General features: G+C 56.2%; 5 protein-coding genes across 18 annotated transcripts; 2 read left to right on the forward strand and 3 right to left on the reverse strand.

Moving 5' to 3' along the window:
• Positions 1-589: 589 nt before the first annotated feature.
• On the reverse strand, positions 590-87,662 carry F8 (coagulation factor VIII). Of its 11 annotated transcripts, XM_075941246.1 has the most exons (28): positions 87,618-87,662; positions 87,005-87,093; positions 76,474-76,822; positions 64,494-64,618; positions 61,879-62,001; positions 60,903-61,115; positions 55,847-55,918; positions 55,047-55,142; positions 53,620-53,841; positions 46,611-46,878; positions 44,377-44,551; positions 42,984-43,077; positions 25,909-26,120; positions 24,316-24,466; positions 23,805-24,014; positions 15,637-18,748; positions 14,605-14,770; positions 13,115-13,327; positions 12,352-12,580; positions 12,008-12,190; positions 11,116-11,232; positions 9,303-9,374; positions 8,587-8,672; positions 4,542-4,697; positions 3,920-4,064; positions 3,051-3,199; positions 2,321-2,497; positions 590-1,116 (listed from the first exon to the last, which is right to left on the reverse strand). In XM_075941246.1, exons 3-28 carry the CDS (start codon positions 76,797-76,799, stop codon positions 961-963), a joined length of 7,248 nt encoding a protein of 2,415 aa, XP_075797361.1. In that variant the 5' UTR covers positions 76,800-76,822; positions 87,005-87,093; positions 87,618-87,662; the 3' UTR covers positions 590-960. The 11 variants fall into 11 exon arrangements, with proteins under 11 accessions (XP_075797361.1, XP_075797367.1, XP_075797362.1 ...); XM_075941252.1 differs by lacking the exon at positions 64,494-64,618; XM_075941247.1 differs by lacking the exon at positions 12,008-12,190.
• A 12,957-nt stretch (positions 87,663-100,619) lies between these two features.
• On the forward strand, positions 100,620-111,687 carry FUNDC2 (FUN14 domain containing 2). Its single transcript, XM_075941269.1, has 5 exons — positions 100,620-100,752; positions 101,469-101,619; positions 104,307-104,382; positions 107,528-107,662; positions 108,395-111,687. Exons 1-5 carry the CDS (start codon positions 100,620-100,622, stop codon positions 108,470-108,472), a joined length of 573 nt encoding a protein of 190 aa, XP_075797384.1. The 3' UTR covers positions 108,473-111,687.
• Positions 111,688-115,573: 3,886 nt separating this feature from the next.
• Positions 115,574-123,825, reverse strand: CMC4 (C-X9-C motif containing 4). 2 transcript variants are annotated; one of them, XM_075941268.1, is made up of 4 exons: positions 123,710-123,825; positions 122,774-122,894; positions 118,496-118,563; positions 115,574-116,748 (listed from the first exon to the last, which is right to left on the reverse strand). In XM_075941268.1, the coding sequence occupies exons 2-4, from the start codon at positions 122,788-122,790 to the stop codon at positions 116,579-116,581; spliced, it is 255 nt and encodes an 84-aa protein (XP_075797383.1). In that variant the 5' UTR covers positions 122,791-122,894; positions 123,710-123,825; the 3' UTR covers positions 115,574-116,578. The 2 variants fall into 2 exon arrangements, with proteins under 2 accessions (XP_075797383.1, XP_075797381.1); XM_075941266.1 differs by lacking the exon at positions 122,774-122,894 and having other exon boundaries at positions 123,710-123,776.
• MTCP1 (mature T cell proliferation 1) lies at positions 118,496-122,462 on the reverse strand. Of its 2 annotated transcripts, none has more exons than XM_075941272.1 (4): positions 120,289-122,462; positions 120,014-120,184; positions 119,817-119,868; positions 118,496-118,563 (listed from the first exon to the last, which is right to left on the reverse strand). In XM_075941272.1, exons 1-3 carry the CDS (start codon positions 120,406-120,408, stop codon positions 119,821-119,823), a joined length of 339 nt encoding a protein of 112 aa, XP_075797387.1. In that variant the 5' UTR covers positions 120,409-122,462; the 3' UTR covers positions 118,496-118,563; positions 119,817-119,820. The 2 variants fall into 2 exon arrangements, with proteins under 2 accessions (XP_075797387.1, XP_006111415.1); XM_006111353.4 differs by lacking the exon at positions 118,496-118,563 and adding an exon at positions 119,599-119,735 and having other exon boundaries at positions 120,289-120,461.
• Positions 123,826-123,868: 43 nt separating the features above from the next.
• BRCC3 (BRCA1/BRCA2-containing complex subunit 3) lies at positions 123,869-133,711 on the forward strand. Of its 2 annotated transcripts, none has more exons than XM_075941265.1 (8): positions 123,869-123,997; positions 126,057-126,176; positions 127,027-127,114; positions 127,835-127,923; positions 129,488-129,543; positions 130,483-130,614; positions 131,405-131,448; positions 132,955-133,711. In XM_075941265.1, the coding sequence occupies exons 1-8, from the start codon at positions 123,956-123,958 to the stop codon at positions 133,104-133,106; spliced, it is 723 nt and encodes a 240-aa protein (XP_075797380.1). In that variant the 5' UTR covers positions 123,869-123,955; the 3' UTR covers positions 133,107-133,711. The 2 variants fall into 2 exon arrangements, with proteins under 2 accessions (XP_075797380.1, XP_075797379.1); XM_075941264.1 differs by having other exon boundaries at positions 123,904-124,060.
• The last annotated feature ends 305 nt before the right edge of the window (positions 133,712-134,016 follow it).

Consider the following 134,016-nt stretch of genomic DNA (forward strand, 5'->3'; position numbering starts at 1 on the left):
CTGTCGGACGCTTGGGGGGAGCCTCCCAGAGACCCTGAACAGCCCAACCAGCTCCCGGCCGACTCCCCCAGCGTCAGGGCGGGCTCAGTGGGAAGCGGCCAGATGGCCTTACCAACGGAGCGGGAACCTCCGCAGGCCTGCTGGCCAGGTCCGCGGGGTGGGAGGGGGCGTCTGGGACAATCCGACGGCCTGCTGGGCTGCACTCTGGCGACCAGCACCCAGGGCAGAGGCCCACGGGCGGAAGCCAAGCCCGGAGAAGGGGGGTTACTCCTGGGAATGAGCAAGCACCTTGCTGAGGGTGGAATGTGGCAGCGGGCCTGAAAGTGCCGGCTCGCTATTGGCTAAGCACAGGAAGGGAAGCCAAAGGGCACGTGGGAAGAGTCCCAGCCCGGAGCCAGGCGGCACGGCTGCAGGCACCCTGCTGAGCCAGCCCAGCCCAGCCCAGCCAGGGGTGCAGAACCCCGCTGATTGCGAAACGTGGCTCCTGGGCCACAGCCTTATCTCTCCGGGCCGCACCCTCCATCCTTCAGGCTGGGGCCCGGGCCAGTTCCTGAGAGTTTCTGAAGAATAAGGAGGCAGACTCAGTGGCTAATTAATTATTAGCTGCTATTCTTGCTGCCTCGGGGCCCGGTTCAAGGCTGGCTGAGCCCGGGGAGGAGGCAGGGCTGGCTGACGTGTGCTGGGAAACGACGGTTTAACGGTGCTGTTCTGTGCCCACTACACGGCACAGCAGAGGCGCCAGAGGCGGGAAGCAGCGGCCTGCAGGCCTTTCAAGCTTGAGATGCTCTGTGCCACACTCCCTGCCAGTGCGCTGAGGTCAATGGTGCTGTTCTGCGCAGGCCTGCACCGAGTGTGGCTCTTCCTCCGGGCTGGGGAAGATCTTCCCCTTTGGGGCTGTCAGGCGGGCGACGGTTCAGCATCCTGCCAAAGCGAGGTCCTGGCCCCAAAGCCAGCGGCCCCTCAGTATGTTTGCTGGGCCTCGCAGCCTAGGAACTCCGTCCTCAGGGCGATGTGGTGATGCCACCGGCGGGGGCGTATCCTCAGATACCGGGCAAAGAGCGGCGGGTCCAGGGTGTTCACCACGGTGCTGAGATGATCTTGGTTGCCCTGGAAGACCTGGTGGGAGGAAGCAACGGTTGGCACCTTCTCTGCTCTGCCATGGCCGGGCCGCTCTCTGCCCCTCGGAAAGATTCAGAGTCTCGTCCCCGCCCCCGCCCCAGCCTGGGCCGTCAGTGGATTACCCGAGGGAGGAAGCTGCCCCCTGGCTACCCGTCGGGGGCAGGACAGTGCTACGGGAGGCGCTCCCTGGGTCTGAAGGAGGGGAATTATTCCGGGGGCTGCAGGCGAGGGAAGATAAGGGCAGGAGGGGATTCGAGCAGCAGGGGCTAGCGGCCCGCACTAGAGAGCCCCAAGAGAAGGGACAGAAACTTCATCACTTGGGACCTTGGAAGATGAACAGCACAAGGGTCTGGAGAATAAACTAGAGGAACCAGCTCTGCCCTGGGTTAGGAGCAGGCAGCGAATTGCTCCACTAGGCTTTCTCCGCGCTCTGCTCCAGCCCCCAGCATGGGCAGGCAGGGCGCCGGGCGCTGTTCAACACCTGGGTGTAGGAAAAGAGCAGACGGATCACATCTGACACAAAAGCTGAGGGCAGGCAAGGCCATCCCGGGGGGCTGGGCACCTGCCCCTTTCTGCCCCTTCTCCCCAGCCCCTGCCCTTCCTCTCCCGAGCGCCACCTGGAGCTGGCGAGGCAGCTGTAGCGGAGTGGTGCAGAGAAGGGCCTGTTGCACAGCCCAGGCCCACGTGCCCCTGAAGAGGGGGCTGGATGGAGCAGAGCAGGGCTGACTGCATTGCTGTGAGGCCCTGCACCACCCCAGCCCTGCGTCTCCCCAAAGCGCAGGGCCCAGCCCCAGCCTGCAACACTCTGGAGGAGAGAGCCCGGCCTGGTGGCTGGGTCTCACCGGAGCGCCCATCCGGGCCTCTTTCACCTCTGCCAGCCAGGCGGGGCCACACCTCCCCAGAAAACACTGCAGTGGCTGCTGTTCTGGGAACGAGCGAGTGGCCCAGACAGCCCCGGGAACAGGACTCTGGGGGATTGCATGAGAACAGACCTGACCCTGAGCCCCAGCTGCTCCTCCCTGCAAGGCAAGCAAGCACTGGCCGGTCGCACATCGCTGCCAGGTGGCCTGGCGCTAGCCATGCCAACCCCCTGGAACTGCTGTCGGTTGCCAGCCCCCCCAAGCATGAGCCCGGAAGTGCCAGTGTCTGTGATCGGCTGGGCTTTCCTGGACCTCCTAGGCACCAGCCGGGCTCCCTTCACCTTTTCCTTGCCGTCCTGCAGGACCGGAGTCCAGTGCGAGCCATCCTGGCTGCTGGAGACTGCAAACTCCTTCACGAACATGGGACTGAAGATGGCTTTGGCACCCTGGGTTACAATTCCAGTGACCCTCATGATCTTCTCAAAGTCCACCTGCAGCCACTCCGTGGGGCTGTCCACCTGGGGAACGACACACCAGCCACCTGTCCCCTTTGGGAACGGCCACCAGACAGCGCGAACGCTCCCCTCTCCTCCCATGCCAGAGCCACCACCTCCCTCCTGCTGCTCGCAGTGTCCTCAGCCCCAGGCAGTGAGGACAAAGCCTGAGCGGAGCTGGTACCTGTCTGCACCCGGCTGGCGCCAAACTACCAGGTGTCGCCTGCTAGACTGACGCATGCTCCTGGACCCAAGGGAGGACCCGAGAGCACCGGCGGCACCAGGCTGACCATCCCAAAGTGCCTGCTTCGGGTGCTCTGCCGAGCACTGGGGGCAGTTCATTTGATTTCCCCACCGTGCTCGGGGCCCCGTGGCAGGGAGCATGATGGGTGCAGATGCACCTGCCCAGCGTGATACGCACGTGCTGTGCAAAAGGCACAACTCAGTGCGGCGTGTTGGGGGCGGCACAGTCACACTTTCCTTGTGTTGTGGGCGGGGCCTGCAGCAGCTACAGCCGACCCACTGCTCCTCTGCCCTTTCCCACAGGGACTCCCTGGGGAGGCTGGCCCTGGGGTACCTTTGGCCTCCAGGCGTTCGTCCTCTCCTGCAGGTTCAGTCGGGCCTGCGAGGGAGCCCAGCTGGAGAACACAGTCGTGCTGTGGGAGGAGGCAGAGATCTGCTGGTTGGAGATGCCTTTGTTCTCCATTCCTAAGGGCATGGAGCAGCCTGGAAGAGAGGGGAAGCGCTAGGAACCAAGGGGCCTTCTCCTTGCCCATTACTCACATTTGGTGGCCCACTGGCCAACCTGTTCTAGCCGGAGCAGGTCACAGTCCTGCCGCGCACGCGCCTTCTATCTGGCTACAGCTCAGCCCCCGCCAGCCCAGCACCCACGTCTCCAGATTGGCCCAATCCCCAGCGCAGCTCGAGTGGCCCGTCCCTATCCAGCGTGGCTCCCAGGGGCCCCTGGGCAAGGTGGGGGACGGGCCCGGCTCTGCACTCAGGTGGAAAGGGTGGGGCCAGGGCAGCCAGCCCCCGGCAGCCCTCAGCACTGCTTGGAGTACCCGGCACAGCGCTCCCTCCGCCGCTGAGCCAGTGAGCGTGAGAGGGGGACTCCACCCGCTCCCGGGCTCCCCTGGCCTGAATAGGGCAGCTGAGCAAACAGGGCCCCCAGCAGAGCTGAGGCTGGACGTGCTCCCCGCGGCCAACACCCCCCGAGTGCTGGCTCCACTGGCCTCCCAGAACCCCTAGAGCCCTCCGTCGGCAAGGCGGCTTTCGAGCACATCACGCCCCTTCCTCCCGGGATGCCCGGAGCCAGCTCCAGTGTGGTCCGACCCTGCAGGCCCGGAGCACCCTCAGCTCGGGCAGAAATCGGCGGGAGCCGAGTTCAGCGCCTCAGGGGAGCTAGAGGCCACAGCGGAGGAGCCAGGGCCACACGGAGGGACTTACTGTTCAGATCACAGCCAATGAGCTCCATGCGCAGCGTGGTCCGGATGCTGTAGTGCGTGGGGTGCAGGCGGATATACCGAGCGATGATTGGCGGGTTGAAGTGATTATCTTGCACTCCCGTTGCATCCACATTCCCAAAGAACACCTGCAGGGAGGGAGGAGATGGGCCAGTTACTCCAGTGCCCGCAGAAGGAAGAGGACAGCGGTCTACAGATTGCTGAGTGGCGAGAAGGTCCCTCCAGTTTGGCACCTATTAACCAGGAACAGGGCTCGGAGAAATGAATATAAACACTGTTCACGTGGATACGAAGAAATCCTATTCCATACAACTCAAAAAGAGCCAGTGGAACTCCCTGCCACATGATGTCACTGAAGAGTAGGTTTCCAAATGATCAGACACCTATCTGGACAAAAACATCTGCCATGGGATGAACTAGGGTGCAATTACTAGAGAAATGAACTTACCACCTTAGGCGAAAACTTACCACCTGCTGGGGAAGTTCTTTACCCTGGGATAGCAGTAGAGATTTATAAGAGCTGGAGGGTTCTGGCCACTGCCGCAGACCGGATGCTTGGCCCATCAGTCAGTTCCAGGCAGATCTGTGTTCTCTCCTTCACTTACCATCTGGGAGCTGGTGGCATTTCCCTTGTAGCTCTTCCACCACTTGCCATCAAGGCCATAGAAGATGACAAACTGGGAGATGTAGAGGCTGGAGAGCTTTTGCCGGGCCCCCTGGGTCTTTATGCCGTGAAGGATGGTGGGACGCAGCAGATCCACCTGCGAGGGGAGGCAGAGTCAAGTCCTGTAGGGGATCGCCAGTGACAGTGCTTCCTGCACAGGCTTGGGGTCGGGCAGGAGCTTCCTTCTATGCTGGCACATCACAGGGTTATTTGCCTTGTTCCAATGATCTGAACATGGCGGTGACTTCTGTGGTGTAAACTCCCCTTCGGTGTCCCAGCAGAGCTTTGGGCATTCCATGCAACTGAGACGGGATGAACTGAACCCCGGGAAAAGGAAAGGCTGGGGTCTCAAACATAGATTGTTAACCTTTGGAACTCCTTGCCACTGGTCCAAGCGTATCGCAAGATGGATAAAAGGATTTGACATTTATGTTAAGAAGACGAATGCCCAAAGTTTTATTAGATAAAGCCGTAAAAAGGACATCAACTTTCCGACTGCAGGGCACAGTGAACCCGCAGCTGATAGGGGCTCCCTCCTGGCTAGGTTATTCCATAGCTGTCCGGTGGGGGATCTGTACTTCCTCTGAAGCAGTTGGTACTGGCCACTGCTGACAACACTGGAGCAAATGGGACCATGGGCCACGTCTGGCTGGGCAGTGCCTAGGCTCCTGTTTACAAGTGTGGGCTGGTCTGGGGCGTATGTGAATCGGGGCTGACCAGAGCCAGGCTGGCTGAGACTTGTTCCGGCTGGGGGACTGCCCCGCCCCTGGCCTTAGGCCTGGCGTCCGCACACAGCAGCTGGAGCGGGGTGGCAGTGTTACAGTGCATGGGCCTGCAGGGGGCAGAGCGCCCCCCTTGAATGCACAGGGGGGCAGCGCGCCTGTTCTGGTCATTAACGGGCACCTCTCTCCAAAGGGAATCGTGAAATCTTCCTCTTCTCTCCAGCAGAGGGAGCCGGACACTGGCGGCTCCCCCAGAGGGCCGGGCGATGCCAGAGCCAAGGTGCAGCGAGGGGTGTCTGCACCAGGGGCCCTTCCTGCGGCACCGGGACCGGCTGCTACTCCCAGCGCCCACAGCGCATCCCACTGGGGCTCTCAGGCTGCTCCAGAGCGGCACAGTCTGGGGGGAGCACAGAGCCCGGCAGAAGGGGGAAAGGGGAGGGTAGCCCTGGGGGAAACGTGTGTGCGTGTCTAGGGTTTGCAGAGGGTGCGTGTGTAGGGTCTGGAGGGGGGTGCGTGTCTAGGGTGTGGGGGGGTGCGTGCGTAGGGTCTAAGGGGGGTGCGTGCGTAGGGTTTGGAGGGGGTGTGTGCGTAGGGCTTGGAGGGGGTGCGTGCGTAGGGTCTAAGGGGGGTGCGTGCGTAGGGTTTGGAGGGGGTGCGTGCGTAGGGTTTGGAGGGGGTGCGTGCGTAGGGTCTAAGGGGGGTGCGTACGTAGGGTCTGGAGGGGGGTGCGTGCGTAGGGTCTGGAGGGGGGTGCGTACGTAGGATTTGGAGGGGGGTGTATGTGTAGGGTGTGGGGGGGTGCGTACGTAGGGTTTGGAGGGGGGGTGTATGTGTAGGGTTTGGAGGGGGTGTGTGCGTAGGGTTTGGAGGGGGGTGCGTGCGTAGAGTTTGGAGGGGGGTGCGTGCGTAGGGTCTGGAGGGGGGTGCGTGCGCAGAGTCTGAGGGGGGTGCGTGCGTAGAGTTTGGAGGGGGGTGCGTGCGTAGGGTTTGGAGGGGGGTGCGTGCGTAGAGTTTGGAGGGGGGTGCGTGCGTAGGGTCTGGAGGGGGGTGCGTGCGTAGAGTTTGGAGGGGGGTGCGTGCGTAGGGTCTGGAGGGGGGTGCGTGCGTAGAGTTTGGAGGGGGGTGCGTGCGTAGGGTCTGGAGGGGGGGTGCATGCGTAGGGTCTGGAGGGGGGGTGCGTGCGTAGGGTCTGCAGGGGGGTGCGTGCGTAGGGTCTGGAGGGGGGGTGCGTGCGTAGGGTGTGGGGGGGTGCGTACGTAGGGTTTGGAGGGGGTGTATGTGTAGGGTTTGGAGGGGGTGTGTGCGTAGGGTCTAAGGGGGGTGCGTGCGTAGGGTTTGGAGGGGGTGTGTGCGTAGGGTCTGGAGGGGGGTGCGTGCGTAGGGTCTAAGGGGGGTGCGTGCGTAGGGTTTGGAGGGGGTGCGTGCGTAGGGTCTGGAGGGGGGTGTGTGCGTAGGGTCTAAGGGGGGTGCGTGCGTAGGGTTTGGAGGGGGTGCGTGCGTAGGGTTTGGAGGGGGTGTGTGCGTAGGGTCTAAGGGGGGGTGCGTGCGTAGGGTCTGGAGGGGGGTGCGTGCGTAGGATTTGGAGGGGGGTGTATGTGTAGGGTTTGGAGGGGGTGTGTGCGTAGGGTCTAAGGGAGGTGCGTGCGTAGGGTCTGGAAGGGGGTGCATGCGTAGGGTTTGGAGGGGGTGCGTGCGTAGGGTCTAAGGGGGGTGCGTGCGTAGGGTTTGGAGGGGGTGCGTGCGTAGGGTCTAAGGGGGGTGCGTGCGTAGGGTCTAAGGGGGGTGCGTGCGTAGGGTTTGGAGGGGGTGCGTGCGTAGGGTCTAAGGGGGGGTGCGTGCGTAGGGTCTGGAGGGGGGTGCGTGCGTAGGGTCTAAGGGGGGTGCGTGCGTAGGGTTTGGAGGGGGTGCGTGCGTAGGGTCTAAGGGGGGTGCGTGCGTAGGGTCTAAGGGGGGTGCGTACGTAGGGTTTGGAGGGGGGTGTATGTGTAGGGTTTGGAGGGGGTGTGTGCGTAGGGTCTAAGGGAGGTGCGTGCGTAGGGTCTGGAGGGGGGTGCGTGCGTAGGGTCTAAGGGGGGTGCGTGCGTAGGGTCTGGAGGGGGGTGCGTGCGTAGAGTTTGGAGGGGGGTGCGTGCGTAGGGTCTGGAGGGGGGGTGCATGCGTAGGGTCTGGAGGGGGGGTGCGTGCGTAGGGTCTGCAGGGGGGTGCGTGCGTAGGGTCTGGAGGGGGGGTGCGTGCGTAGGGTGTGGGGGGGTGCGTACGTAGGGTTTGGAGGGGGTGTATGTGTAGGGTTTGGAGGGGGTGTGTGCGTAGGGTCTAAGGGGGGTGCGTGCGTAGGGTTTGGAGGGGGTGTGTGCGTAGGGTTTGGAGGGGGTGCGTGCGTAGGGTCTAAGGGGGGTGCGTGTGTAGGGTCTGGAGGGGGGTGCGTGCGTAGGGTCTGGAGGGGGGTGCGTACGTAGGATTTGGAGGGGGGTGTATGTGTAGGGTGTGGGGGGGTGCGTACGTAGGGTTTGGAGGGGGGTGTATGTGTAGGGTTTGGAGGGGGTGTGTGCGTAGGGTCTGGAGGGGGGTGCGTGCGTAGGGTCTGGAGGGGGGTGCGTGCGTAGGGTTTGGAGGGGGTGCGTGCGTAGGGTCTGGAGGGGGGTGTGTGCGTAGGGTCTAAGGGGGGTGCGTGCGTAGGGTTTGGAGGGGGTGCGTGCGTAGGGTTTGGAGGGGGTGTGTGCGTAGGGTCTAAGGGGGGTGCGTGCGTAGGGTTTGGAGGGGGTGCGTGCGTAGGGTCTGGAGGGGGGTGCGTGCGTAGGGTCTGGAGGGGGGTGTATGTGTAGGGTGTTGGGGGGTGCGTACGTAGGGTTTGGAGGGGGGTGTATGTGTAGGGTTTGGAGGGGGTGTGTGCGTAGGGTCTAAGGGAGGTGCGTGCGTAGGGTCTAAGGGGGGTGCGTGCGTAGGGTCTGGAGGGGGGTGCGTGCGTAGGGTCTAAGGGGGGTGCGTGCGTAGGGTCTAAGGGGGGTGCGTGCGTAGGGTCTGGAGGGGGTGCGTGCGTAGGGTCTGGAGGGGGGTGCGTGCGTAGGGTCTGGAGGGGTGCATGGGGAGTGCGAGGGGGTGTAGGTAGGTAGGAAGGTTCGGGGGTGATAGATCCCAGCCTGGCGGCGGGGCGGGGGCACCGGGGACACGGGGCGCAGACGCAGAGGGGGTTCCCCGAGCGCTCTGCTCACTGCCTCTCTGCGGCCAACGTGCAGGCCAAGGCGCGGCCGCGTTAGCGACACCGACCTGGATCCAGGAGTTGCCGCCGTCTGTGCTCCAGGCGTTGACGGAGCCCGACTGGTCCAAGCGGGCCAGCCGCGGTGCCCATTGCTCTGCGGGGAAGCACACGAGGGAGGTGCCCGTGGGCTGCCTGCCAGACCTGGGACCGCAGCCGCGTGGGAAGGGCAGGGGCCAGAGAGCTCGGCACTCCCAGATGTCGGCTCGGTTGCAGACAGAGCCCTGCTCCCCTCTGGCCACCCGCCCCCCAGGGACCGGGGCTCGTGCGCTGTCTGGGGCCCATCCCAGGCGCAGACAGGGCCGCTCTGGGAGCTGGGGGAGGGGAGGGCTGCTCTGGCTGCCAGAAGGGGTTGCTGGGCACTGCAGGCAGGGAGAGCTGACCTGCACCCAAAGTGCTGATCACCTGCCTGCTGCAGACGCCCCGTCTCCCTGTGCGCGGTGGAGCCCTCTGGGCCTGGCTGGACAATCGCCCGCTCCGCTCCAGGGTGCAGGTGAAATCCCCAGCAGCGTGTGCAGGGCTCCAGGAACCCAGAAAAGGTGAGAAGCCCCGGGAAAGGGGCCAGCGAAGGGGTTCTGGAGCTGGGTGGAAGGAGGGCACCTGGCGGGGAGCAGGAGCCGCTCCAGGAAAAGGCCTTGTGTCTCTGGCTGGTGGAGGAGTCAGGCCTGGCCCACACGTGTTGGCTGAGCCCTGGCCCTTCCCCGGTCATCACTAGCCCAGCACTCACCGTACTGGCCTGACGCTGTGATCTGAGAGTCGGCGATGTTCCCGGAGGCCAGGCCCAGCGGGATCTGACACTCTGCAGCCGAGGGAAGAGGAGAGACGGTGAATGGGGCTGGTGTTGCCCTTTGGCGCCCGAGGCTTTCGTCCCGGACACCGAGTCCCGTGTGTGGCTCAGCACAGCGTGTACGCTAAGCCTGGGCGCCGCCCCAGGGCCGGTGACCTCTGGACGCCAGTGAGGGCACCGCAGGGGGCAGGGCCAATCGCCCGGGAGGCAGCCAGGCGGGCATGTGGGAGCTCTGGCTGTGCGGGAAGGGCGTGCCAGCAGCACAGCTGGCAGCTCACTGGGCACCAGCCAGCGTGGGCAGCACAACCCAAGCACCAGGCAGCTTGTCTGGGCCTGGCCCTCTGGTGTTCTACCCTGGGCCTGGAATTGCTGCTGGTGCTGGGCTCTGGGTGTCTTGTAAAGACAAATCTTCATATACAGGTCTCAGCAGCACCCCCTGGCTTCACGTCCTTTGCTGATCTGCAGAGCACGGGCATGTTTATTTCCATGACAACCTGGACTTTAAAACACCAGAGAGCTGCCCCTTGTGCTCTGCAGGGCTGGGGCAGTGGAGCTTTCTAATGTGTCTTCAAACAAAGATTTTTGGGCACACATGCAATGCGTCCTTAAGAAAGGAAAGGGACCGTTCCTTTGTCAGACCAAGTGCCTGTGTCTTGGCAGGGGCTGGGTAGGAGCCGTAGGGTCCCTCCTAGCCCAAGGAGTCTATGATCTACGAAGTGTAACAAACCGCCCCTTTCCTTCAGTTGCAAAGCTAGGATTTGAATGAGGTGGAAGCTGATTTGCACTTGAGCGGACAGACTGGGCTGCAGTTCCCAATCCACGTTTCGCACCACTTCACATGGTACATAGCGTGGCTGAACACGCCAGCCCCTGTGAGGCTATGTCTGCACTACAAGGAACCGTCGGAAAAAGGGACGCAAACTGTGCTCCGCAATTTGCATACCTTTTCCCGATAGTTTTTTCAGAAGTGACTTTTTCGAAATTTGGTCCGTCTACAGTTGGCCAAATTTCAGAAAAGCCTCCTCTTTTGGAAGAACCCTTCTTCCTTGTGGAAGGAGAAAGACAGGGCTTCCGAAAGAGCGTGCCTGCTCGTCTGCAAAAAAAGCAGAAGAGCAGACGCGTTCCCTGGACGCAGCAGAGTTTTTAACAGGATATCTCCCGGAAAATCCCCGTAGCGCAGACAAAGCGTGGCTCTTCGTGACTCAGTTTGCCTATCTACAGAGGGGTATTTCCCAGTTCAGGGAGCCAGCTGGACTGGCACATGCGTTTGCGGTGACAAGCACACTCACATTTCTGCTCTTTTCATGTTGTACTCTCACTAACATGGCGTGTTGCCTTTTCCCCTGGACAAGAGCCCGTGCGCTTCTTCTAAGCAGAACACGTGGCCCATGGCTTCTTAGGGTTTGAAAATCAAGTTGCTGGGAGCAAATCTGTACGGGTGGTTTACGCTGGCCTCCAGCTTTGCACCCATAATCACATGCTCCTCCCGCCCCCCGGCTGGGGATGTAGTTCACTGCAGGCTGGCCCCTATCCTGCTGTCCCTCCTGCAGGCTCGCTCAGGCAGGCGATCAGTCGCCCACAGCTGACTGAGGGGGAAACGCTGCCACCCTGAGGGGCACGAGGGTCCCATTTTCAGAAGCGCCTAAGTGGCCGGAGGAGCGTGAGCCCTGCTCTCCAGCAGGCTCGCCTGGGTGCGTCTCTCCCCAGCTGGCTCACAGGGAATTCTCGGCAGGGGGCAAGACGAGCTACTCACTCGGGTCATACACAAGGAACAAGGCGCTCATTCCGGCCTGCTGGTGCTCTCCAACCTCGCTCTCCACCCGCCAGATCCCCGGGTGGGCGGGCCGCATTTCCACCGTCCCAAAGACACCTGGCTCACAAGAAGGGGAGGGGGGCAGAGTTAGGGTTAGTTCTTTCAGCCACGGCTCCGCCCGCCCTGGTGCCAGCTGCATGGGAGTAAAGTGCTGCCGGGGGTCCGGGTGCCAGGCAGCTTCCCAGTGACACCTGGGCCCACAGGCCCTGGAGTAACTGCCCAAAGCCAGGGCAGGGAATGAGTGTGGCCCAATCGATGCACTTGAGTTTGCTATGTAATAATAATTAAGCAAATCTGCATAGCCTGTGACTCGCACCTGGGAGCAGGGGCTGGAAGGGGAGGGCCAGTGGGCCACAGCCCCAAAGGTGAGCAATGGGGGGAGGGTCTGGGGGAAGAGGTGGTGTGAGGGCTGGGGCTCACAGGGAAAGGGGAGTGCGGGGGCAGGGCTTGGGGCCATGGGAGTGCGGGGGCAGGGCTTGTAGCAGGGTAGTGGGGGCAGGGCCAGGGCATGGTGCAGCACAGGGGAGGGGCCATGGTTTGGGTGCTGTGCCCCCCTTTTAGGCACTTCCACACTCCTGCTCTGGGGCCCTAGCCATTGACATGGAGCTCGCTGCACAAAGTGTTGGGAAACCGGAACAAGGCATCAGCAGCTAATGGCCCTTGGGCCCACACTCAGGGGCTGGTTCCCGCCAGTTTCCCAGGCTGAGGCTCGTGTCTCCCGAAGGGGGCTGGTGCTAGTCTGCACTACTCAGAGCGGGGCGGCTGGCCTGCTGGCTCCTGCCTCAGGCCCCTCCCGGAGAGTGGCTCACTCCAGCGCCCGGGCGGCTTGTACCGGGGTAGAGGTTGTAGACTCCCATTTGGTACTCGTGGTTCGTCCTGACAGAGAAGAGCTGCCCGTGGAAATGGACCGCGTGGATGTCCTCCGTGCTGCCCATGTTGAGTAGGTGCCAGCGCACCCTCTGGTGCTGAGCCACCACCAGCCCGGGCAGCGAGTCCTGCATGTAGCCGTTGATAGCTGCGGGAGAAGAGTGAGCGTGGCCCGGGCTGTGGCAGTGAGAGGTTCCCAGGGGAGTGCTGAGGTCCTCTTGCTCTCACCCAGTGGGTGGGCAAGGAAGAGGATTCAGGAGCTGGTCCCGCTGCGCTAGGGGCAGGCAGGGCAGGAGCTGGTGTTCTTACCCGGAAAGCGGCTTCTCTGTCTAAAATGAGGGTCGTGCAGCTGGGTCCGGCAGAGGGGCGGGCAGTTCCTCTGCACGTTCTCGGCGAGGTACCAGCTTTTGGTCTCATCGAAGATTGTGAAGAGCAGCGAGAACTCCTGCACGGCCAGCTGCCTCCCAAAGGCAGGGCTCAGGATGCCGGAGCGGCAGATAAGCAACGGCCCGACCAGGCCAGAGTGCAGGTCCTTCTCCTGGGAGGGGGCACAGCCAGAGTGTGAGGGCCACGCCGAACCTCCACCCATCCCCAGTGCCGGCAGAGCCACGCAGAGCCTCTCCGGTACCGTGGGCTGCACCCCAGCCAGCCCTCCTAGTGCCTGTCAGTGAGCTTCCCCCTCAGGGCCAGCCACGACCCCAGGAGCAGGGGCGGCCTCAGATGGGCAGGTGGGGGGGCTGGCTCTGAACGCCCCCAACTCACAGCTGGAAGCCGAGCGATGGAGCGGAGCTCAGCACCGCTGTGGGGGAAACCCAGCGCAGGAACCTCCCTCTAGGACACCTGGGGCCCTTTGATTCTCGTTCTAACTGTGACTCACTGGCTCCCCTCTCCAGCTCCGCTGCTGGCCCAGCCCAGCCCCAGCTGCCTCTCCTGAGACGCTCCGGGCAATGGCCCCGCGTGGCCCAGCGATACCCTGCGCAGGAGAGTCCCTGGGGCCGAGGCAAGGGGCTGGCATTCTGGCTGAGCACGGCTAGCGGAGAGCCCCGGTGTCTCCTGCCGGGCTCCCACCTACCTGGTTAACGCTGGAGAAGTAAGCCCAGGCCTTGCAGTCAAACTCATTGTCAGCAGGTGCCATCTGGGGCAGCACCTTCCAGGAGTACTCGCGGAGCTCGCCGGGCGGCACTGCCTGCTGGCTGGGCCTGCTGTCGCCCCCCGGGCCATCTTGGTCGGGCAGGAGGTTGAAGTGGAAGGAGTAAGGCCGGGAAGCCAGGTTCTTGAAGCTCACCTGCACCGGGGGGGTGGGCAGACGCAAAGAGAAGGGGAATCTGGGAGCCAGGGCCCTGCCCACTGCCCCGCCCTGGTGGGACACTGGCCCTGCCCCAGCCAGACCCAGCCTCCGTCCTCTCGCTGCGCAGCAAGGGCAGGGTGGCCGGGTCTGAACCACACGGTCCGGTATTTGGGGGCTCTGTCCGGGAAACAACCTGAGAAAATACCAGACATAAAATGTCCGGTCTGTGCTAATTAGGCACCTTTATCATTATGAGGAGCATCAGGACGTAGTTACGAACTGCCTGGCTGGCAGACACGCTCACACTGCATGAGTGCGTCTACCAGCCAGGGATACCCGACTACGCGGGGGGGGGGAATCCCCGGAGCCAGACTCCTCGTGCTTCGCCGGGACCGTGCGCAGGACGGGCAGCGCCCCAGGATCTGCATGCGCCTGGGTCAGTCCTGCTCCCCGCCGGCCGATTCTCTCCCCCGCTCCTCCCCGGCCAGCCCTGCTCCTCCCACCCCCCTCCCGGCCAGCCCTGCTCCCCCCACCCCCCTCCCGGCCAGCCCTGCTCCCCCCACCCTCCTCCCGGCCAGCCCTGCTCCTCCCACCCCACTCCCGGCCAGCCCTGCTCCCCCCACCCTCCTCCCGGCCAGCCTTGCTTCCCGCCGGCCAGTTCCCCCCCAATCTCCCCTGGCCAGCCCTGCTCCCCCCACCCTCTCCCGGCCAGCCTTGCTTCCCGCCGGCCAGTTCCCCCCCAATCTCCCCTGGCCAGCCCTGCTCCCCCAACCCTCTCCCGGCCAGCTTTGCTTCCCGCCGGCCGGTTCTCCCCCCTTCCTCCTCCTGATCTCCCCCTGCCAGCCCTGCTCCCCCCGCCCCCCTCCCAGCCAGTCCTCCCCCCCCGATTTTCCCTGGCCAGCCCTGCAGCCCCACTCCCCTCCCGGCCGGTTCCCCCCTCCATCTGAGATCAAGTGTGTCCGGTATTTTTTTGAAGCTGTCTGGTAACCCTAAGTGAGGGCGCCCTGACCTCGGCTCCACAGCTGATCTCCACACAGCACCGAGGTGCTGGCCAGCCAGAGCGAGGGCTGGAGCTCGCCCACCCGCCCCAGAGAAGACCCTTGTCCTGTCAGTGCACTGAATGTGCCAGCTCTCAGCCCCAGGCCTTGGCAGCCTCCGGGGCAGGCCAGGCCTCTGGAGCCGACGGTCCCAGCCCAGGAGGCAGCAGGAAGAGCCCCTGGAGTGGCAGAGGGCCACGGGGAACGTCACCCTCCTTTTTCTTCCCTCGGACTCACCATGACGAAGTCATTCACTTCCGCCCTGATGTAGGGCCCCAGGAGCCCCAGGTGCTCGTCCAGCTCCCCGCGCGCCAGCGGCTGGGTGAAATCCTTGTCCAGGTACCCTCGGAAAACCACCTTCTTGAACTGCTGGGCAGGCTTCCTCCAGCCCCGCCCGGGGCCCCTGAGGAACAAGAGGAGCTCACCAGGCTCGTGGAGTGGAGGGCGCAGGGCGCTGGATGCTGTGGTCTAATGCCCCTCCCGTTGGCATCTTGCCCAAGCCACACACCCGCTCAGGCAGGCCAGGCCTAGCCACTACAGGGTCTGCCGGGCCCTCGGGAAGCAAGCCCGAGCTGGCGGCAGAGGGGTCTGTGCAGGACACGCCTGGGCCCTGCCGGCAGCTCAGAGGTGGGTGCAAACGTCGTATCCGCACAGAGCGTCTCCCTGCAGCTCTCCTGGCCTGGCCCCACTCGGACGCCCGGGGCTGACCTCCAGCCAGGCACTTGCGGCAGCTCCGGCCTCGCGAGGGTCCAGCGGTTAGTGCCCGTCTTCACCCGGAGGGTTCCCTGGCTCTCCTCTGAGTGGACGGGTTGGGCCCACCCCGCACACAGCACTGCCCGGAGGAAGCCCCCCTGGCAGCCCCCCGCAGTGTGGCCAGTGAGAGGCTCATTCCTCCCCACCCCCCTGCTCCCCCCTCGGCACGGCCAGGTGCATGGGGAGCCCGTGATGACGTCTGCAGCTGACACTGCCCAGCCCCGGGAGCGCGCTGCAGCCAGAACCTGTGGGCTCAAGTGAGGGAGGCCTGGACTCGTCAGCAAAGCGGGCGCTGAGCCCAGGTAGCGGAGCCACCAGCCGGGCTGCTGCACTCGGGAGGAAGCTCCAGGACCCAAGAGGCTGGCAAGGCTCCACTGGGCGGGGAGCCAGGCTCAGGACAGGCTGGGCTGGGACCCGGGGTCTGTCCCCGGGTGGGCTCTGGGCGGGGAAGGGAAGGGAAGCAGCCGGGCTGGGAGAGATGCCCGGGGCGGGGGCAGGGCGGGCCGTGAGACGTACTTCACTTTCAGGAAGTGCTGGGGTCTCTGGCTCTCGTATTCCCACAGCACCTCGATCGCTGCCACGAAATACTGCAGGACCCGCCCCTGGTAGGAGCGCGGCCCTTGCTCCTCCTCCCCGTAGATGTCAAAGTCGCCCGCGCCTCTCTCGGGGCTGCTGTAGTCGTCATAGTCGGATTTCTCCGTCTGGGGCTCGGCGATGCTGGACTTGGCTGCACTGTCGGGGGCACGGGGCTCTCCAGGGCTCTCCAAATAGGCCTCGGGCCCAGGAGCCGAGCTCCTGTTCTTTGCTTTGCTGGTGCTTTCCACGCTGCCCTGCGGCCCCTTCCATCCTGGGCCTGGGAGGGGAGCGGCATCTTCCTCTTTCAGCACTTGGTTTTCTTGCTGGATGTGCCTCAGCTGCCTTTGGCCTCCTGGCAGGGCCTGGCCGAGAGCCTCGCCCCCCTGGGGACGCAGGGTGCTTGTTCTGGAGGCCTGTTTGGCCAGCGTCTCCGAGGCCTCTATGCTCGCTGGAAAAGCCTTCGATCCAGCTCCTGCTGCCCGGTGCTGACTGGCCTCAGAGCCAGGCTCCTGCGGCACTTCCCCAGAGACCCGCAGCTCCGGCGGCTCCAAGGTGCCCGCGTGCCCACCTGCCACACTCCCCTCGGGCAGCAAGCTCCGACGCACCCCCCGGTCAGCGGCCCCGCCACGCTGCGTCGCACTCGCTGCAGGGGGCTCAGTGCTGCTCGCCGGCCCCACGACCCGCGCCGAGATGGGGGCCACCCCCAGCGTCTGCTCTCCTGCCGCCTCAGGGGGCTCCGCGTCGGCCTCAGTGCCTGCTGTCTGCTCCCCTTCCCAGGGGGCAGGGGCAGCGCTAGGTCGAGGTGTCTCCTCCGGCTCTTCCACCCTCAGAAGGGAGCCGCCTCCTCTGGGAGCTGCACTGTGCCCCGCTGCCGGAGGCTCCCGGCTGCTGGCCCGGGGTGGCGGTGCGTCCGGCGGGCTGGGGCTTGGCGCTTCCCTGCTGTGCCCCGTGGGGCTGTCAGTGCCACTCGCTCCAGGGTCTACGCGGGGCCAAGCACCAAAGGGCTTTGCTCTGTCGGAGCTTTTCTTGGTAGTGCCTCTGAGCATGGCTCCGACTCCTGAATGTCCGCCAGAGCCCTGCCTTCCCCTCTGCGCCCCTGCCTTGTCCCCCTGCCCTTGCTGCACCTCCGTCCCTTCCAGCGAAGCACCGGCTGATTCCAGGGGCCTCTTGTGTCCATGAGAGGTGCATGCCTGAGAGCTCGGATCGCAGGGCTTGAAAGTCGGCTTTGCAGGGGGCCAGCTGTCCGAGGCCGGCTCCATGCTCTTATTCCTGTGGATTGCACCTTCTTCGTCTGACCTGCTGGCCTCCAGGAGAGCCGGACCATTTCTCGAGTCCACCGTCCCTGCTGGAGGGGCTCTCCTGGAGAGAGAAACTTCCCCGCTATGCGCCATGCTGTCCGACGTCTCCTTCCTTTGCGCAGCATCGTGGGGCTTTGGCCCTCGCGTTAGTTCATCGGTGTCTGGTGTCGGGTCATAGCTGGGGGCAGAACTGTCATTGTGGCCCAGAACTCTTCTTCCTGGGAGGCTTGTCCCACTGGTACGCTTGTCGGGTGCTAGCCTCATGCCACTTGCTGCAGCCAAGCGCCGCTCTGCACCTGAAAGGCCCGGATCATCAGCAGGTTCATCCAGCCCTAACTGGGCGACACTCCTGGTCTCGTGGGCCAGGGGACGGTTTTCTGCAAGCCCCCGATCTGCTCTGTCTGAGGGTGCAATGTTAGTCTTACCGAGGGAAGGGTGTTCCTGATGTGGGAGAGGGGCCCTTTGAATTTCTGTGTCATTTGAAGACTTCTCTGCAAAGGACACGTCTCCGTCTGCCGCCGGCATGTTCTCGTGGGGCACGGCGCCGGGCGCCGGGCTAATTCGCGTCCCCTCTTGAGACGCTCCGGAAAGGCCTAGTGACGCCTCTTCTTGAAGCTTGGTGCCATTTTCTAGCCTCATGTCTAGTTGCCCTGGTGCACTGCTGCTTTTAAGAAATGCTTCCCCGTTGTTCCCATGGGCGACGGCACGCCCGCTTGTGCTCTCTGCTGCCTGGCCCCGTGGCGCGGAAGCACTAGCCCCTTTCAGGAAAGGGCGGTCCTTAGCCGACAGTGTCACCTCTCTAGTTACAGGATCAGCCAGTGGCTTGTGTGGCCTTGAAGATGTGACATTCGGCTCCAGCGGCTTTTCCTCGCCCTCTAGCGCAGCTCTTTTCTGAACCCCGGGATCACGCCTGGAGTCCTGGGCTTGCAGTGGCCTCTCGTTCCCTGCAGGGCCAGTGTCGCTAGCCCTGAAGAAAAGCTCCTGAGGGCCCAGTGCATGCACCGTCTCTTCTGATTGTGCCGAAGTAACATTCCCTTGAAGAAACTCTTCCAAGTGGGCAAACGGAGCAGTTGGTTGCAACGTCCCGTTCTCGGCTGGCGCCTGCAGCTCTGCGCCCCCTTCGGCCGTCTCTGTGGCACGGCTTGGCCTGCGCTTTCCGAAGAAGAGAGACTCTCCTGGAGATGAGCCAGCTGCTGCTGAACTTGCATTGTGAGGGGCCACGTCACTGGAGCTTGGTGACTTCCCTTCAGCTGGAGGGTGTCCAAGTCCCTGGCCAGGGCGAATCATTTCTGACAACCCTTCTTCTGAGGAGTCGGAGTCATAAGCTACTGGCTCAAAGTCAGTCTCGGCTTGAGAGGGCAGGGAAGGGCCGTGGGGAGCGGAGAGCACGGCTGCGCCACCGGAAGGGGAGCCTGTCCAGTTCCTCAGGCGGGCTTGAAGGCTGTGGTTGAACCCGAGCGGCTGGCTGGCTTTTCTCAAGCAGGGTGTCAGCTGGGCACTGGGCATCTCTGTTTCCTTTTGGGAAGAAGTGACATTACAGCCCTTTCCCACATTCGCCCTGCGTCCTCTCTTCCCCCCGGAGAAGCCCCTAGGTTGAGGGCCGTTGCCCTCCCATGCCACGTAATCCGGTCCCAAGTCATAGTCCTCCCCGTAGGAATAGAGCTCGGGGTCAGTGCTGCACTTAGAGACTGTGAACTTTGCCCGCATTCCTCTCTCTCTGCAGTCAGGGCTCAGGCATCCCAGAGTCCACACACCTACCTCGGGAAGGACAAGAGAACAGCGTTAGCCCGACACACCTGGCAAACAAGAGGAGTCGCCCTCCCGCCTCAGCACGCTAAGCCACTGGCATCTTCTGTCCACCGAAATCCATCCCACCCTGCATTCTCCACTCATGCAGCGCTCCAGGGGCTGCAACAGCTCTGCCAGCGCTTAGAATGAACCTGGCAAGGATCTGGAATTGCTTTAACGAACCGAATGCCTCCTTGGTCCCCCCCTTTTGCCTGCTACGTCCCCACACTGGCTTCCGTGTGTAGCCACGAGGGGTTAAGTGATGGCTGCAGCTTGGGGAGTACGATCCAGCAGCCAGAGGGATTCCAGACTCAGCCCAGCCGAGGCCTGGCTGGTGCTGGCAGATACTCTGTGCTGGTTCTGTGCTACATTGGCCGTGGGGATGGACTCTGAGGCCAGTAATGTGAGTTCACAAAGCCGCTCGGTCGGCTGCCAGTGGGTGGCAACAGATTCTCCATCGCTGGCCATTTTTAAATCACCAGCTGTTTTGTGAAGGATTCGCTCTAGTTCCAAGAGGGCCGTGCTGGGGCAGACGGTCCGATCTGGCCGTGGAGCCTATGACCCTATGGGGAGAATGTTTTCTGCAGGCGCTGGTCTCCCCAGCCCCAGCCCCCATTTCTCTCCTGTTCAAGGTAAAAGAAACCAAAGCCCCCACCCCCATTCCTTCCTGCCCAGGCATCACAATAATCATCCAGAGTTAGATACGTCTCCCTGGGAACTGCTGATTTCTGGGTTCCCTCGACCCCCCTCCGCTGGAGAGCACAGGGCCTTCTGCTGCCTCAGGGCCAGCCTGGTGCCTTTTCCCCATTCTCTATCCACTTACATACAATTGTGCCAGCTTCTCATTCTCTCCAGGGTGGGCAAAGGGTCAAGGGTAAAGCCACAAGCACAACTCTGAGTGGCCCATGCAGCTATTTCAAATCAGACACAGGAGGCAGCGCCAGGGAAGTGGCATCGATTGGGCAGCATGCTGGCATCACGTCTGAGCCGACGCCCACTAGATCCCTGTGCGGCTGGGAGCGGCTGAGCCCGTGACGGCGACAGGCAGACGAGGGATGAGGAACAAGGGCCAGCAGGGGAGTTGTGAGCTTAGATGACCGAGTTAAATCTGTGGGCTGGGATCTGGCTAGTTGCCAGAGGATGTGGACACTGGATTAGCCTTCCCGCCAGCAGAACCTGGGCACACAGCCCTGGGCGCGGCTTTGGCACCCAAGGGGTATTCTAGTTCCTACACTCAAGCTGCTGTGGCTTGTTTTAATAGCTCAGCAGACATGCTGCTGGACGCGCTGCTGATTTCTGGGTTCCCACGCTGCCAGATGGGCGGCTGATTTCTAGGTTCCCACGCTGCCGGACGGGCGGCTGATTTCTGGGATCCCACGCTGCCGGACGCGCTGCTGATTTCTGGGTTCCCACGCTGCCAGATGGGCGGCTGATTTCTAGGTTCCCACGCTGCCGGACGGGCGGCTGATTTCTGGGATCCCACGCTGCCGGACGCGCTGCTGATTTCTTTGTTCCCACCCTGCCGGACATGCGGCTGATTTCTAGGTTCCCACGCTGCCGGACGCGCTGCTGATTTCTGGGTTCCCACGCTGCCAGATGGGCGGCTGATTTCTGTGTTCCCACGCTGCCGGACGCGCTGCTGATTTCTGGATTCCCACGCTGCTGGACATGCGGATGATTTCTAGGTTCCCAAGCTGCCGGACGCGCTGCTGATTTCTGGGTTCCCACGCTGCCAGATGGGCGGCTGATTTCTGGATTCCCACGCTGCCGGATGCACTGCTGATTTCTGGATTCCCACACTGCCGGACGGGCGGCTGATTTCTAGGTTCCCAAGCTGCCGGGCGCGCTGCTGGATGGGCGGCTGATTTCTGGGTTCCCACGCTGCCGGACGGGCGGCTGATTTCTGGGTTCCCACGCTGCCAGACGGGCGGCTGATTTCTGGGTTCCCATGCTGCCGGACGGGCAGCTGATTTCTGGGTTCCCATGCTGCCGGATGCACTGCTGATTTCTGGGTTCCCACGCTGCCGGACGGGCGGCTGATTTCTAGGTTCCCACGCTGCCGGACGGGCGGCTGATTTCTGGGTTCCCACGCTGCCAGATGGGCGGCTGATTTCTAGGTTCCCACGCTGCCGGACGGGTGGCTGATTTCTGGATTCCCACGCTGCCGGACCGGCGGCTGATTTCTGGGTTCCCACGCTGCCGGACGGGCGGCTGATTTCTGGGTTCCCACGCTGCCGGACGGGCGGCTGATTTCTGGATTCCCACGCTGCCGGACACGCGGCTGATTTCTGGGTTCCCACAATGCCGGACGGGCGGCTGATTTCTGGGTTCCCACGCTGCCGGACGGGCGGCTGATTTCTGGATTCCCACGCTGCCGGACAGGCGGCTGATTTCTGGGTTCCCATGCTGCCGGACGGGCAGCTGATTTCTGGGTTCCCATGCTACCGGACGGGCGGCTGATTTCTGCGTTCCCACGCTGCCGGACGCGCTGCTGATTTCTGGGTTCCCACGCTGCCGGACGGGTGGCTGATTTCTAGGTACCCACGCTGCCAGATGGGCAGCTGATTTCTAGGTTCCCACGCTGCCAGATGGGCGGCTGATTTCTAGGTTCCCACGCTGCCGGACGCGCTGCTGATTTCTGGGTTCCCACGCTGCCGGACGGGCGGCTGATTTCTGGGTTCCCACGCTGCCGGACGGGCGGCTGATTTCTGTGTTCCCACGCTGCCGGACGGGCGGCTAATTTCTGGGTTCCCACGCTGCCGGACGGGCGGCTAATTTCTGGGTTCCTACGCTGCCGGATGGGCAGCTGATTTCTAGGTTCCCACGCTGCCAGACGGGAGGCTGATTTCTGGGTTCCCACGCTGCCAGATGGGCGGCTGATTTCTAGGTTCCCACGCTGCCAGACGGGCGGCTGATTTCTGGGTTCCCACGCTGCCGGACGGGCGGCTGATTTCTGGGTTCCCACGCTGCCGGACGGGCGGCTGATTTCTGGGTTCCTACGCTGCCAGACGGGCGGCTGATTTCTGGGTTCCCATGCTGCTGGACTGGCGGCTGATTTCTGGGTTCCTACGCTGCCGGACGCGCTGCTGATTTCTGGGTTCCCACGCTGCCAGATGAGCGTCTGATTTCTGGGTTCCCACGCTGCCAGACGGGCGGCTGATTTCTGGGTTCCTACGCTGCTGGATGCGCTGCTGATTTCTGGGTTCCCACACTGCCGGACGGGCAGCTGATTTCTGGATTCCCACGCTGCCGGATGGGCGGCTGATTTCTGGGTTCCCACGCTGCCAGACGGGCGGCTGATTTCTGGATTCCCACGCTGCCAGACGGGCGGCTGATTTCTGGGTTCCTACGCTGCTGGATGCGCTGCTGATTTCTGGGTTCCCACACTGCCGGACGGGCGGCTGATTTCTGGGTTCCCACGCTGCCAGACAGGCGGCTGATTTCTGGGTTCCCACGCTGCCGGACGGGCGGCTGATTTCTGGGTTCCCACGCTGCCGGACGGGCGGCTGATTTCTGGGTTCCCACGCTGCCGGACGCGCTGCTGATTTCTGGGTTCCCACACTGCCGGACGGGCAGCTGATTTCTGGGTTCCCACGCTGCCGGACGGGCGGCTGATTTCTGGGTTCCCACGCTGCCGGACGCGCTGCTGATTTCTGGGTTCCCACGCTGCCGGCCCGGCGTCTGATTTCTGGGTTCCCACGCTGCCGGCCGGGCGTCTGATTTCTGGGTTCCCACGCTGCCGGACGGGCGTCTGATTTCTGGGTACCCACGCTGCCGGATGGGCGGCTGATTTCTAGGTTCCCACAATGCCGGACGCGCTGCTGATTTCTGGGTTCCCATGCTGCCGGACGGGCGGCTGATTTCTGGGTTCCTACGCTGCCGGACGCGCTGCTGATTTCTGGGTTCCCACGCTGCCGGACGGGCAGCTGATTTCTGGGTTCCCACACTGCCAGACGGGCGGCTGATTTCTGGGTTCCTACGCTGCCAGACGGGCGGCTGATTTCTGGGTTCCCACGCTGCTGGACGGGCGGCTGATTTCTGGGTTCCTACGCTGCCGGACGCGCTGCTGATTTCTGGGTTCCCACGCTGCCGGACGGGCGGCTGATTTCTGGGTTCCCACGCTGCCGGACGGGCGGCTGATTTCTGGGTTCCCACGCTGCCGGACGGGTGGCTGATTTCTGGGTTCCCACGCTGCCGGACGGGCTGCGCCCCACCCGGTCTTTTGTCGGAATGACAAAAGGTTTGCAGCGGGGGGAGGGTTGCGAGATAAGGGCGTTTGTGGCACTCCGGAAAGGGGGAGGCAGAGAGCGGCCGAACACGTGGTTGTGGCTTTCCAAAGCTTTTGGGAATAACCGATCAGCTTCTGCTCCTGGCACCTGAATGCAGCCCTCTGAGAGTTACTGCCGAAGTCCTGGCTCAAAACCAAACAAGTTTAAAAGTTGCCCCAACTTCAGAGTGGGAGTTTTTAGAGGGGTAACGTTACAATGACAGTCAATCTCTCGGCTCACTTCCCGCCAGTCGGGAGTGCCCAGACCTGCCTGTCCCGTTGTATTTCTCAGCGCTGCACTGGTGTTTCTCTGGAAGGTTTCAGAGACGGCCCAAGCATGGACCTCGGCTCAAACACCGGCAGGGTGTGAGTGTGGACAGCAGACACAACACCAGATCTGACTCTTCCTCATCTCTGCACTGGCACCAGGCCAGCGAGGCTGATTCTTCACAGCTGCTTTCAACCATGAGCCACATCCACAGGAGCTGCCCCCAGTCTGTTCTGGCAATGGAACTAGGGAGCTAGCTGGGGAGGGTGAACCCAGGCAGGCCTGAAAGGACCACTCACTTGCTCATGCCGTTGCAGGGCTGAGCTCTGATGAGTTACTCTCTTGCTCTTAATACAGCTGGTTATTTGTCAAGCGGGTCCCTCCAGTTCCTGCACTAACCTGCTCTGCCGAGCGCGCGGGCCTGCCTCTGTGGGCGCACACTGCACAGCAGCCAGGCGCAGCGATTTTAACCGCTCTGGTTACTCACCTGGCTTCTCTATGTAGGTGTAGACGGTTTCCCCCGAAAGCGGGAAGAGGGTGAGCGTGTCCTCAAAGACCAGGTTGCGTTTGAAGGTGTTTCCGGAGAAGAGCACAGACAGGAAGTCTGTCTGGGCCCCGACGCTCAGGACGTACCAGTACACCACTTGCTGCAGGCAGAGTCTCAGGTGCAGGTTGTCATAGACATAGCCGTTAATACCTAGAACAGGCGTGGGGGGTCAGTGCTTTGGGCTCGCCTGGCACTAGCTCTGTGCTGGGACAATCACAAGGCAGGCCCTTGGATACGGACAGTCCCGCCTTTTCCTTCTGTCACAGACTCACAGAAGATGGCGCTTGGCACAGCCCGCAGGAGCCATCGTGTCCAGCCCCTGCCCAAGGCAGGACCAACCCAACCCCATCAGCCCAGCCAGGGCTTGGGCAGGCCGGGACCTAGAAACCCCCCGCCCCTCCCTCAGCAACCCATCCCGGTGGTTCTCCCCTCCCCTCCCCCGGGTACGCACTGTGCATGACATTGGAGGCATAGAATTCAGGGTCCTGCGGGTTCACGGTGGCTGCCTCTGTGCAGAATCGCTGGATATTTTCTGCCAGGTACCAGCTCTGGTTTTCATCAAAGACTGAAAACATCACGACCCTCGTCTCATCCGACATCATCTGGGAAGCAGAGAGGAAGGGGGTCATCCATCGCCTGGGGTGGGAACTGACCCTCAGAGTCACAGCCCCCGGCCGGGCAGGATGAGCAGTGCCGCCTCACCCCACAGCGCACCGCAGCCTGCTTGCTACTGGTCTCAGGGCCTCTGCTGGGATGGCCAGGCCACTCTCACTGGTGCCGGGGCGACAGAAGGGCCCATCAGGAAAGGGAACTGCTGGCTGCTGGCTCTCCCAACCCTGCCCGACCCCTGGCCCAGCCTCGAGCGTGCATCGTTCCCCTCTGGACGCCCAGAGAGCTCCAGCCACTGTCCTGCCTCCTTGCCAGAGAGGCTGTGAAGGCCAGGACCGTCGCAGGGTTCAGGCAAGAGCCTGAGGTCAGGTCCGTCAGCAGCTGAGCCAGGATGGGCAGGGAGGGTGGCCCTGGCCTGTGTGTGTCAGGGCTGGGAATGGGTGACGGGGAGGGGTCACGTGGTGATTCCCTGCTCGGTTCCCTCCCTCGGGGGCACCTGGCGCTGGCCGCTGGTGGGCCCTGGGCTAGTTGGAGCCGAGGGGTGACCCAGGACGGCCAGCAACTCCGTTGTCATGTGCACACCTGGCGGCGCTCTGGCCTGCCCTTGGCTGCTCTGCCTGCCCAGCGCTCTGAGCCGGCTGGCAGCCCATGGCCACGCATGGACCGGTAGCTCTGCTGGTATCTGGCGCATGCTGCTGCCAAACTCCAGCCCAGAGCCCACGGCACATAGGCGCCGGCCAGGGGAGGGGAGGTCAGGGACGGCCAGCTCCAGACTGAAGCGCGGCAGCCCGGCTGAGCACATCTGAGCACCGAGCTGCTCTGCGCTCATGCGCCAAGCAGGGCTGGGGGCCTCTCTGGAGCAGGCTGACGCCTGCCTCATCCGGAGAAGTGCTGCGGAAAATTGTTTTCAATAAAATTCAGAAATGCTTCAATATTCATTATTGTTCTTTGTTAAATCGTAAAATGCGATTGTCATGGAATTTTCTCGCGGAACCTGGGTTCTGCGGAACACCATTTGGGAAACACGGCTCTAGACGGTGCGGGGTCCCGCCGCTCGAGGGCCCTTCCAGCTCCAGGGTGCTATGAGCTGAGGGCGCCCCTTAGAAACTGAAGATATCCATCGTACGGATACGTGACCATGCACCTGAAAGCAGAACCAGCTGTCTGCACTGAAATGCAGGGGCCAGACTTGGGTGTGGTTGGTTCTGATGAATGCTGGTGGCATGGAAATTACCTGCAGCTCTTTAGCTAAGCAAACCTGCCACGTGGATCAGTGGGAGACGTGCCTCTGTCGGGGCTTTGGGGTCTGCGATGCACACGCACAAGGGGCATGTGCAAGCGCTGTCCTGCGGCACACGGCAAAGGCCAGGGATCCCTGCACCTTCCGGCCACGCCTCTGCAATGGCAGGTGGGTCACTGACAGGGAAGCGCTCACCTGATTCCCTCTCTGATCCATCGATTTTTTAGAGCAGAGCAAGAGGGGCCCGACCAGCCCCGAGGCCGTGTCTCGGACGGGGCTGATGGAGCTGTAGTAGAAACGGGACAGGCAGCGAGGATCCGAGCCAGTCGGCCCATCCTCAGTCGTCACTCTCCAGCTGTACGTGAACGTCTGGCCGGGCTCAACAGGTGTATCCTTCACGCCGAGGCCTGGGAACACAAACCCCAGAGCAATTCATGAGGTGTGGGCACACGGCGGGGTGGTCCCATGGGTAACATGGTCTGGAGGAGGGGAGGGACCCAGTGGCAGGTGTGGGCACACGGCGGGGCGGTCCCATGGGTAACATGGTCTGGAGGAGGGGAGGGACCCAGTGGCAGGTGTGGGCACACGGTGGGGGGTCCCATGGGTAACATGGTCTGGAGGAGGGAAGGGACCCAGTGGCAGGTGTGGGCACACGGCGGGGCGGTCCCATGGGTTACATGGTCTGGAGGAGGGGAGGGACCCAGTGGCAGGTGTGGGCACACGGCGGGGCGGTCCCATGGGTTACATGGTCTGGAGGAGGGGAGGGACCCAGTGGCAGGTGTGGGCACACGGCGGGGCGGTCCCATGGGTTACATGGTCTGGAGGAGGGAAGGGACCCAGTGACAGGTGTGGGCACACGGCGGGGCGGTCCCATGGGTTACATGGTCTGGAGGAGGGGAGGGACCCAGTGACAGGTGTGGGCACACGGCGGGGCGGTCCCATGGGTTACATGGTCTGGAGGAGGGAAGGGACCCAGTGGCAGGTGTGGGCACACGGCGGGGCGGTCCCATGGGTTACATGGTCTGGAGGAGGGGAGGGACCCAGTGGCAGGTGTGGGCACACGGCGGGGCGGTCCCATGGGTTACATGGTCTGGAGGAGGGAAGGGACCCAGTGGCAGGTGTGGGCACACGGCAGGGCGGTCCCATGGGTTACATGGTCTGGAGGAGGGAAGGGACCCAGTGACAGGTGTGGGCACACGGCGGGGCGGTCCCATGGGTAACATGGTCTGGAGGAGGGAAGGGACCCAGTGACAGGTGTGGGCACACGGCGGGGCGGTCCCATGGGTTACATGGTCTGGAGGAGGGAAGGGACCCAGTGACAGGTGTGGGCACACGGCGGGGCGGTCCCATGGGTTACATGGTCTGGAGGAGGGGAGGGACCCAGTGGTAGGTGTGGGCACACGGCGGGGCGGTCCCATGGGTTACATGGTCTGGAGGAGGGGAGGGACCCAGTGGTAGGTGTGGGCACACGGCGGGGCGGTCCCATGGGTTACATGGTCTGGAGGAGGGGAGGGACCCAGTGACAGGTGGGGGCACACGGCAGGGCGGTCCCATGGGTTACATGGTCTGGAGGAGGGAAGGGGCCCAGTGGCAGGTGTGGGCACACGGCGGTGGGGCGGTCCCATGGGTTACATGGTCTGGAGGAGGGGAGGGACCCAGTGACAGGTGTGGGCACACGGCGGGGCGGTCCCATGGGTTACATGGTCTGGAGGAGGGGAGGGACCCAGTGACAGGTGGGGGCACACGGCAGGGCGGTCCCATGGGTTACATGGTCTGGAGGAGGGAAGGGACCCAGTGGTAGGTGTGGGCACACGGCAGGGCGGTCCCATGGGTTACATGGTCTGGAGGAGGGGAGGGACCCAGTGGCAGGTGTGGGCACACGGCGGGGCGGTCCCATGGGTTACATGGTCTGGAGGAGGGAAGGGACCCAGTGGCAGGTGTGGGCACACGGCGGGGCGGTCCCATGGGTTACATGGTCTGGAGGAGGGAAGGGACCCAGTGGCAGGTGTGGGCACACGGCGGGGCGGTCCCATGGGTTACATGGTCTGGAGGAGGGGAGGGACCCAGTGGCAGGTGTGGGCACACGGCGGGGCAGTCCCATGGGTTACATGGTCTGGAGGAGGGGAGGGACCCAGTGACAGGTGTGGGCACACGGCGGGGCGGTCCCATGGGTTACATGGTCTGGAGGAGGGGAGGGACCCAGTGACAGGTGTGGGCACACGGCAGGGCGGTCCCATGGGTTACATGGTCTGGAGGAGGGGAGGGACCCAGTGACAGGTGTGGGCACACGGCGGGGCAGTCCCATGGGTTACATGGTCTGGAGGAGGGGAGGGACCCAGTGACAGGTGTGGGCACACGGCGGGGCGGTCCCATGGGTTACATGGTCTGGAGGAGGGGAGGGACCCAGTGACAGGTGTGGGCACACGGCGGGGCGGTCCCATGGGTTACATGGTCTGGAGGAGGGAAGGGACCCAGTGACAGGTGTGGGCACACGGCGGGGCGGTCCCATGGGTTACATGGTCTGGAGGAGGGAAGGGACCCAGTGGCAGGTGTGGGCACACGGCAGGGCGGTCCCATGGGTTACATGGTCTGGAGGAGGGGAGGGACCCAGTGGCAGGTGTGGGCACACGGCGGGGCGGTCCCATGGGTTACATGGTCTGGAGGAGGGGAGGGACCCAGTGACAGGTGTGGGCACACGGCAGGGCGGTCCCATGGGTTACATGGTCTGGAGGAGGGGAGGGACCCAGTGGCAGGTGTGGGCACACGGCGGGGCGGTCCCATGGGTTACATGGTCTGGAGGAGGGAAGGGACCCAGTGGCAGGTGTGGGCACACGGCAGGGCGGTCCCATGGGTAACATGGTCTGGAGGAGGGGAGGGACCCAGTGACAGGTGTGGGCACACGGCAGGGCGGTCCCATGGGTTACATGGTCTGGAGGAGGGGAGGGACCCAGTGGCAGGTGTGGGCACACGGCGGGGCGGTCCCATGGGTTACATGGTCTGGAGGAGGGGAGGGACCCAGTGGCAGGTGTGGGCACACGGCGGGGCGGTCCCATGGGTTACATGGTCTGGAGGAGGGAAGGGACCCAGTGGCAGGTGTGGGCACACGGCAGGGCGGTCCCATGGGTAACATGGTCTGGAGGAGGGGAGGGACCCAGTGGCAGGTGTGGGCACACGGCAGGGCGGTCCCATGGGTTACATGGTCTGGAGGAGGGAAGGGACCCAGTGGCAGGTGTGGGCACACGGTGGGGCGGTCCCATGGGTAACATGGTCTGGAGGAGGGGAGGGACCCAGTGGCAGGTGTGGGCACACGGCAGGGCGGTCCCATGGGTTACATGGTCTGGAGGAGGGAAGGGACCCAGTGGCAGGTGTGGGCACACGGCGGGGCGGTCCCATGGGTAACATGGTCTGGAGGAGGGGAGGGACCCAGTGGCAGGTGTGGGCACACGGCAGGGCGGTCCCATGGGTTACATGGTCTGGAGGAGGGAAGGGACCCAGTGGCAGGTGTGGGCACACGGCAGGGCGGTCCCATGGGTAACATGGTCTGGAGGAGGGAAGGGACCCAGTGGCAGGTGTGGGCACACGGCAGGGCGGTCCCATGGGTTACATGGTCTGGAGGAGGGAAGGGACCCAGTGGCAGGTGTGGGCACACGGCGGGGCGGTCCCATGGGTTACATGGTCTGGAGAAGGGAGGGACCCAGTGGCAGGTGTGGGCACACGGCGGGGCGGTCCCATGGGTTACATGGTCCGGAGGAGGGAAGGGACCCAGTGGCAGGTGTGGGCACACGGCGGGGCGGTCCCATGGGTTACATGGTCTGGAGGAGGGGAGGGACCCAGTGGCAGGTGTGGGCACACGGCGGGGCGGTCCCATGGGTTACATGGTCTGGAGGAGGGAAGGGACCCAGTGGCAGGTGTGGGCACACGGCAGGGCGGTCCCATGGGTTACATGGTCTGGAGGAGGGGAGGGACCCAGTGGCAGGTGTGGGCACACGGCGGGGCGGTCCCATGGGTTACATGGTCTGGAGAAGGGAGGGACCCAGTGGCAGGTGTGGGCACACGGCGGGGCGGTCCCATGGGTAACATGGTCTGGAGGAGGGAAGGGACCCAGTGGCAGGTGTGGGCACACGGCAGGGCGGTCCCATGGGTTACATGGTCTGGAGGAGGGGAGGGACCCAGTGGCAGGTGTGGGCACACGGCAGGGCGGTCCCATGGGTTACATGGTCTGGAGGAGGGAAGGGACCCAGTGGCAGGTGTGGGCACACGGCAGGGCGGTCCCATGGGTTACATGGTCTGGAGGAGGGGAGGGACCCAGTGACAGGTGGGGGCACACGGCAGGGCGGTCCCATGGGTTACATGGTCTGGAGGAGGGGAGGGACCCAGTGACAGGTGTGGGCACACGGCGGGGCGGTCCCATGGGTTACATGGTCTGGAGGAGGGAAGGGACCCAGTGGCAGGTGTGGGCACACGGCGGGGCGGTCCCATGGGTTACATGGTCTGGAGGAGGGGAGGGACCCAGTGGCAGGTGTGGGCACACGGCGGGGCGGTCCCATGGGTTACATGGTCTGGAGGAGGGAAGGGACCCAGTGGCAGGTGTGGGCACACGGCGGGGCGGTCCCATGGGTTACATGGTCTGGAGGAGGGGAGGGACCCAGTGGCAGGTGTGGGCACACGGCAGGGCGGTCCCATGGGTTACATGGTCCGGAGGAGGGAAGGGACCCAGTGGCAGGTGTGGGCACACGGCGGGGCGGTCCCATGGGTTACATGGTCTGGAGGAGGGAAGGGACCCAGTGGCAGGTGTGGGCACACGGCGGGGCGGTCCCATGGGTTACATGGTCTGGAGGAGGGGAGGGACCCAGTGACAGGTGTGGGCACACGGCGGGGCGGTCCCATGGGTTACATGGTCTGGAGGAGGGAAGGGACCCAGTGGCAGGTGTGGGCACACGGTGGGGGGGTCCCATGGGTTACATGGTCTGGAGGAGGGAAGGGACCCAGTGGCAGGTGTGGGCACACGGCGGGGCGGTCCCATGGGTTACATGGTCTGGAGGAGGGGAGGGACCCAGTGGCAGGTGTGGGCACACGGCGGGGCGGTCCCATGGGTTACATGGTCTGGAGGAGGGAAGGGACCCAGTGGCAGGTGTGGGCACACGGCAGGGCGGTCCCATGGGTTACATGGTCTGGAGGAGGGAAGGGACCCAGTGACAGGTGTGGGCACACGGCGGGGCGGTCCCATGGGTAACATGGTCTGGAGGAGGGAAGGGACCCAGTGACAGGTGTGGGCACACGGCGGGGCGGTCCCATGGGTTACATGGTCTGGAGGAGGGAAGGGACCCAGTGACAGGTGTGGGCACACGGCGGGGCGGTCCCATGGGTTACATGGTCTGGAGGAGGGGAGGGACCCAGTGGTAGGTGTGGGCACACGGCGGGGCGGTCCCATGGGTTACATGGTCTGGAGGAGGGGAGGGACCCAGTGGTAGGTGTGGGCACACGGCGGGGCGGTCCCATGGGTTACATGGTCTGGAGGAGGGGAGGGACCCAGTGACAGGTGGGGGCACACGGCAGGGCGGTCCCATGGGTTACATGGTCTGGAGGAGGGAAGGGGCCCAGTGGCAGGTGTGGGCACACGGCGGTGGGGCGGTCCCATGGGTTACATGGTCTGGAGGAGGGGAGGGACCCAGTGACAGGTGTGGGCACACGGCGGGGCGGTCCCATGGGTTACATGGTCTGGAGGAGGGGAGGGACCCAGTGACAGGTGGGGGCACACGGCAGGGCGGTCCCATGGGTTACATGGTCTGGAGGAGGGAAGGGACCCAGTGGTAGGTGTGGGCACACGGCAGGGCGGTCCCATGGGTTACATGGTCTGGAGGAGGGGAGGGACCCAGTGGCAGGTGTGGGCACACGGCGGGGCGGTCCCATGGGTTACATGGTCTGGAGGAGGGAAGGGACCCAGTGGCAGGTGTGGGCACACGGCGGGGCGGTCCCATGGGTTACATGGTCTGGAGGAGGGAAGGGACCCAGTGGCAGGTGTGGGCACACGGCGGGGCGGTCCCATGGGTTACATGGTCTGGAGGAGGGGAGGGACCCAGTGGCAGGTGTGGGCACACGGCGGGGCAGTCCCATGGGTTACATGGTCTGGAGGAGGGGAGGGACCCAGTGACAGGTGTGGGCACACGGCGGGGCGGTCCCATGGGTTACATGGTCTGGAGGAGGGGAGGGACCCAGTGACAGGTGTGGGCACACGGCAGGGCGGTCCCATGGGTTACATGGTCTGGAGGAGGGGAGGGACCCAGTGACAGGTGTGGGCACACGGCGGGGCAGTCCCATGGGTTACATGGTCTGGAGGAGGGGAGGGACCCAGTGACAGGTGTGGGCACACGGCGGGGCGGTCCCATGGGTTACATGGTCTGGAGGAGGGGAGGGACCCAGTGACAGGTGTGGGCACACGGCGGGGCGGTCCCATGGGTTACATGGTCTGGAGGAGGGAAGGGACCCAGTGACAGGTGTGGGCACACGGCGGGGCGGTCCCATGGGTTACATGGTCTGGAGGAGGGAAGGGACCCAGTGGCAGGTGTGGGCACACGGCAGGGCGGTCCCATGGGTTACATGGTCTGGAGGAGGGGAGGGACCCAGTGGCAGGTGTGGGCACACGGCGGGGCGGTCCCATGGGTTACATGGTCTGGAGGAGGGGAGGGACCCAGTGACAGGTGTGGGCACACGGCAGGGCGGTCCCATGGGTTACATGGTCTGGAGGAGGGGAGGGACCCAGTGGCAGGTGTGGGCACACGGCGGGGCGGTCCCATGGGTTACATGGTCTGGAGGAGGGAAGGGACCCAGTGGCAGGTGTGGGCACACGGCAGGGCGGTCCCATGGGTAACATGGTCTGGAGGAGGGGAGGGACCCAGTGACAGGTGTGGGCACACGGCAGGGCGGTCCCATGGGTTACATGGTCTGGAGGAGGGGAGGGACCCAGTGGCAGGTGTGGGCACACGGCGGGGCGGTCCCATGGGTTACATGGTCTGGAGGAGGGGAGGGACCCAGTGGCAGGTGTGGGCACACGGCGGGGCGGTCCCATGGGTTACATGGTCTGGAGGAGGGAAGGGACCCAGTGGCAGGTGTGGGCACACGGCAGGGCGGTCCCATGGGTAACATGGTCTGGAGGAGGGGAGGGACCCAGTGGCAGGTGTGGGCACACGGCAGGGCGGTCCCATGGGTTACATGGTCTGGAGGAGGGAAGGGACCCAGTGGCAGGTGTGGGCACACGGCGGGGCGGTCCCATGGGTTACATGGTCTGGAGGAGGGAAGGGACCCAGTGGCAGGTGTGGGCACACGGCAGGGCGGTCCCATGGGTTACATGGTCTGGAGGAGGGAAGGGACCCAGTGACAGGTGTGGGCACACGGTGGGGCGGTCCCATGGGTAACATGGTCTGGAGGAGGGGAGGGACCCAGTGGCAGGTGTGGGCACACGGCGGGGCGGTCCCATGGGTTACATGGTCTGGAGGAGGGAAGGGACCCAGTGACAGGTGTGGGCACACGGTGGGGCGGTCCCATGGGTAACATGGTCTGGAGGAGGGGAGGGACCCAGTGGCAGGTGTGGGCACACGGCAGGGCGGTCCCATGGGTTACATGGTCTGGAGGAGGGAAGGGACCCAGTGGCAGGTGTGGGCACACGGCGGGGCGGTCCCATGGGTAACATGGTCTGGAGGAGGGGAGGGACCCAGTGGCAGGTGTGGGCACACGGCAGGGCGGTCCCATGGGTTACATGGTCTGGAGGAGGGAAGGGACCCAGTGGCAGGTGTGGGCACACGGCAGGGCGGTCCCATGGGTAACATGGTCTGGAGGAGGGAAGGGACCCAGTGGCAGGTGTGGGCACACGGCAGGGCGGTCCCATGGGTTACATGGTCTGGAGGAGGGAAGGGACCCAGTGGCAGGTGTGGGCACACGGCGGGGCGGTCCCATGGGTTACATGGTCTGGAGGAGGGGAGGGACCCAGTGGCAGGTGTGGGCACACGGCGGGGCGGTCCCATGGGTTACATGGTCTGGAGGAGGGGAGGGACCCAGTGGCAGGTGTGGGCACACGGCGGGGCGGTCCCATGGGTTACATGGTCTGGAGAAGGGAGGGACCCAGTGGCAGGTGTGGGCACACGGCGGGGCGGTCCCATGGGTTACATGGTCCGGAGGAGGGAAGGGACCCAGTGGCAGGTGTGGGCACACGGCGGGGCGGTCCCATGGGTTACATGGTCTGGAGGAGGGGAGGGACCCAGTGGCAGGTGTGGGCACACGGCGGGGCGGTCCCATGGGTTACATGGTCTGGAGGAGGGAAGGGACCCAGTGGCAGGTGTGGGCACACGGCAGGGCGGTCCCATGGGTTACATGGTCTGGAGGAGGGGAGGGACCCAGTGGCAGGTGTGGGCACACGGCGGGGCGGTCCCATGGGTTACATGGTCTGGAGAAGGGAGGGACCCAGTGGCAGGTGTGGGCACACGGCGGGGCGGTCCCATGGGTAACATGGTCTGGAGGAGGGAAGGGACCCAGTGGCAGGTGTGGGCACACGGCAGGGCGGTCCCATGGGTTACATGGTCTGGAGGAGGGAAGGGACCCAGTGGCAGGTGTGGGCACACGGCAGGGCGGTCCCATGGGTTACATGGTCTGGAGGAGGGGAGGGACCCAGTGACAGGTGTGGGCACACGGCGGGGCGGTCCCATGGGTTACATGGTCTGGAGGAGGGGAGGGACCCAGTGACAGGTGTGGGCACACGGCGGGGCGGTCCCATGGGTTACATGGTCTGGAGGAGGGAAGGGACCCAGTGGCAGGTGTGGGCACACGGCGGGGCGGTCCCATGGGTTACATGGTCTGGAGGACGGGAGGGACCCAGTGGCAGGTGTGGGCACACGGCGGGGCGGTCCCATGGGTTACATGGTCTGGAGGAGGGAAGGGACCCAGTGGCAGGTGTGGGCACACGGCGGGGCGGTCCCATGGGTTACATGGTCTGGAGGAGGGGAGGGACCCAGTGGCAGGTGTGGGCACACGGCAGGGCGGTCCCATGGGTTACATGGTCTGGAGGAGGGGAGGGACCCAGTGGCAGGTGTGGGCACACGGCGGGGCGGTCCCATGGGTTACATGGTCTGGAGGAGGGAAGGGACCCAGTGGCAGGTGTGGGCACACGGCGGGGCGGTCCCATGGGTTACATGGTCTGGAGGAGGGGAGGGACCCAGTGGCAGGTGTGGGCACACGGCGGGGCGGTCCCATGGGTTACATGGTCTGGAGGAGGGAAGGGACCCAGTGACAGGTGTGGGCACACGGCGGGGCGGTCCCATGGGTTACATGGTCCGGAGGAGGGAAGGGACCCAGTGGCAGGTGTGGGCACACGGTGGGGGGGTCCCATGGGTAACATGGTCTGGAGGAGGGAAGGGACCCAGTGACAGGTGTGGGCACACGGCGGGGCGGTCCCATGGGTTACATGGTCTGGAGGAGGGAAGGGACCCAGTGACAGGTGTGGGCACACGGCGGGGCGGTCCCATGGGTTACATGGTCTGGAGGAGGGGAGGGACCCAGTGGTAGGTGTGGGCACACGGCGGGGCGGTCCCATGGGTTACATGGTCTGGAGGAGGGGAGGGACCCAGTGGTAGGTGTGGGCACACGGCGGGGCGGTCCCATGGGTTACATGGTCTGGAGGAGGGGAGGGACCCAGTGACAGGTGGGGGCACACGGCAGGGCGGTCCCATGGGTTACATGGTCTGGAGGAGGGGAGGGACCCAGTGACAGGTGTGGGCACACGGCGGTGGGGCGGTCCCATGGGTTACATGGTCTGGAGGAGGGGAGGGACCCAGTGACAGGTGTGGGCACACGGCAGGGCGGTCCCATGGGTTACATGGTCTGGAGGAGGGAAGGGACCCAGTGACAGGTGTGGGCACACGGCGGGGCGGTCCCATGGGTTACATGGTCTGGAGGAGGGAAGGGACCCAGTGACAGGTGTGGGCACACGGCGGGGCGGTCCCATGGGTTACATGGTCTGGAGGAGGGAAGGGACCCAGTGACAGGTGTGGGCACACGGCGGGGCGGTCCCATGGGTTACATGGTCTGGAGGAGGGAAGGGACCCAGTGACAGGTGTGGGCACACGGTGGGGGGGTCCCATGGGTTACATGGTCTGGAGGAGGGAAGGGACCCAGTGGCAGGTGTGGGCACACGGCAGGGCGGTCCCATGGGTTACATGGTCTGGAGGAGGGGAGGGACCCAGTGGCAGGTGTGGGCACACGGTGGGGCGGTCCCATGGGTTACATGGTCTGGAGGAGGGGAGGGACCCAGTGACAGGTGTGGGCACACGGCAGGGCGGTCCCATGGGTTACATGGTCTGGAGGAGGGGAGGGACCCAGTGGCAGGTGTGGGCACACGGCGGGGCGGTCCCATGGGTTACATGGTCTGGAGGAGGGGAGGGACCCAGTGGCAGGTGGGGGCACACGGCGGGGCGGTCCCATGGGTTACATGGTCTGGAGGAGGGAAGGGACCCAGTGACAGGTGTGGGCACACGGCGGGGCGGTCCCATGGGTTACATGGTCTGGAGGAGGGAAGGGACCCAGTGGCAGGTGTGGGCACACGGCGGGGGGGTCCCATGGGTTACATGGTCTGGAGGAGGGGACGGACCCAGTGGCAGGTGTGGGCACACGGCGGGGCGGTCCCATGGGTTACATGGTCTGGAGAAGGGAGGGACCCAGTGGCAGGTGTGGGCACACGGCGGGGCGGTCCCATGGGTTACATGGTCTGGAGGGAAGGGACCCAGTGACAGGTGTGGGCACACGGCGGGGCGGTCCCATGGGTTACATGGTCTGGAGGAGGGAAGGGACCCAGTGACAGGTGTGGGCACACGGCGGGGCGGTCCCATGGGTTACATGGTCTGGAGGGGAGGGACCCAGTGGCAGGTGTGGGCACACGGCGGGGCGGTCCCATGGGTTACATGGTCTGGAGGAGGGAAGGGACCCAGTGGCAGGTGTGGGCACACGGCAGGGCGGTCCCATGGGTTACATGGTCTGGAGGAGGGGATGGACCCAGTGACAGGTGTGGGCACACGGCAGGGCGGTCCCATGGGTTACATGGTCTGGAGGAGGGGATGGACCCAGTGGCAGGTGTGGGCACACGGCAGGGCGGTCCCATGGGTTACATGGTCTGGAGGAGGGAAGGGACCCAGTGGCAGGTGTGGGCACACGGCGGGGCGGTCCCATGGGTTACATGGTCTGGAGGAGGGAGGGACCCAGTGGCAGGTGTGGGCACACGGCGGGGCGGTCCCATGGGTTACATGGTCTGGAGGAGGGGAGGGACCCAGTGGCAGGTGTGGGCACACGGCAGGGCGGTCCCATTGGTTACATGGTCTGGAGGAGGGGAGGGACCCAGTGGCAGGTGTGGGCACACGGCAGGGCGGTCCCATGGGTTACATGGTCTGGAGGAGGGGAGGGACCCAGTGACAGGTGTGGGCACACGGCGGGGCGGTCCCATGGGTTACATGGTCTGGAGGAGGGGAGGGACCCAGTGGCAGGTGTGGGCACACGGCAGGGCGGTCCCATGGGTTACATGGTCCGGAGGAGGGGAGGGACCCAGTGGCAGGTGGGGGCACACGGCGGGGCGGTCCCATGGGTTACATGGTCTGGAGGAGGGGAGGGACCCAGTGGCAGGTGTGGGCACACGGCGGGGCGGTCCCATGGGTTACATGGTCTGGAGGAGGGGAGGGACCCAGTGACAGGTGTGGGCACACGGCGGGGCGGTCCCATGGGTTACATGGTCTGGAGGAGGGGAGGGACCCAGTGACAGGTGTGGGCACACGGCGGGGCGGTCCCATGGGTTACATGGTCTGGAGGAGGGGAGGGACCCAGTGGCAGGTGTGGGCACACGGCGGGGCGGTCCCATGGGTTACATGGTCCGGAGGAGGGAAGGGACCCAGTGGCAGGTGTGGGCACACGGCGGGGCGGTCCCATGGGTTACATGGTCTGGAGGAGGGGAGGGACCCAGTGGCAGGTGTGGGCACACGGCAGGGCGGTCCCATGGGTTACATGGTCTGGAGGAGGGGAGGGACCCAGTGGCAGGTGTGGGCACACGGCGGGGCGGTCCCATGGGTTACATGGTCTGGAGGAGGGGAGGGACCCAGTGACAGGTGTGGGCACACGGCAGGGCGGTCCCATGGGTTACATGGTCTGGAGGAGGGGAGGGACCCAGTGGCAGGTGTGGGCACACGGCGGGGCGGTCCCATGGGTTACATGGTCTGGAGGAGGGAAGGGACCCAGTGACAGGTGTGGGCACACGGCAGGGCGGTCCCATGGGTTACATGGTCTGGAGGAGGGGATGGACCCAGTGGCAGGTGTGGGCACACGGCAGGGCGGTCCCATGGGTTACATGGTCTGGAGGAGGGAAGGGACCCAGTGGCAGGTGTGGGCACACGGTGGGGCGGTCCCATGGGTTACATGGTCTGGAGGAGGGAAGGGACCCAGTGGCAGGTGTGGGCACACGGCAGGGCGGTCCCATGGGTTACATGGTCTGGAGGAGGGAAGGGACCCAGTGGCAGGTGTGGGCACACGGCGGGGCGGTCCCATGGGTTACATGGTCTGGAGGAGGGGAGGGACCCAGTGGCAGGTGTGGGCACACGGCAGGGCGGTCCCATGGGTTACATGGTCTGGAGGAGGGAAGGGACCCAGTGGCAGGTGTGGGCACACGGCGGGGCGGTCCCATGGGTTACATGGTCTGGAGGAGGGGAGGGACCCAGTGGCAGGTGTGGGCACACGGCAGGGCGGTCCCATGGGTTACATGGTCTGGAGGAGGGAAGGGACCCAGTGGCAGGTGTGGGCACACGGCGGGGCGGTCCCATGGGTTACATGGTCTGGAGGAGGGGAGGGACCCAGTGGCAGGTGTGGGCACACGGCAGGGCGGTCCCATTGGTTACATGGTCTGGAGGAGGGAAGGGACCCAGTGACAGGTGTGGGCACACGGCGGGGCGGTCCCATGGGTAACATGGTCTGGAGGAGGGAAGGGACCCAGTGACAGGTGTGGGCACACGACGGGGCGGTCCCATGGGTTACATGGTCTGGAGGAGGGAAGGGACCCAGTGGCAGGTGTGGGCACACGACGGGGCGGTCCCATGGGTTACATGGTCTGGAGAAGGGAGGGACCCAGTGGCAGGTGTGGGCACACGGCGGGGCGGTCCCATGGGTTACATGGTCCGGAGGAGGGAAGGGACCCAGTGGCAGGTGTGGGCACACGGCGGGGCGGTCCCATGGGTTACATGGTCTGGAGGAGGGGAGGGACCCAGTGGCAGGTGTGGGCACACGGCGGGGCGGTCCCATGGGTTACATGGTCTGGAGGAGGGGAGGGACCCAGTGGCAGGTGTGGGCACACGGTGGGGCGGTCCCATGGGTTACATGGTCTGGAGGAGTGGAGGGACCCAGTGGCAGGTGTGGGCACACGGCGGGGCGGTCCCATGGGTTACATGGTCTGGAGGAGGGGAGGGACCCAGTGGCAGGTGTGGGCACACGGCGGGGCGGTCCCATGGGTTACATGGTCTGGAGGAGGGAAGGGACCCAGTGACAGGTGTGGGCACACGGCGGGGCGGTCCCATGGGTTACATGGTCTGGAGGAGTGGAGGGACCCAGTGGCAGGTGTGGGCACACGGCGGGGCGGTCCCATGGGTTACATGGTCTGGAGGAGGGAAGGGACCCAGTGGCAGGTGTGGGCACACGGCGGGGCGGTCCCATGGGTTACATGGTCTGGAGGAGGGGAGGGACCCAGTGGCAGGTGTGGGCACACGGCGGGGCGGTCCCATGGGTTACATGGTCTGGAGGAGGGGACGGACCCAGTGGCAGGTGTGGGCACACGGCGGGGCGGTCCCATGGGTTACATGGTCCGGAGGAGGGAAGGGACCCAGTGGCAGGTGTGGGCACACGGCGGGGCGGTCCCATGGGTTACATGGTCTGGAGGAGGGAAGGGACCCAGTGGCAGGTGTGGGCACACGGCGGGGCGGTCCCATGGGTTACATGGTCTGGAGGAGGGGAGGGACCCAGTGGCAGGTGTGGGCACACGGCGGGGCGGTCCCATGGGTTACATGGTCTGGAGGAGGGGACGGACCCAGTGGCAGGTGTGGGCACACGGCGGGGCGGTCCCATGGGTTACATGGTCCGGAGGAGGGAAGGGACCCAGTGGCAGGTGTGGGCACACGGCGGGGCGGTCCCATGCGTTACATGGTCTGGAGGAGGGAAGGGACCCAGTGGCAGGTGTGGGCACACGGCGGGGCGGTCCCATGGGTTACATGGTCTGGAGGAGGGAAGGGAGCGTACGAACGTTCTGTAGAGCAGCAGAGGGGCCAGACACAGCTGTGCGGAGATCCTATGATTGGGGCTTCACTTATGGGAGTGCTGGCCCAGCTCAAACCAGAGCTCCTGAAATCTCCCGGGAGGCCTGATCCCACAACACTTCCAGCCCGGGGCCAGGGGCCAATGACACTCTCCTCTTCAGGACCGGCTCTGGGCCTTACAGAGCTGCGGAAAGGGCAGCATGCGCTTAGCTGCTTCCCTGAATCGGGGCCACAGCTACAAACCCAAGAGGCCAGCATGGAGGGAAGTCTGGAGACTCCCTGGAGATGCTCGTGCCTGCCTGAGCCAAGCAGCCCCAGGGACAGAAGGTGCCTGTTTTGAAACCACCTATTTGATCAAACATACCTGGGCTGCGTCGTGCAGAGAGGGAAATGGCAAAGCAGCACAGAGGGTAAAGCATGATGCAGACAGGGCAGAAGGACACACAGCTACTGAGTAACTAGGGGAAGGCAGATTGGCTAGAAGAGAGAACAAACCCACCAAATAAATGCAGAGATGATGGCTGACATGCTTCTGGCGGGGGCTCATCCTTCCCTAATGCAGAGCCCAGGTTACTAGAGAAACCTGGTTTGAATTGATCACCCTTAAATTACGGCACAATTGTTAAGCAAAGATCCCTCAGAAACAGGCGAGGGCTCTGCCCAGCTGAGAGCCGGGGATGCTGAGTCAGCAGGTGTGGCGGTGCCTCGCTCGGGGTCTGTCTACACTAGCTCCTTAGTTCGAATTAACGTTTAACTGCCGCGTCTAGCCGGGGACGCTGAGTCAGCAGGTGTGGCGGTGCCTCGCTCGGGGTCTGTCTACACTAGCTCCTCAGTTCGAATTAACGTTTAACTGCCGCGTCTAGCCGCGGGCAGTTGGTTCGGACTAAGGGGGATTTAAAAATGGCGGCGCCCGGGAACATGCAAAGGAAGGCCGGGATATTTAAACCCCAGGCTTCATTTGCAACCCCGGTTGCCCTCATTTGCCTGCCTAGCTGGAACTACCGAGCTCGTGCAGACGTCCCCTCACTGCCATGCAGAAGGTCGGGCAGAGCTGAGGCCTGAGGGCAGCGGGCTTGCAGGACAGCAGTGCTTTCACTTTCGTCAGAGGGGGTCAGAAGAGGGCTTGCAAGCAAGGGTCCCTCTAATCTTTTCCATTCATTTGTACGTGCCCCGAGGCATCCTTCAGTGGGCACCACAGCAGAAACACAGACCTAGTGCAGGCCTCTGCCCTCCCGCTGGCTCCTCTCCTGTGCTCAGCCATTTGCATCCCAGCCACGAGCAGCCACGGCAGCGGAGCGTGTTCCAGCACCGTGACCGTTGCCTGCCAGGGTCTGAACCCACAAGGGGGGGGGGTGCGGAAGCTGCATGATGCCCAGCCAGGAGTCGGTGACAGCATCTGCCTGGCCAGAGGGTAACCTAGCAACTGCCACCAGGAGCCCAAGAAGCAGGGCCAGGAGGGGACGCTGATCAGAGAGACACCCCAAGCCCAGAGCAGAGCCAGCGCGTGCTCCTGTGCCCAGCTCACCCATCCGGGCAGCATCAGAGTTCCTGCCCGGCAAGTATTTCCCTGATGCCACAATGGGCCTGATTCTGCCACTTTTGGACACTGGTCCTGGCTGTTCACTGGCAGCCATTCGGCGGCCCACCCTGGCTGTCTGCAGGGAAAGGGAAGGAGGCCGAGGAGGACGCGTGATTATCGCTGCCCCCACTAAGTCCCGGCAGCGAGGGGCTGGGTCCGATTTTCTCACAGACTTCCTGTGCGCCCTGGGGCGAGTTTCCCAGCTGTGTGCGGCTGCCTACACCGAACGCTGGGAAGTGCTTTGAGAAGAGCTAGGTACTGACTGTGTAAGAAGACCTGGCGCCACCCCCCAGCAATGGCCCCGAGCGCTGCAGCCGACAGCCACGCCTGTGCCGCACCACCCCGCCGCTACGGCACAGGGCATGCTTGGTGCTTGGAACGCTGGCTGAATGCGGCTCGATCATTGATCGCACTGCTAGAAGCAGGCACGTTTGTGCTGCCGACTTGGCTTCAGGCTCCGTGCGGCTCCGGAGCGGCCGGTCAGTGTGAAATGCCCAGGGATGCTGATCGCTGCCTGGCATGGGAAGGGAGCCCCAAAGACACGTACCCAGCGGCACTCCCTGGAAGGGGCACTGCGGCAGCAGGGCTTCCTTCCTAAGAAGCATTGCTGAGTGTAGCCAGAGGAGGGTCCTGGTTTGGGTGCTGGGCCCCAGGAAATGGGTGCTCGGATTCGGTGTGAAGGAAATCCTCCGCACAGACAAGGGTGTGTGAGGCTCAGTGATGAACAGCAGCAGAGGGATCACTGGAAGCATCAGGAGGGAACAGAGAGTGACCCTGCAGAGGATGGCCCTACACTGCAGAACCCCAAGGGGTTCCCTTTGTACGCTCTCCTCTGAATTCTGTCATTATGGGGCATAAACTCTATGTCCCTGCCTTTTTTCGAGGTCCCAGTTTCAGTCAGTCTGTGGAAGAGCATAGGATGGCAGAAGTATTGGAGGGAGGCAAATATTATTTAGACCCATTTTACAGATGGGAAAAGTGGCTGAGTCTGATTTTTTTAAAGCCTGGGTGGAAACAGCAGGACTCGAGAACACACAGATTTTCTCAGATCTTGTGGGCCCTCAAGAGACCAGAGACATCTGCATGAGGGAGGCTTCCATACTGCCTCGTGGACCCCTTTGGCTGACCCCCGTTCCCTGACTGACACGATCTCTCCTGTCAGCCTGTCCCCAGAGCTGCCTCAAAGAGAGTTCCACAGTCCAGAGGGGGCTTCCCAAGAGTTAATAAAGCCTGGAGGACATCAGTGCCCAAGTACTTTGAACAGGTAAAACAACCCGTTTACAGGCGGCTTCACAAAACGCTCCTGTTCTGAGGTATGTGCTATTTGCCATCAGCTCTGCTCAGTTCTAGTAACCTTCCCCAGCCGATCTCACCTTCTGAAGACGTCCCAGGGTGATGGGAACTCACGCTGGCGAGCCCATGAGGGTAGATGTTGTAAGGCCGGCTTGCTAGATTCTTGAACACAATCTGAAATGACAACACACAGCAAGAGCCTGAACCCCCCAGAGCCCTGTGTCTTCACACCTGGCTTTATGGTCAGTCATCTTCACACTCCTCGTGGTTCAGCTTCACAGCCCGCCTGACCGCCCCGCTCAAAATCCGGCTACAAGGTGAGCATCCCAAATTGGGGCACCGACCTGAGGATGGGAGCTGTTCTCGGCTGAAGAAGATCCCCTCCACTGGTCAGCATTGTGTCTGCCTTATCTGCATTGGCCTTAGGCACACTTGGCAGGGGCACCTCAGTCCCACCTGCTCTCTGCGTGTGGCACATAACTGGCCAGTCCTCTGTGGGCGGGGGGCTTTGGTCTCATTTCAGTTGTTGGGCTGAATGGGGAGGTGCTGGGGGGTGCTAGTGGCCCGTGATGTACCGGTGGTCAGACTAGATGGTCCAATAGGTCTTTTCTGGCCTTACATTCTATGACTCTGACTTTTTTTGAGGTCCTAGCTTCAGTCAGTCTGCAGAAGAGCATGGAAATGGCAGAATTAGGGTAGGCAAATCTTATGTAGACCCATTTTACAGATGGAAAAAATGAAGTGCAGTAGCCGAGACTAATTTTTTAAAACATGGGTGCCTATAATTGGGCCCTGAATCTGTAATAGACTTGAGTAAGTCACCTGATTCACAGAGGTGCCACGCACCTACTACTGCCATCTGCCCTGACTGCACATGTGGGTGCGCAGCGTTTCCGAACAGCCACCCACTCCGATAAACATGGAGGTAAGAGCCACTCCAGCCCCAAGTCTTTGGTCTCAGCTCCTTGCTGTCAGCTACACAGTGAATCAAACAGAACAAGTACCTGCTGGATCATAACCCACTCTCCTACCAGAAACCCAAGCAGCCAGTTAATGGAAGAGCACAGTGAGATAAGCCTCCCCCACTACTGTACACCCTAAGTTACCCGGGCAATCGGCACAGAGCTGGAGAAGACCCGAGGAAGGAAGTGCACAGATCTGACTCAGAAGAATGCGCTGGAAGTCACGTACCGTCTGGGGTTAGTACGATTACCAAGCACAACTGATTGCATTAAAGACAAATCAAAAGTGTTGGGCCAAATCCACCCCTTGTGTATTTCCATTGAATTCATCGAGGCTTTTATCTCTAGATCTCAGTAGCAGCTGAAAAAAGGGTTCCCCTCTCTGGTGAGCACAGAATCCGGGTCAGATCATAGGCATGAATAGAGAACCAGGCGGAAGAACCGTAATGAATCTTCAGAGTTTACCCTTCCTGTCCCTCCTACCAGAAAGCTATCTCTGTCTGTCTCTTACCAACAACTGATCCCCAACTTCTCCTTTAAGAACAGGCCCCAGAATTCCGGTGTCACCTTGATGTGACACCTTGCGCTTCTTAAAGGTCTCGTCCTCGTATTCCACAAACATCACCTTCTTATACTTTGAACCAATTCGCTGAGGACCAGCTTCCAGAAACTGACTTGTGTAATTTCTACAGGGGGAGTGAAAGAGAACTGCGTGAGAAAGGGGCAGGCACAGGAGCCTGATTTCTTACCATCATCACCATCGTTATTATTAATAATGGCTAGCTAATAATCTACTTGGTATCGTGGTAGTTTATATGGGCCCCAGTCACAGATCAGGCATTATAGAGAAACAGAATGAAAAGAAAGTCCTAGTCCTGAAAAACAATGAACAAAACACTACTTTCCCGCAAGCCTAAGATTAGCTTCCGTACAGGCTGTCGCGTCTGTAGGAGAGGAACCCTGAACCCCGCTGGGCCGGAGAACAATGGTGGCCGAGATACGTTGCTGGGCTAATAATGTATAAAGGCCCAGTGTAAGTTAAGGAATGGGGACAAACTGATGGCTGGGTTTTAGTGAAATGTGAAGGGGCTGGTAACCTCTATAATTACCCTATAAATACCACCAGCGACAATGTGCAGCTCTGAGAGCACACCTTCTGCGTAAGGCCAATTTCCCAACAACATGGTGTCCCCGAAATTGGCAGTGTCCTCAGCGGGTTCCCCTGTATTATGCAGGTTGAACCTCTCTAGTCCGGCACCAGAGAGTTTGCCGGACCACGGGAGGGCAGTGTTGTCTGGCAGCATCACCGACACTTCCACGGCTGGCTGGGCTCTCAGAAGACAGTACGGGGTCCATTAGAGCTAATTAATGGCACAGGACACGGAGAGCCAGGCCTGGGGGCTGGAAACAAACTGGATGGGACCGCGGGACACTTGGCCACACCCATGATATGTGGCCATCTGGCTAACTCAGACCATGCCGGACTAGAGAAGGTCAGCCTGTCCTAGGGTTGGCTTTTAGCAATAAGCTGGATTAATATTGGCTATTGGGCTCTTGAGTCTATTTCACCCCCCCGAGAGCGGCCACACGCTGGCTGCACAGATTAACAGGCAGAGGTTTGCTATGGGTGGCCTGGCCTGGCAGGAACCAGTCGCTGCAGCACAGCAGTGAGTCTGGCACTTGCCCACACGTGCTGGGGTGGATGCGTTTGTTTGGCCAACGAAGCTTCCTCTGACTGCCCTGGCAGCAAGCCTGGGCCCTGCTCTGGAAGGAGCCCCTCCCTCCATTTGCCCAGGCAGGCCTCTGCTGCCCTGCTTAGGGGTCCATCAGTGCTCGCCAGTCTGAGAGGTGGACGCGTCCTTTGGGGGCTGGGCTGAGACTCCACTGGAAAGCAGAACCCTCTGCCCAGCCACCGGGCCAGCCCCCAAATACTTGGGCCTCAAAGCAAAGCAGGCGGGTGAGTAGCACGGCCGAGCCGACGGGTGACCACTGTCCCTGCCAGGCAGTGCTGAGTAAGACACGGCTCTGAGCTCATCCGCTCATCACTGCTCCCCAGAAGGAAGTGGAGCAGCCACCGGGGCTAATCTTGTCATGTGGGCACAGACCGTCCTCTCTGGCCAGTGCCATCCCATCTCTCTGCTGCAAAGATCCGGGGGCATCTCCCCTGAACTCAGCAGAGCCACAGCCCAGGAGAAAGGGGCCCATTGCTCCCTGGTGCCCTCACAGGTGAAGGGGGTAGGGTGGCCCAGGGACTGCAGAACCCGGGTTCAGAGAAGGGTGAGGACCCCAGCACCCTTCAGAACGCTGCCTGTGCGGAAAGGCCCGTGCCCCCTGCTGCAGCAGGTCAAACAGCTCCCTTTCTCCCACCACCTGTGGCATTCCCAGCCTCTTGCTCCGGTCCGGCACGTGCTGCTCATCCCACCTGCACCCTGGGGTAGTCTGGAAAGTACTGTCAAGTACACACACACGCACACACACGCACACACCTGGTTCCACCAGGTGCCTGGCATCGGCCAGCAGCAAGGCAGGGGGCTTACAGCTCTCCCTCCCTGAGGCCAGGTGGGCACACCCCAGAGGACTGGGCGGGAGGAGGAAGAAGGAAGGGTTTGGCTGAGGTTCCGCGGTGGTGTGAAGAAGAGAAAGAAAACTCGGGGGCGGGGGCGGGGGCGGAGGCGGGAAGGAAGCAGCTGGCCACGCCTGTATCCAAGACGGGCCCATGCCCTGGCTGCACTCACATGCTCTCACCTGTCCAGAGAAGTGGGCAGGATGGGGGCGTAGTCCCAAACCACCTCCTCGGCTGCAATGTAGTGGGTCCAGGTCACGGACTCCTGCTTGGCGAAAGAGCGCAGGCCAATGGAGTGGGGAGAGTCGCTCTCGTCAAACAGGATCACTGTGCTCTCTGCATCGTAGCCCTCGTCATAACCGTCTTCCTCGGGCACGTCTTCGGCCAGCCGCATCTTCATCTTGAGCTCTTCCGGGCAGACCGCCACACTGACGTAGGCTTCCATGCCAGCTGGATTCAAGGGCCAGGAGAGCGTCAGTGCCGGTCGGTCGGTCTGTCTGTCAGCTCTGGATAATGCTTCACTAGGATCCCCGTTTCCCTGCCTCTGCATGAGATGGACCTGGGCTGTCTAGCCACACTCAGTCTCTCTTGGAGGGGCAGATGAGGAGGGGGCTAGGAGAGGAATTAGGTAGGTGGGGAGGGGAGGGCAGGGATGTATATGGACGTATGTAGAGAGGACGTAAGACAAGTGCACAGCCAACAGGCTCTGGTGCAGCCGGACAGGAGAGGCAGGTACGGCCCCACCTCTGCAAAGACACAATTCGATAGACTGACAATCGTTTACGGGGCTCTAACACACTCGACATTGAGGCCTGGTTAGCTCCCAGGCCATTGCTGCAGCCTTCTTGCTCCTCGAAATAACACAGAAAACAAACCCGGGCCCCCGAAGTCTGCCCCAGACAGAGCTGACAACACTCTGAGTGGGCCTCTGGTGCCCGTACTGCATGGGACCGAGACCCCGGCTGCTCAGAGAGCTCCGAAGGGAAAGGAACTCAGCCCTGCTTGAAGCCTGCAGCCCGATTTGCTTTCGACATGCCTGTCTCCTGACTCTCACGCCGCTCATCCCTGTGGGACCACATCTGAGCCCCCGGGCCTAGGGCTGCCAGGTGTCCACTGTTCCACCGGCGCACCCGATCCAAGAGGGGCCCTGCGGCTGCAGCCAGCACCTGCAACCCGGCCGCAGCTAGGGCTGCCAGGTGTCCACTGTTCCACCGGCGCACCCGATCCAAGAGGGGCCCTGCGGCTGCAGCCAGCACCTGCAACCCGGCCGCAGCTAGGGCTGCCAGGTGTCCACTGTTCCACCGGCGCACCCGATCCAGGAGGGGCCCTGCGGCTGCAGCCAGCACCTGCGACCCGGCCGCAGCTAGGGCTGCCAGGTGTCCACTGTTCCACCGGCGCACCCGATCCAGGAGGGGCCCTGCGGCTGCAGCCAGCACCTGCGACCGGGCCACAGCTAGGGCTGCCAGATGATTTCAACAAACCCCAGACACGCCTGACATGACATCACAAGCTACGTGACGTCCGACTGAGAAAATACCGGCCCTTTCCACTTGCTCATGGCTATCTCCTCAATGCGTTTCCCGGACAGAAGCTCAAACACCGGACTGTCCGCTTCCAAACCGGCCCCTGGCAGCCCCAGCCGCTACCAGTCCGTTGGGCGGGGCTACAAACGCCACACAGCGCCCAGACCCGGCCACAGGGTCCTCTTGTGCCAAGCCACAGGGATGGCCAGGCGGGCTCCTCAGCATCCCACGCGCCGGCTCGCCGCTCCAGCGGGTCGGGAACTGCAGCTGGAAACGCCACACAGAGCCGCCTGGTCCCCTACCTGCAGGCCACGGGACCTGCCACTGCGTCGGGGATGTCCCTGAGGGGAGCACACCCACAACTCCACCCCACCCCTGCCCCAGCCTGGAGCCCCTCCCACGCCCCACCCCCTGCCCCAGCCTGGAACCCCCTCCTACATCCCACCACCTGCCCCAGCCTGGAGCCCCTCCCACGCCCCACCCCCTGCCCCAGCCTGGAGCCCCCTCCCACGCCCCACCCCCTGCCCCAGCCTGGAGCCCCTCCCACGCCCCACCCCCTGCCCCAGCCTGGAGCCCCCTCCCACGCCCCACCCCCTGCCCCAGCCTGGAGCCCCTCCCACGCCCCACCCCCTGCCCCAGCCTGGAGCCCCCTCCCACGCCCCACCCCCTGCCCCAGCCTGGAGCCCCCTCCTACATCCCACCCCCTGCCCCAGCCTGGAGCCCCCTCCTACATCCAAATGCCCTCACAAAGCCTGCATCCCGCACCCCTCCCACCCCCGGCGTTCCCACCTGCACCCAAATGCCCTTGCAAAGCCTGGACCTGAGGATTAAGAGTGTGGGAGGGGTATGGACTCTGGGAGCTGGAGTGTGGGAGGGGGTATGGGCTCTGGGCCGGGGGGGGGGGGTAGGAGTGTGGGAGGGGGTATGGGCTCTGGGCCAAGGGGGGGGTAGGAGTGTGGGAGGGGTATGGGCTCTGGGCCGGGGGGGTAGGAGTGTGGAAGGGGTATGGGCTCTGGGCCGGGGGGGGTAGGAGTGTGGGAGGGGTATGGGCTCTGGGCCGGGGGGGTAGGAGTGTGGGAGGGAGTATGGGCTCTGGGCCGAGGGGTAGGAGTGTGGGAGGGGTATGGGCTCTGGGCCGGGGGGGTAGGAGTGTGGGAGGGGTATGGGCTCTGGGCCGGGGGGTAGGAGTGTGGGAGGGGTATGGGCTGTGGGCCGGGGGGTAGGAGTGTGGGAGGGGTCTGGGCTGTGGGCCAGGGGGGGGGGATAGGAGTGTGGGAGGGGTATGGGCTCTGGGCCAAGGGGGGGGGTAGGAGTGTGGGAGGGGTATGGGCTCTGGGCCAAGGGGGGGTTGGAGTGTGGGAGGGGTATGGGCGCTGGGCCGGGGGGGTAGGAGTGTGGGAGGGGTATGGGCTCTGGGCCGGGGGGTAGGAGTGTGGGAGGGGTATGGGCTCCGGGCCGGGGGGGTAGGAGTGTGGGAGGGAGTATGGGCTCTGGGCCGAGGGGTAGGAGTGTGGGAGGGGGTATGGGCTCTGGGCCAAGGGGGGGGTAGGAGTGTGGGAGGGGTATGGGCTCTGGGCCAAGGGGGGGGTAGGAGTGTGGGAGGGGTATGGGCTCTGGGCCGGGGGGGTAGGAGTGTGGGAGGGTATGGGCTCTGGGCCGGGGGATAGGAGTGTGGGAGGGGTATGGGCTCTGGGCCGGGGGGGTAGGAGTGTGGGAGGGAGTATGGGCTCTGGGCCGAGGGGTAGGAGTGTGGGAGGGGTATGGGCTCTGGGCCGGGGGGGTAGGAGTGTGGGAGGGGTATGGGCTCTGGGCCGGGGGGTAGGAGTGTGGGAGGGGTATGGGCTCTGGGCTGGGGGGGTAGGAGTGTGGGAGGGGGTATGGGCTCTGGGCCGAGGGGTAGGAGTGTGGGAGGGGTATGGGCTCTGGGCCGGGGGGGTAGGAGTGTGGGAGGGGTATGGGCTCTGGGCCGGGGGGGTAGCAGTGTAGGAGGGGTATGGGCTCTGGGCCGGGGGGGTAGGAGTGTGGGAGGGGTATGGGCTGTGGGCCGGGGGGTAGGAGTGTGGGAAGGGGTATGGGCTCTGGGCCGGGGGGTAGGAGTGTGGGAGGGGTATGGGCTCTGGGCCGGGGGGGTAGGAGTGTGGGAGGGGTATGGGCTCTGGGCCGGGGGGGTAGGAGTGTGGGAGGGGTATGGGCTCTGGGCCGGGGGGTAGGAGTGTGGGAGGGGTATGGGCTCTGGGCCGGGGGGGTAGGAGTGTGGGAGGGGTATGGGCTGTGGGCCGGGGGGTAGGAGTGTGGGAAGGGGTATGGGCTCTGGGCCGGGGGGTAGGAGTGTGGGAGGGGTACGGGCTCTGGGCCGGGGGGGTAGGAGTGTGGGAGGGGTATGGGCTCTGGGCCGGGGGGGTAGGAGTGTGGGAGGGGTATGGGCTCTGGGCCGGGGGGTAGGAGTGTGGGAGGGGTATGGGCTCTGGGCCGGGGGGGTAGGAGTGTGGGAGGGGTATGGGCTCTGGGCTAAGGGGGGGTTGGAGTGTGGGAGGGGTATGGGCTCTGGGCCGGTGGGTAGGAGTGTGGGAGGGGTATGGGCTCTGGGCCGGGGGGGTAGGAGTGTGGGAGGGGTATGGGCTCTGGGCCGGGGGGGTAGGAGTGTGGGAGAGGGTATGGGCTCTGGGCCGGGGGGGTAGGAGTGTGGGAGGGGGTATGGGCTCTGGGCCGGGGGGGTAGGAGTGTGGGAGGGGTATGGGTTCTGGGCCGGAGGGGTAGGAGTGTGGGAGGGGTATGGGCTCTGGGCCGGGGGGGTAGGAGTGTGGGAGGGGTATGGGCTCTGGGCCGGGGGGTAGGAGTGTGGGAGGGGTATGGGCTCTGGGCCGGGGGGGTAGGAGTGTGGGAGGGGTATGGGCTCTGGGCCGGGGGGGTAGGAGTGTGGGAGGGGGTATGGGGTCTGGGCCAAGGGGGGGGTAGGAGTGTGGGAGGGGTATGGGCTCTGGGCCGGGGGGGTAGGAGTGTGGGAGGGGTATGGGCTCTGGGCCGGGGGGGTAGGAGTGTGGGAGGGGTATGGGCTCTGGGCCGGGGGGGTAGGAGTGTGGGAGGGGGTATGGGCTCTGGGCCGGGGGGTAGGAGTGTGGGAGGGGGTATGGGCTCTGGGCCAAGGGGGGGGTAGGAGTGTGGGAGGGGTATGGGCTCTGGGCCGGGGGGGGTAGGAGTGTGGGAGGGGGTATGGGCTCTGGGCCGGGGGGTAGGAGTGTGGGAGGGGGTATCGGCTCTGGACCAAGGGGGGGGTAGGAGTGTGGGAGGGGTATGGGCTCTGGGCCGGGGGGGTAGGAGTGTGGGAGGGGGTATGGGCTCTGGGCCAAGGGGGGGGTAGGAGTGTGGGAGGGGTATGGGCTCTGGGCCGGGGGGGGTAGGAGTGTGGGAGGGGTATGGGCTGTGGGCCGAGGGGTAGGAGTGTGGGAGGGGGTATGGGCTCTGGGCCGGGGGGTAGGAGTGTGGGAGGGGGTATGGGCTCTGGGCCAAGGGGGGGGTAGGAGTGTGGGAGGGGTATGGGCTCTGGGCCGGGGGGGTAGGAGTGTGGGAGGGGTATGGGCTCTGGGCCGGGGGGGTAGGAGTGTGGGAGGGGGTATGGGCTCTGGGCCAAGGGGGGGGTAGGAGTGTGGGAAGGGTATGGGCTCTGGGCCGGGGGGGGTAGGAGTGTGGGAGGGGTATGGGCTGTGGGCCGAGGGGTAGGAGTGTGGGAGGGGGTATGGGCTCTGGGCCGGGGGGTAGGAGTGTGGGAGGGGGTATGGGCTCTGGGCCAAGGGGGGGGTAGGAGTGTGGGAGGGGTATGGGCTCTGGGCCGGGGGGGTAGGAGTGTGGGAGGGGTATGGGCTCTGGGCCGGGGGGGTAGGAGTGTGGGAGGGGTATGGGCTCTGGGCCAAGGGGGGGGGTAGGAGTGTGGGAGGGGTATGGGCTCTGGGCCAAGGGGGGGGTAGGAGTGTGGGAGGGGTATGGGCTCTGGGCCGGGGGGTAGGAGTGTGGGAGGGGTATGGGCTCTGGGCCGGGGGGAGGGTAGGAGTGTGGGAGGGGTATGGGCTCTGGGCCGGGGGGTAGGAGTGTGGGAGGGGGTATGGGCTCTGGGCCAAGGGGGGGGTAGGAGTGTGGGAGGGGTATGGGCTCTGGGCCGGGGGGTAGGAGTGTGGGAGGGGTATGGGCTCTGGGCCAAGGGGGGGGTAGGAGTGTGCGAGGGGGTATGGGCTCTGGGCCGGGAGGGTAGGAGTGTGGGAGGGGTATGGGCTCTGGGCCGGGGGGGGTAGGAGTGTGGGAGGGGGTATGGGCTCTGGGCCGAGGGGTAGGAGTGTGGGAGGGGGTATGGGCTCTGGGCCGGGAGGGTAGGAGTGTGGGAGGGGTATGGGCTCTGGGCCGGGGGGGTAGGAGTGTGGGAGGGGGTATGGGCTCTGGGCCGGGAGGGTAGGAGTGTGGGAGGGGTATGGGCTCTGGGCCGGGGAGGTAGGAGTGTGGGAGGGGTATGGGCTCTGGGCCAAGGGAGGGTAGGAGTGTGGGAGGGGTATGGGCTCTGGGCCAAGGGGGGGGGTAGGAGTGTGGGAGGGGTACGGGCTGTGGGCCGGGGGGGTAGGAGTGTGGGAGGGGTACGGGCTGTGGGCCGGGGGGGGTAGGAGTATGGGAGGGGTATGGGCTCTGGGCCGGGGGGTAGGAGTGTGGGAGGGGTATGGGCTCTGGGCCGGGGGGGTTGGAGTGTGGGAGGGGTATGGGCTCTGGGCCGGGGGGGTAGGAGTGTGGGAGGGGTATGGGCTCTGGGCCAAGGGGTGGGTAGGAGTGTGGGAGGGGTATGGGCTCTGGGCCGGGGGGGTAGGAGTGTGGGAGGGGTATGGGCTCTGGGCCGGGGGGGTAGGAGTGTGGGAGGGGTATGGGCTCTGGGCCGGGGGGGTAGGAGTGTGGGAGGGGTATGGGCTCTGGGCCGGGGGGGGGGGGTAGGAGTGTGGGAGGGGTATGGGCTCTGGGCCGGGGGGTAGGAGTGTGGGAGGGGTATGGGCTCTGGGCCGGGGGGATAGGAGTGTGGGAGGGGTATGGGCTCTGGGCCGGGGGGGGGGGTAGGAGTGTGGGAGGGGTATGGGCTCTGGGCCGGGGGGGTAGGAGTGTGGGAGGGGTATGGGCTCTGGGCCGGGGAGGTAGGAGTGTGGGAGGGGTATGGGCTCTGGGCCGGGGGGGTAGGAGTGTGGGAGGGGTATGGGCTGTGGGCCGGGGGTGTTGCAGTTCCCAGCCAATGGGAGCCGTGGAGCCAGCACACGGGGTACGGGCAGTTCACGGAGCCCGCTGGCTGCCCCGTTGCCACTTCTGGGGGCCGTCGAGCCAGGCAGACACCTGGCAACCCTCGTGAAGCCTCCTCCCGCTGCCACCCCCCTCCAGGGCCTGCGCCCCCCTCACTGTGCTGGACAGGTGGTGCCCGGGAGGGGGAGGCGCAGAGGAGCTGCTCCTGGGGGTCTGAGCACCCACTCTGTGGTGTCCACGGGTGCTGCGGGCTGGCGCAGCCCTGGAGTCGGGCTCGAGAAGGTGCAAGTTCCGTAGCCCCAGCCCCACTTTCCGCTGCTCGGGGAGCCAATTGCACCAGCCTTAGCCCCTTGCAGCTCACCGGGGGCGGGTGGGAGCTGCGGGTCCAGCTGGCAGCGGGCGGGGGCGTTACCTTGCTGGTGGGCCGGGATCTGACAGAACAGTCGGAACCTGCCGCTGGCGCTGGGCATGCTCTGAGCCGCCAGGAAGGTCGCTGGGGAGATCTCCAAGGCCGCCAGCCGGTGGCTCCGCACCAGGAAGCTGTGTCCCTCAAAGAAAATGGAGTGCACTTCCGGGGCCGTGCCCAGCCCGATGACGTGCCAGTGGACCACTCGGTTCTGGCACAGCTGGAGATCTGCCAGGAAGGGAAGGGAAGGGAAAGGCACCAATGAGACCCACGCAGCCCTTGCCTCCAGTCCAGCCAGACCCACGGCCAGCCCCCGACAGCCGCTGAGCTCTAGGGACCCAGGCGCTTAGCACCTCCCAGAGCTGGCCCTGTGGGGTAAGGACTGAGCAACAGAGGGACTGATCCTCCAGCCAATGGGGGCTTTGCCGCTGACTAATGGGAGATGGGGCAGGCCCAGAGTAGGGACTTTATGTTCTGGGTCATAATAATTGGGGGGGGGGGACTCTGCACCTGGAAACACTTGCAGTAAGTACGTACATACACACACACACCAGCTGTGTTTCACACACTCACACTACAGCTGTTTCACACACAGACACACACACTACAGCTGTGTCTCACACACTCGCACTACAGCTGTTTCACCACAGACACACACACTACAGCTGTGTTTCACACACACTACAGCTGTTTCACACACAGACACACACACTACAGCTGTCTCACACACTCGCACTACAGCTGTTTCACCACAGACACACACACTACAGCTGTCACACACACTCGCACTACAGCTGTTTCACCACAGACACACACACTACAGCTGTGTTTCACACACACTACAGCTGTTTCACACACAGACACACACACTACAGCTGTCACACACTCACACTACAGCTGTTTCACACAGACACACACACTACAGCTGTGTCTCACACACTCGCACTACAGCTGTTTCACCACAGACACACACACTACAGCTGTGTTTCACACACACTACAGCTGTTTCACACACATACCAAACCCACCCACCCACTCACCACAGCTGCGTTTCACTTTCACCCCCACACCAGCACCCCAGCTGTGTTTCTGCTCCATCCCTAGTGGTCAGTGCTGGATTGTCCAGCGCCCCTGCCATATTTCCTCAGTGCTCCCTCACTGCAGAGCCAGTGCCCCCAATGCTCAACCCGCCCCCCCCCCCAGTCCTTAGTTTGGTACGGAAAAGCCCAGGCCCGTCTGCTCCGCTCTGTGCAGACGTCTGGTGGGAGACGGCCCGTCGCAGCCTGACTAAGCCAGACAGAGGGTGGGAAAAGGCTGCAGCGCAGTCCAGCCGACCACCCCCTCAGGGACCATTTCTGCTTCCAGTCTGACGCGCCCTCCTAGGCGGCCCCTAGCCCTCGGTGCCAGTCCCCGCAGTCTCCAGCGGGCAGTACCGGGCAGAGAGCCGTTGAGGTAGCCGTTGATAGTGTGCAGCTGTGCCACGGGCCGCGGGGTCCCCGGGTGGCCGGGCTCGGGGTACCAGCTCTTCCCTGCAAAGGGAGATGAAGTTCAGTGGGGAGAGTTAGCCAAATGCAAATCCTGCTGCTAGATCGGCAGGAGCTCAGGCCTCCGTGTCTGCCGCCGACAGCCCGGGAGCGGGCGGCAGTGGGCTCGGTCCCCCTGGACTGGGGGTGCCAGGCCATGTGCAGGCTGAGGCTGTGAAGGCTAGTCGACTAGCTGATAAGAAAGCTCGCCAGAGAGCTTCGGGGGAGCCGAGCCAGTCTGAGCAGGGTAAACTTACAAAACATCCAGTGGCCCGGTAGCACTTTCTAGACTAACACAGCACGTAGCTGGGCTCGGGAGCTTTCGTGGGCACCGCCCACTGCCTCAGGTCAGGTCATCTGTCCTCAGGTCAGGTCATCTGAGGAAGTGGACGGTGCCCACGAAAGCTCATGAGCCCAGCTACGTGCTGTGTTAGTCTAGAAAGTGCTACCGGGCCACTGGTTGTTTTTTTCTGTAACAGACTAGCTCGGCTCCCCTGGAGATCAGGAAAAGAGACTCTGTTCTCCAGGGCAGTCCACCCAGCCCCTTCGGCTAGCCCGAAAGGCAAACATCGCATCCACTTGGGCAGGAAACTCGAGGCTCCGAGGCGCGTCCAGCCATGCTGGCTTTGTCTGTAATATTCCAGAGGTGGCACCAAGCCTCCCAGCCAGCAGCACCTGACAGCCCCCGCTGCCCAATACCCTGCACTCACCTTCATCAAACACTGAGAAGAGCAGCACGAACTCCTGCAATGTGCCCCGGGTTCCATCTTTGGCCAGGGCTCCTACAAGCGACAGGGGAGAGGGAGAGAGGATGCCTCTGGTAAAGAAACAGCAAGGGCGGAGTTGTGTCTCATCTTTTGTTCAGCCTTTCAGAGGTAGCAAGGCTGTCGGCAGGGCCGTGTGGGTTTGTGCTGTCAGGGCTGACCTCCAGGGGCGTGTCCAGGAGGAAGCCTGATTCTTGCCTGCCACCACTGCTCACGGTCTTTCTTCCATGCATGGAGTGACAAGGGAGTCCCCTTATCTCAAGAAGCAGTTAAGTATATAAGAACATAAGCACGGCCAGACTGGATCAAACCAAAGGGCCACCTAGCCCAGGGTCCTGTCTGCCGACAGTGGCCAGTCCAGGTCCCCCAGGGTACGTCTACACTACAGCGCTAGTTCGAACTAACTTAGTTCGAATTAGTTAATTCGAACTAAGCTAGTTCGAACTAACGCATCTAGAACTAAAAACTAGTTCGAACTAGCGTTTTGCTAGTTCGAACTAGTAAGTCCACATTGAGTGGACTCTGAACAGGGCTTAAGGATGGCCGGAAGCAGTGCCGGCAGGGCATAAAAGGAGGACTTAGAGCGTGGAGATACTGTCTCAGGCTAGCCGAGGGCTGCGCTTAAAGGGTCCCGACCCCCACCCCGGACACACAGTTCTAAGGGGTGCCCCGCTTGCAAAGAAGTTCTGGCTTGGAGTGCCCTGAGTGCCCACACTGGGCACATCACACCACTCGGCCATCAGCCCGGCTGCACTTGCCGCAGGCTGCCATCTGGGGAGAGGGAGTAATTGGGGGGCTGCAGGAGAGCTTCCACCCCCAGAAGCCCGCAGAGCCAGCCCAGTCCTCCCCATCGGGGGCTCGTGCCCCATTCCTCCCTCACCTCCTTCCACTTACCCTTCCCTAGCCCCCCTTCTTATTGATGTACAAAATAAAGATAACGTTTCTTCCAACATTGACTCTGTCTTTATTGAAAAAAACTGGGGGAGACTGGGAAAAGGAGGTGGGAGAGGGGAAGAGAAAGGCTGGGAGAGGGGAGGGCAACTAACATGATCAGGGGTTGGGAACAGGTCCCAGATGAAGAGAGGCTACAGAGACTGGGACTGTTCAGCTTAGAAAAGAGGAGACGGAGGGGGGACAGGATAGAGGTCTCTAAAAGCAGGGGTTGGGTGGAGAGGGTGCATTCAGAAAAGTTCTTCATGAGTTCCCATAAAGAAGGACTAGAGGACACTAAAGGAAAGGAATGGGTAGCAGGCTTCAAACTAGTAAGAGAAAGTTGTTCTTCTTCCCAAAGCAAATAGTTAACCTGTGGAACTCCTTGCTGCAGGAGGCTGTGAAGGCTAGAACTAGAACAGAGTTTAAAGGGAAGTGAGATCAAGTGATGGAGGTTGGGTCCATGGAGTCCTATTAGCCAGAGGGTAGGAGTGGTGTCCCTGCCCAAAGTTTGTGGAAGGCTGGAGAGGGATGGCACGAGACAAATGGCTTGGTCATTGTCTTCGGTCCATCCCCTCCAGGGTCCCTAGGGTTGGCCGCTGTTGGCAGAGAGGCTACTGGGCTAGATGGACCTTTGGTCTGACCCAGGACGGCCATTGTAAGCTCAGGGCTCAGGGTCGGGGGTCTCAGTGGACCCCCTTGATTTTCATGCACACCTGCTCCTGGGTGGCCAGGCTGGCAGCTCTCCTGCCCTAGCCGGCCACTTTCCTGTGCCTAGTGCGGAGATCGTGGACGAGGTCCACGATGTCCGCACTAGCCCAGGAAGGTGCCCGCCTCTTGCGGTCCAGGGCAAGCTCCCGGGAGCCGCCAGCCTGGTCCCGGCAAGAGGGGGTGGGCTGGGAGGCATCGGGTGGGTGGCTCTGTGCCGTGCCAGGTGCAGGGTCTGCTAGCTGGGTGCTGGCAGGCTTGCACCTGGCACGGGCACCGTAGCCAGCCCGTGCCCCTTTAAGGGGTCCGGGGCCGGGAGGGGGGCATAGAGTTTTCCTGGTTGTGCCCAGAGTGGCCACCAGGGAAACCTGGGGAGGGCTAGCCTCCCACTAGTTCGAACTAAAGGGCTACACAGCCCTTAGTTCGAACTAGCTAGTTCGAACTAGGCGTTAGTCCTCGTAAAATGAGGTTTTCCTAGTTCGAACTAAGCGCTCCGCTAGTTCGATTCAAATTCGAACTAGCGGAGCGCTAGTGTAGCGCATAGGAAAGTTAGTTCGAACTAACGTCCGTTAGTTCGAACTAACTTTCTAGTGTAGACATACCCCCAGAGGGAATGAAAAGAACAGGGAACCGTCAAGTGAGCCGCCCTCTGTCACCCATTCCCAGCTTCTGACAAACAGAGGTTAGGGACACCGTCCCCACCCATTTTGACCACTAGCCATTGATGGTAGGGTCGCCAGGTGTCCGGTTTTGAACCGGATAGTCCGGTATTTCAGCTTTCTGTTCAGGAAACAAATTGAGAAAATAGAAATGTCCGGTATTTTCTAAATAAGATGTAACGTAGATTGTGATGTAATGTCAAGTGTGTCTGGTATTTTTGTTGAAACCATCTGGCAACCCTATTTGATGTACCTAACCTCCATGAATTTATCTACTTCTTTTTTTAAACTTGCTATATTCTTGTCCTTCACAACGTCCTCTGGCAAGGAGTTCCACAGATTTATTGTGTGTTGTGTGAAGAAATACCTCCTTTTGTTTGTTTTTAACTTGCTACCTATTAATTTAATGTGGTGGTTCCAAGTTCTTATGTTAAGAGAAGGAATAAATAGCACTTCCTTATTACTTCTCTAGACCAGTGGTTCCAAACTGTGGTCCACGGATCTGTGATGGTCCACGATGGTTCTGCAGGGGGTCCACGGAAAGTTTAGGAAGGGAAAGGAAAAGAAAAGGAAGGATTGGGCCCACTGCGCGACTGGGACTTTCCATCAGACGGGTCTTGCCCGGAGCTCACCACTGATGACCGGCTGCATGCACGCTGCCTCCTGCCCTCGAGATGGGATCTTGACACCCCAAAAGGCACATCCCTCCCACCACCAGCTGTGCTGCCATTTATGCTCCAGCCCTCTCCCCCATCCCAGGTCTGCAGTGGGCCCGATCCTCCTTTTCTTTTCCTTTTCTTTTTTTTTCCTTCCTCAGGGCTCGGTGCCTGGCCCAGGGCGGAGTGCCGGGGCAGGAGCTGCCTTTGGCCATGAAAGCCCCTTCACTGTATCCTCTGTGGCTTGACAGGGGACGGAGGGGGCAGGAGCTGAGGAAGCAACACGGGACAAGGGATGTGCTGGCTGCTGCTTCCTGCCGCTCCCCTGGGGGGGGTAACATTTTAACAGATTGAAAAGGGGTCCATATGCTCGAAAAGGTTGGGAACCGCTGCTCTAGATTAGTCACAATTATATAAACCTCCAGCGTATCCCTCCTTGGTTGTCTCTTTTCCAAACTGAACAGTCCCAGTTGTATTCATAGTTCCCCATATGGGACCCGTTCCAAACCCCCATCATTTCTGTTGCCCTTTTCTGAACCTTTTCCAATGTCCAGGTGTCTTTCTGAGATGAGGCGCCCACGTCTGCATGCCGTGTTCGAGATGCAGGCGTCCCATGGATTTGCACAGAAGCAATAAGATCTTCTCTGTCTCATTCTCCATGGGTACATCTACACTAGCCCCCTAGATCGATCTAGGGAGGTTAATGAAGGCGACCGGAATTACAAATGAAGCCCGGGATTTAAATATCCCGTGCTTGATTTGCATGTTCCCAGCTGGTCACCATTTTAGAAATTGACTAGCCCGAAGTAACTGCCCGTGTCTACATGTGGCAGTGAAACGGGATTCCGAATTAAAGCCCCTAAGTCGAATTAGCTGGTAAACCTCATCGCTGGAGGAATACCAGCTAATTCGAGTTAGGGCTTTATTTCGGAATCCCATGTCACTGCTGCGTGTAGACACGGGCAGTTACTTCGGGCTAGTCAATTTCTAAAAATGGCGACCGGCCAGGAACATGCAAATCAAGCGCAGGATATTTAAATCCCGGGCTTCATTTGCAATTCCAGTCGCCTTCATTAGCCTCCCAAGATGGATCTAGGGGGCTAGTGTAGACGTACCCGATCCCTTTCTTAAAGATTCCCCCATTCGGTTTGCGTTTGTGGCTGCCGCTGCACACGGAGTGGCTGTTTCAGAGACCTCTCCACAGTGACTCCCAGAGCTCCCTGGCGTGGTGAGGATTTAGCCCCCATCATTTGATACGTCTCGCTGGGGTCGTGTTTTCCAATGTGCAGCACTTGGCGCTTGTCCACATCACATTTCATTTGCCACTTAGTTGTCCGGCACCCAGTTCTGAGAGATCTTTTTGCCTCAGAGGCTCTCTGGAGCAGGCACTGATGGGATGGATCAAAGTGTCCTTGTGCCCTGCAGGGTTGTACTTAATCACCTGAAACGGCCCATCCCTACATCTGTGCTCTGCTGCCATCGCTTTTTGCTCCTTTGAGCTTCAGGTACTGCTGGGAGCCAAGTTGTAGCCCATCTCCATCCGGGCAAAAGGACCGTGCCTAGAACAGGCAAGAGTATCCTGCATTTGGCTCGGCACTGTACACCCTCCATTGTCTATGCATGATTTGTAAACCCCAGCTGGCGCAGCCCCATCTGCTTTGGGTCTTACGAGGCCCATGTACCCGCGGAAAAGCACTGAGACTGATCACGGCACAGGTGAAAGGTCTCACACCCTGACATTGTTGCCTCGGCAACTGGTTTGGAATCTCTGGGAAATACTAGAAATTGGTTGGGGGAAAGACACGGCCAAGTTATTTCCAGCTCGAAAGGGTGTTCGCTTTCTGGCCTGGGAATGGGCGAGGCACCCTCTGGACAACGTGCCACCCAGAACACGTGTCACCCTCCAAGAGAGGTGGTTCCTCCCACGGGTCCTGCTGCTGATTCCTGCTCAGGGAAAGGAAGATTCATTGTCTTTTCAGTCAGATCCAATAATAAGCAGTTGGTTAGAGGAACCCACCCCCTCACTCTTCCAATTCCCCGTACCCTCACCTGGCCTGCAGACAAGCAGGGCTCCAATCAAGCCAGAGTTGATGTCCTTCACGCTGTCAGTGTAAGAGAAGTAGGAGTAGGTCAGACATGAGGAGTCAAACTCTGTTGGTCCTTGGTCCTGTAGGATTTCCCAGACATACGTGTGGGTCTTATCAGGATCCACCGAGTCATCTTCTTTCTCTGCCTGGCTGGTCTCATCGTGATACCCTGCCCCTAAAGCCAAAAGAGCAGCCTGCTCATCACTGCTACAAAGCTGCCCTGGGTTTCATTATCATCTTCCTTAAAACCTGGCTGGGCAGCACCGACCCAGCTCATCTCTCCTCCGGGCCGTTCTCCAGATGCAGCTGCCTACCAAGGAGACCGCTGTCTGATGGGCAGTTTTAGTGCTACCAGGGCATCAGCACTCACTAGCCACGTAATAATTGGGGAAGTTATCTTTGTAATGGGTAAGATAATTAGCATCTTTGTTAAGGCCCAGTCGTAAAGTGTCAAATTTATCTTCCCCATTACAAAGATAGCTTCCCCAATTATCACCTCTAATATCATTAGCTCACAGAAATTAACCTCTCCCCTTCATCCCCCCTCTGTTCTGAAATTTGATTTGTCCTTTTCATATGTGTTCACTTTTTTTTTATTATATCACTTTGGTATATATGGGTGTGCCAATTTTCTTCCACTATTTGATCTGAGGAAGTGGGTCTGGCCCACGAAAGCTCATCACCTAATAAACCATCTTGTTAGTCTTTAAAGTGCTACATAGTCCTGTCTTTTGTTTCTAGGGGGAGTTAGTGGTTCTTTGGTTTGAAAGCAGCCATGAGAATGAGGTTTGCGATGGGAAAAGCTGGCAAAGAGGTTGCTCTTTCATTTAGCTCTGAACACAGCCCGGTATTCTCAGCTCCCTGCTCCCACTGCTAGCCCTCTGTGAACAAGCACTGTGTGAGCTGACAAGGAGCCAGAGGGAAGGGGGCAGACTTACCCTCTGATGCTTTCCAGTAGGTCACACCCACAGCATGGAGGCTGAAAGGGCGGGAAGCCAGATTCTTAAAGGTGACAACCACAGTGTCATAGACTTCGGCTCGGATGGTGGGGCCCAGGAGACCTGAAAGAATGAGAGCACGGCTGGGCAAGTGAGAGCTAGAGAGAGACGCAAGGGAAGTAGCTGGCATCCCGCAGGGGCCCATAGGGGCCCAGGAGCGTATGGCGCTTGACAGCCGGGGCAGCTTTGTGGGCACGGTTGCAATCCCCAGCTACAGGCATCACCCTGGGACGCCTAGGAACATAGGGCTGGAGGCGGGACCCCCTGAACCATCATGTCCAGGCCTCGCTATCTCAGGCAACTGTCAGAATCTGACCATGGAGGCCTCAGGGAGTAGTGCAGGCTCTCCAGGCAGAAGGGAACAGGGTTGTGGGGGGGGCCCCAGGCAGCCCCTCCTGCAGCCGCCTGTTCTGTACAGTGTTTGGGTGGACCGGGGGCGTGGGTGGGGCTGGCAGCCTGTGCTACACAGGGGCTGGTCCCTTCTGACCCTGGGCTCTCTGATTCTACTGCAGCAGCATAGCAAGGGGAGCTGACAGGATCGCTGGGCCCCTGGCCAAGGTGGGGGTCCGGCTCTGTGCTCCCAGATGGGGTGGGGCCTCAGGCACTCTGCCCGCCCCCCCGCTGGCCCAGAGAGCCAGCCAGAGCGCGCTGCGGATGGCTCTGGGGAGCAACTCGAAGGGGCCTGGGCTCCAGCTGCCGCCACTGCTGCCAGGAGCCCCGGGCCCTTTAGAATCACTGGACCCCAGGGCAATTGCTCCCTTCCTCCCCCTGCGTCGGCGCTGCCAAGCCGTCCCGCCTGGACTCACGGGTCTGTGCCGCCGTGGCACAAGCAGCAGGCGAGTTACTCTGCAGGTTCTGTGCCCGCCAGGCGACCCGGCCCAAAGCATCCCGGGTTACAAAGACAGTGTGATGGGGGAGGCCACGTGCAGCCTTCCAGGCCAGAGACTGGGGGACTGAAACACCACGTGCGAGGGGACCGGAGGGGCTAGGGCTTAGAGGCAGGGTAACGCTTCGGAGCCAAGTCCCACAGGCACTCGGTCTGTCTCCCCTGCAGACGGACCCAAGGCCAACGCTGCAGCAGCAGCGGCTACTTGCCTGAGACAAGGGAGGCCTGCACAGCCGCACTGCTGCAGCATCGCTGCCACTGGGGTCAGAGCTCAGACCAAAACTAGCGTGGCCAGGCCAACTCGGGCGGCCGCCGCACCTCTGGCTGCCGTATGCACAGACCTTAGCCTCCTGCATGCTACACTGCATCCTGCAGGGGCCTCTGACTCCAAAGACACATCGAAGTTTTTGGAAGATTTTAACCCAGGATAGTAGCCCCCAACTCCAAAAGAAACAAGATCCTACTTGTCTTCTGGAGCTAGAAATACGATCTGAAAACATATCAATGCTGAGGGGTTTTCTTTAAAGAAAAAACACTTCTTAAAGTAGCAATATCAGCACGGCTACAAAGGGACTGGAACTGAGCAATGTGCTTGAAGAGACTTCAATTTCCTGAGCACGTTTAATAACCTCAGAGGCTACATGTCACTGACAGCAACCTATGTTGGATCAAAAAGACCCCAAAAGGCCCCTGCAAGGCGGGTGACCAAAACAGCGACAGGAATCTTAAGGGTTACAGGAACTGTTTCCTTTTGAGCCACTGAAAGTTGTGGCTGTTCAGAAATGTTACTGTGCAGGGATAAGGCAGCGAACATGCTGACGTGGACCAAGGAACAGTGAGTTGAGAAGATGCTGCTACTGCATCTCCCTCTGGGACTGAGTCTGTGCTTTTCAGATGGGAGCTTGATTCCCTGGGCAATTCTTTCCCAACGCCTCACCATGCTACACTTGCAGGTGCCCCGCACGAGCTAATGCTGCAGTGCACTGCAAGTCGTTCCCATGCGTCGCATTTTACTGGTGGGTACTGATCACTGTGATCTGGGATCATTTGGCAGGAAAGGTGAACTATCTATCTTCACCCTTGTAGTACACAATAGAGCATATCCCCAGTTAAAACTGTATGGCTACGTCTACACTGGCAAGATTTTCTGAAAATGCTTTTAACGGAAAAGTTTTCCGTTAAAAGCATTTTCAGAAAAGCAGGTCTAGATTGGCAGGATGCTTTTCCACAAAAGCACTTTTTGCAGAAAAGCGTCCATGGCCAATCTAGACACGGTTTTCCACAAAAAAGCCCCGATCGCCATTTTCGCAATCGGGGCTTTTTTGCAGAAAACGCTACTATGCTGTCTACACTGGCCCTTTTGCGCAAAAGTCTTTCGGAAAAAGACTTTTGCCCAAATGGGAGCAGCATAGTATTTCTGGAAAAGCACTGACAATCTTACATGAGAGCGTCAGTGCTTTTGCGGAAATTCAAGCGGCCAGTGTAGACAGCTGGCAAGTTTTTCCGCAAAATCATCTGATTTTGCAGAAAAACTTGCCAGTCTAGACACAGCCTATCTGTCTAGGTTCCTCTACCTTCTCCTCACCATTCTGTCTAGCATAAATAAAGACCATCAGATGTATATAAAACTATAGCTCATTAGACTAGCGATAACAGTCATTCACATTACCCATCCAGGCTGGTTTGGGCTTGATTTGCGTGAACGAGGAATCAGTATATTCCACAAACACTGCCTTCTTGTATCGCGTGGAAATGCTGGCCATAGATGGCTTTTGGCTTCGCATCTCTGGGGCTCTGCATTAAAGAAGAAAGAAGCTCGCACTAGTTGTACAGATCCAGCTATAAACTGTTTGCAAATATCCTGTTCCTCCCTTTTCCCCAAAATATCACACCTTCATGTCAGTTCTAGTCCATACCTGCCCTATTACCCTCTGCAAATTTCCTAGTACCCACTGCGTGAGTTTTTAAACAGTTCTTCACGCAAATTATCTAAATTATCTATAAGGACATAACATGATGAGTCTTTCTGGATTAAGACACATCACAATAAGACTTCTGACCATTTCATACAATACACACATACTGGCTAAAGCCAACCCCGATGCGTGTGATTGATCGGTTGACTGTGAACATGCGAATCTATGTGTCTGAGGTGCTAAGAGCTTGCTAAGAAACATAATCTCTATGTCATCCGTTACCCTACCTAACACAAGGATCCAGGGTTGCCAAATTTCCTCACACATTTATGTTTACATCTTTTCAACTGCAGGCATGTGCGACTCACCATCCCCGCTAAGAGCACCTAGAACACCTAGTCTAGCGCCCTTCCTTCAGTAGGAGCCAGGCTCTCGTGCTTCAGAGCAAAGTAAAGCTCCCAGTGCACCCACTCAGCTGTGGAATCCTGTTCAGAAGAACCCTCTTCATCCAAAGAGAAAGACCCACAGAATGACTGACACGTGGACTGAAAGTGTGGCTCTCCTTCATGCAACAGACTATATAGAGTCATAAGAGCGGCCAGACGGGGTCAGACCAACAGCCCCTCCAGCCCAGTGTCCTGTCTGCCCACATTGGCCAACGCCAGGTGCCCCAGAGGGAATGACCAGAACAGGGAATCATCACGTGATCCCTCCCCTGTCATCCATTTTCAGCCTTTGACAAACAGGAGAAGGACACGATTTCTACCCATCCTGGCTAACAGCCACTGATAGATCTAACCCCCATTAATTTACCTAGCTCTTTTTTGAATACTGTTAAAGTCCTAGTCTTCACCACATCCTCTGGCAAGGAGTTCCACAGGTTGACTGTGTGTTGCATGAAGAAATATTTCCTTTTGTTTGTGTTAAACCTGCTGCCTATTAACTTCAGTTGATGACCCCAAGTTCTTGTATTATGGGAACAATATTTTTTCCTTATTCACTTTTTCCACACCACTCATGATTTTATAGACCTCTGTCATATCCCCCCTTAGTCTCCTCCTTTCTAAGCTGAAAAGTCCCAGTCTCTTTAATATCTCTTCACAGGGGACCCGTTCCAAACCTCTCAGCATTTTTGTTGCCCTTTTCTGAACTTTTTCCAATGCCAGTGTATCTTTTTTGAGATGAAACAACCACACCTGTACACAGCATTCAAGATGTGGGCGTGCCCTGGTTTTATACAGCGGCAATAAGCTATTCTCTGTCTTATTCTCTATCCCTTTTTAAATGACTCCCAACATTCTGTTTGTGTTTTGTGACGGCTGCTGCACCTGAGTGGATGTTTGTAGAGAACTAGCCACAGTGACTCCAAGATCTCTCTCTTGAGTAGCTGTAGCTAAATTAGCCCCTATCATACTGTATGTGTCGTTGGGATTATTTTGTCCAATGGGCATGACTTTACATTTATCAACATTACATTTCATTTGCCATTTTGTTGCCCAATCACTGAGTTTGGGGAGATCTTTTGGAAGCTCTTCAGTCTGCTTTGGTCTTACCTCTCTTGAGCAGTTTGGGATCATCTGCCTATTTTGCCACCTCACTGATCACCCCTTTCTCCAGATCATTTATAAATAGGTTGAATAGGATTGGTCCTAGGACGGACCCTTGGGGGACCCCACTAGTTACTTCTCCACTCGGAAAACTTATTTATTCCTACCCTTCTTTCCTGTCTATTAACCAGTTATCAGTCCATGAAAGGACCTTCCCTCTTATCCCATGATAACGAATTTTGCTTAAGAGGCATTGGTGAGGGACCTTGTCAAAGGCTTTCTGGAAATTTAACACTATATTCACTGGATCCCCCATCCACATGCTTGTTGACCCCCTCAAAGAACTGTAGCAGATTAGTAAGACATGATTTCCCTTTACAGAAACCATGTTGACTTTCCCCCAACAAATTATGTTCTTCCATAACAATTTATTTTTTACTATAGTTTCAACTAATTTGCCCGGTACTGACATTAGTTGTACTGGTCTGTAATTGCCAGGATCACCTCTAGAGCCCTATTTAAATATTGGCATCACATTAGCTATCTTCCAGTCATCAGGTAGAGAAGCGGATTTAAAGGATCGGTTACAAACCACAGGTAAAAGCTCTGCAATTTCCCATTTGAGTGCTTTCAGGACTCTTGGGCGAATGCCATCCGGTCCCGGTGACTTGTCACTGTTAGTTTATCATTTTGTTCCAAATCCTCCTCTAATTACACCTTAATGTGGGACAATTCCTCAGATTTGTCAGCTTAAAAAGAATAGCTCAGGTTTGGAAATCTCCCTCCCATTGTCAGCCATGAAAACGAAGCAAAGAATTCATTTAGTTTTTCCGCAATGACCTTATTGTCTTTGAGTTCTCCTTTAGCATCTTAATTGTCCAAGGGTCCCACTGGTTGTTCAGCTGGTTTCCTGCTTCTGATGTACTTAAAAACCATTTTGCTATTTCTTTTTGAGGTTTTGGCTAGCTGCTCTTCAAACTCCTTTTTGGCTCTTTTTATTATAGTATTACACTTAATTTGACAGAGTTTATGCTAGGGATGTTACATTTAGATTAATTAACTAACTGGATAGTCGATGGGATGTCCATTGACTATCTGATGAGTCTATAAAGACACCTCCACCTTTGAACTGTAGCAAGAGCCCTACTGAGCTCTTGCTACAGTTCAAAAGCAGAAGCCCCACAGGGAGTGTGGGGCCAGCAGGGACTTACCCACTGGCCCCACGCTCCCTGCAGAATCTCAGCCTTTGAAATGTACGAGAGCCCTGTTGGGGCTCTTGCTACATTTCAAAAGGAAGCCTGGCAGGGAGTGTGGGGCAGCAGGGGAGTCCTGCACTCCCTGCGGGGCTTCTGCCTTTGCCACATACAAGCAGAATCGCAGCAGAAGCAGTGTGAGCAGAGACTGCTTCCGTCCCCGCTCGCACCGTTTCCACTGTGCCTCTGCTTCCCTGCCCCCCGCAGAGACAGTGCCGGGGGAACTGGCTTTTAAGCCTGCTCCCCCCAGCACCGGCTCCTGCTCTCCCCCTTGCTGCCTCTCTCTGAGCACAACTAGTCGCATCACTAGCTGACTATCGACAAGCTTCTGCTCATCAGACAGTCCACTAGTCTCTTACGCTCCTCCCTATTTCTCACTAGGGTGTAACTTCCACTTTTAATCAATCTCTCACTGCTTCTTGGACCTGGTCGCTAAGCCCCGGTGGCACTATTTGGGGGGAGGGGAGCTTCCATCCCAAGCAGCTTGCTCAGGAGAGGGAGGTCGGATGCTGAGCATTCAGCTGTCGGAGTCTGTTCTTGCCAGGGTTGCCAGGTGTCGGTACTGAACCGGACAGCCCAGTATTTTTGCCTTCTGGCTGGTAAAAAAATTCAGAAAATACCGGACACCCAAAATGGCCGGTACTTCCTGGTTTTCCCGGGGCCCGGCTCGGCCCCCTACAGAAGCCGCTTGGGACATGTGGCAGCCCCGTGCTGGCTCCCCGCAGTGCCTGGTGGGGTGGGGAGAGTGGTTGGAGCCGCGACTGCATTTCGGCTGGGTCAGTTCCATCACTTTCCTTTTTTGTTTTTCGTTCAACAACTTTTTCTGCCCTCCCCCCTCCTTTGTTTTGCTCACAATTTTTTCCCCCTGTTGTTTTTGTTTGTTTGTTTTGTTTGGTATTTTTTGGGAAACCATCTGGCAATCCTAGTTCTGCAGCCTAGGTGCCCCATACAGGCGGCCCTGTGTCCAAGCCTTGGCAGGGCAGTGCTCCAGCTCACATCCTCTGTGAGGCGGGCTGGCTGCATTTAACACACCCACTGCACTACCTAGACCTGCTACTGATTGTTTAACGCTCCCTCCCCAGTCACTGTCCAGCAGAAACGCGGTACGTTTCTCAGACTGACAAAACTCTGAGTCTCTCCAGGGACTGCAGGTTTCCTGATCAGTCTCAGCCCACAGTCCATTTCCAGTAGCTAATGCTCTCCCAGACTGTGCAGCGGGTTTGCTTTGGAACACAAGCCAGTTGCTATTTGCCTCCACAAGAGATTCCTTCCCTGCTGACTAATCCTGCATTTGTAATAGCAGTAGCTGGCTGAATTCTTCCTGCAGGGGAAATGGAACGAGACCCAGTGACAGATACAAAAGACTGGGAAGGGCCGGAGCTACAATCACATTCAATTGAACTGAAAAATGTCCCCAAGCTCTGCTGATGAGCAGTGGTTTCCTGAAAGCACAGAGCAAGATCGCAGCAGTGAAAGCATCTCCTGCCCCTCCTGCCTGCCCGGACGCCTGCAGTCTGCTTTGGATGGATCAGGGAGGAGGAGGTGAATTTCGTCTCCACGGCCTATTCACAAAGCCTGCCAGTTGGATTCTGTTGCTCCAATGAGGCCACCAATTCACTTCACAGTAGCCACGGCAGAGTCACTAGACTGCATCATTTTGCACTCCCAGCTGCAGCCCAGAGAGGAAAGGCTTTGGTCACTCCACAGAAACGAGACAGACTGTTCGAACCTTGATGCCAGGAAAATCTGGGTGGGGGGAGTGAAGCAGCGAATTCAGCGCTGTGCGACCCAATTCTGGTCTCCTGCATGCTCCTGTAAGTCACCCGTCACTCCCCTGGCCTGAGGAATGGCGCCAGCACAAAAGTACTCACATGGATCAGGCTAGAATCTGGTCCTTAAATACTGTGACCATGGGGAGTCAGCTAGCCAAGGCGAGGCAGCTGCTGCACAAATGCCATTGCTTGCTTTGCATTCCCTGCAAGCTTCAATAACAGCACAGAATCCAGAGAGTTGGCTTGGCTCTGGATCAGAGATGAAGCAAGAGTTCGGACGTCCAAGCATTTCTGGCAGGACATCTTATCGGATCAGATCTCTTACTCAGGAATCAGGAACTCTTGTCCTAAGGGCAAACTAAAGTGAAGGCAGATAGTGCCTGGAACATTTCGTCAGCATTGTTAGGCTTCCTTATCTAGCAATTTCTTCAGAGCTCTGAGGCAGCCAAGGAAAACAGGCTGCATTGTTGTGCTAAAGTCCTACGTTTCCAGGCAGTCCTCTGTGGCCAAAGGAGGACTTGGAGGCTCAGAAGAGCTTCTCGTGGCTTTGACAGGACACACAGAGACCCTGTTCCCCACTCCACCCACCCCCAACAAAGGGGACACCTGTCACCCATCATCAGGAATCACCAAATAGTGTTAGTCTCTTGGAAGGCAGGGAAAGAATTAGAAACAAGGGAACCACCAGAGAGAAAGAAGTTCTGAGCGCCACCACTGATGAATAGTGATAGAAATGTAGCCGTGTTAGTCTGGGGTAGCTGAAGCAAAATGCAGGACAATGTAGCACTTTAAAGACTAACAAGATGGTTTATTAGATGATGAGCTTTCGTGGGCCAGACCCACTTCCTCAGGGTATGTCTACACTACCCTCCTAATTCGAACTAGCGGGGTAATGTATGCATACCGCACTTGCTAATGAAGCCCGGGATTTGAATTTCCCGGGCTTCATTAGCATAAGCGGGGAGCCGCCATTTTTAAATCCCCGCTGCTTCGAACCCCGTGCAGCGCGGCTACACGGGGCTCGAACTAGGTAGTTCGGACTAGGGTGCCTATTCCGAACTACCGGTACACCTCATTTCACGAGGAGTAACGGTAGTTCGGAATAGGAACCTAGTCCGAACTACCTAGTTCGAGCCCCGTGTAGCCGCGCTGCATGGGGTTCGAAGCAGCGGGGATTTAAAAATGGCGGCTCCCCGCTTATGCTAATGAAGCCAGGGAAATTCAAATCCCGGGCTTCATTAGCAAGTGCGGTATGCATACATTACCCCGCTAGTTCGAACTAGCGGGGTAGTGTAGACATACCCTCAGATACCACTGATGAAGGTAGCTTAGGGTATGTCTGCACTACCACCCGAGTTCGAACTAGACATACCCTTAGATAGTAGCAGCAGGCCTGTGTATCTCTCAGCAAAGTCCTTCAGCCCTACCGCCAGGAGAAGACACAGCACAGACATCTTCAGGCACCTGAACGGGATATGGACCCCAGCACTGTAACTGGAGAACACTTCCCGTCATTCTGTCCCCAGAAGCAGTAACCAATCAGCACTCTCAGAAGCTGTGAGGTCATTCCCAGCAGGGCCTCTGCCGTTGGCCGGGGTAATCCGATACAGGCCGTCCTCGCGCTAAGTCCAAGATACATTCCAAAGCACTTGGACTTATAGCGAAACAACTTAGAGTGGGGAATGGTTTCCCCGCAGCTGACTTCCATTTGCACAAGTGGGTTTTTCTGCACAACTCCAGTGGGGAAGGGGAGGGTTCATAACGCATCCGTTCCTACAAGCGACAGTGACTCTAGTGCGGAACGGATGTATCCCAGGGTGACTTATAGCGGGGACGCCCTGTGACATGCTAGTGCCCCTTGGGCACAGAGCAGACCCTCTGGTACCCACACCTAGGACTGATCAAGAGCTTGTGCATACATGCAGGGCCAGATTAAGACCGGTAGAGGCCTTAAGCACTGAAAAGATTGTGGTGCCCCCCATATGTAATTCACAATAAAAACAACACTAGCCCGTAAAATCTCTTTTTTTTTTGGTGCCCCTGCTTTGCGGGTGCCCTAAGCACGTGCGTAGTCTCCCTATTGGGTAATCCAGCCCTGCATACATGGAGCCTCTTCATCTACCAGGCTTCCCCTAACACCACCCGTATTCCGAGCCTCGCTAGCCTGCTGCATTGCCCAAGAGCCAGACAGCCCAGGCAGAAAGCAGGGCTGGGCGCGGGGCAGCAGTCAGAAGGGAAGACGATTGGGGGCAGTGCAGAGGACAAAGAGGCAATGACTGAGTCAGGCAAACGAGAAGCTGGGGCTGGACCGTGGGAGGAGAGGCGCGGGCAGAGTAGAGAGATGAGACTGGGGGCGGGGGTTAGAGGACAGAATTCCTTCTCAGGTGACATTCAAGCTGAGACAGTGGGAGACTAAAGGGAGGAAGGGGGAGTACACAACAATCCAGGAGGCTAAGACCTCTTTTCCAAATACACAGTGATTCCAAACCCCTCCTTGATGCGGCAGACGGGGGGCTGCCCCATGGAATGTGGGCCATGAACCCCAAATCATGACTGGCGCATCATTGAATAGGCGTGAGGAGAGTTAGAGGACCATACACCGCTCTCTGGCGCCAGCAGACACCCAGAGGAATACAGTGGCAGTCTGGATTTAATGGAGCCCAGAATCTGGCCCACAGATGGATCAGCCCAGCTATGTGGCCGGGTTGTCCACGAGTTCCATGTGTAATTAAATCCAACAAACTACACGGGCAGAACATTGCACCTGAAAATCAAGTTAGGAAAGGCCAGACTCGAAGTGCCCTGTGGACCCTTAGTTTGGTTCCCTCACACCACAATACAATCTGTAATTACACAGCCATGCTGCACTCAGCGAATAGGCAGCTCTGTCTCCCCTCTATTTGTCTCTCTACTCTGCCCATCCCTCCCTTCCCACAGCCCAGCCCCAGCTTCTCATTTGCCTGGACTACAGTCATTGCCTCTTTGTCCTCTGCACTCCTCAGGCATCCAGAAAATGAAGAACACAGAAGTAGTGACACCTGTGGAAAATATGGGTTAAGTGACTTGCCCAGCACCACACAGGAACACAGTGGCAGAGGCATGGATAGACTCCAGTTCTCCAGGGCAGCCGTCAACTGCCTTTCCCATGAGACTCACCTTTTTCTTTCTAGTAATAGAGATGTAGCCGTGTCAGTCTGGTGTAGCTGAACCAAAAGGCAGGACTAGGCAGCACTTTAAAGACTAACAAGGTGGTTTATTAGGTGATGAGCTTTCGTGGGCCAGACCCACTTCCTCAGATCAAATAGTGGAAGAAAATTGGCACGACCAGATATACCAAAGGATACAATTAAAAAAAGTGAACACATATGAAAAGGGCAAATCAGATTTTAGAACAGAGGGGGGTGGGGGGGAGGTTAATGTCTGTGAGCTAATGATATTAGAGGTGATAATTGGGGAAGCTGTCTCTGCAATCGCCTGCCTCATTCAACAGTTCCGCCACAAACGGAGGAAAGGCCCTACGGACAACAGCCTTTCTCTACACGCCCCCTCGCCATTCTCAGCGCAGACCCCTCCTGCACACTGAAGGAGGCAGGGGCTCTGGGGAAAAAGGCGCGACCATGTGGTCAAAGAGGCGCTGGGCCCGAGGGGCAGCGTGAAGGGTCACAATGAGCAAGACAAGAAAGAGATCTAAACACAAAAGCAATGAACGTGCTGTGATGTAGTGGGGGTACTTGCTGGGCTGTGACGTAGCGGGGGTACTTGCCGGGCTGTGGTGATGTAGTGGGGGTACTTGCTGGGCTGTGGTGACGTAGTGGGGGTACTTGCTGGGCTGTGACGTAGTGGGGGTACTTGCTGGGCTGTGGTGATGTAGTGGGGGTACTTGCTGGGCTGTGGTGATGTAGTGGGGGTACTTGCTGGGCTGTGACGTAGTGGGGGTACTTGCCGGGCTGTGGTGACGTAGTGGGGGTACTTGCTGGGCTGTGACGTAGTGGGGGTACTTGCTGGGCTGTGGTGACGTAGTGGGGGTACTTGCTGGGCTGTGGTGACCCCTGCTGTCTGGAGCAAGACCCAGCAGGGAAAACCTTATTATGCAAAGGTGACTCAAAAACCTGTCTGACCTGCGGCCCCCCATGGGGAGAAACAAAGGGAGGTGGATGCTGCCCTGGCTGTGGGCAGGGCTGGAGGAGGGGGAGTTAGTTCCTGGCTGGAAGGCAGGGAAGAAGGAGCTGGGGAGGGGGCTGGGACTCCCCTATCTCAAGGGGGGGCACTGAGGCCTCTTAGCCCCAGTTCCTGTAACCAGATTACATCTGTGCTGCGCTGTGCTGGAGGAGCAATAAACAACCTCCATTCTACTGGCTGGGGGAGTCTGTTCATGCCATTTCGGGGGTGCAGGAGATGGGAAAATCCCGACGCGTCGTCACACGTGCGAAGAGCGCGGACGCACGGGTGAGCCGCAGGGCTTGGCCCCGCAGCTCCGCGGCACAGACCCTGGGGGCAATAGCCATCGGAGTGCGTGGGCCAGGGTGAGCCGCAGGGCTTGGCCCCGCAGCTCCGCGGCACAGACCCTGGGGGCAATAGCCATCGGAGTGCGTGGGCCAGGGTGAGCCTCAGGGCTTGGCCCCGCAGCTCCACGGCACAGACCCCGGGGGCAATAGCCATCGGAGTGCGTGGGCCAGGGTGAGCCGCAGGGCTTGGCCCCGCAGCTCCGCGGCACAGACCCCGGGGGCAATAGCCATTGGAGTGCGTGGGCCAGGGTGACCTGCAGGGCTTGGCCCCGCAGCTCCGTGGCACAGACCCCGGGGGCAATAGCCATTGGAGTGCGTGGGCCAGGGTGAGCGGCAGGGCTTGGCCCCGCAGCTCCGCGGCACAGACCCCGGGGGCAATAGCCATCGGAGTGAGTGGGCCAGGGTGAGCCGCAGGGCTTGGCCCCGCAGCTCCGCGGCACAGACCCTGGGGGCAATAGCCATCGGAGTGCGTGGGCCAGGGTGAGCCGCAGGGCTTGGCCCCACAGCTCCGCGGCACAGACCCCGGGGGCAATAGCCATCGGAGTGCGTGGGCCAGGGTGAGCCGCAGGGCTTGGCCCCGCAGCTCCGCGGCACAGACCCTGGGGGCAATAGCCATCGGAGTGCGTGGGCCAGGGTGAGCCGCAGGGCTTGGCCCCGCAGCTCCGCGGCACAGACCCCGGGGGCAATAGCCATCGGAGTGCGTGGGCCAGGGTGAGCCGCAGGGCTTGGCCCCGCAGCTCCGCGGCACAGACCCCGGGGGCAATAGCCATCGGAGTGCGTGGGCCAGGGTGAGCCGCAGGGCTTGGCCCCGCAGCTCCGCGGCACAGACCCCGGGGGCAATAGCCATCGGAGTGCGTGGGCCAGGGTGAGCCGCAGGGCTTGGCCCCGCAGCTCCGCGGCACAGACCCCGGGGGCAATAGCCATCGGAGTGCGTGGGCCAGGGTGAGCCGCAGGGCTTGGCCCCGCAGCTCCGCGGCACAGACCCCGGGGGCAATAGCCATCAGAGTGCGTGGGCCAGGCGCGAGGGGCCGACTCGGACACACTCTGCCAGCGGGTTTTACACACGTTTGCAAACAGCAGAAGTCTGAAGACTGGGGACTCCTGCGTTCAATTCCAGGGCCTGGAGGGGGGACAGGAGACTCGTCTGCCCCCGCCCCTTCACACCTCCTCCCCATCTGCTCCTACCTCCCTTCCTTCCATGTCCCCAGCCCCTCCCCTCCTATCCAGGCCCATCCCCTGCTGCCTTGCCCCACCCTCCCATGCCTGTCTCCCCCCTAATTCCTCAGCACCCTGCAGTGAGGCCAGCTGAGCCGCTCCCCCTTCCACAGAGCCCAGGCATTGGCAGGGGGAATCCTGAGCACAGGGGAGGCACCGCCTCCCGGTTCACAGTGGTGGGGCTGCTGCCGGGCAGCCTGGCATAGTAATGGCAGCCCCTGGAGGGCGCACGCGGGTGCTCCCAGAGGGGCGGTGCAGGTGCAGCTATGAGGGACTAAGCCATGCTCAGGTCAGATGGCATCGATGGAGAACTGAGCTGTCAGCCTAGCAGATCTCTACGGAGCACACGCAACCTGCAATTTTTCAAAGACTCGGGCATGGCCGAATTTGGACAGATTTTCCCAGGAAAAGCAAAAGGCAGGTCTCTGACTCCAGGGCAACCCCTCCTCCAAATCTTCTGCCCCTGCTCCAACCTGCCTGGGTTCTAGAACTTCTCAAAACATGCCTTGTGCACACTTCATTCGCCAGGGCAAAACATCCCCCCCCACCATCACATTCGTGGAAATGGCCAAAGTACTTTTGCTGAAATGGTTCAAATAGCCCCCGTGAGGCCAACACCCAGCAAGAGACACTCCACCCGCCCAGCTACACTTTGGCAAAGTGACAAGCAACTGAAACCAGTTGTTGGGAGGGGCTGGCCAACTCCCACACCCCCGGGACCAGAAAATGCAGTCCTGTGCCCCGCTTCCAACTCACCGAAAAGCAAATCAGAAACCCGCCTAGCTAGCACGGCAGGGGAGGGGGTGCCCAGCAATTCCCAGCTCCCCATACACGTTGATAAAAGAGCTAGGAAATGCCTAAAACAAGTCCTAGCTAGTAACAGGCGCCCTGCAGGAGCTCACCCTGCGGCTCCAGCACCACAGCAGTCTTGTGAGCCACCTGCCAGACTGTGCCTGGGTGAACGCGCGGGAGCCACGTACAGGGATTTACACTGCGCAGACCGGCAGCTCCAGGGGCCGCGGGAGCTGCAATCGCCTGTACCTGCGGAGGCACAGGCAAACACAGCGGTGTAACCCTGGAGGGCCAGGCCCACCTGCTCTATGCACTCTGCACAGACCTCAGTGACGATGTCAGGTGCGAGGCACTGGGAGAATCAGATTGTGTGTGTCCACCTCGACACACACAGACGCACACACAAACATGCCTTCACACGTGTGTGCCTGGTCAGGGTAAGTCACACACACAGATGCACGCATGCACATTCAAGCCGCTGTACGCCCACAACCAGATGCCCACACACTCACGGACACACAGCTGCATTTACGCCACAGGTTCCGTTGTATGCCCCTGGCGGGGCCTGTCTGCCACCATCCCCACCATGATACATGGTGCCCCCTTCCTCCAAGCCATGCTGAGAGCTGCCTAGCACAAAGAGTGTTACCCAGCGGAGAGCGGGCTGCTGTGCACATAGTCCCAGTCCGTCTCCACGGCGCCAATGTAGTAGCGTCGGGTGATTCCGCTGCCCTCCTGGACGAGGCAACCCAGCAGAAAGCAGCACAGGGCTCCTCGCAGCCGGCTGGCCCTCATGCTGGGGAGGCAGAAGCGATTCTGATTAAAACTAGTCATTTCTGATGTGTCCTCCGTCCGGTGCTTTAATCCGCAGCGGAAAGGAGGGAAGCAGCAACCCCAGACTTGGTCAACCCTCTGGAACGCTTTCCCAGGCGTCAGGCGAGGCAGTCGTGACCAGAGCGGTGCAGAAAGAGACATACGTAAGCGACGGGCTCCGTCTTCTGGGTGGTACCGGCAGAAGGAGAGGAAAAAACAAAGGGAAAAGGGAGGCTGAACAAAGCCTGAGCTTTTCCTGGCCTGCAGCACTCCAGGTGCAGGGTGTTTGTGTTCGGAACGCTGGAGTGACTTGTGGAAAGGAAGGGCTGTGGCTAGTGGTCCCTGCCCGCTCCCTCCTCTCTCAGCAGGGAAGGAAAAAGCGCAAGGCTGGGGCCCAGTTCAGCCTCCCCCAGGCCATGGAGAGCAAGGTGCTTTACTGTCTCTCGCAGCCCAATGCAACCAGGCTGAGACTGGCCTCAGCTGCGCCTGCATAGCAAAGCTCTTGGGTCCAGCCTGTGACAGGTGCATGCACCAAGAAGGAAACGTGGACTCAAAGCCAAGCTCTGGTTCTGCAGGACGAGCAGCCTCAGGGGACCGTGTGTTCCCTACACTGCTCTGCGCGGTGTTGGTGCATACGGCGCCTTGCAGGTAGGCATGGCTGCGGCTCTAGTGAGCAACAGGCTGAGATCACACGTGCAACCCCACGAAGAATGGACCCAAAGCAAAGCTTGAAAATAAGCAGCAGAACAGCTCTTGAGCAAGAGGGGGTGTGATGGGGTCACAGTCACAGACGACCCCTCGGGGGCCTCCCGGGGTGCTGGCACGGCCACTGCCACTCGCCTTCCCGCTCTCTGGGGCTCCTCACCGCCCGGTCCTGCTGGGCCAGCTCCCTGGTCTCCAGCCAAGGCCCCGAGCTGAGGTCCCTGCCCCCACCCAGAAGCAGCACAGACACTGAACCACTTCAGGGCCAAGGAGAGAGCAGGTTAGGGCCCAGCCTCCTGAGAGAGCACCCCCCACATGGGATCAGACCCAAGGAATTAGGTGAGCCCCCTTTAGCAATGGAAGGGGAATGTCACTGGCTGCCCCCCAGGTAACAGTCGCTTACACTGGGTTTGATAGAAAATAAAAACGGTTTTATGAAGTGGAAGCAGTAGGGTTGAAGGAGTAAGAAGAGAAAGTCGGCAGAGCAAAGTAGGTAACAAATCAAAAGAAACAAAACCGCCCGGCTGATTCTCCACTGAAACCTCAGTGCAAACTTCATCAAACTCCCCCTAAAACCTCTCTTCCAGCTGCCACTCTACGCCAGGGCTGTGTCCGCCCCCCTGGGGTCTCAGGCTCCTTCCTCCAGGTGCAGCCCAGCCAAAAACCCCGCCTCTCCTTTCCTATTCCTTCTGTTAAGGAGGTGAGGCCACTCCCTACCAACCACTGCTCAGACTGAAGGACAAAAGATTGTTTAACGGTGGCTCATCTAGAAGTTGCAGGTAACACCCTCCATGTCTCCCATTCACACACTGGAAACTTACAAATGATTCCCCACTCCCTGTGTCTAATTTTCCACACACAAATGATGCGTACAACAGAGTAAGATAAACACACCCAACAAATCATGACATGAAGATCGATGGGTTACATGAAATAATTCGCTCAAACCACCTTTGAGTTACGTATATTCATGTCCATGAGTCCATTTCATAAAGCATGGGGGCGCTCCGTCACAAGGAGGTTTGTGCAAGAAAGAGCAGTGTAGACTGCTTCTTCTTGCGCAAAAATGGCAGCTCATTAAGTATGCAAATGAGGTGCAGTGATATTCATCACCACAGCTCATCTGCATATGTTCTTGCGCAAGAAAGTGCAATATAAATGTAGCCCAGGAGTTTTGCTTTTTGTGGGAACAAGACCAGGCCCAGTGCAGACTGATACAAATCTAATCAAGCTTCATGTTTCTGGTAGGGTTGTCAATTGACGCACATTAACGCCTGTGATTATACAGAGCACAATTAACACATTAATTTTTTAGCACGTTAATCACAGGTGTTTCTGCGGCGCTGCCCCTTTGAAACTCTGCCAGGGCATTTCAAAGGGGCAGAGCAGTAGGAGCCTGAGATCAGCTGGAGTCCCCAGCTGACCCCAGACTCCAGGCAGAGCTGCCCCTTTGAAACACTGTTGCATTTCAAAGGGGGCAGCACCTGGGGTCAGCTGTGCGGCACTGCCCCTTCGAAGTGCCACCCTTGTGTTTCAAAGGGGCAGCGCAATGAAGCCTGGGATCAGCTGAGACTCCAGCTGATCCCAGGCTCTCACAGCACTGCCCCTTTGAAACACTGCCACAGCGTTTCAAAGGGGCAGCACGCGCTTGACAGCCCTAGTTTCTGGGCATCAGCTAGTCACCGTAAAGGGTCAGGAAAGACACTGGCATTCCTGGAATAGGACTGCACTATTCAGTAAGAGCACTCTGGATTTTTTTCATCCTTCTCTGGAGCAGAAGCCACGTTGGACGCTCGTCTACGTGGCCTGAACTATGTTAGACAGTGAGTAACTGAATAGTTAACTAACCGCATGAAATTTTACTAGTTAGTTGACTAGTCTATAGTCCCCGGGGGCGGGGCTTGCAGCCAGTGCACTCTGGCCCACTCCCAGGGAACCCACCTGCCATCCCACATCTCTGCCTCCGTATCAGGGGCAACAGCGCCGGGTGCCAGGTGGGAGCTGGTCCGAGAGGTCAGCTCATTTAAAAACCAGCTCCACTCATGGACCGGCTGAGGGCCTGCGGCCACTGTGGGCAGAGGCTGCTTCACGGCTGCCTCACTGCCCCCTCCCCATGCGGCTGCCTCTGATTCAGAAGCAGCAAGGTGGGAAGCGAGTAGTTGACTAGATGAACCGCTAAGCCCAGGCTTATCTGCTAGTCGACTAGTCGCTTACATCCCTAATCTGAACTGCTGCTGTGGACATAGCAATGGGGCAAAAGTCACTGTGGGTCAGTGTGCTACCACAGCCACCCTTGAGCTGCGTCAGTTACAGGCTCTAGGGAAATCCCCTTCCTGGGTGCTCCAAAGGGCCACAAAAGGATACACGATGGGGAATCCACTCTGAAGACACCCACCGGGCTGGCTAGGGGGGAGCGGAAGAGAGTTGGAAACACCTCCACCTCCCTCGTTGGGCCACAGTGCAGCCCCGAAATGATTCACCAGAACGTTCTATGCAAATCTTTCTGGGGCTGAAGCTCACACGTCTCGTTTGCGAGGCCCCGGAAAGTCTCCTCCCTGGCTGAGCTCATTGGATGTTTTCTGGCTGCAAACACTAAAAGGCGGGAGGGGTCTGCCTTACCTTGTGCTCTGCTATGCAAATGAGGTGGTATGGGAAATACCCAGTGAGTCCTTCCCAGGAAGCCAGCCTCTGCTCTGAAGTAATGCACGTGCGGGCAGGGGAGGGGGCTGCTCCTCTGCTCCGGGGCAGGGGGGGGGGGCTACAGGGACCAGGCCAGTGCATCTCCTGGCTCACCTGAATCCCAATTAGACTTAAGAAGCCACCTGGGCCCTAGAGGGAAGGCAGCCCCAGAAGCGTGGGGCTAGCAGGGAAGTCCCAGCACCCGTGGCCTGGGACTGGAGATCACACCCCACTGTGGCCCTGAGGCCAAGGCATGGGGGCATAGCTTCCCTGGCCTTGGGGCTCCAGCTGTGGGAGGGGGCGGAGGCAGGAAGGAGCAAGAGAGGCTACAGGCTGCAGTGTGGGGGACCCGCGGTGGAACGGGGAAGGGGCAGAAAGGGGTGCAGCTGTGAGTGGGACCCATATTGCTCTGGCCCAGGGTCCCAGGAAATCGTCACCCACCTCTGCTGACCAGACCCAAGAACTCACCTCTCAGGCTCTAGGCTAGACAAAGGAGTGTGTCAGCCTCGCAGCCCCTCCGAGAGGCAGGGCAGCACTGCCCCCCTTTCGCAGCTGGGGAAACTGAGGCACGGAGCAGGGAAGTGACTTGCCGAAGGCCACACAGGACATCAGAGCCCAGGATTTGAGGCTCCGGTGCTTTTGCGACTGTCCCTCAGGTCTGCTGGGCTGGGCAGGGCTCAGTCTGCTTTACCATTGCCCCAATGAGCTATTCCAGCCTCTGCAGTACAGAGCCGTGTGATGTCATTTGCCTCCCCTCCCATCGCTATGAGCCCTGGGGCAGATCAGTCGTTAGTGCCGCAATGTCACTGACACCAGCTGCGCTGCCCCTTGGCTCTGCGCGCCTGTGCATGCTGCAGTAGCGAAGGGGCCACCCAAGGCACTTCCATGGGGGTAGGACCCCGTCTCTTCCCAGCACAACTCCCTCCCCTCGCAAGCACACAGAGCCGGGCCGCAGCGGGGGAAACCCTTCCAAGCAATGATGCTATCTAGCAGAGCTCCTGCAAGGGATGCAAAATTTTCTAGGGACTCTCCCCTGTAGCAAGAGAAAAAACCCAGTTCTCTGAGGGACTGCCCACTCCTTCCTCCTGGCTCTCTGCGGGGATGGCTGACACAGCAGCTAGCTAACAAACCTGGGTGAAAACACTCTCCCCACAGCTCAAAGCAGGGAAATCAGAATCTAGCAATTCCTCTAGAAGCGGCAGCAGCTTTCGACTTGAGCCCCAAAGGTTTGAAAAAACCAAAACATGTTTTGCAGCAAACATCTGACTAGGGCAAAAGCATGTGGTGGGTATCCCCACGGCATCCTGTCAATGTTGCGGCTCGTCTCAGTGAGGATGTGCATTCTCCAGGGCCAGGGCTGTCTGCACCCTTTCACCTGTAAAGCGCTTAACAACTCACAAGAATAACACCCGGCTGCCTAGCGCTTTTCATTCATAAGTTGTGCAGCACTTGACACAGGAGGGCAGAATCATTGTTCCCATTCCACAGCTGGAAAAACTGAGGCACAGAGTGAGGAAAGGTGACTTTGCCTCTGGCCTGCTGGGTGATGTTGGATTAGTCGGGAATAGAATCAAATGGAAAAATAGGTTGACTCTATATAATTGTTTTGGTTTTGCTTTTCTCAACAAGGAAAAAAATATGTTGACCCAAAATATTTTGTCCTTTTTTCATTTAATTTTTGGCTCTTTATCTACATACATCTAGCTAAATTTCAGAACAGGGGACCACTAGAACTGCATCTAAAGGCTGGCGGGGAAAGGGGCGTCTTTTGATGAAGGGAGAGATTGTGGAGTTGGGAGATCTGTGGGCTGTGCCAGCCTTCTCCACTGATTCGGTTTCTGGCCTTTGGCAAATCACTTAACATCTCTGTGCCCCTGTCTGTGACCCTGAGTTGATCCTAACTCTTGGCTGCTCTGAGACCCTTGGCCAGGAGAGGCTTCTCCGGGGGCAAGATGGGCAAAGCTGGCAGCTCACATCAGTTTAGCCAGAGAAATGAACTGGTCAGAGGCCCCGCTGCCTCCCCGCATCTTCCCCCCTCAATCAAGCCTACTTAAGGGCACCACCGAAAAGCTGCCCACTGAAACCGCCTCCAACGAGGCACCAGCGCTCCCAGCGCAATGCTCTGGCAGCCTTTTGCCTGAGCCAGCGCGCCCACTGAGCACAGCTTGGGCACCAGTGGCGGCGAGAGCGACACGACGCCCGGACGCCCGCAGACGAGGGAAACCTGCCCGGTGGAAGCTCTGCTGCGCAGACGGGAAGCACGTCCCATCGCCCTTCGCAAGGCGAGGACTAGAGAGCAGGTGAGCTGCCCTACGCAGGGCTGCGAGCAAACCGGAATCCAGGGGCTCATCGGTTCTTTGTGCCACTCTCCTTGGCGGGCGCGTCTCCCATGAGCCACCTTTAACCTCCCTGTGCCAATTCTCAGTGGCTTCTAGGGCTGGGAGTTCATGGCAGATGTCCCAGAGGCTCTGGAGGCCCTTGGCCATGTCCGCAGCACACGGGCCCAGCCAAGAGAGGGAGGATGCCCTTGTGGCTGAGACCTTCGTAGGCACCAACTCCTCACTCTAGAGGAGACTTTCTTTAGCCCAGTTCCTGTGCCTCACTTCCCCAGCTGTAAACCAGGGCAAAAGCTCCCTCTCCGCCCACTGCTGTCTGGGCACCCTGATGACTCTGAGCCCGGGCCTGTCTTTCATTGTGTGCTGTGCAGCACCAAGCACAGTGGTGCCCTGACGCTGGATACAAGCTCCTGTGCTACTGGAACCGCGCCCTCCACTTACCAGACTCCTGGATGTCAGATTTCAGAGGGGGCCGCATTAGCCTGTTTCAGCAACATGAGCAGGAGTCATGTGGCACCTTAAGGACTAACAAGGATCTTGTCACACCACACCCCAGGCTTGTCCAAAATCCATGCAGCTGGTATTTATCCTTGGCTTGCTCTTCCTTCACTAGAAAGGACCTATGCCAATCTCCGCTGCCTGCGGCCCACTGGGGTTCCACTTGCAACCCGTGTGCCCCCCTCCCTTCCCCCACACCTCGCATGCACTGGGGCCCTAGAGCCCCACACTTTCCATATTCCTCCTCCGCCCTCCCAGCGCGTTTGGGTCGGGACTCCCATGGCTACAGTGACGCCATGTTAGATGTAAACAGCTGGACATGTGAGACTGACGCGAACGTAAACCCTCTGGCCACGACACTGACCGAAATGGACAGTGAGCTCGGTAGGGCCCTGGTTACGAGCACTGCCCAAGCACCAGGGGAGCCAGGCAGCCATCTCACCAATGTAGCCCTCCGCAAGCCCAAACCGGGCTGTATTTAACGCCGGATGCTGAAGACAATTCCACGGGGAAAGAAGCTCCAAAGGTACTTGGCTATCCCAAAAGAAACTGCTCCCAACCAACACTCAGGAGACAAAGGAAGCAGGATGCATACTCTGCATGTGTGGGATAGTGATATGGAAAAACCCAATGCAAACAGCTGTGGGGGTCTGCTAGGCTGGAACCTACCAACTCTAGACATTAAAACTGGCAGGAAGGAGAATCCCAGTCTGTTTCCAGGGGGATTCGACGCCGGTTGCCAACCTGATCTGTTCAAGAGTTTTTCAGCTTTTCAATCTGTCCCTGGGATGGTGCTGCACCCCCAGCTATGGACCAGCCGCAAGGGGGGGGCCCTCAGAGCATGCAAGACCAGCAGGGGTTTCACCTGACTTCAGGTGGGCCACAGGGCTTCACCACCACCTCTTCTGGGCCTTTAGGGTCATGAGGTCTGTGCCGGGAGTCCCCTGAGACAGAGTCTGGGACACTCTGCAGGGGCCAATGCATTTGCAGAGAGCAGCCTTGCCAAGGGTAGGGTTTATTAGCTCACTGCCTGGGAGGCAGGAAGGTTAATGCAGAGTCCACCCTGTGGAGCCCAGCCATGCTGTCGGCAACCCTCATTGTAGCTTTGTCTGTCTCCAGATGAAAGTCCTGATGCTTTCCGCAGTCACCTCGCACCTGACCTTTGGGGCTACTGCTCAGATTCCTGGCTGAGAGGGGAGAAAGTTGATATCCCTTTGGGTCGTTGCTTGCTAACGCGTCATTGTCCTGGCAACTGGGTTTGGCATTGGCTTCTCAGGTGCTCCACTGATGTGGTGATTAAGACGCGGGCAGCTTGGGGACATCCAGACCCATGTCTCCTAGCCTGTCCTGAAAGCAAACAGTCCCTTTCCCTCTCGTGGTAACAATGCATCATTAGGGGAAACTGAGGCACACACAGAAAATTCCCACTTCGTCACATCAGTCCAGGGCTGGACTTTGTGGCAAGTGGCTTTTGCATTTAGCAACTGTTTGAAGTGGCTGAGAGGTTTAGAAAGATGCAAGTAGTCCCAGTGGGCAAAGAGCAGGTGAAACTGGTCAAGGGTGCAGGCAAATTATCACATGGCTCATAGTCATAGATTTTAAGACGGGAAGGGGTTAGTGCAGTCTTCTGGTCTGAGCTCCTGCATAACACCGGATTTTCCTGTATGTATTTCTGCTTCAGATCCCTTGATTAGTCTTGAACAAGAGCTTATCTCTTAGAAAAACACTATCAGAGAACATCACATGGATGTTCTCTGCACAGACACAGTACATGGGAATATCGTTATATTTAATATGGAACTGTCCCTTTCTAGGTCTCAAAATGCTTGACAAAAGAGAGCAGTACCATTATTCCCATTTTACAGATGGGGAGAGTGAGGTACAAAGCGTTCTTGCCCATGAGCACAGCAGCGCTAGGAACAGAACTCAGGTCTGCCTCTGTTAATAGTATTATTATTATTTACGATTTGTAATGCTGGTGGGCCGTTTGCAGGAGCCCTGTACCCACTTGGAAGCACAGCTGCGCATGCAAGCATAGCCACTGAAATCCTGGGGTTCCCTGCAGCAGCAGCCTATGGGAGGCACGAGCAGGCTCTGAGGAAAGCATCTACCCTTTATGCAGCGTTGCCTGGGCTAGGGTGACCAGGAAGTGTGAGCATTGGGATGAGGTGGAGAGAGGAGGGGGCAGTCGCTGTCTATACAAGAGCAGGTCCCTAGTAGTGGGACATATGCTGTGCCAGCTGAGTGGGGAGGGGGAGAGGCCCGTCTGGGAAATGACCACAAAGCCAGCTCATCAGAAATTCCAGGTGTCAGCACAAGAGGAGAAGAAAGTCCCTTTCTGTGCTGAGTGGAAGTCGGGAAAGAGGCAAGCGAGGCTGTAAAGTCCCTACAGCCCTATCTGCAAGCAGGCAGGGCCAAGGCGACGAGCCCTCGCCCCCACAGAGCAGCGAAACGCAAGTGGCATGAAAAACTGGAGCCTGAGTGTGCCTCGTTTCCAGAAAGTGAGGAGGGAGGGGGGAGGGGAGAAAACCCAGTAAAAATCCCCAGTTTCTTGTTTGCTCTAAGAGGAGCCCTCGTCATCGCCCCAGACCTGTGGTACAGGGGCTGTCCCTGCTGGAGGATGAATGTCCCATCCTGGGGGAAGGGGAATTCAGAAGCTGCTGCTGCTGTACTGATAAAAGCAGCAGCCCCGCTGCCTCTAGCCTGGCTCAACAGAGAGCAGCACTGAAGGCTCACGAAGAAGGGAGGAAAATAATGCCCCAGCCTGGAGCTTCAGACCCAAGCTGTGCCCAGGTCTTGCCCCGCGTCCCCGGCTGCCTGTGGATTTTACTGTGAGGAAGCAGCGCGAGGCCAGGGGAAGGAAACGAAGCTCTACAAAGCCTCCTCGGCTCTTCTCTTCTCTTCCTTTCTATTCACCTCGGTTTCATTTTTTCTGCTGCTAAAATGCTGAGTCGAGAGGCATGCGGTTAGCAAACGGCGGTTCATTTTTCAGAGCATCCAGGAGTGTGTCTGGAGGACCAGGGCCACCCTCCTCTGGCTGGGCACCATCTGGAAAGCATTTTGTAAACGAGCAGGCTTTGTATGCTTCGCCGAGAGAAACGGCCAGGTATGGGGACCACGGCTGACAGCGCGCGGACCGCTCCAGGGAGACACTGCCGACTGGGGCCTCGAGCCAGCGGATCACTTAGCACATGCTTTACTTTAAAGTCCATGGGACTCACCTGCTTAAAGCTAAACACACACGTAAGTGATTTGCTGGATCAGAGCTGTAAGGTGCCAGTTCAGAGGCTATTTTCTTAATAGGAACTTACGGCTCCCATGTGCTGAGCTGTAGCAAAACACTTAAGTACATACTTACCTTTAAGGAACTTTAGAAGCTGGTTTCAACAGGTGTGCTGATGTGCTTACAAAAAACTGAAAAAACCACCAATAGTCTAGAAGCACCTTAAAGACTAAGAAACCATGTAGATGGGATCATGAGCTCCAGTGGGTACTGGTTAAGCACATGCGAAGGGAGGCTGAAGGGCTGGTGGCTCTGCTACAGGGGCAAGTAGTTTTTGAAATTCTAGTAAAAAAAGGAAATTATTTTTGTCTTTCAAAATGTTGCATTTTGCTGATTATTTTTGCATCTTTAATGAAACCACTGGCTTCTGAGTGAGAAGTTAGACCAAAAAAGGAGGAAGTCCTTAGGCAGAATGTCTAGTCTGTGCTAGGAAAATGATTCTTGTTTGAAAGTCTTTCTTGTTGTGCCTTGAGGGTGATTGGTGGAGTAATTTAGAAAAAGCAGCAGCTGCTGCTGCAACTTAAAGCTGGCTTTTTGCGGGGCCTGAGACCCAAGTTCTACTGTAACTATTTCCTAGTGGCTCCTTCATTGGCAAAAATCAGGTCTCCCATTCCCAGTCTGTGTGTGCGTGTTCCTACGCACTGTACTATCTGTACCTGGTGTGCCTGTCTGCTCAGCGAATGTGTATCTCCTGCCTATCGCCCACAAGGCACAAAGCTCTGCAGTGATAAGGCACCATCCCTGATATTGCTGGAGAACTCGGTAGCTTTCTGTTAGTTAGCGCGAAGCTGCCCGTCTCTCTTTGGCCCCAGGTCTGTTCAAAGCATCTCACCCCCTTGCGTCCCCAGAGAAGGAAGTTGCGTGCTCACCTTGTGCTCATCTCCCACAGCGATCGGTTCAGTGCAGCAGGAAGGATGGGGTAGCCACATTGCCCGGGAGGATGTGTAGCTGCGCACTCCTGCAAACAGGTGCAGTATGAGCCCCGTCCAGCTCCGAGTGGGCCCCTCTCCTCAAGCTAAATGCTGCCTCTGCTCTGCGGCTGCAGAAGACCCTAGCTCCATTGTGTGAGGTGGGGGCCAGACTGGAGAGGCTGCACGGGGAGACATTTCACCCATGCACTGCAGAGCCTCTCTCTAGTAGCATGGGGGATGGGGGCAGGGGCATGCCACAGTGCAGACCCCTAGGGATAAACTCCCCACGCAAGGCTCCTACTGCAGGAGATCAAAGCCACGCCAGGGGCGTGGAAAAGGAGCCTCCCACACTGTGCCGGGTGAGCTTTATGTGAGGGAGGGGAGACACAGGCAGGCGGTCTCGTTCATTTCACAGACCAGCTTTGCTCTCCGTGGAAGGTGGCTGGCCTGGAATGTAAAGGTGGGACTGGAACAATTTGGGGCATTCAGCCAACTTCTCCACTGAGAGTTTCACGGGACCCCAGCTCGTTAAAGGCACGTTGGAAAAGGCAGAGTCCTTGCTGTGACCTACCAAAGAAATAGTGGGGCTGATAGCCAGGGGAGACAGCAGCTGCTGGGGAGAGGCCTGATGGTATCATTGGAGCAGGAAGAGAAAGCGCAGCAGGGAGGAAGCTGCTGTCTGTCAGGCACATGGAGGTCTGGCTGGGCTGGTGAGGCAGAGAAGCAGAAGGTTAAGCTGAGGAGGCCAAGAACCGAAGCAGAACGGCCCAGGGCTCTTTGTGGCTCCTTCCCTACAAGGGAGAAGGGAAGAGCATGTTAAGCATGCTGCGTATCCCGGCAACAGCCCCACTTCCTGCTGGGTTTGCACCAGCTTGCCGCTGTGGGGGAGCGGGCAGGGTGTGGCAACACCTTCTCCTACGGGCAGCTGCAGAGAATCACTAGTGTGCCAAGGGTGTGGGCTGCTCAGCAAGAGGGCACGGCTAGGCTGCTGGTCTAGTGCCTCTCCATGGTTCTCTTCTGGGACCCTGGCCGGGCTTTTGGGGCTCTGCTGGAAAAGCCATGGAAGGGCAGTGATTGCTCAGGCTGATTGCACTTCCCTAGAGCCCTGCAGAAATTCTTGCCATGTCAGCTGGCATTGTGTGCCCCCCTCCAGGCCTTTGCTTCCTCGTCCCTCTTGATAACGTGGCTGGAGATTAAGGCACCATCTGGTACCAAAAGCTTCCAACCCCCAACACAAACTTTTCCCATGTGCCATGGCACCAGCTGAAAAGCAACAGCTTGGAGGTAACTCAAGCCCTTTCCTGAGGCAGGAGGTGGGCGAGTCAGTTCTACCCTAGAATTAAACACAAGGGGCGACAGGCATAGCTGGCCCGGAACCTGCCAAAGCCTGGCAATTCAGACCTGGCTCTGTGGCCCACTAGGTAAACCAAGGGTGGTAGCCAAGTCTGGCTTTGACTCCCTTCTCAGGAGAGGCAGGGAGCAGCTCGTGAGACTCAACTGGGGGTGCCCCCACCCTCTCGGCCACTCACAAGAGTTGTCACCAGAGAGAGCCCGATGCATTGGCTCAAGCCAGGCAGTAGGTGCAAGGCAGGTGGCAGGGTGAAGCTTTGGGAAGGAGGTGCAGCTGTGAAGTCAGGACTCTCCGGAGCCTGGAGGATCTCAGGGTAGAAGAGGAGAGATCTGAAAGCGTGGGCGTCTCACAGCTCTCTTTGTGCTCCGCCACGGACATTCATACCCAGAGGCGGTGCATTTCAGGAACACAGGGGCCTGTGCGGCTGCTTTTCATCCAGCCTCCTGTTTTGCATGCGGTCACCACCCTCCTGAGGCTGTGTCTTGTTTTCACAGGGTGAAGAGACTAAGCCGCCTGGAAGCCTAGCTTAGAGTGATCTCTCCTTCCTGGAAGAGATCTGGAGAAGCAGGAGAAACAAGATGCAATTGGCTGCTCAGTAGTCGGTGTAGGATCTGTCTAACATTGCTACCAACAGCTACATCTGATTACTGGGTCGCTGATGGCATCGCCAGGCTGCAGGCAAGTGGAGCTCTTCGACAGACGACGCCAGTGGGGAAGGGAGCTGAGGGGAACGAGGTTGCCTGGCTGTGGTCATGTGCCAGTTTGAGCCTGCCTGACCCCAAGCCCCTAAGGACTCTACAGGGCAACATGATTCAGGTTCTCGCTGGTGTTTTGGTGCCTACCTGCCACTTAGGTCAAAGGGAGTTAGGTGCCTAAAGGTTTTCAATGAGCTGGACCAGTGTGTCAATGCCACAGAAAGCACTGGAGTGCCTACCAGGAATTTTCCTGAGTAGCCTTCTAAGCTGAAGAGGATTTAATACATCTCCCGTAAGACATCTTGGGTTATTTGGGTTGATCTCATTTTGCAGTTACTCCTCTAGTCAGAGCCAGGACCTGAATGGAATCCTGTTAACGGTCCCTTTGGGTGGGATTTGGTTGTTTGATTCATGATAACCTGAAGGGTCCTGGGTAGATCCCCCTCTCTTTGGTATGTCCTAGCTCCCTGGGGCTGGGGCTCACTCTGTTGTATACTGCACACATGTTGTTCCTGGATGTGCCACATCAGGGGCAGCTGATATCCTGATAGGGTTTTCTGCAACCACCATGACCAACCTGTTACTCTGCAGCTATACCTAACCCAGTGCATCATGTGCAAGGGTATGTCTACACTACCCCCCTAGTTCAAACTAGGGTGGTAATGTAGGCAACCGGAGTTGCAAATGAAGCCCGGGATTTGAATTTCCCGGGCTTCATTTGCATCTTGCCGGGCGCCGCCATTTTTAAATGTCCGCTAGTTCGGACTCCGTGCCCGCGGCTACACGCGGCACGAACTAGGTAGTTTGGAATAGGAAGCCATTTAAAAATGGTGGCGCCCGGCGGACATTTAAAAATGGTGGCGCCCGGCAACATGCAAATGAAGCCTGGGAAATTCAAATCCCGGGCTTCATTTGCCACTCCGGTTGCCTACATTAACCACCCTCGTTCGAACTAGGGGGCTAGTGTAGACATACCCCTAGGGAGTTGCATCTATGGCACACCAGCTATACCTAACCCAGTGCATCATGTGCTAGGGAACTGAGCAAAAATAATCATGGAGTTTTACCAGAGAAAAAAATCAAGTACTAAACTCTGCATATGTCCTCCTCCTTCCAGAGCACATACTGTTGCAATTCATTCTCTATCTTCTATTTCCGCATTTTTAGCTCCTCCCTATTTTTATCTAGATCAGTGTTTCTCAAAGCGATCTGCAGACCCACTCCGAGAAAGCTGCTACTGGGCCACTCTGGTTTGTTTAACTAGTGGCTCCCCAGCCATGAAGCCTCACGGCTCCCATTGGCTCCGGTTCAGCAGCCAAGGGGAGCTGCAGGAAGAAGCATGACGCGGGCCGCTGCGTCTCACGGCTCACCTTGGCTGCAAGCAGCGAACCACAGCCAATAAGCCAGTGATTGGGCAACAAAATGGCAAACGAAATTTAATGTGGATAAGTGTAAAGTAATGCACATCGGGAAAAATAACCCCAACTATACGTACAGTATGATGGGGGCTAATTTGGCTACAACAAATCAGGAAAGAGATCTTGGAGTTATCGTGGACAGTTCTCCGAAAACTTCCACACCGTGTGCAACGGCGGTCAGAAAGGCAAATAGGATGCTAGGAATTATTAAGAAAGGGATAGAAAATAAGACACAGAATATCTTACTGCCCCTGTATAAAACTGTGGTACGCCCACATCTTGAATACTGTGTACAGATGTGGTCTCCTCGCCTCCAAAAAGATATTTTGGCCTTGGAAAGGGTTCAGAAAAAGGCAACTAAAATGATTAGGGGTTTGGAACGGGTCCCATATGAGGAGAGGTTAAAGCGACTGGGACTTTTCAGTTTAGAAAAGAGGAGACTGAGGGGGGATATGATAGAGGTCTATAAAATCATGAGTGGTGTGGAGAGGGCAGATAAAGAAAAGTTATTTATTAGTTCCCTAAATAGAAGAACTAGAGGACACCAAATGAAATTAATGGGTAGCAGGTTTAAAACGAATAAAAGAAATTTCTTCTTCACAAAGCGTGTAGTCAACCTGTGGAACTCCTTGCCAGAGGAGGCTGTGAAGGCTAGGACTATAATAGAGTTTAAAGAGAAGCTGGATAATTTCATGGGGGTTCGGTCCATAAAAGGCTATTAGCCAGGGGATAAAATGGTGTCCTTGGCCTCTGTTTGTCAGAGCCTGGAGAAGGATGGCAGGAGACAAATCGCTTGATCATTGTCTTCGGTCCACCCTCGCTGGGGCACCTGGTGCTGGCCACTGTTGGCAGACAGGCTACTGGGCTAGATGGACCTTTGGTCTGACCCAGTACGGCCGTTCTTATGTTCTTATGAGTATACAGACTGGAGTGGCCTGGTAGCAGCTTTCTCAGAGTGGGTCTGTGGACCACTTGGAGAACCACTGACCTACATTGCTCCGGGACTAAACAGCTTCTCTGTTGTTTCTGAGTATATGAATGGGCCCCATTGTTGCTGGACCCATTGACGTCAAGGGATTATTTCAACCCAGTGTATCCCAGAGACCTGGAAGGCAGGTCTAGCTACACATAAGTTAAGTTCTTGGTATACTGAAAACGTTAATTTTCAGAATGCCCTGGTTTATGAAGAAAGGGCAGGAGGTCCAATGCAACCTGTTCTTTGCTAACTCAATTACCGATTCTGCCTGAGGACACTTGCCTCATGATCAGACTGAATCCAACCAGGTGTCAGCACCCTGGGGCTGTTGGAAAGTTTGGCTCTGGACTTGAACTTCATAGTTCTAACCCATTTGTTTTTCTTCAGTCCAGGACTGGTGTAGCCTTCCACTTCCTCTTAGTGCCTGCATTTGCAAGGGAAAATAGTAAATATGAAATGTTGTTCGTTACCATTTTAAGGCTCAAACCAATCAGATTGCAGCATTTAATTTTGGCAGAGGGAAGCCCTCTGAATGACTCCTCATGCAAGACCAGACGGCAGTCCCACGCAGCTCATGAGTCTTTGTCAGACCTCACAGATTTCGTTTGGGGCACAAGAAGTCTCTAGCAGAGCCCTGCCTTCTCTCTAATCTCAGTGAGCTGGGCCAGAAATATCTTGGGTCAGATGACAGGACAGGAATCAAGAGAGCTGGTGAAAAGACAGGAAGCAAAGGGCAGGAATAAATGGTCAGTTTCAGATTGGAGAGGGGTAACTAGTGGTGTCCCCCCAGGGTCAGTCCTGGGACCAATCCTGTTCAACTTATTCATAAATGATCTGGAGAAAGGGGTAAGCAGGGAGGTGGGAAAGTTTCCGGATGATACCAAACTGTTTAGGATAGTCAAGACAGAAGCAGACTGTGAGGGACTTCAACAGTATAGGGGACAGTGATCATGAAATAATAGAGTTCATGATCTTAAGGGAAAAAAAATGGAAACTAGGACAAATAACAAAGGATGAATATAGGCAAGGAACACGGGAATGCAGGGGCAAGATTAGAAAGGCAAAGGCACAAAATGAGATCAAACTAGCTACAGGCATAAAGGGAAACAAGAAGACCTTTTATAAATACATTAAAAGCAAGAGGAAGACCAAGGACAGGGTAGGCCCACTGCTTAGTGAGGAGGGAGAAGCAGTAACAGGAAACTTGGAAATGGCAGAGATGCTCAATGACTTCTTTGTTTCGGTCTTCACCGAGAAGTCTGGAGGTGTGCCTAACGTAGTGAATACAAGCAGAGAGAGGGTAAGTTTAGAAGATAGGATACACAAAGAACAAGTTAAAAATCACTTAGGAAAGTTAGATGTCAGCAAGTCACCAGGTCCTGATGAAATGCATCCCAGGATACTCAAGGAGCTGATAGAGGAGGTATCTGAGCCTTTAGCTATGATTTTTGAAAAATCATGGCAGACAGGGGAGATTCCAGAAGACTGGAAAAGGGCAAATATTGTGCCCATCTATAAAAAGGGGAATAAGAACAACACAGGAAACTACAGACCGGTCAGTTTAACGTCTGTCCCAGGGAAGATAATGGAGCAGGTAATTAAGGAAATCATATGCAAACACTTGGAAGGTAATAAAGTGATAGGGAATAGCCAGCATGGGTTTGTGAAGAACAAGTCATGCCAAACTAATCTGATAGCTCTCTTTGATAGGATAACGAGCCTTGTGGATAAGGGAGAAGCGGTGGATGTCATATACCTAGACTTTAGTAAGGCATTTGATACGGTCTCGCATGATATTCTTATTGATAAACTAGGCAAATATAACTTAGATAGGGCCACGATAAGGTGGGTGCATAATTGGCTGGATAACCGTAGTCAGAGAGTTGTTGTTAACGGTGCTAAATCCTGCTGGAAAGGGATAACAAGTGGAGTTCCGCAAGGGTCTGTTTTGGGACCCGTACTGTTCAATATCTTCATCAATGATGTAGATATTGGGATAGAGAGTACGCTTATTAAGTTTGCAGATGATACCAAACTGGGTGGGGTTGCAACTTCTTTGGAGGATAGGGACATAATTCAAAATGACCTTAGCAAGTTAGAGAAATGGTCAGAGGTAAACAGGATGAGGGTTAATAAAGAGAAATGCAAAGTGCTCCACTTAGGAAGGAACAATCAGTTCCATACATACAAGATGGGAAGCGACTGTCTAGGAAGGAGCATGGCGGAAAGGGATCTAGGGGTCATAGTGGACCACAAGTTGAATATGAGTCAACAGTGTGATGCTGTTGCAAAAAAAGCAAATATGATTCTAGGTTGTATCAACAGGTGTGTTGTAAGCAAAACTCGTGAAGTCATTCTGCCGCTCTACTCTGCACTAGTTAGGCCTCAGCTGGAGTACTGTGTCCAGTTCTGGGCGCCACATTTCAAGAAAGATGTGGAGAAATTGGAAAGGGTACAGAGAAGAGCGACAAGAATGATTAAAGGTTTAGAGAACATGACCTATGAAGCCAGGCTTCATGAACTGGGCTTGTTTAGTTTGGAAAAAAGAAGATTAAGGGGGGACATGATAGCGGTTTTCAAATATCTAAAAGGGTGTCACAAGGAGGAAGGAGAAAATTTGATCCTCTTGGTTTCTGAGGACAGGACAAGGAGTAATGGGCTTAAAGTGCAGCAGGGGAGGTTTAGATTGGACATTAGGAAAAAATTCCTAACTGTCAGGGTGGTCAAATATTGGAATAAATTGCCAAGGGAGGTGGTGGAATCTCCCTCTCTGGAGATATTTAAGAACAGGTTAGATAGACATCTGTCAGGGATGGTGTAGACGGAGCTTGGTCCTGCCTTGAGGGCGGGGGGCTGGACTCGATGACCTCTTGAGGTCCCTTCCAGTCCTATTATTCTATGATTCTATGAAAATCTCACCAAACTGAGTGATTGGGCAACAAAATGGCAAATGAAATGTAATATGGATAAGTGTAAATAATGCACATCGGGAAAAATAACCCCAACTATGGGTACAGTATGATGGGGACTAATTTGGCTACAACAAATCAGGAAAGAGATCTTGGCGTTATCGTGGACAGTTCCCTGAAAACTTCCACACAGAGTGCAGCGGTGGTCAAAAAGGCAAATAGGATGCTAGGAATTATTAAGAAAGAGGTAGAAAATAAGATCCAGAATATCTTACTGCCCCTGTATAAAACTATGGTACACCCACATCTTGAATACTGTGTACAGATGTGGTCTCCTCACCTCAAAAAAGATATTTTGGCCTTGGAAAGGGTTCAGAAAAGGGCAACTAAAATGAGTAGGGGTTTGGAACGGGTCCCATATGAGGAGAGGTTAAAGCAGACAGGCTACTGGGCTAGATGGACCTTTGGTCTGACCCAGTACGGCCGTTCTTATGTTCTTATAGAGCTGGTTTCTGTCCTAGGCTTTGTCCTTGGTTTACTAGCTGACCCCAGGTAACTGATGTCCTCTGTGTGGTAGATTCTTCATCTGTGAAACAGGAACAATGCGCCGTCTCTCAGTAAAACGTGCTCTGCAATGGAAGGGAGAAAAGCTTCCTTTTTTGCTGTAGATGGATTTACCTGGCACAGGTATCAAGGTAGAATCAAGTCCAGTGCAGATGTCTACGGTGGGAATGAGCCTATCAAAAGTGGTGTTTGCCCACAATTTTCTCCCCAAGATCAAGCCTATGGGTTGAGGAGGGTAGGTCACTCACTGTACTGTATTTGCAGGAAACATTTTATCATCTTTTGTCACTTGATCCGTCCAATACTTTCATCTAGTGAAAGCCATGTTCCCCTTCCCTGCACCCCTAGACGAGACCCATGTTTAGGAAACCTCCAAGTTTGTTACATGAAATCCATCTGCACAGAGAAGAAGAGCCGTGACGCCAGCAGCAGCTTACAAAAGCTGGCATTGCCACTGGCCTCAGCCATTTGGAAGAGCATAGTGCCGCCTCCTGGCGGGCCCCTGAGACTCACTCTTTAACAAAGCATGCTCAGGAGTAACAATTCCAATCTCTGCTCCCCAGAAACAGTCCCCCGCCTGGTCACACTTTAACTTTCCTCCTGCCACTGGGCAGGCAGCACAGGCCTCCTCTTGCTTTCCCGAGTTTCGGGTTCACAATGCTCTCTTCTGTGCAGATCATTTTGGTTTCCCTTAATCGGTATCACAGGAAACACGTGTTTGTGCACAACAGCCTAATGACCTGCCGCATCTCCCAACATGGCCCTGTGCTTGCCTCGGAGGGGCAACATGATGGCTCAATTGTTCACTAGCAGGATTTCTTGGGCCAAAGCTCTGGCGTACCTGCTTGTTGCGCTTGATTTCATTTGTTTTCAGAACCATACACAGGCTATTTTCTGTGTCTGTGGTTTTCTTGGAAGTTTAATCCATGAAATGTGCTGCTGGATTTTATTTCTCAGGGATGGTCTAGACTAGGTCGACTCAACTTTGGAAGCCCCGGGGGCCAGAGTGATAGTCACAGCACATGCCGAGGGCTGCAACTTAAGTGTGATTTCATATACATGCAAATATATATGCAAATATATGCAAATAGCTTCTTTCACACTGATGGGCATGAATACAAAGATTAAGGCAAAACTACACAACACACAGGCCCCATTTAAGTCAGACCTGCTGATATTAATAAAATGCAACATTTACCCGATTTCCACCCATATGGCAGCACATTTCATGATCAGTGACAGTCCAGGAATGTAACTACTAAAACAGATATCCATAGAAGACCATGATATTGACTCGCCGTTGTGGAGCGTGTTCCCAGTGGAGGCCATGTTCAAAGGATCCCACCCACGGGCCTCGTGTTGAGCCCCACGTAAACCCAAACTGCACTGCGGGCTGCAAAGAAACAGGCTGCAGGGGGCCCATGGGCTGCCTGTTAAGTAGCGTTGGTCTAGACAGTGCTGGGTCCTGCCATGAGGGCAGGGGACTGGACTCGATGACCTCTCCAGGTTCCTTCCAGCTCTAGTGTTCTATGACTCTATGATTCTCGGAGCCCAGTAGAGCAAGGCTACAAGAACTCAAGTAAGGAATTTCTTGTTTGCTAGACAATCTAAAATTGGCTGCTAGGGCTCCCATCAATCCCTAGGAGACAAAAATTGCCATTGCTATCCTATGCTGGCTGCCTCAGTAAGACAGGGCAAAGAACAGGCTGGTGACAGACAAGGCAAGCTCATCCCTAGTGACAGCCCTTTCAAGTTAGGGTGGAGGCAAATTACCAAACAAAATGGTGCTACTTGACACACCACAACAGTTCTGTGGAGGAACAGGGGGGTCTTTGTTCTAGGTCCAGGGCTAAATCTAGGACCTTTCCTCAGACCTAAACCATTTTAAATTAACTAAGATCCACGTAGAAACACCAATCACCCGCTGATCTCAACAGCTGTAGCTCCAGTGACTTAGTGCCCAACAAGACTCTGATCATCAATCTAGCCCCCTCTTTGCTGCTGCCCTACCGTTCCATCCCCATTATCCAAGCCAGGCGGCTTTCCCCTCAAAGACAAAGAACAATTCTTTTTGGGGATCTTCATCTGGCTCAGAACCTTCTCCTTTTTCATGCCTACCTTTCCAGTGCTAATAAAAAACAATCATAGCTTCCATAGGGCCCACCAAAAATAAAATGCAGGATCTGTGAAAAGCATTTGAAACCTCTTCCCAGAAATGGCATACATTCCTGCTTGCACAAAGCAAGGGTGCTGTGCACATACATACAATGCTGGATTTTGGCTTGTATCTTATTAGAAACACAAGGTAAAAACCCTTCAAATGTTTGCTGAATAGAGGGCAAGAGTAAGCTTACCATAACTTTTCCCATCCTCTTGTGAGTGCTACTTTATACGCTTAAGGAATAGACATTTAAGGAGATAGAGAGCAATCTACCATGTCCTCCCTTGAAACATACAGCTCTAGCACAACTGAGGAATCAGAGACAAAATCCTTATCCCTGAGAGTTTGTGCAAAGAAACAACTAGGGATTATTTGGTGGCTGCACTTTCTGTTTTATCTTTTTTTCCTCTGTAAGTCAAATGATAAACTTGTTATGGAGGCTTCTGGGTCTGCAGGCAGCCACTGAGAGAAATAACAAAACCAAAATAAACAAGCCACAGGAAGATTGCTGTTCTGTTCATTCCCTCTGCTGAACCTGGCATGGGCCACCCTCAGAAGTGGCATTAACTGTTCTTTTGTTCATAGAAGAACATTAGCAAGCTGGAAATGATCTGTAAAAATAAAGCTTCAGCGGGGTAGCCAAGATAGTCTGTAACAGGAAAAAGTTAAAAAACGACAAATAGTCTAGTAGCACTACCATCTACATGTTTTGTTAGTCTTTAAGGTGCTACTTAGACTATTCGTTGTTTTTTAAGCTTTTCCTGTAAAAATAAGGAACCCGTAAACTCAAGCACAAATGTTGGAGGACTTCAACAAGGTTAAAATCTTTAGTTTATTTTGTTCAAAATCTGACAGTTGTCACTTTTGCCCAGACCACACTAAAACCTGTGGGACAAACTGAGAAAGGACAACAAACCTGGAACAACCCACAGAAGCTATCTACAAGCAATACAGTAATGCCTCTCCTAACACAGCAGTTAGGCGCCACCTATGTGCACGGGGAGCTGTTTCATGTTAGATTTTTTCAAAGCACTTCTGCTTAGTTTTAAGAAAGCAAGTGAAAGGCGAAAGATTTATGGTCTGGTTTCTCTTCAGATCATATAAATCTTTCACCTTTCACTTTGGAGAGACTGACAAACAGAACAAAACATGAAAGACTAAAAACAGTAACCATGCAAAAATTAGCTCTAGAACTTCAGTGTGGCCAAGTGGCTCACAGGCTGACCTGGGACTCAAAAGAGCGACTCTAGTCCCAGCTTAACCACTGGCCTACCAGATACCACTGGACAAGTCACTTCCCCTTTCTGTGCCTCCCTTTGCACATCTGTGGAATCAAGGGAATGATACTGACCTCCTGTACACAGCACTGGAAGCACTACTGAGGAAAAAAATGCTATATTAGAAGTGTTGTTTTCTTCTTCCCACTTTGTGCTCCTCCTACATGGCTTTATTAGGTAAGTACCATCAGTGTGCTTGGCCCTATGCAAGAAACTAACATCCATGCCCCAGAGACAGTACAAATTTAGAGAAGTCACCACGAAAGGCCCAGTGGCAGGAGTCATATTAATTCACTGAAGTTATTAGCTTCTGACCAAACTGATTAGCTTCTATGATGAGGTAACTGGCTCTGTGGATGTGGGAAAATCAGTGGATGTGATAGACCTTGGCTTTAGCAAGGCTTTTGATACGGTCTCCCACAATATTCTTGCCAGCAAGTTAAGGAAATATGGATTGGATAAATGGACGGTAAGATGGATAGAAAGCTGGCTAGACTGTCGGGCTCAATGAGTAGTGATCAACGGCTCCATGTCAGGTTGGCGGTTGGTTTCTAGCGGAGTGCCCCAAGGATCGGTGCTAGGGCTGGTTTTGTTCAACATCTTTATTAATGACCTGGATGAGGGGATGGATTGCACCCTCAGCAAGTTTGCGGCTGACACTAAGCTAGGGGAAGAGGTAGATACGCTGGAGGGCAGGGATAGGGTCTAGAGTGACCTGGACAGATTAGAAGATTGGGCCAAAAGAAATCTGATGAGGTTCAACAAGGACAAGTGTAGAGTCTTGCACTTGGGAGGGAAGGATCCCAAGCATTGTTACAGGCTGGGGACTGACTGGCTAAGTAGCAGTTCAACAGAAAAGGACCTGGGAATTACAGTGGATGAGAAGCTGGACATGAGTCAAGAGTGTGCCCTTGTAGCCAAGAAGTCGAATGGCATATTAGGGTACATTAGGAAAAGCATTACTAGCAGATCCGGAGACGTTATTACCTTTTATTAAGCTCTGGTGAGGCCACATCTGGAATATTGTGTTCATTTCTGGGCCCCCCACTATAGAAAGGATGTGGACGCATTGGAGAGGGTCCAGCGGAGGCGACCAAAATGATTAGGGGCTGGAGCGCATGACCTGTGAGGAGAGACTGAGGGATTTGGGTTTGTTTAGTCTGCAGAAGAGAAAAGTGAGGGGGGATTTGATAGCAGCCTTCAACTTCCTGAAGGGAGGTTCCAAAGAGGATGGAGAAAGGCTGTTTTCAGTGGTGACAGAGGGCAGAACAAGGAGCGATGGTCTCAAGTTTCAGGCGGGGGGAGGTCTAGGTTGGATATTAGGAAAAACTATTTCCCTAGGAGGGTGGTGAAGCACTGGGATGGGTTCCCTGGGGAGGGGGTGGAATCTCCATCCCTAGAGGTGTTTAAGTCTAGGGGTACATCTAGACTACATGCCTCTGTCACCAGAGGCATGTAGATTGGCTACCAGACACAGGAAAATGAAGCGGCGATTATTTAAATTGCCGCTTCATTTTCCTGTGTCTGGTAGCCAATCTCCATGCCTCTGTCGACAGAGGCATGTAGTCTAGACATACCCTAGGTTTGACAAAGCCCTGGCCGGGTTGGTTTAGTTGGATTGGTCCTGCCTTGGGCAGGGGGCTGGACTTGATGACTCCTGAGGTCTCTTCCAGCCCTGGGATTCTATTATTAAGCATCTGATCATTTTACTTTTCTCCATGCTGTGACCTGGGGGAATGAATGGGTCTTTGGGCAAGTGGGCAGCCAAGGGCGGGGTGCACAGGAACTTGTGGAACTCCCTGCCTCAGGAGGGCTCAAAGAAGAGCTAGACACAGGGGCGCCAGGGCGGAGTCCCTGGCCCCACGCCTCGCGGCCGGACCGGCTCCGTGGGGGCAGGCGGGGGAGCCCCCTTCCTACAGCGCGGGCCCCGCCCCGCGCGTACCCCTGGAGCGGAGCCTGCCCCACCCCTAGGCGCTGGGAGGCCCGCCCATAGAGCCTGCGTCACGTACCGAGGAGCGCTGGGGCGGGGTCATGATGACGTATCGCGTGTACGTGGGTTGGCAGGCGTCGTGCCCATGTGACATGTGGGCCGAAAAGAGTGGTCCGGATCACGTGCCGGGGGAAATCGGCTGGGGGAGGAAAACAAACAACAGTCACGTGATCAAGGTACCTGTGACGTGTTTCACCTCAGGTGTCACGTGGCGGGGCCTGGCCCGGCGGCGATGGAGGAGGCGGGGGAGGAGTTCGTGTCACGTGTCCAGCTGCGCTCCTGCGCCTCGCTGCTCCAGCAGCAGCAGGAAGCGAAGCGCCGGCGCTGGGCCCGGCAGCGAGCGCGCGCGATGGCGGCGGGCGGAGGTGAGGGCGCGCGCGGCCCCTCCCCCAAACGGGGCCCGGTCTGGCCCCCGTGCTGGCGCGCGCCCCTCCCCCCCGCTCCTAACGGCTCCGGCGCGCGCCCAGTGCCCGCCCCCGAAGAGCCGGCAGGCGCGGGGGTCTCGTGCGCAGCCCCCCCCCCCGCTCGGGCAGCGCCGTGGCGCATGCGCACCTGCCCACGTGCCGCTGCCCAAGCCCGGCCCCTCCAGCCTGTGCCGGGGGCGGGGCGGGACCTTCGGCGTGTCCTCGGGGGGGGGGGGGGCTCCTCTGCCGCCCCGCTCCCCCCCCCGGCTCCGCTCCCGCCGGGCCCCGGGCCGGTCCCCCCCCCCCCGGCTCCGCTCCCGCCGGGCCCCGGGCCGGTCCCCCCTCCCCCCCCCGGCTCCGCTCCCGCCGGGCCCCGGGCCGGTCCCCCCCCGCCGGGCCCCGGGCGGTCAGACGGGGGATCTGCTGAACCCTAGCGGGGATGCGGTTTTGTGCCTGACTTTGCCGGGGGCTGGGGGTGCGCGGGGGCCGCCTGAGTGCAAACTGGGGTGCGGGGTGCTGGCGGCGCGATGGAAGAACGGGACTGCAGCCCTGCAGGGATGTCAGAAGGGTTACCGTGCTGCTAGCAATAGTGAGCTGTACACTCGGCTAGGGAACAAGCCTCCTCTCTCTGCTCTGCGCTGTCATCTCTGTGCTCATGTGCATTCTCATATTCACAGCAAAGAAAGAGGAGTCCTGCAAGGCACTGGACCTGGCAGAGTACACCAAGAATCAGTCCTGGTGGCGCAAGCTCTTTGGGCCAAGCTCTGGGTCAAGTGCTGAAAAATATAATGTAGCAACTCAGCTGGTGATTGGAGGAGTCACTGGATGGTAAGGTGATGGAGTAAGTCATGTGGATTTGGGGGGTTTTGGCTCCTGTAGACAGCATAGGGCTTCTCTAATGCATGAAGGGACATAACGTGCTAGTTAGCAGAAGATTGTATCTGTTTAGTGGGATGTCCTGTGAAGCCTATGAGTGGCAAACAGCACTGCCCAGTTGAAGGAAGATTAGACTCAGTTCTGTCTTTTCATGCATTTCCTGCTCTGTGACATGAGCTTTTCATAGAATTTAAACCCAGAAGGGACCATTATAGGATCAGAGAAATGTAGGTGTGCAGAGGACCTCAACAGGTTATCTCCATCTCTTAGCACTGAGATAGGACCAAGTAAATCTCTATACCATCCATGACAGGTGTTCAACGTACTCTTAGAAATGGTCCATGATAGAGATTCCGCAGCCTCCCTAGGACGCTTGTTCCAAAGCTTAACTATCCTTATAGGGTCGATATTGGGAACAAAATTTCAAACTAAGTCTCCCTTGCTGCAGGTTAAGCCCATTCCTCTCACCTGCATTCGGTGGGCATAGAGAACTGTTGGTCAGTGTGCTCTTTATAACAGCCCTTACCAGTGATGTAATCTGTCCATGTTGTTGTCCCTCCCGCCATCCCATTGCTGCACAGTGCTAAGGCTGGGCTGGGGTGTAATGGGGAGGAGGTACAGCCGTGGTCTGAGTGGAACTCTCTCCCCACCCTCCATGGCTCAGATTCTGCTGCTTGCCCCAAATGTTCCTTTGCATGCCTCTTCCACATGCTCGTTTCTCAAGACTAAATATGTCCAGGTTTTTAATCTTTCCTCGTAGGTGAAGTTTTATAAATATTCTTTCGCTCTGCTCTGGATGTGCTTCATTTTGTCCATATCTTTCTTAAAAATGTGTTGCCCAGAACTGGCCCCACGCTCCTGCTAAGGTCTCACTGCACTAAGTAGAGCTTATGTATGACACGCCTCTTGAAAAATAGAATTCTGGTCATCCGGTCTGAGCTCATGCATAGGACAGGCCATTGGACATCATGCAGTGATTCTTGCATCAAACCCAATAGTCTGTGGTTGAAATAAAGTGTGTACTTTTAGAAAGTCCAGTCTTGATTTAAAAACTCCTACACTATGGAGGATCCACCACATACCCGGATCAGTTGTTCCACACATGCTTGTTAGTCTTCTAGGATGACCATGACCTTTCTTGCTTGGGGCTAAGTATTGTCTCTTGGGAGTTAGAACTTTCTTGTCTCTGTGTACTCCGAAACAATTTTTTTTTTTTTTTTTTTTTGCTCCTGCAAGGATGAATTGGCTTGTTGGTAGCTTGTGACTCTGAAGCCACTTCTAGATCTTCCTGTTTCACAGTGCTATTGGACTGTTTTCTCTTCCTCTTCTAATTCACACATAGTATAAATCAGGAGTTGGGTAAGGAAGAGAGGATTACTGTGCTGTTTCATAACCGGAATAGTGAATCGGTATCATCTGAAATACTTGATGTTGGGTGATGTCAGTATAATGGATAGGGCCCTATTAATGTAATGTAATGGCCAGGAAAAGCATGTCCTGCATTGTAAAATAAGCCCTTCCTCCTGAAATCTGATCTCCCTGCAATTCCTCACCAAGCTGGGGAGGGACAGGACTTGTTCTCTCCCTGCACTGCCTCTCAGGGAGCAATCAAACCTGTGTCTGGGCGTTTCCCCCTTCTGCTGGAAGCTCTGGGATTGGCAGCAGCACTGAAAGTTCCTGCAGCCAGAGAAGGCTTGTGGAGGTGGGTCCGATCTCTCCCTTGCTGCCAGGAGCATCCCAGCGTGGCCCGGATTTGCGTGCTCGTGCTCCCCAGCACGCTGTCCTGCTGGGCCAGATCCTTTAGTTTCCCCCTGACAAGGCACAGAGCAACATGGACACTGAACCAGGTCAGCTTTGGGAGGGCTCAGCATTCAGGAAACCAACCCTCAGAAGGAACCAAACCCCATATCTGTCTTACTCTGTGTAAAAGTTTGACACAGTGAAAACTTATGAGATCAGCCCATTTCATCTCCCCCCCTAGGTAACCCTTACACTGGGCTTAGCTAGTTCCACTAAGAAACTTGTTGCATGAAAATTCTTACCCTGAAAAAACTGTTCTTATCTCAGGTAAAGAGCGAGTCAGAGTTGATCTTTACTCTCTCTGGGTATGCTTCTTCCAAGTTCTTTGTATCCTCTTTGGGTATGCCAGACAGTTCCAAAGGCCAGCTGAAGACAAAAGCTGATGGCTTCCCATTTCTTACACAGACTTTCCCCAGGGCTGGAATCCTTGGTTCAGCACTGCCCATGGAAAATACCAGGTTCAAGATGGATTCCAGTTCCACGTGGCCTGGTCACATGTCTTTCTAGGACCAACCACAGTTTGGGTTCACAGGACAAACATGAATCTGATGATTGTTGATTTGAGTGCTGATCATTAGGTACCTGAAGTATCACTAAAGACGTTTAGAACTATAAACCAATTCATACTTCATATTTCTAACTTCATGTATAAGAATGATATATGCAGAAAAAATCGGATGTTCAGATTCAGCAGACTGTTGTAGTTATAAAATGGATGTTACATGCCCTGTTTGGATAAAGCACTTTCAAGTTATGTATATTCATAAGTCAATTCTCATGAAGCGTGGGGGGTGACTGTGGCATTTGGTTGCATTCAGTTCTGTACTCTCTGGTTGTAGGTGTACTGGCTTCATCTTTCAGAAAGTTGGAAAGCTGGCAGCAACAGCAGTAGGTGGTGGCTTTTTCCTACTTCAGGTGTGTATGATTGGTCTGGGCCAGGGGTGGGCAAAAGACTGCCTGTGGGTTGGTGGCTCTGTCCTGCCATATGTTTTTCTCTGGCTCACCATGATCCTCTGAGCTGGGGCTGGGTGCAGGTTTGGACGAAAATGTCCTGCATCCCAAAGGGATGCTCAGGCAGCCTGCCTGCCATGGCCCCAGCCACGCCACAGCCAGTGGCTAAGGGCAGGTACATCTCTGCATGGCCCTTGGGGGCAGTGGGTCTCCGCAAACTGCCCCAGCACCAACCTCAAAGCTCCTGCTGGCTAGTTTCCCCTTGGTCACAGGCAGCATGCAGAGATCCACCGCTCCCGTCTCCCCTGTGGGTGTACAGAAATACATTTGGCGGCAGCAGCTGGCAGGTTTGAGTAGTGTGATGCCACTATGTCATGCGGGCAACCTGAGTGGTTGGAGCTGCCTGTGGTAAGCTCCTCCTGGCTAGGGCCACAACCTGCCTCTGGCATCTCCTGCAGCCCAACCCATGCCCCAGGTCAGAACCTCCTGCTGCACCTCGAATCCCTGCCTGGAGATCCCTCCTGCACCCAGACTCCACACCCCTCTATTAAAATAATAGGAAAGTGCAGCCTATGACCACTTACAAAACTCTTGGAGTAGCCCCCTGCTTCAAAAATGATTGCCCACCCCTGCTCCAGGGTGGTGCTGAGCTGCGGGTCCTGTGGGTAGGGTGCTAGCCCACCTATCAGGAGACCTGGGTTCAATTTCCTGCTCTGCTGGAGACTTCCCGTGTGACCATGAACAAGTCACTTCAGACGTGTCTGTTGTGCAGCTCAGGCAGACACGCCCACACCAGCATGGCTGAAAGTAGCAATGTGGAGGGGCTGGCATGGTCTGGGCTCTGGCTGGGTTTGTACAGCCTGTGCCAAAGCCTGCACTACTTCATCTGCTAGTGTGGGTGGAGCTCATGTGGGTGTCTGCCCAAGCTGCAGTCACAGCTGGGGTTGCAGTGGGTACTACTGGGTCTCGAGTCTCCTCTGTGACACGAGGAGAATAGCACTGCCCTGCCTCTGCGGTGCTACGAGAGTGAATGTGTTACAAACTTTATGGTAGTGGAGAGACAGAAGTACCTTTATGCAGGCCTGCTGCCTCACGGGGGTGGGGCTTCACTTCTGATAGCTGCAAATGACTCAGATCTGCATAGCTTTAGAGCTACAGATTTTTTGAATAGTGATAGAAATGTAGCCATGTTAATCTGGTGTAGCTGAAACAAAATACAGGACTATGTAGCACTTTAAAGACTAACAAGATGGTTTATTAGGTGATGAGCTTTCGTGGGCCAGACCCACTTCCTCCGATCAAATAGTGGAAGAAAATATGGTTGTGACTGCTTTCTTCCGCTATTTGATCTGAGGAAGTGGGTCTGGCCCACGAAAGCTCATCATCTAATAAACCATCTTGTTAGTCTTTAAAGTGCTACATAGTCCTGTCTTTTGATTTTCTGAAGTTAGTGCCAGCCTAATGGCCTTGTAATAATCATGCCCCAGCATGAACACAGCCCGCTTTCAAATCCCAGACTGAGCCTCTTCCTCTGTGGACTGGCAGCACGGCAGGAACTGCTGCAGGCAGAGCATTACAGGGAAACTACATGCTAAGGAGCAACTGCTGGCCAAGGTGCCCAACATCAGAGGGAACTGGCCATGCCTACTCAGCCATGTTGAATTTGGCTGTTATGTAAGGGTTCTGAGTGTGGCATCCTCCGGAGTGTGGTTAGGAGAGGTCCCGTTGATGTTGTCTTTGGGGTAGGGATGTAAGAGACTAGTTGACTAGTGATGCAGCTAGTCACTCTCCTGCCTCCCGCTGTCTGTCAGCAGGGAGCAGGGGAGGCAGAGGCAGTGGGAACTGATGCCATCTCCACTTGCGCCGCTTCTGCCACGATTCTGCTATTGAAATGTACAAGAGCTTCAGCAGGGCTCTTCCTACAGTTCAAAGGTGGAGGTGCCCATGTAGACTAATCGAGTCGTAGAAAGAAACCCCAGGCAAAATTCGATGAGTTAATCTAAATGTAACATCCTTGTTTGGGTGGTGCAGCAATGAAACGCCTCATTGGCTGAAGTATCTACCCTTAACTTTAAACCCCTCTCTTCTGGGTGCGGAGCAGTGTGGCCTATGCTGGCTCGCAGGGCCAGAAGAGTGGAAAACTCAAGTCTAGATTTCACTGCTGTGAGAGACAGAATGTGACCACTAGACTCTATCCAGCGATCAATCCCTGTCTCTTTGTTCCAGCATTTACATTGTGCACAACTGCTTCCCCTCCCCCACTAGTTCTCCTTGTGCTGTTAGAGACATGCACCTTTAAAACACTGTTCAGGCAGCGTCACTTGTTGGCCCACCACAAGAAGACAAAATACTTATGAGGACACCTATTAATAAATTATGCCCTCCCATAGCAGCGTAGCACCTATTAATAAATTATGCCCTCCCATAGCAGCATATGCCCTCCCATATGCCCTCACAAGATCTAGCATGTGATACTTGAACGATACCAGTATAGCAAGCTGGAGGAGGAAATGCAGTTGGTGCCAACTCTGCAAAGCAGAGAGGCTGACACAGGTTAATTGTAGAGTGTGTAAAAACCTCTGTATATGAACGTCCATTGCAGGATTATGGTAGGATCCTATCATGTTGGGGTTGATTCCGCTTTGAGCAGCGGGTTGGTATGGATGACTGCCCGAGGTCTCTTCCTACCCTAATCTTATATGATTCTATGAGAGGTAAGCAGAGGAGTCCTACATCAATATTCCCTCTAATTTTTTCCATCCCTGTTCACAATAAAGTATGTGAACCGCCAATAGAAACACGTGCTGCAGGTGCTCTGCTAATCAGCCGGGCAGCATTTAAATCTCTCCTGGGTGGCTGCCAAATGCTCAGCTTATAGGGAACACTGCTCTGTGTAACTGAATTACTTAGTTTATTTCTTCATGTCCCTAGCTTGCTTCTTCCCTTTCTATTAATTTAGTTAGTAAAATAGTTTCTTGCTAACCAAGATAAGGTGGTGTCTTCTAGGGTTGTTGAGTGGGTTATTTTGATTAGCAATGGGGCAGGAGGGAAAGGAATTGCTACAGGTTGTGCAAGTCACTTGAGGTTTCTTCCCACCTCTCCAATGTAGATTGCAAACCACACCGGGTACATCAAAGTGGACTGGAAGCTAGTAGAGCAGGACGTGAACAAAGCCAAGGAGCAGCTGAAATTTCACAGCAGTGGCAGCAAACTGACCCCAGAAGTTAAAAGCAGAGTTGATGAGGTGAGACCACTTCTCCTTCCCAGAACTTTGTCTGGATCTATTGAGATTCTGTTGGGAAGGGTTGGGAGCTACTTCTGGGGCTCATGGACTCTGAATCTTGTTTCAGCTTTAAGGGTTGCTGCATAGGAGCAAGATGGGAGTAGTGGGCAAATCCACTAGCTGTTCTGTGAGATTGATGGCTTCCAGATGGTGTTTCACTGTACAGTGTCCTACAGCAGACCCCTGGGAGGAGGAAGGAAACTCTGGAACCTTCTGGAAGGTCTCAGAGCAATTAGGACTGTTAAATAGTACAGCGTAAGAGTGCATCAGTCACTCGAGACTCCGTCTACACTGCTCAGTGCGTGCAGGGGGTTTTTGGTCCCTGTGCCTCCAGTCTCCTAGAACCTTGACTAAGTGTGGTTCATCTATAAATAGCTATAAACGTGAGGGCAGGTGGTTGGACTCTGACTCTCAAGGTCCCTTCCAGATCTAGTGTTCTGTGACTCTGTGCTTCAAGCTCCTAATGCCTGGTCAGACTGTCTGTAGCATGTTGTATTGCCATAGCCATAATGTGCAAGTGTTCTAGGGGGGCTCCGAGGAAGCACATCTGTGGAAGGGGAGCGAAGCGGCACCAGCTCACCTGCTATTAATGGTGGCCATTAGGTAGGGAAAGCAGCAGATGGGAGGGCTTGGTGCTGTCTGATGTGAGTGACTGGTGCTAGTGTGGTGTTGACTGTCTTCTCCCCTGCCCAGGTGATAACATTTCTGAAGAAGAACATTATCCTGTCTGGAGGGTTTGCTGGGGGATTCCTGCTTGGAATGTCTTCATAGAGACTCCTCAGAACTGACAACTCTGTCCCCTCTCATCCTCCCACTTAGTAAACAGTGGGTTGTGTTGACACTCCACCGCCTCAGGCCCTACTCCCTCTCCTGGCTACACTGCTGCTAATTTTCCTTCCTTTCTCTGTGCGGCGTTCTGCTGGTGCTGCAGTGAGTCCAGAGGGTCGAGACCCTCAGTGTGTGCATCTTGATCTGACTCCCTCCCCCTGCAAATGTCCCACTGCGGATTGCAGGGGCAGTAGTAACCCCATGAACAGCCTGCAAGAGAAGTCTGAGAACAGGCACAAGACTGACAGATGGAAGCTCTCCCTTCCAGTGCTCGCAAGGTTCGTCAAGTTCCGTGCACCCCTATTTTTGTATTCACTCTTCCCTGGTAACAGGAAAGCTCACACTATGGGAAAATGGTGTTTGCATGGCTATCTGGTGCGAATTGTCCATCTTAGAACGTGCTCTGAAATGGGCACAGTTGTTTGGCGAAACAGCTAATTCAGACGTGGCAGAGCAAGTGCATGGCAGAAACACTATTGGAGCTCTGTTCTTCTGCCTTCACCCCTTCCTAGACTTGCCAGTATGCTATCCACAGATGATCACTTGAGTGGTGTTTATCCGTCCCGTTGGCACTGCCAATAGAAATTGTGAGTGTTGCATGTTGCCATCTTACAGCCTTTCTTACCATGGGTTTTGAAAGTCATTGGGTATCCTACCATTTAGAAGGCATTCTCCTCTCTCTGCAGCTGGTGTCTCAGCCAATGAATTTTAAAATGTGCTGATGCTGGATGTTAATCTGGCAGAAAATCTGCCTGCAATGACTGTGCATATGACTGAAACCTGCACTACCAGCTCCATCCAGTCCTGCACATGTTTCCATAGAGACAATAACTGCGGCTTATCCCTAGTATCACGTCACTATTTCTGACGCTAATGCCTCTTTTCTGGCTAATATGCAGTTGCAGCTCCCTGTAGGTATCTGGTGCACGTGGGGCTTCCTGGGCAGATGGAACTCTGAGCAGTATACCATGGGATGTGATAGCCTGGTGGAGGATTCCAGTTTGAGTGCAGACAGCAGCTGTTTGGGATTCACACTCGGTCTAGAATTATTATGAAGCCAGAAAGCCATTTCTCTCCCCTTGCAGAGCAGATTCTGTCTGTCCTCTGCAAAAGGCTGAATCTCCCAGGCAGTCCCCTATACAGGTGCATCTTAAAATCCCTGATGACCACCTTTCTGCCTGTCATATATGCCTTTACGTGGCACTAGGTGGTAAGATGCATCATACCCTGTATACTGGGCATGGGGGGAGAGCCATTCCATATGTTCCTTCTCAAAACAGAAACTGGCACTTTGGTGCCATAGAAAGGGGAGGGGGTATTCCACAGCAACCCAGCATGCCCACCTCTCCCTGCAAAAAAGACAGCAGGCTTGTCAACCTGTCTCTCTGGGAACTAGACAGCGGGCAGGAAATGCATGAGCACTGTTTATTAGCTCTACCCCTGCCTCTATTAACATTTCCCATTCCAACAAAAACAAGCACCTGGGTCCAGTTGGTTTCACCTGGAGATGGGTTCTGCGTGGCTTGTTACCCAATCCTGAGCGCATCTGTTCTGCAGGGGAAAGTAAAAGTCCCAGCGATCCATTCAGTATTGCCTGCCACTGCGCTTTCCTTCTGTCCCTGCTCTGAGGTAGCTTGGAGAGCATGGTGCTTCAGCTGGTAATGAGCATCTTCTTGCTGAAGGCTGGTTCTGTTCCCCTTCTGAAATCATGCCCTGGAATTGTATGGAACCCCTGGCCCTCGTGTGATGGCCAAATGCTATTCAGACTGTAAGTGTCCATGGCACGAGGATGCACTTTACCTATCATGCTGCAGTGTTTAGTGCTTGGTCTGACTGGCAGCAAGGGACATACCTAAAAGAATGCCCTGAGTCCTGGTCCTGTTAGAGCAACGCAGCTTGGCAACTGCAGCTGTGTTTTCAGGAGAGCCTGATTGCATCTGTGCAAACTTTATTTTGCTCTTAGTCTGTCCCCTAACATACAGGGTTTGCAATTATGTGACTGACTTCCTCCCAGTTCCCATGGGTAGACTGCAGACTGCCTTTACACCAAATCTATCTTGTATTCTGGCTGACTATAGCAGGGCAGGAGAAACTGGATAGACAGTCAGGTGCTGCAGGAATTGGGCAGCGAGGCTGGTGCATGATGACTCATTAGGATGGCAAGGTACTGTAGGAGGAAATTCTGTGGAGCTGGATGATCTTGATGAATTTATGAAAACATCTTGCTGGAACTCAGCTGCTCAGATAGGAAAATAGTGTCCCTACACCGCCACCTGGGGTATGAAGTAGCCTTTTTATTCAGATTTCTGTCTCCAGCCTCCTTCCACAGACTGCTGGGTGGACATGTCTCTTCCCCCCCCCCCCCCCTTCCCTTGGGGAGTGGCAGTTTTGGGATAACAGCTGTAACTTGGCCAAAGCCTTTGGCCTGGTACCTCACTCCCTCTTAGCTGGATCATCTGCTGGAAATTCAGCAGAGTTCTGCTCATGGGGCTCTAAAAACTGGCCACGAGCTCTCTTGGCTTCAGTGTCTTCCTTTCCAGCTGCCATTTTTTTCCTCTTGATGTACGTGCAAAGACTTTGCTGGTGCTATGTTGCTGTAGCCTGAGAAGCAAGCAACTTGTTACCAAACCTCAGGGCTATTCCTAGCAAAAACTTCCTGTTAATCACCCCAAATCCTGGGAAATAGGCTCATTAGTGTAACCAGAAATATACTGGCAGTCTGCTCTGTCCCTGAGACACTTAAAATAGCTATTCTTTGTCTGGAATATTAGAAATTGCTGCCACAGAGCGAAGCAACTTCCAGGAGCAGCCAAAATGTCTCAAAGCTGTCACTGGATGGGAAATCAAACCAGCAATTTAAGTTTTGATCTAAAAATGTGGAGAGAGAAAGGAGGAAGGCCTAGAGGGCATCCATGTTGGGCAAAAGGAAACTTCCTTTGTACCTCTCCTGAAGTCCTGTGTGCAGCAAAAACATTTTCAGTTTTCACATGGGTGCCAAGATGAAATCTTAATCCCTCTTTGGTTTTGTTTCAACAGTCTCTAGTACCAATGCCAGGAAACTGTGGTTTAAAAATACACTAGGCTTTGAAGGGTATTTTTGTACATTGTATGTAGGCGCTTGTTGAAGTGATATAATTAAACTGTTGCTTTAGAGTCTACTCACTTGTCTTTGGGGGGGTGGGTGTCTATGCTTCCTGAAAACAATCTCTCTTCCCCGCTCCCTCCCTGCAGACACTGCAGCTAGTAGCCTAGAGTAGTATCCAGTACCGTAACAGTCTGGGGGAGACACCTCTGGGAGGAAGGCCCAGATCATCACAGATGCTTGGGAAACCAATGAATGAGGCTCTTAAATACCTTTGGGGAGCTGGGTCTCGGTATCAGCAGAGGGTTTAATTGGGAGACCTATTGTGCAGCTGCTAGTCACAAGGCAGACATGGGTAAGTTGGGTCTTACCTGAGCGCTAGCTTTTAGTTCACATTGGCTGTGCAAGGGACTTTCTCCAACCTTCTCCCTCTATTTCTGGGCTGCTAACAAGCTGCCTTTCCTATAGCCAGCCAGAGCCCAATGGGAGCCTGTTGGGGGCTATCCTATGACTTCATGCATTTCTCTGGGTCTGGCTAAATGTGGACCTCAAAGGTAACATTCCCATAAGGGACCCTGGCTTAGCGAGGTTAGTGTTGCTCCTTTTACTAGTGGAGCAGTTGGTACAATCTCACTTAGCAGGTCTAAGAGATCTTAAGTTCTCCTCCAGGCTAAGACACCGACAAGCCCCCTGCAAACTCATGGTACAGCCTCCCTACTGAACAATGGTCAGACCCCATCCCATTGCACATGCAGAAGGGGATACAAAATAACTTGTCCTAAAGCATCTGCAGTGGACACAGTGAAAGTAAACAAAGTGGTTAAGGGGGAAGAGAGAAGGTACTCTTGGACTGTGTCTACATTGGTGTGATCTTGCGCAAAAGCGGCCGCTTTTGCGCCAAAACTTGCTGCCTGTCTACGCTGGCTGCGAGTTCTTGCGCAAGAACACTGACGTTCTAATGTATGAAATCAGTGCTTCTTGTGCAAGAACTGTGATGCTCCCGCTCAGGAATAAGCCCTCTTGTGCAGCTGTTCTTGTGCAAGAGGCCAGTGTAGACAGGCAACATGAATTTCTTGCGCAAGAAAGCCCTGTGGTTAAAATGGCCATCAGAGCTTTCTTGCGCAAGAGAGTGTCTGCAGTGAATGGATGCTCTTGCACAAAAGCACATCTCTTGCGCAAAGGCACATGCCAGTGTAGACGTTCTCTTCCGGAAGAGTTTTTGCACAAGAACTCTTCCACAAAAGAGTTCTTGCGCAAAATCATGCCAGTGTAGACATAGCCTTGTGGCTCATTCAGAGGTCGAGCGATAGGAAACAGAGTAGGAATAAATGTTCACCTTTTCCTCTCAAAACCTGACCAACAGGATTCTCCATCAAGCTGTGCAGTTCAGCATAGGCATTAATGATCTAGAAGGGAGGGTGAATAGTGAGGTGGCAAAGTTTGCAGATAATACAGAATTATTCAGGCTAAGACCGAAGCAGTAACTTACAAAAGGATCTCACAGAATTGACAGATGAATTTGTGTTAAGAAATACAAAGTAACGTACAGTCAGGGTACTGGGGGGGGGGGATAAACCCACCTACAGACGCACTGCTAGATTCTAAATTAGATATTACCATTTAAGAAAGATCTTGATGTCCCCATAAATTGGTCTCTGAAAACATCTGCTCAATGTGCAGCAGCAGTCAGAAAAAGTGAATAATGTTAGGCAGCACCAGGACAGAGCTAGAAAAGACAAACTGTCAATGCCACTATGTAAATCCACCGTGAGTAGTGCATTCCCATCTCCAAAAGAAGAGAGTGGAACTGGAAGGATTCAGAGAAGGGCAACAATAATGATCCAAAATACAGAAAGGCTTGTGTATGAAGAGAGACCAGCATACGCAAGGCTGATCTGCTTAGAGATGACTAAGGGTGGAGAGGACAGGGCTAAGCAAAGTGACTAGATATCTGTAATTTACCCTTACAGAGAATATGTAGACCCAGGGATCAGCTGATAATGTTAACACAATAGACTTAATACAAATAGGAAAAGTACTTTTTCACACAACTAACCTGTCACCAGAGGATCAGGTGATGGTCAAAAATAAAACTTGGTTCAAAAAAGAACTGGATAAGTCTCTCGAGGGCTATTGTGGCTCTGGTCATTTTGGCTAACTCCATGCTTGGGACAAAGCTAAGAGTGGAAGATGCTCCTTAAGTGTCCTGGGCTACATCTACACTGGCACCCTTTTCTGGAAATGCTTAAAACAGAACAGTTTTCCGTTATAAGTATTTCCGGAAAAAGCGCATCTACATTGGCAGGATGCTTTTCCGGAAAAGCGTCCGTGCCAATGTAGATGCGCGTTTCCGCAAAAAAGCCCCGATTGTCGTTTTCGCGATCGGGGCTTTTTTGCGGAAAAGACTACTGGGCTGTCTACACTGGCCCTTTTCTGGAACAGTTTTTCCAGAAAAGGACTTTTGCCCGAATGGGAGCAGCATAGTTTTTCTGGAAAAACAATGACGATTTTACATTAGATCGTCATTGCTTTTCCCCACCTCATCACCCACAGCAAAGTTCTGGTGGTGGTCACTGTCAAAAGGAAACTGAGTAAGTGGGACCATGGTCTGACCACATAGGGCAGTTCTGATGTCCTTAAGACAAAGTCATGGCTGATCCCAGGTTCTGTGGAAATGCTGTGCAGAGCTTGGGGTCAGACTCCCCAGCTGATCCTGGGTTCCATGGAATAATACCATGCAGAGCCTGTCTAATAGAGGCAGCAAAGGGTGGGGGAAGCAACTAGTCCTTAACATCATTACTAAGAGCTACTAGTCACAAACCATGCAAACATTTCAGAAGCGGGGTACCAGAATGCCCTGCTGGAAACACCTTGGCTGCATCTAGACTGGCAAGTTTTTCTGCAAAAGCATTTGCTTTTGCACAAAAACTTGCCAGCTGTCTGCACTGGCTGCTTGAATTTGCACAAGACACTGACGATCTCATGTAAGATTGTCAGTGTTCTTGCGGAAATACTATGCTGCTCCCATTCGGGCAAAAGCCCTCTTGCGCAAATGCTTTTGCGCAAGAGGGCCAGTGTAGACAACGCGGTATTGTTTTGCACAAAAAGAGCCCCGATGGCAAAAATGGCGATCGGGGCTTTCTTGCGCAAAACTGCTTCTAGATGGGCACGGACGCTTTTCTGCAAAAAGTGGTTTTGCGGAAAAGCATCTGTGCCAATCTAGACGCTCTTTTCCGCAAATGCTTTTAACGGAAAAACTTTTCCGTTAAAAGCATTTGCGGAAAATCATGCCAGTCTAGACGTAGCCATTGGTATCAACACCCTTCCAATAATGGGAACATACTAACCCAGGTTCAGGACGACAGCACGATGGATAGTGGTATTTTGATTGAACCAACATGTACAAAGTAATGGGTGGCACACCCAGGTACATCAGATGTTAGCATCCTCGTTTGTGTGTAAAGATGTATTTTAAGGGGGCCGGCCTTGTCTAGCCTAGGGCTCAGTGGAAAGTCCCACTACTGACTGAGCTGAGTCCATTGCAACAAGCACACATCCTATCATAACTGTGGACATCTGATCCAGGGAACTGGGACGCTGCTTCATTGACAAACCTGGCCTGGTGTTTCTTGTCTGATTTTGTGTCATGGGTTTGCCTGGGGTCTGCTATGCTGGCTATATGCTCAGAGCGTGGGCAGCACACAGCAGGAGCACATGCATACAGCCAAATGTCTGATAACAGCTAACGGAGCAGTACTCCGGTGGTGAGGACTGATAATCCCTATCAACAGTTAACAACCTTTGACATTGTTAATTTGTTACGGGCTCAGGATAGAAAGACACCAGCTTCCATCAAAGATTTGTGGGTGTGAGGCCTACGTCATGAAATCAGCCTCCCTGTCTGATAAAATGAGATGCAAAGTTATGATCTAAACAGAAAGGAATAAGTACCCCACTGAGAATTCAGATTATGCCAGTCATTTATTTTGCATTATGGTATTTAGAACACAACACAAATGGACCTGTCACCTCTGCTTTGATGGATCTGCCCATTATGTCCTGTAGTAACTGCAGTGGTCTGTTACTGTTCCTAAAAACCTACATTGGTAACTAAGTTGTGCTTGATTATGCATGTCAGGGTGCTCATTTCACTCAACTGCTTAGGCTTTGTATGACAGATGTGCAAAGGGGCACTGTAGGCTCACACGTTCGCTGCACGTCATATTGCTTAGAGATGTTGAGTCATACAAAAAGACTGCTGCACTCAGCAAAGCGTTAACATCTATTTCTGACCAACACCTTGATTTTACATAAATTCTACTCCTGTAGCAGTCCCTGAAATAAAATGTTTCTGCAGGGTCTTTAAGGCCATTCCAGCACTATTGTGCAGTGTGGTCCAAACACTCAAATCTAGTCTAGCTGCACAGTGGAGGGAACAGGCACTTACGGTCGGAGAGGAACCGTGGCCCAGCTGGGAATAACCCTAGAGCGGACTCCTGTTCTTGCTTTAATCACTAGAAAAGCAGATCACTTCAGGAAACTATGGCCCAACGAAAGGAATATTTCACCTACTTGAAGATGGTCTTGCTTAATGCATTGTGTTCAGTGAAGGCTGAATAAGTTTTATATTTCACCCTCAAATTCTTATTCTGACAATGGATAACTGAGCATGTTAAGCATCAGAAACAAACTATGTTTGAGAGATGTAATGCACTCTAAGGCACAATTGTTTGAACAGCCCATCTACTGTACTGAATTTTACATTTCAGAGCACAAGACATTTAATTCTATGATGGAGTCTTCTCTGGTTTCCTTATTGGTCTGGAGAATGAATTATCTTATTCCTCAAAGTAGCCTCCATTCCAGCCTGAACCCCCTTGGTTTAGCTGTGAAGAGTTCTTGTTTGCCACTTGCATACTACTTTGTCTGGCAGCCCACACTCCATAACAGCCTGGAGCTGCAGCCTGTTACTGTTGTGCTGCATGAAACCCATCTGAAACTGTCTTGTGCGTCTCCCTCTCTCTTTCTTCTTTCTCAAACCCCGAACAACAGATGGATCTGCCCTTGGGGTACTGGGCGCAGCATCTTCGCATCTCTTGGAGCACAGCCTTGCATCTAGCCTCCTGATAGTTGTTGGCTGTAAAATAAAAGAATGGAGATGCTAATCCTGCACTAGGGAGGAAACTACATGAACAAGGGGGTTCATCTAACCCAGTTACGTTTTTTCCATTGTGGATCTCTGCTGAAAAATAAATTAAACCCGGAAGGAGAATGTTTTAAGAATTCTGGACAAGTGGAGAAAGCAGCATTTTTCTTCTTCAAAGTTTCAAAGCTCTACTAAGTGAATGTTCAGTTGACACTTCTGAAAGAACAGCCCTAATGTTTTGTTCAGAGTTACAAACATTTCTGTTATGAACATTCCCGAGGAGTACGGGGAGTTTAGCAGAGGCCTGCAGGCGTCTTCCCCCACTACTTCCATTGGCTGGAGATCATGGCCAGGGGGAGTAGTGGAGACAGTGCCTGTAAGCACAAGGTGGCACAGAGCCACCTGTACCCTGCCCCCGGGAGCCGCACCAGGTAAGTGCCCCAATCCTCTGCCCCCTCCTCCACCCTACCTCCTTCCCACCCAGACCCCACACTCTCACCTTGCTCCTGCACCTGTCCACCCAGACCCCAACTTCCACCACCAGCCTGTTCTCTGGCAGCCCCCTCCTGCACATTGATCCTTTCATTTTTGACCCCACCCAGAGCCAGGGGGAAGAGGGGAGGGCACAAAAATCTCCTAGATCCAAGCCCCCAAAAGAATTAATCCGGCCCTGGGGGGAACCTTGGCACTCCCCAGAGCAGCTGGAGTGCGAGGGGAACTCTGGTGCCCAAGTGGTACGGGTGGGGTAAGCGTCTTTCTTTCTGCCATGTCAGTGACAGGGTTTGTTTTTTGTTTGCTTCTTGCTTGTGCGTGGCCCCAATTGATTTTTCTGTGGGCCAGTGGCTCCTGACCCAGAAAAGGTTCCCTGTCCTGTTCTACATACTGTCTTCCCCATCTAAAAGGGGGACCTCTCCTGGTGTCTGTGACTACACACATAGGGGCAATTTCATCACCCGCGTGGCCTGATCCTATCTCAGAAAATTGGAAGTATTACTTTTGTCACAGCTGGCCTGAGGAGGCAACAGTCCTAAAGCCTCTCCTGCATTTTCCTCTCTAGCTGGGGACTCACCCTGTTAGCCAAGAGAAGTAGGCATTTAAGTAGATATTCCTAGACTGAAAATAGGTGCTAGCTGCCACAAGGCTTGCTGGCCTGGCATGAGCACTGAGTCACGCCAGAAGCACCTGTTGAAACAGCATATAAACCCTTGGTATGATACACTGTGTGTACGCCACATGCTTGTTATTTTCAAAGGAAGTTTGGAGCATTCGGCATAGGCACTAGATGCCCAAGGGATTAATGTAGGCCATTGCTAGCCCCCTGTGCCATATAGGCACAAGTAGGAACCGTTTCTTTTGCTTGTGTCTGCAAGGTATGGTCATTGTCAATTGCCCAGTTTTCTTTGCCAAGTGTGAGTAATGCCACCATCGCAAATACAAGTTAATGCAAACTTTACCCCACACTTTATCATCACTGCTTCTCTCTCCAGACATACAGAGAAGTACTGTCCTTTATTGTAACAAACTCTTCTGTCATACAGTAGTGGAGTCCAGTTACACTAAATCAAAGGCAATGTGGGGATATTTAAATCTGATTTTATACCTGCCTTACATTTGCCACTAAGTCATTTTGTGTCCTTGCCATCTTCCTTTTGCCAGACAGAAAGGGGGACGGGGCTAAATATAAAAACTAAAAACCTCCCCCCCACCCCTCCCCCCCAAAAAAGATTGCACATAGTACCTTGCAAGCATTTCTGTATTTCACAGGCTTGTTTCTGGCAGGGATCCTTCAGGGGCATATCCACAGAACTAGAATGACAGAAAATGTTACTGTACAAACAGTGGGGCATGGGTTTTCTCTAGGGGCTAAGGCTTTAGACCCTACGGAGCTCTGTTTTCCTGCTCGTGCACCCTCCTCACAATGGATAACTGGTCCCCATTCAAAGGTAGTCTGCTCCTTTAGGATTACTGCAAGATATACAAAAAATCCCTTATCCCCACAGGCTAACCACAGAGCCTTCACCCTATTCTCGTCCTCCACTGGCCCAGCGGGCAAGAGTGCTTTACAAACCCTAGAATGTCACTGGGGACAGCTAAAGTTAGGCAAGGAATGAAAAATGGATGATGGGTAATCTTAAAGGCCTCATCTTGTAAAACCTGAAGATGGTCAAATCTAATGCTCACCCTCACTGAATCTGAAGGATGCTTAAATGAACATGGCTGTTTAACAGTTCAATTCAGGTAAAGTGTATTATGCTCAAACAACTCCTGATGTACCAGCATTGCTGCAGTGAGTGGCACTGCTAGGACACAGCATGTGTCATAGAACTGCCTGTGGAGAAGGAATTATAAACAAAAGCGTTTTGTGTGACCCTAAAAAAGTATGCCTCTTTTTAAGGAAATGTTTTGGCAATTGGTAGATTAAAAGAGCTGAGCAAAAAATGCTGCAGGCAACCCTATTGGATTCAAGCCTTCTTAAAACAAGGCTTTGGACGCCAAATGTAACCTGACTGCCATCATGACACTTTGAGATCAAAAGGAAAGCAGACACAGAGGGGGGTCAGTAGCTGTATGGGAGACGCCAAAGAAAATGCCGATGCTGCAGGAAGCAGTGTTGGACCATCACTCTTCCAGTTGAGCCACCATTAAGCCAAAGTCCCCAGCCAGTACTAGGGGATGCTGAGGTGCTGTCTTGTGGAGAGGACACTCATGGTCATTAACAATCCTACGGCGCTTTGCAAAACAGATGGGGCATTGGCCCCAGTATCCTGGCCAAACTCCCGTCAGGGAAATTACATTCTGCCTACCTAAAACTGCCCCTTGCAGTTTCAACTGGACATGATAGTCTTCGTCACTGCCTGTCCTAAACTCTTGTGTGGTGCTGCTGTGTGCTGTTAAGCAGCTGCCACCTCCCACCTCAGCGGTGGGAGAATCATCTATTGTACAAAACAAACAGGGACATCTTCCAAGAGTCACCGCTCCTGAAAGACAAAAATTCATATTAAAGGACCACCACAGATAGTTAAAGAAGAGTAAGAGACAGGGGAAATGGCAACACTTACCAGGTTAATCACCAGGCATGAGTCTAAGCAGCAGCTCTTCAACTCCCCCAATCTGTAAAAGACAAGTTCAGAACCCTAAACCACTGTGGCAAAGAGCTAATATACCTCTATACAAATAATAAGCCTTTGCCCTTCTACAGAGCCTTTCCTCAAGGACTTCACCAACACGACTGACTCAGGCCTGCCACCAGCCTTACCATTAGGTGGTGCTGTATCTGCCAAACACGAGAGTTACTGTCCCTGTACCGCTCGCCCTCGGAAAGCTGCCACATGTGAGGCAGCTGTGATGGGGGAAGTTGGCTGGGTCGCAACGCCTCACCCAGGGGAACCCGAACTCGTTGAATCCGGGCCCTCAGGGTGCCTGCCTCCTAGGGGAAAGAACACAAGAGAAGACTAGTTATTTATTAGCAATGCAGTAAAGATATCCACAATATCAGAACTCTGATCACTGAGAAGCTTGAAAGTCACTTGCCTCTTCCACAGCCACGAGCCATGTTTTACGGCGTTCATCACAGTAGACGCCTACCCGTCGCACCCACAGATGGATGGGCGGAGCCCCGGCGTCCCCTCCTTCTGCCATTCCCTCAACCATGTGTTAGGACACTTCCACTAGGCATGCAGCATCAACACACAGGACACACGCATGTTTCCCCTCAGTTCTGAACAAATTCATGGAGCAAACTGTTAGGCCTGAAAACTACCTGGGTTCAAAGACGCCATTATGTGCTCGCAAAGAGTCACTAGCAATATACCCAAAAGTCAATGCAGGAAGCTCGGAAGATATCCAAATGTCATGAAATGCTCACACTTTGGGGCATACATGGCTGTTCATAGTTTGCAAGGTTTGGGATGAAAGGCGCTATATAACCATCATTGTATCTCTTTACAATCAGTGATACTTTTTCTATTAATAGTTGTAGTGAAGAAACAGGCATTGTGCACACAATATATTATTTTACAAAGTGTCTTTAAACAAGAGTCCAGAGCCAGTGGTGTTCATGCTCCCAAAGGCAGGTCTGGCAACCAACAAGAGGCGAAAGTAGCTTAGAAAGAGCCAGCATCGTTCCAGAAACAATCCTGCCTATACAGCATACAGCTCTGCAGGTCATCCGCACTTGTAGTGCTACCACTCGCAATCATCAGATCTCTGTCAAAGGCTGGGAGAGCTGCCCATTTACAAGCTTCTTGTGAATAGCCATTACTACTTTGTGCATTTCAGATCTTAGCTCCTAATTTGAAGGGTTGTCAATACCAGTGTGGGCAACAGAACGTTAGTCACTGAGGTGGCTTTTTCTTTAGGATTCTTGTTTAACAGCAAGTTTATCAGCCCACTGAAGACTGGTTAGCATATTGAAGGTCAAGAAAGTGACTCTTTAGAACTACATGAGGCAACCAAAACAGTGTATTCTTAGTTCTATTTTTAATGTGGAGGAAAAGAATTAAGAACTAATCAGTGTAACGCCTTCTGGATATAAACCAGAAGCAATTTCCCAGTGAAATACTGTGATCTCACCCAGAAAACTTGTGGGTGTACACGGCAAACATTGCATGTAAGTAAGCAAATCTGGGTACAAACAAATGAGAGAAGTGTTCAGTGAAAGAAAACATTAACTGTCTCTATGCAACATATGAGGGATAATACAGTCCCTTGCTATCCAGGTCACCTCAGAAATACTAAATGAATTGGAGCATTGGCACTTCAAGGAAATCAGGAATGAAGTCATTCAACATGAGGCCTGGTCGAACAATCTCTAAAGGATACGGTGGTATTGCTAGCACACCGTTCATGTTCATTCTGGAAGATCACAAGGCGTTTTACAGAATTGAACTGATTCACAGAAATGCGCAGAAATCACTTTGTCCAACACTGATATGTGGAAACGACCACGGTACACCTAAGTCAGTAGAACATAATTATCCAAGTTGGAATCTGGCCAGGATACTACTGCCTTACTCCATAATGACCACAAGTGCTCAAGAGCTTGATTTTATATGTCAGTTGAAAGACAACCTCCAATAGCATGGTTCCCCCACTACCACATTGGGGTATCAGTTCAGTTCACTACTGACTGACATGATTGGACCACCAGCTCTACTTCCTACAGCATCTGGGTTTTCCTTGGTGGGCTATCATCTAAGTACTGATTCATTTAGATCACAGCAGAAGGTAATGTGACTGCAACATCTGCAAAGTCTACAAATAAAACTCTGGTCATCTGAAGAAGTGGGCTGTGCCCATGAAAGCTCATAATACCAGCTACGTGTTTTGTTAGCCTATAAAGTGCTACCAGACCATTTGTTGTTTTTTAAGTTTACAAATATTAGATTATGCTTGGAATTAAAAAATAAAGATTAATATTTATTTGGTATGATTGTGGTGCTAGTGGAAGGTACAGAATGGGAAATAGCTGTGCAAGTTTCCCTTTTAGTCTGGGAGTGTAATAAAGTAAAAACTCATTGGCTGTGCCTAAACTGGCCAGTTTTTCCAGAAAATCAGCCACTTTTCCGGAAAAACTTGCCAGCTGTCTACACTGGTCGCTTGAATTTCCGCAAAAGCACTGACCTCCTATTGAAATCAGTGCTTTTTGCGGAAATACTATGCTGCTCCCGTTTGGGCAAAAGTCCTTTTGCGCAAAACTTTTGCCAGTGTAGACAGCTCAGATTTGTTTTCCGCAAAAAAGCCCCGATCGCGAAAATGGCAATCAGGGCTTTTTTGCGCAAAAGTGATTTTGTGGAAAAGCGTCCGTGCCAATCTAGACGCTCTTTTCTGAAAATGCTTTTAACGGAAAACTTTTCTGTTAAAAGCATTTTCGGAAAATCATGCCAGTCTAGACATAGCCATTCTGTGGGCAAGTTAGTGACAGAGAAGTGCCAGTTGATTGGTACCTTTCTATCTTCTTGCCCACAGACTTGCACTTGCTTCCAGACTGTTTACTGGCCCACAAATGTGCTCTTACCCCGCCCAGAATTCCATAGGTTAATTCAGTCTCCATGGCCCACTGAGTCCTGGCCCTCTTGTATGAGACTGCCAACAAGATGCCAAATTAGAGATAGCTGTGGTCTTGAGGACGTGGATATCTGTCAACCGGAATTGGAGTAAGAAATGTTTTTCTTTAAAAACGAGAAAGCAAACACAGGAGAGAAACATGTACGTAATCTGAAAAAAGTAAAGAGCAGGAAAATTCATACCTAAAACCTTGAAAATAACTTGGAGAGAAAACATACAAAACTCTAATCTTGATTCTACTGAGAAGGCAAACAGCTTACAGCAGCAGAAAGGAGACTTAAGGTTACTTACTATTTATTTTACAATATGAGAACTCTTCCTTATTTTCTGCAGTTTGATCCCATATTGTTCCACATTCTAAATGGAATCATTACCCAGTCTGATATTTGCAGAATTAATGAACTGATCTATCATCATTGATCCTACGTCCTAATCAATATGTTTGCAGAAAGGAGTGCAGATGTTCAGCCCATCTCAGTATCAGGCCGTTGAAGTTTAAAGGAGTCCCCGGGCACTGGCAGCTTTCATGGAAATGGCTGGTAGGAGGTCTAGCCCGTGTGACAAACAATGTATCAGCCCTTCAGATGGGTTCGGTCCCGAGTCTACAAGGGGGCACCCCGGCGGCATCTCAGAGGTTGCCAGGGCTACAGTGCACGGGGGCTAAGCGCTCTGTGCCGTGCGACACTGCGTGTGCTTAGCTGCAGCGCCGGGCCAGGGGCTGTCGGGTGCTGCCCCGCCGGCCTGAGCCGCCTGCCCCCGCGGGAGCCCTGCGCTGCCCGGGCCGTGCTAAGGGCAGGCCAGCGCCGCCTGCGCACAACCAGGCCGGGGCTCGGCCCTGCCCCGGCGGAGCCACCGGGACCCCGGCTGCGCCGCCCGAGCCACCTACCTGCGGCCCCGGCCGGGCCCCGGCCGCCAGCGCACGCCGCTCCAGCCCAGCCCCTGCCCTCCGCAGCCGCGGGCACTTCGGGCTCCGGAACCGAACCGCCTCGGCGCCGGCGCGTGGCCGGGCTCTTCCGACAGCCGGACCGGAAGTGCCCCGGCCCTAGCGCTTGGCTGCGCTGCCATTGGCCAGGGCGCGCCGGCTCTTGGGGGCGCGTGCCCCGCGCTTCCGGGCTGGGGGCGGCGCTCCAAGATGGCGGTGCAGGCGGTGCACCTGGAGGCCGACGCCTTCCTGGTGTGTCTCAACCACGCGCTGAGCACCGAGAAGGAGGAGGTCATGGGGCTCTGCATCGGGGAGGTACCGCCCCCCCCCCCGTGCGGTCCGGGCCCCTTCCCCGCCCTCTCCCCCCCCTCCCCCCGTGCGGACCGGGCCCCGCCCCCTCCCCCCCCCCGTGCGGACCGGGCCCCGCCCTTCCCCCTCCCCCCGTGCGGACCGGGCCCCGCCCTCTCCTTCTCCCCCCCCCCCCCCGTGCGGTCCGGGCCCCGCCCTTTCCTTCACCCCCCCCGTGCGGTCCGGGCCCCGCCCCCTCCCCCCCCCGTGCGGTCCGGGCCCCGCCCCCTCCCCCCCCGTGCGGTCCGGGCCCCGCCCCCTCCCCCCCCCCGTGCGGACCGGGCCCCGCCCCCTCCCCCTCCCCCTCCCCCTCCCCCCCCGTGCGGTCCGGGCCCCGCCCCCTCCCCCTCCCCCTCCCCCCCCGTGCGGTCCGGGCCCCGCCCTTTCCTTCACCCCCCCCCCCGTGCAGACCTGGCCCCTCCCCCCCCCGTGCTGTCCGGGCCCCGCCCTTTCCTTCACCCCCCCCCGTGCGGACCGGGCCCCGCCCCCGCCCCCCCCGTGCGGTCCGGGCCCCTCCCTATCCCTCTCCCCCCCCCCCGTGCGGTCCGGGCCCCGCCCTTTCCTTCACCCCCCCCCCCGTGCGGACCGGGCCCCGCCCTTCCCCCCCCCCTCCCCCCGTGCGGTCCGGGCCCCTTCCCCGCCCTCTCCCCCCCCTCCCCCCGTGCGGACCGGGCCCCGCCCTCTCCTTCACCCTCCCCCCCCCCCCGTGCGGACCGGGCCCCGCCCTCTCCTTCACCCCCCCCCGCGCGGACCGGGCCCCGCCCTCTCCTTCACCCCCCCCCCCCCCCGTGCGGACCGGCCCCCTTCCCTCTCCTCCCCCCCCCCGTGCGGTCCGGGCTCCGCCACCTCTGCTGGGGTGTCAGGCTCCACCCCCCCAGTATGGACCAGGGAATGGCATATGCCTATAAGCGAGGGACACAGTTCTGGGGCCTCTGATATTGGTAAGCTAATGTGCCCTGCCGGGGTGGGAGCCCACATTCCCTCTTCCAACCGAAAGCTCTGTGTCGGGAGGGAGGGTGCTTGTGAGTAGTCGCACACCTCGCATAGGACATTTGGGTGCTGCGAGCAGGTGAGTGTGCAGATGTCCTCTGTTCTATGAGGTAGTCGCTCCCCAGGTTGGTGATGCATGGAAATGAACATTAGCTCTTCTCTGTTCTGAGGCTTTGCTTTAATAGTTGAGGGACAGCACAGAATTGGGGGATGGGTGACGAAATGCTAACTGATTAGGTGTGTGCTCTGGATGCAGCATTGACTACTGTTTGTTTGAGCACTAGCATTAATGGGCAGGGAAGGGGAATGTGCAGAGTTTAGCCAACAGGGACCATTGCTGCATGTTCGAAGTCAAAGCAGCAGGTGAGCATCTGGCCTTCAGGAAAGGGCATGACTTGGGGGCACCTGTGTGTTTTGATTTGACAAGTAGACTTAGTTTCTGAGCAGTGGGGTGTTTAGTAGACTTCTCATGCTCTGATCAACCCTAAAAGCATCATATGCAAAAAAAAGTGTGTGATGAAGCTATGCACAAAAAGCAAACCTGCTATTTTCTTGAGTGAACCTGATTGTCACGGAAGTGAAGACTTAATAGCAATGACCAAAGCTGGCATAGCATAGACATATTCTGTATAAACATTTAAAAGAACATCTCTGTAACATGTGCCTCGCTTTTCTCCAAGTCTACAATGGACTACTCCTGTCTTGGCTCTCTTTTCAGCAATCAGCCACTTTTGCCAATTCTGCTCTGAGATTGCTGTGACACCCTCAACTCATAATTTTCAAGAATTTTAAATTCATGGTTTCTGAAATGAAAACCTAGGAAAAACAACCCACTTGTCCCTATGTTTTAAGAGAAAGTGTGTGTGTGTGGGGGGGGGAGGCGGGTTGGTAAAGACGTGGTAGCAGTGCCGTCACTGGGAAGCTGGTTCACTGAGAAAGAAGTGAGTGACTCTTCCTCCTCATTTATTATTAGGTTGATACCAGTAGAATTGTTCATATTCATTCTGTGATCATCCTGCGCCGTTCAGATAAGAGGAAAGATCGAGTGGAGATTTCTCCGGAGCAGCTTTCAGCTGCTTCTACTGAAGCAGAGATATCCTTTTACAGCGACTGTAGCCAGAAAGGGCTGTGGTCATTAGGAAGTTTAACAACAAGATTTCTAGACCTCAAATCCTTTTGATTTCAGTACCACACTTGAATTATTGTAGTTAAAATAAAGTTGCCTTCTGCCTTTTCACTTTCACTTTAAGAGGCTGTGCTTCAGTTCTCCGTTGCTGCAGTCTTTTTTTCCCCCTTTTTGAATGATGTGATGGCACCATATTGTAATTACCCTTTGTTCTTGATCATGTGGTTTTGTCACAAATATAGTCAATGGTTCAGTTTAATATGAATAGAGAAAATGTTCTGGAGGAAGCAAATTGACATGTAGTCTAACATCCAAAACATTATAGCTAATTCCTGGAGTTTTCCTTTAAGACTGCCTTTGTATTTTGAAGAAAGCTCACTTTTCCCTTTTAGAATTGGCAAATGCAGCAAGAAAACTTCATGGAAAATTAAAGGTTAATAGGCTTGTATTTTCACTTTTAGTGTATTTGAAAGTTCCCCTCGTAGAGAAGCCCTTTTGAAGTGCAATCTTTGTAATGACCGGAGTCTGATTCTTTGGGTACTTTTCTAGCATCTGTTGTTTTATTTCTGTATACACATGCACATTGCTTCTGTTCACCCTCATAGATGTAACTCTTCCTTGAAGTGGTTCATTGGTTGCCACAAGGGAGATCATACCAGCAAACACCATCACCAGTTCTTCTTTTTAATGCATTAGTATAAAATTATCCCTTAAATGCTTGTTTGAATTCTGCCACGTGCTTATTATTTAACTTGTACAAGGGATCTGTAGTCTCTTCTGCTGTCTCGCTGTTTTGAAAGCACCTTGACTGACACACAGGTTGGCTGAGATGACAGGACGTCCCATGAGAGTTGTGGGCTGGTATCATTCTCATCCACACATAACTGTCTGGCCATCTCATGTAGGTAAGGAGTGTCAGCCCAGAGGTTCATATGGATATGTGCTTTATTGTGCGTCTCATTTCTTTTCTTGTTAAATGATGCTTTTAGACTTTTTAATTTTCCCCTACCTTCAAATGATCTAAAATGGGAAGTCCTCTGGATTTGGAAGGTAGTCAGTCTGTTCTCATAGGTGTTCTTCAAGACTGGAAGGTCAGAGCTGCAACCAGAAACACAAGAAACCGAAAGAGATACTCAAAGCTCTTGGATGTCTTTTTTTTCCCCTAGTTGTAGAGTAGAACCTCAGGGTTTCCAACATCTTGGGAATGAAGATTATTTGTACCTCTGAGATGTTCATAATTATACCTTCTTGGGTGTATGGTTGCAGCTTTGTTCTGCCTGTCTAGATACATGTTATCAGGTGGATGTTTTACTTCATTATTTCTTATTGCAATTTTTATAGATGGGTTTTAAAGCTAGAATCCTAGCATTTTAGTGTTGCTTTGTATTTGTCCAGTTACTGGAAATTTTTAAATATTCCTTTAAAGTTGGGTGTTTTTGGGGACCTGGGGAGAGATTTTTTTAAACAAACAAACAAAAAAAATCAAAATATCCATTTGACTAGGATGAAACTAGAGAGTGGCATCTGGGAAGGTGGCATGTCTTTGCCTGGTGCTTTTGGTGACTGGAATAGTCCTTCTCTGCTTAGCAGCCGCTTGTTTATTTTGTTCTTATTCATGCCTTCAGATGTTCGCACTCAAGCCATGTATCAGATGATGGACCAGGGCTTTGTGGGGCTCATCTTTTCCTGTTTCATTGAGGACAAGAACACAAAGGTAGGCAACTTGTAAATAGAGAGAAGAAACCCTTCAAATACCAGTCTGAAGCTTCAGCTTTGATGCAGAGCTGAAGTTTTATACTTAATCCTGAATGGTATCTGCAATATGGGTTCACTCTGAAGCTGCGTCAGAGGCCTGCTGGAATGTGAGCAATATAAATGCAGCACAGATGTGAGCTAACCTGCAGGCTAGTTCAGTTACACACGTTCTAATATTCCTAATGTTGAATATATTTGTAACTGAATAAGCGTATAGCTGCTGAACATTTCAGCAGTTATATGGCTACACGCGAGGCAGTAGCCAGCTCCCCAGGAGCTGGTGTCCACTGGCTCCCACTTGTCATCCTGCTCTTGGGGAGTCAGCTGCTGTCCTGCTGCCTCTGTATCAGAGGCAGCAGTACAGGGTGGCATGTGACTCCCCAGGAGCTGGAACAAGAGCTATGTGGAGCCATGTGGGTTAACCGATAAGCTTATGCTTATCTCATACCCATTCACATGGCTACACTCTTACATCCCTATTCAGTGCTACAGTTTAATGTTGGTAGAGAAGATATTCTGAAGGAAGCAAACGTGTTTAACTCCAATTTATAACTGGCAAATGTAGCAAGAAAACCTGATGGAAAATGATAGGTTAATAGGTTTATGTTTACAGGGTTGGTAGGACCAGACAGTGATTATGGTGTGCTCATGAGGGCATAAAGAAGGTAACTTTCTGCACCACAATAACACGTTCCATTCAGCATAGGCTTATGTTCTCCTGTGTTTCAGGCTTGTTGTATCTAACTATTTCAGAGTATTTTATCTAACATCACTGTCCCCTGTGAGAGGCATACTGGGACAAGATGGGAAGGAAATGTCTTTAACCAGCTTTTCCCGGCTTTTGTTGGTTTAATCAGATGATTCTGATTTAAAAGTTTTATGTTCTAGTTAAGAGTCGGTAGTGGGTGACTTACTATTTGTTTCTTATGAATTTTTGCCTCTTGCCTCACCAAGAAATGGTACATTTGAACCCATCCGGAAAAGCATTATGGGTTGCACCTCTGAAAATCGGCACTCTTTGGTCTAGCAATGCCACGGATGCTCCTGTACCAGAGAGCCTTAGAGCCTAATGGCAGGAGGGCCACCAGCCCAGCTGGGAACAGTGGGGCCAGAGGAGCCCCACAGCAGTGCTGGGCCAGAGAATCTGGGCAGACTATGGCAGCACAGGGCTGGGGAATTCCAGGCACCTGCGGCAGTGCAGAGTTGGGGGCCGGAGAAGCCCAGCTGCCTATGTCAGCGCAGGGCTGGGGAAATCTGGCGCCACACAGCAGTGCGGGCCAGGGCCAGAGAACTTCAGCTGCCAAAAGCAGTCTGGGGCCGGCAGCAGCAGAGTAGAGGAGAGGCCGGGGGGCTGGCTGGCTCGTGGCAGTGGACATCTCCCCTGGCCTGTCAAAGTCTGTCCTTCGGGACGGGTCAGGTCCTGACCAAGCCAACCAGGGAGGTCCAACCTGTATTTGAAAGTTGGGATTTTAGGTGCGCTCTCATTCACATAGTCTGGTGTTTGTTTCTGCTGATTCTTCTAGACGGGCCGGATACTCTACACCTGCTTCCAGTCAATTCAGGCTCAGAAGAGCTCCGAGTAAGTACTGTCTGAAAAGATTTAAGTCAGTGATCAGTCTCCTTTTTATCCTCCGCTTTCTTTGGTTAACTTGAACAATTACTGATAAGCTTGAACAACCAATGGGCTGGTAGCACTTTGCAGACTAACAAAACATGTCGATGGTATCATGAGCTTTCGTGGGCACCGCCCACTTCTTCAGATGACCGGAGTTGTGAGTTTAGGATGTGCAGACCCAAAATATATAGGGGAGAAGGGGGAAGGCGGGGAAAAAAAAGGAAAGGGGTGAGAAACAAGGAGCAGAGGGTATGAAAATATCAAAGGGAAAAACAAGTCGGCAGAACTGGTAACCTATAAGCACCTAAAGATTGGATAGTTAAAAGAAGCAGTTACGGATCATAGGATAGCAGTTAGATAGGAAGGATACTAACCCAAGAATCTACACAGACAAAGAGCTGTTAGCACCTTCATTGAATGTTAGGTTGATAATGTCCCAGCCATCCATTATCAGTGTGGGAATTACAATTCATCCACAATTTCAATTCTAACTCCTCTCTGTGTATTTGGCTTGTAGAATTGGTTTGTGACAAGATTACAGATGATCATCTGAACATAGAACTAAGTGTTGTGTTCATGCCAGTAATTATGGATGTCTACAGAAGGCCTCATTTCCTGCTTGAAAGTGGACACCTTTCTAAAGGGGAATCCAAGCCATAGGGCCCTCCATATTCATATGCTTATCAGGAGGTGTCCACAATGCTGACGTCTTAGCTCCTCTTTCCATTCATAAGCCAGTGCAAACTGCTTCTCGTCTGTCAGGCCACACGACAAGCCATCCCAGCAGCACAGCTGTGGTGCTGTGACGGGGGGCAAGCCGTTCCTGCCAGATGGCAGTGCTGACTGTTGAAAGTAGCAGACCACAAGGGTAGGGGCGGTAACTTGCACGTCATCACCCTGCAGGTATGAGAGGATTGAAATTCCTATCCATGTGGTTCCCCATGACACCATTGGGAAAGTATGTCTGGAATCGGCGGTGGAGCTGCCCAAGATCTTGTGCCAGGAGGAGCAAGATGCATACAGGAGAATTCACAGGTATGGGTAGGGGCCGGGGCCGGGGTCGGGGTCACTTCCCTTCCATAGCACCCGAGGGGCTAGTTGATGACCGAGGCTTTCACAGTTAATAAGCTCGACCTTCATAGTCCTTTATCCTGAGCAGAGCCCACGTCTAGGAAGCAGACGGGTTAGTGACACCTGCTGCCATGAGAGACCTTGGAGCTAGCTCCCAGTCCTAACGGTTGGCTCTTCACCATATGTGCTTGTAGTCTGGCTAATGACTCCTGCTCCCTACGGTGCCTCTGCAGGGGGGCTAATTTCAAACAGCTGTTCCAAAATTTTCCTCTGTGAGCCCAGTGAGGCTGCACCTCCTTGCGAAGTGGGCTGTAGCTCAGGCCCCATGCCCAGAGGCTGGAGAAGCTACAGCTAGCAGCTCTCCCCCGGCACAGAAAAGAGCAAGGCGCCTGCATAGTATGATAGGCAATTGCATGGTCCTCTGATGATCCTAGTTCTCAAAATGGGTAGAGGTGAAAAAGGCTGGTCTGAAGGAAGGGGGTGTAGGAAATAAGACCACATGCTAATAAAATGCTCGTGCAAGCGGGACAGCAATTCTGTCTGTGGGTTCAGCATGAAGAATGCATGATACTCCTCGTAATACCTGGTTTGATATGGCGTGGTCAATGCAGTGGAACTCCCATTAAGTAAGGGCGAGCAGTCCCCAAATGCCTGTGGTTCTAGACTTGTGGGTGGCTGTTTTCCATTATTCTGGATCACCTCACATTCTGTTCATGCTGCCTTGTCATCAGCTACGTTCTGTTCTTGCCTTTAGCCTCACCCATCTCGACTCTGTAACCAAGATTCACAATGGCTCAGGTAAGAGTTCCTCTGCTGGGAATAAGGATCTGGTCTTGGGAAATAGTCGTCCTGGGCCTGCCTCTAGAGGGCAGCAGATCTCCGTGTTTAGCTCTGTGGATTGTAACCCTGTGTTCACTTGGCAACCTTGGGCATTGAGCCAGCGTATGGCTTGATTATTCTGCCCAAATTTAGCCTTCTGTTTTGATCTTGCTGTGTAACTCCTGTCTTGCTCTGCAGCTTGGCTGACCTCCGAGAGCTCCCTTCAAGCTTGGCCACTCTTATAATGGGGCTAGGGAAGTTCAAATTATTCGTTAACTTTCTGGTGTTTGGGGGGCTGGGGAACTGACTCTCAAATGGAATGAACTGGGTGGCCTCCTTCAGTTGATCCATTGGGTTTAAATGGTTGTAGAACTGGATGTGGCTATTGTAGCATGGCCTCATCGCAGAGTACTCCTGGAGGAATCTTGCCCCACAGCGGGGGTGCTGAATTCCTGCCCCCTGCAGATGTTTCACTTCCTAATGGGGAGTGAAAGAAATCTCCCCCAGTAGTTCAGGTGCCTTGTTTCGGGGGCCTGGAGCAGCCAATGGAAAGAGAAATCACTGCTGAGCCCCAGTCTCCCCTCCCTCTGAGCCGCAGCCACCTTCACCTGGGTCTCACTGCAGAGCCTCATTGCCCTTGCAGCTCTCCACAACCCCTGAGCTGCCTGGACTCTGATTGTCCCACAAAGAACCCTCTAACCCCACACCTGGATCATACCCCACTCAGCCCCGCCATGGCTGAACCTGCCTGCCCACCCCTGGCATGCCTGGTGCAGAGGGGCAGGGCCCCAGGATGTTTCTGGGTCAGGGTTGGGTTCAACCTCACGACTGAGGGGACCCTGCAGGGAGAGCTGCCACCTCCCTGTAGCCAGTGGTCTGTGATCCAGGGTGGCAGTTTAGTTGGTGGCACATTGTGCAGAATTTTCAAACGTTGGGGGCAGACAATTTTAGCAGAATTCCCTCCAGAGTAATGTTAGCGCCATGTTGGTCCAGAAATGAAAGAGCGTAAAGTGGGCTGTGGACATCTGGCGCTTCGGCATGCAAATTGCACCAGTGCAGGCTTCTGTACGCCATGGCTGGAAGTAGGCTGCTTTAGTCCCATTGTCTTTAACTCTGATCTCTGCAGGATGGAGCAGTGTTCTACTGCAAGGAGGCCAATGGCGTATCTGACTTTGAGTGTAAAATAGAGGGTACCCTTCCCCCTATGGACAATGAAAAACAGCCAGTCTCCTGTAGCCTGTTTACGTGTCTTTAGGGACATACAATAGAAAATGGCATGTAAAACTCAGGGCTAAATCAATTGTATACGTTTTCTCCCAACTCCCCCTCTGACTGGTAGCTGTTGTTTAACCCTTTCCTGTAAGGATCCAGGATGTCTCAGTGTGAAACACTGTGGTGAAACCTTTCAGTGTAAGCTTTGCAGTTCTGCCTCCTGGGGAAGAGAGTCTGCCTCCTCTGCTGCCATGTAGTTTTTGTCTTTTCCAGTGTTCACCAAAAATCTCTGCAGCCAGATGTCTGCCATCAGTGGCCCCCTCCTGCAGTGGCTGGAGGACAGGCTGGAGCAGAACAAACAGCGGGTACAGGAGCTGCAGCGGGAGAAAGTGGAGCTCATGGAAGAACTAGCTGCCCTGGAGTGAAGAGGAAACACCAGTCAGTCGGATTGGACAGGCATGACGTGGCTGAAGTGGTTTGTCTTGCCTTCCTGTGACAGTGCTAGCTGTACATCTCTTCTCGCCAAGCGACTGCTCCAAGAGTCCTTCCACAAGTTGACTCACGTGCAAAGCCTTGTGCTACCAGTGTGAGAAGCTCACTCTCCAAGTGCACCACAGCACTGCACGGGCCAATCCGGCCACACCCCAGCTCTGGCAGGGGGATACGTAGTGATTATATTTGGTTCTTCTATCCCCTGTTGCTCATCACAGAACTGTTCCCCTTTTGTGTATTCTAGGAGCCTAGAACTAGAGGTCATGGGTGGGGTAATAGCTGCACTTCTACAGGTTGTGACTGTGCTAATTACATCAAGCAATTTGCTAATCCTGGTCAGACGGGGGAGTGCTGCCGGGCCTAAGATACTACCAATTCTGCCTCCATTTGGTAGCTCCAGCTCACAAGTAGTGGCTGATGTCTAGTAGCTGTGTGGCTTACTGATGGCCTACTCTTGCATGTGTGCAAGGTGGGGGTAGATGCAGCCAGGACATCTGTATTTCTAACCAAATAAAGAAACCCAAAGTGAGCAAGGAGGTTGGGTGATGCAGTCTGAGTGCTCTCCCTCTGTCCAGCGTCTCTTGCTGCTGTTGCAGCGGTTGCTGGGCAGGGCTGGACGAGTGACGTTGCTGTAACATCATGAAAACTTTCCCTCTTGTCTGCACTAGTTTGCTTTATTTCCTACTTCAGTGTTGCATTGCCTTTCCCATTGGACTCCTGATTGGGTTTTCCACACACCATCACTGCATAACATCTGCCACCACTCCGGGGAAGCCCGTCTCTAGGGCTCGTGGCTGTGCCATAGTGATTTGTAGACCAACTGCATGTTTAAAAGCTTTCTCT

Source organism: Pelodiscus sinensis, chromosome 13 (assembly GCF_049634645.1).
Source record: "Pelodiscus sinensis isolate JC-2024 chromosome 13, ASM4963464v1, whole genome shotgun sequence".
NCBI lineage: Eukaryota > Metazoa > Chordata > Testudines > Trionychidae > Pelodiscus > Pelodiscus sinensis.

Excerpts from the sequence above, each read along its gene's own strand:
- F8 (XM_075941246.1), bottom strand. The coding sequence starts at position 76,799 with ATGTCTCTTTCTGCACCGCTCTGGTCACGACTGCCTCGCCTGACGCCT. Across the intron at positions 12,581-13,114 it reads ACTTCTCCAGCGTTAACCAG|GAGAAGGACCTGCACTCTGG; the intron begins GTAGGTGGGAGC and ends GCCCCCTCCCAG. Across the intron at positions 1,117-2,320 it reads TGCAGGACGGCAAGGAAAAG|GTCTTCCAGGGCAACCAAGA; the intron begins GTGAAGGGAGCC and ends TCCTCCCACCAG.
- FUNDC2 (XM_075941269.1), top strand. The coding sequence starts at position 100,620 with ATGGAGGAGGCGGGGGAGGAGTTCGTGTCACGTGTCCAGCTGCGCTCC. Across the intron at positions 101,620-104,306 it reads ATTGGAGGAGTCACTGGATG|GTGTACTGGCTTCATCTTTC; the intron begins GTAAGGTGATGG and ends CTCTGGTTGTAG. Across the intron at positions 107,663-108,394 it reads TTAAAAGCAGAGTTGATGAG|GTGATAACATTTCTGAAGAA; the intron begins GTGAGACCACTT and ends TCCCCTGCCCAG.
- MTCP1 (XM_075941272.1), bottom strand. The coding sequence starts at position 120,408 with ATGGTTGAGGGAATGGCAGAAGGAGGGGACGCCGGGGCTCCGCCCATC. Across the intron at positions 120,185-120,288 it reads GGCTCGTGGCTGTGGAAGAG|GAGGCAGGCACCCTGAGGGC; the intron begins GCAAGTGACTTT and ends TCTTTCCCCTAG. Across the intron at positions 119,869-120,013 it reads AGATACAGCACCACCTAATG|ATTGGGGGAGTTGAAGAGCT; the intron begins GTAAGGCTGGTG and ends TGTCTTTTACAG.
- CMC4 (XM_075941268.1), bottom strand. Across the intron at positions 116,749-118,495 it reads AATACAGAAATGCTTGCAAG|CCAACAACTATCAGGAGGCT; the intron begins GTACTATGTGCA and ends TTTATTTTACAG.
- BRCC3 (XM_075941264.1), top strand. The coding sequence starts at position 123,956 with ATGGCGGTGCAGGCGGTGCACCTGGAGGCCGACGCCTTCCTGGTGTGT. Across the intron at positions 127,924-129,487 it reads TTGAGGACAAGAACACAAAG|ACGGGCCGGATACTCTACAC; the intron begins GTAGGCAACTTG and ends TGATTCTTCTAG. Across the intron at positions 130,615-131,404 it reads GCATACAGGAGAATTCACAG|CCTCACCCATCTCGACTCTG; the intron begins GTATGGGTAGGG and ends TCTTGCCTTTAG.